Genomic DNA, 124,393 nt, shown 5'->3' with positions numbered 1-124,393 from the left:
TGTGTCTTTATAATCTCTGAACCAGCAGCTGTTTTAATGGTTTTATATATCTATTTTATTTTTAGTTTACTTTGTTTTTGCACCATGAGCTGTATGATATCTGCGTAGCTGGACAGTGTGTTTGTAATTTATACAAAACGTTCACCATAGATTGGCCAGTTATTTTTCTTGGCCCTGCCTCCTTGAATATATGTTTACTAGCGATTCAAGGACCTCTGCCACTTAATTTAGACATTGGTCTGCAGGTGTTAAGATCACCTCCTGTCAACACCTGTCTTGAGTAGAGGAAGAATGTCCTCTGGTAAAAAATGAGCCCATAGGTCCTCTGTGCAGCAGGTTATTATGACCCATAGTTAGGTTTTGTTGCTAGGTGACATCTAGTGGCCGTAGTAATTATGACAGGAGCGTAGGGAAAAGTGCAGTGACGTAGTATTTAGAGTGACAAAGTCCACATCAGCAGGAGGTTGAGGTGGATGGATAGGTTGACAAAACACAGGAATATGACACAAGAGAGTGGTGTTCGATTCTCATGTGAAAGTAGCAGTTTATGTTGTTTCTATTATCCATGACCGTTTGGTGTTACTATTGTAGCCATGACAACATACGACATGTATACAACTATAACCGAGGAAATAGAAAGGGTTGAAAATATGGGTTATTTGTTCTGAGATCATTTAGAAAGAAGATCCCAATTTGATGGGTGATGGTAAGGAGAGATGACAAAGTGCTGTAAAATGTTGATTAAAAACTAAACTGATCTCTTTTTTGGCCAGACAATAAACAGTCATCAACCTTAACCTGAGGAAAAGTCACTGTTTTTATTGGCTTTAAAAACCTTCCAAATATTTTCCAGCGTTGACTGAAAGCTAGAGATTAAATGTAGAGAATGCTTCCCTCACCGTGAATGTGAATCTGTTTGAGTTGTTTGAAAGCAGTCCAATGGGAAATTCTCCCAGAGTTTCTCACAAGGGACCAAGCTTTGTTTCTTTCCATTAACAGGTCGGAGAGATTAGATCAAACCCCGGGTTTTCTGGCTTGTTTTTTGTTTTTTTTTACTTTGTGCTTTCTAAAGGGTGCTCACTTGTCTATGATTGAGAGGAAGGTCATGATGAAATAGTGCAAAGCCGGTTAGAGTTTGGTAATGTATTGAGTTTTTATCACAGCAGGGCGGTGCATGTTGCATTGACTCTAAATAAAATACAGAGCTGGTGTTCACCATGGTGAAGGATTTGTTGACAATAAGACAAATGTAGGACAGGACACAGGTCAAAGTGCTGTTACTTTATATTTCTGACTGTAACACAGGATAGATGGATAGATAGATGAGTGGTAATGAACGATTGAGCTAATCAAAGCATTGCGCACATCAGTAGAGTAGGCGGTCCTTGGATGTGGCCAGGACGCATTTGCGTTCACACTACGAAAAGAATGCGGTCACATATGGCCTTGACCACCTCCGAATGTGGTCTGAGTGATCGGATCTCAAATGCATCCTGAACGCACCTTGGGTTTGTTCACACTTGTACTTGGAGCTGTCCACTCAATACCAAGTCTGAACAGGGCCTGAGTGTCTCACTCTCCCTGGAGGCTGTCTGCCGCTTTAACACCTTTCGGGGGCCATTAGCATTGCCTAAGAGGTGCCCATCCCCCGTTGTTTGGTCTCATTGGAAACATATGATGTCTGTCACGGAGGGGTAACGAACATAACGCACCTCCTCTGACACAGCCCTGACGCAACAGGAAGGAGAGAGACAATGAGATGAGCCAGCAGTAAACAATTGCTTGGTAATCTGTTGTGGACTTCTCTGACGATATTCATAACTCAGAATACTTTTATGAAAAAACACTTTTATTTCGTGTTCTGTGGAGCCTTACGGACTGATGGATTATAAATAATGGAGGACTGGACAGAGAATACAGCTTCTGGACCGTCTAACAGGTACAGAGAATCACCCCCCTGGCTGTATTGTCTGGTACAATTCTGGTAGATATTTATAAATCATATCTATCATATTTATTTGCTTATGGTTAGCACAAAATGAACTGAATATTTGAATTTTAGAGACTCTAACCAATCTAACGAGATATAGCATGCCTTTAGTGACAAAAGTCACTATAACTTAAATGTAAACCAGAACCAAATAAACTATACAAACCCATTAATAACCTGTACAGAACCTTCATAATGGGCCCATCCACGGGCCAGCGAAGCTGAAGAGGTTTTAAACATGATCTATCAAATTGGTTATGCAGCCAACAATAGTTTACTAGAAAATTCCAAAATCATAGATATAAACAAACTTCCAATCCTGGGCTTCTTGAGGCTCCACAGCACAGTGGAGCCCTGGAATATTACTTCTACTATTCCCCCCGCAACACATGATTTTTATAGCTGTAACATATGAATGCAACCAAAATGGGACTCGAGACAGAACCTTGGGGTATACAAGGTGTTTGAGATATCTGTCCATGTTTCTTCACCTGGGCTTTAATTTTCTGACTCACAGACTCATTCTCCGCCAAGTTTGAAGTCCATCGGCTGAGGACAGAAAGACAGACAGAGATTTCTCAATTTATTAGTAGGATATCTGTTTCGAGGGAAACTTGATCCTTATTTCTGTTTATTTAAGGAAGAAATGCTAATTTACATTGCAAATATGTCGATTGTGAATGTATCAGTAAAATGTTTGCTGTTGATGTTGTTGCTGTTGATCTCGCAGCACAGTCTCCACCTGTAGTGACTCCAGCATTATTACACTGTTTTCTGGTTCTGTTCAGACTCTCGCAGGTTGCATTTCAGGTCAGGGAAAGATATCGGTCTGGTTTAACCCAGAAAAAGTTCAGACATTACCTGATTAATTACATTTAACCTAAACCACCATCTTTCACTGATCTTAACCGAAGAGCTGCTGTTGTCTGAACTACAGAGAGAGATGAGATGAGTTCTGAGCATTTCTGATTTGTGTGAAATGAAAATGAATCCAACAACCGACACATTTCTGAATTCTTGAAAATGTTGAGTTATCTAAACTGTGTTGTACATAGACTCCAGTTTACTGGAGGCGTGGCTCAGTTGCTTTTTTAAAAGTCTCTGATTTATGAGCAAAGATTTAAAGTTGACCCAGTTCATATGGCATCCTGCTGCTTCTGAATACACCCAGTAGTTGAAATCTTAAGCTCTTACACTAAAATTTGGATTTAAACCACTGATTTTCAGAGTCATAACTTATCACAGAAATTTGGAAATGATTTGATAGTTTCTTCTTTCTCTGTGCCTTTTTTTTTCTACAGCAGTAAAACAGCAAATCAAAACCAAATCTCCTCGCTCACATCTCTCCCTCTCTGTCTTTTTTATCACTTCACCTTTTTCGCATTCTCCCTCCGTCCTGGAGCCAATTATAACCTGCCGCAGCATTCCTGACTGCGAGCAGGAGGAGGAGGAAGAGGAGGAGGAGAGGAAGGGAGGTGTTTTTAGGGATTAACATACCAGAGCTGTCAGCTGGAAACCACGTCATCCTACTTTTTGCTGTTTTTCCTCTGCCTCAGTCGAATCTAAAGTTCCTTCTGCTCATTATGAAACGTAGGAAAAAAGCCCTTTAGAGTAAATTACAACGCACAAATATACACAGAAAAATACATGGTCATGCATGGAAACAGCAGGAAATACTGTCACTACACACAATATGATGCAGAGTTATGATTGTGTGAATATTTAGAAAATATGTGCTGCACATCTGTTGAAACATTTACTGTAACTATGCTCAGGCAGGGAAAAGTATTTTTACACATAAATCAGGAATAAACAAAAATAGTTTACTCAAAAAAACTGTAGAAATACTTTAACATAGTGCAGATGCAAATGCAGTGTTTGCCTTTTGCACATTTTGCAGCATTGCCCTACTCCCATAAAGTCCCAATCACACAACTATGCAGAAGGCTTTTAATTTGAAATAATGGATAAAGTGGGTACATGTGATGACACATGACCGAGGCGAGAGTGAGAGGTAGATGTAACTAGCTAACATTAAGTTAGTTAGATTTTTATTACCTACTGGTGTTCACTCAGACTGCCAGCGTACACACACACACACACCACAACAAAACCCTTCAGAGTTGGGCAGACCAGGACAAATCCCTGTGAGCTGCCACATCTGTGGACCAACTAAACATCCATGAAATTCTTACAGCCCCTGTTGTGGTTCTTTTCAACAAAGTGAGAAACTTTTTTTTTTTTTTTTTTTTTTTTTAAATCAGAGTGGAATTATCTTAAATTCACATCAGAACAGATCCTCTTTCTTATTTTCATGCTCTTTACTCTTGATGTGCTCAATGTAAAAGGGCCGTTACTCTAAAAAACCATGAAAAACTATTTTCACAGGGCTGTGTCCTCTCTAGAAACAGAATCCTGTGAAAACCATCCTCTGGGAGGTTTGTAGATCATCCAGAGTGATGGGAACACTGTTTTTAAAAAAGATGTTGCTGTTAAATTTCCAAAACTATGAGCCCTACAAACCAGTCATGATTTTATTAGAGTGGGAAGAAATCAGGTTTGGGATAAATCTAAATTGATCCACAGTCTCAGTTCTTACATGAATCAATTTTGTGTCGCTTTTCCAGCTGAATCTCTACTTTTTCTTGTGGTTTTTAATATAGTGACTGCTTCTTATTGATTCAGAGACGGTCCTCAGTGGGCGAACTACATCTTCATCCACTCAGACTCAGACCGTGAACATCCTCTGCGTCAGTAAACACAAAGAAAACACGTCTGCTTTGTTGCACAGTTGTGTAAGTGACAGTTCAAACGCATCAGCAAGTTAGAAATGCACAAACGTACAAAAAAATGCAGCAACCATGCACAACCATACACATGACATCCTTACACACACTGGGTGGGGGTGGGGAGTGGGGGGGGTGGGGTGGGGGGGGGGGGGGGTTGTTACTGTCCACCCATCACCCATCAGAGCTGTGTTCACGTTTGTCGGTGGGTTTGAGCACCGCGTGAGAGGGCAGCGAGGCAGCAAATTGAAAAATACAAGCAGAAGAAGATTTATTTAAGTTCATTTCTGTGATGTGTGTGTGTGTGTGTGTGTGTGTGTGTGTGTGTGTGTGTGTGTGTGTGTGTGTGTGTCGCCTCCGAGTTCATTGGATTGCTGCGTCAGTGTCTCTGTCATTGCCAGCTTTAAAGACAAAACACACACATATGCATCACACACAAACCACAGACCTGTCAGGGCTGACAGCTATGATGCGTGTGTGTGTGTGTGTCTGTCTGTCTGTGTGTGTGTGTGTGTGTATGTGTGTGCGTGTGGTTTTTTGTGGCTGCCTTTTTAACAATACTGTAGTTTACCTGAGGACATGGCTGGTGTGTTTTCAGTGTGTGTGTGTGAGATGCTGGAAGTGAGTGTGCTCCAGAGTTATAGCTCCATGTGCTCTGCCAGTATAACACAAGATTTACTGGCTCAGTGATAACACACACACACACACACACACACACAAATACATTTAAACACACACACTCACACACACATACTTAAACACACACACGCGCACCTACAGGGCAGAGGAATGCAGGCATACAACTAAACTCTGGGAACCAGATGAGAGACTCAGCTGACCTGTTTCATCTTTGTGTGTGTGTGTGTGTGTGTGTGTGTGTTGATATGAGGCTGAGTGATGCTGAGTGACAGAGGCAGTGATACAGCTTGTTTCTGTTGGACAAAGAAACAGAGGGAAGGCAGAGCGAGCATCAGCACATGAATGTAGTGGTTGTGCAGCCAGGATACACTGTGTGTTTTACAGCAGAGCCCAAATATGAATCATTATTGATTTACTGAATATTGAATTATTGGAAATGTTCCCGTAGCTCAGGGAACTGAAAAATGTGCTGAAACATCAAATGTCTGTTCAGAATCATGACCTCGTTGACTTATTTCAAGATCCCTATCACACAGACTTTTGTCTTGTTCAGTTGCTCGTGTTCAGACAACATGTGAAGGATGAGTCTGGAATCCTATTTATCTTATTGTGCACAAATCTTATTAAAAGATAAAAAACTTCCTGACTTCCCCATCTGGTCTGCAGCTCTCAGCTCCGAGACGTAAATCATTGAGAAGACTTCACATTTCATTTTTTGTTAAAGACCATTTTTATGCTTGTATTTGATGGGGAAAGAAAAGAGTGACAGGAAATACAGGAGAGACATGCTGTTAAGGGCCCAGCCGGCCAGGAGTCGAACCAGGCACCTACTGCTTGGGGCTCATTATGCCCATATGGTATGCACACTAACTACTAGGGACGTCTGTTTTATATTTGTTAGCAAAGAGACAGCAGGAAACAGTGCATTTGCTGGGCACTATTTTCAGCGGCGGATTAATCCTCAGCTAGTGCTGTAGTGAGCATTTGGAGCAGCAGGACATTGTATGTGACTGACTGGGTCAAAATAAACTACAGCACTGTGTGCGTTTGTGGTGATGCAGGAACATGTGTGTGTGTGTGTGTGTGTGTGTGTGTGTGTACGTGTGTGTGTGGCTCACTGATGTGTTTTTAATAGTTTCTGGAAACAGTGGAGCGCTGTGGCTCAGAGGAATAAGATGTATCAGGCTTTTATTAGGGGTTTGTAGCATGTAGAGTTCTGACACTGGTATTGAAGCTCTGGTGTTATATCAGCACTAGTATAAAAAAATAAAAAATATTATAAAAAGAATTCTCGAAAATGGAGACAGAAAATATTAAAGGCTGCTGTGGAAACTGGAAACACATATATCCCCTCTCTGTTTGCCTGTTTTACCTCTAAGGTTTATTTTTAGGTTCATCTCAATGCACACACACACACACACACAACACACATACACACACAACGTCATGAACATGCAAGTGTGTTTTGCATAGGCTCCGTCTGTCTGTGCCTGTGATGGAAACTCATTTCCCTGCTGCAGCGTCTTGGTTTGGATCCATGTGGAAACTTTGCATAAAGACACAGAGCTGCTGTTTGTGTGACGCGTCGCTGCCTCTGCTGCTCACCACCCATTATCAGTAAACAAGCTCTCTATCAGGCCGAGCTTTTAGCATTTTTATTAGTTTGATAACAGCACTGGAGGAACAAAAAACAGAAGAAAAAAAAAAACAGACCATGTGTTTTTAGAACAGACAAATTGTTGGAAGCACAGTGTAATTTAATCTTTCAGATAACAGCTGCAGCATTAAGATTTCACTTCACTGAAACTAAAGGTCCCAGACTGACAAAAAAAAAAACACCCAGTCAAACAACAGACAGAAGTATATGGACATAAAGTTTATTCTAACTTGTACTTAAATTCACTGAGCTCCAGTCCTGTGATTAAAAATCAATCTGATAATGAATCAATCACAGGTTAACGGAATCAGAAAGAGCAGATTTGATGGTTATGTTCAATTTCTGCCTTGCTCAACGGGTGCGTGGCTGTGATGAAAGCTGCAAGCAGCCGCAGGCAGATGTTATGTTGCTGATCTGTGTGTCACACACACACACACACACCTGCTCAGCTCAGTACAGCAGGCTGTTTCTTCCAGAGAGCCAATCACTGCCTGCAGCGTCGTACTTACAACCTTCACTGAGAGAGAGAGAGAGAGAGAGAGAGAGAGAGAGAGACATGTAGAGAGATGGAGAGCGAAAGTAAGGAGTTGTTTGGTAAAGAAAGGTAGAGAGAGAAAGGAGAGAGAGAGGGAGTGCTGTTTTGGCTGCAGGGCAGTGTTTTCTGTTTCACCACTGGATCTCACTCTCTCTCTCTCTCTCTCTCTCTGTACTCCCTCCATCTCGTACAGTCCTTTCCTCTCTCTCTCTCTCTCTGTCCTGATGCTCCGTGGCATCTTCCTCTCACTTCTGTCTCTCCTCCTCCTATCTCAACCTCTTTTATTCTCTCTATCTCTCTCCCTCAATATCCAGAGACAGAGAGTCTTTGTCTTTCTCTCACTCTTTAGTCCCACCATCTTCCTCTCTCTCTCTCTCTCTCCATCTATTTCTCCACAACTCATTCATTCTCCACTCGGATTCAACACAGTTGTGTCGAATTATCACTGGCAGCCGCTCTTCACGTGGGCCGAGTGTGTGTGAATGTGTGTGTGTGTGTGTGTGTTACTAAGTGTGTCTTATTTTGTGTGTGTGTGTGTGTGTGTGTGTGTGTGTGTGTGTGTGTCTGTGTGTGTTGGTTTGAGAGTGTGTCTGCATGCATACTTGATAAGGACAGACTTTTATAAGCATGCACAATGCAGCCTCACACACTCTTATCTCCCACAGAGGGAGGTAATGAGGATCTCTCGCTCACACACACACACACACACACACACACACACACACACCCACACACACACACACACTCTCTGAGTTATCTCCTTTTCCGTGTCTCAGCTGACAAACAGCCAGCGAGGCGTCGTGCGTTTTCTCCTCTCACTGGTTTTTAATCATCTCTGAACAATGTAGCCCAGTGAAGGCCTCCTCCTCCTCCTCCTCTTCATCCTCCTCCTCCTCTCTCACCTCCTTAAGGAGGATGAAGAGCAGCAGCAGCAGGAGGAGGCCTGTTCTTCTTATCTGCCTGAACCCACAGCTGCTTCCTCTTGCTCCCTCTCTGTCCTCCTGCTCCTCATCCTCCTCCTCCTCCCACTGTTTTTTCTACTGTTTTTTTTTTTTGCTCTACTTGCTCACCCTCTTCCTCCTCCTCTTCCTCCTCCCTCTGATTATCATTCTCTTCTCCTCCATCTCTTCCTCCATCTCTTGATCCTTTCACTGCTCCTTTGCGTTCCCCTTGTCCTACTTCCCACTTCCTCTTCCTGCTGCTCCTCTTTTCTCTTCCTGCTCTTCCTTCCTCCAGCTTTTCTTCTTTTCTTTCTCACTCCATTTTTCCTCCGACTCCTCCCTCTATCTGCATCTCACACCTCTTTACTCTTCTCCTCTTCTGCCTCTTTTTCCCTGTTACTCCTCTTGCTGCTCTCTTTCTCCATCTCCTTCATCTGTGCCTGTTCCTCCTTCCCTCTCCCCATACTACTCATTTCTCCTCCTCCTATCTTCATCACCCACCTACTCCCCCTTCTCTCTGTCTTCCTCTAACTCTGCCTCCTCTTCACCTTGCTCCTCTACTGTCATGTTTTCTCTTCCTCTTGCTTCTTTCCGTATTATGCTCCTATTTTTCCTCCTCCTGCTTTCTCCTCTGCTCCTCTTCCTCTTGCTCTTCTTTATCCCCATCTTCTTCTTTTTCTTCCTCCTTTCCTCCAATGTTTTCCTCCACCTCCTCCCTCTTCTCTTTCCTCTCCTGCTCATCCTTCTCTTTAATTCTTTGATGCTCTTTTTCTTCCACGTTTTCCTTTCCTCCCTCCACCTTCTCCTCCTTGTCTCCTCTACTTTCCCTCCCTTCGGCTCCTCATATACCTCCTCCTCTTCCTCCTCTTGCTGTTCCACTAACTTCAGCCCAAAAACACTGAATATTCACTGAATAATACTGAGAACTGAATATGTATGAAGTGAAGTTAATGCAGCCTCCTTCTTCTCCTTTATCTCCACGAATTCTTTGTATAGAAAAGGAAAAAGTATTCATCTCTGTGTTTCCGTTGGGTTGATTTCTGTCACTGACAGAATGACAGATCACACGCTGCTCCCTCTCTGCAGCCATCTTGTTTAGCCTCTGCATCGTGCTCCACTTAAAGCTTCTTTAGTTCTGCCTTTTCGCCGGATGACGGATTCAGCAGCATATTCATGTCCTCGGTGTTTCACTCAGCGATGGTAATGAAGGTCAGTTATTACAGATTCAAGGAAAAATGGTTCATCATGCCTCCTTGTTTTACATAAAAGTGCATATGTGCATTTTGCCTGCAGATGACTGACTGAAGTTCTTGATAATTTCTCCGCTGAAGAATATTCAAAGTGCAGCATGAACAGTTTGCCGTGGAGGGAGGAGGTCATGATGAGCCGTTTTTCCTTGAATTCTTAATGACTGACCTTCATCACCATTACATTGTATTCAATGAATGCACTCACCTCAGCCATTATACGTTATGCGGGGAGTCAAAACACAGAATATTAACATCTTGAAATGGAGGACAGAAATGCTGAAGCTGTTTTGTTTTTTGAGAAAATAACCACGGCGACTGAAAAGATGAGTCTGACACGCACACGTTAATGTTATTATACAAGCTGTCATATGGCGGTAGCCTCCTCTTGGTGGATCATAATTTGCATAATGCCACATACTACAAACATTATCTCAAGCACGACCAGGGTTAGGTCACAAGCTGAAGTTATTATAGCGAGAAACCCATCAGTTCCCACAAAGAGCAGCACTTAGTGACAGTGGGCCGGAAAAACCTCCCTGGTTGGGTTGAGAGCGAGAGCAGAGAGAGCAGGTGGGGCAGGGCTGAGACCAGCTTTTTTCTGAAGAGTAGCACTTGTGTGTTAGCATCAAAGAAGATATTAGCGTGCCTCATGCAACTGCCATTTGCAACATTAGCCTTTTACTTCTGGTGACTGTATTTAGGCTTCAAACATCATAATGCAGTGTTCATTAGTGAAGATTATCCCGCTGAACAGAGTTTATTTTCTGCAGTAATCCAAAAGCCTATAGAAAAATTCAATTTCCTCTTTGTTGAAGGAACCGGTGTCACACTAACATCCAGTTTAACCTACAGAAATAAGTCACCCCTGCGGCTCTCTATTTTAGAATCATTTCGAGTGTCTGACTTCAGATCAGGTCTCACTTTTTAGAAAGGTCATTTATATGCATCAGGTTCAGGTAGATTTTCTTTAAGGTCTTTTTCAGCCACTTTTGGACCCTTGAAGACCTTTTAATGAAGCCTGAATCCAACCCCTGAGCCCCACCCCCCAATCAAGTGTCACGATCACTCTCCTAAATCAATGATCCTCCATCCGTGACTGTCGACAGTCTGCTGGTTCAATCTTCAAAACATCACCTCCAGCTGCAGCGGAGGGGTTTATCCAGCTGTGGAGGCCTGCTACTTCTCTGAGGTTCAGAGTTGAGGTTTGACAGAAAATAGGGCAGCAAGGAACACCGGCGTGCCCGGTCAGGCACGCGGCAGCCATTTCGTTCTCTGAAACAAGAGGACGTCCTGCGCGGGCACAAGATGGCGGGCGGGCGGGTGGCTGGCTGGCTGGCTGGGCAGAGGCTGAGGTGGAGGTTGGTCTGGATGTTGGTTGGTCTTTATATTCCTCCCCTCTGATCTGCTCCAGTTTCATATGGTGCAACCTGCTGAGACGGCACTTCTATTTCCAGCAAACAAACACACATAAAGACACACACACATGCAGAAGTACAAAACAGGCAAAAAAAAAAAAAAAAAAAAAAAAAAGGATTTGCAGAGTCTATGTGTGAGCGTGAGTGTGTGCTGGAGGTGACAGACAGGCAGGAGAGGGATCTGGATGATTTGATCCGCTTCATTTCTCTCTTCATGTATATATAGATGTGATTTATTTCCTAATGCTCACACAGCAAACACAGCAGAAGAAGCTGGAAGCAGGAAGCAGTTATTAATAACAGCCGCACTTTGCTCTGCTTCTTCTCTTCTTTGTGAACGTGCTCTGTGTTATTTGTGTCGGGGAATCCTGAGAGGAACAAACTGGCTGCACAACACTGGAAACAAACTTCTGTCTTCTTTAAAATAAACAAACTGTTGTGTTTGCGTGTTTCTATCCGACAAATCACACACATTCTTTACATCACTGCCCAACATTCTCCGAAGCAACTTTCCCAACTTTTCCGGCAGCTAGTGCCAGGGAACACTGGTGAACAGGTGTTTCTACAGCAGAACTTTTACTGAACACAGAGAGACATCATGTAAAAGTGGGAACACAAAATAGACCAAACCAACCTTAACTATACAGAGAAATTATATATATATATATATATATATATATACATACAAATATACAACTAAATTGCAGAAGCAAATACATAGTGAAGGAAAACTTATTCCAACAGTTTTTTGTGATTATTGGCTTCTCAGAACCAGAAGAAACACAATAAGCAACAGTGAATGTGGTGAAAAGGAGAATGTTCATGTGACTATTTGTTGTGATAAAACCGACGACACTCCGTCCCTTTTTTTTCTTCAAGTGATGAAACGAAATATCAGCAGTTCACATAATCCAGCTGAAATTAATGTACATTTTCAAGCGCTTGAAGATCAAATTATCTCCCGGTAGTCTCTGAACTGCCCAGTGAATTAAATTAATAAAGAAGAAAAGGCAGAAAACATCCTTTCTCTCATCATTCACTCTTCTGACTTTTCTTTATTTGTGATGCATTTACACAGAAACATGACAAAGTCCTAAGAAAGTCTAAACGACTAGGACAGCCTGTGCTGCTTCACACTGCTGCTGGAAAACAATGTCAGTTTAGCTACGTTTTCATCGCCTAGCCTATCAGCTTAGCTACATTTTAAATGGCCCAGGCTATTAGCTTAGCTTGACCTCTGGCTGCACTGCAGCTTCTCCTCTGAATGGATGGTTTCCAATGTGGCTTCATTTGCTCAACGCATGTCAGTAAATGAAACCATTCAAAACACAAACTACTGGTGTTCATTCACCTGCTGCTTAAAGTTACGCTGATTACCACCTTCTACATTCATGGTATCGTCTGACACTACTGAGCTGGATGTTTGTCGGATGCTGCGTCAGGCTGTCAACATGATGAAACTGTTTATCATAGCTGACTGATCTACAGTATGTAAACCTGCCGCCGAACTGTGGCTACACGAACGAGCCGCAACTTAGGTGTGTTGCGGTACTTAAACAAATAGCGCGACACCCCTAGATAAAACAATTGCTTCCGTTACATAATAACTCTGGTTTTATGCAAATACATGTCAAATAGTGGCCTTTGAGCTCCTCTCGTTCCAGGGATTTCTACTGAGAGTTAAGACAGGAAGTGTCAGTTCTCAGATCTGCTGAGAGTTCAGTTGTTACTGAGGGTTTGAAAGTGTTTGCCTGGAGAGTAGCCTGCTGTCGCCTGCAGCATCGGGACTGGGCTTTTGATGCCTCGACAGCACATAGTGTCCACACAGTTTAAAGGACAGCTCCAGTGTGGTTTGAGTTTTGTACATTTTCCCATTTTCCATCGTTGCGACATTAATTCTGGCTGGACCATTAAAGAGTTTTTTTTTTGTTTTTTTTTTATGATTTAGCCAAATATTTCAGGCTCTTTTGAATGCAAACAGCAGAGAATGTGACTGAAGATGTACCATTTTGCAGATGCAATATAAAGTGAGATTTAATATATAATTGCCATCAGAGGTGAGCGAGCTTTCAGCTGCTGCTGCTGCAAAAAAAAGCTGCTTAAAAAAGTGGAGATAAAGGCATTAAGAAGAGCTCCCACCTGGTCTGTTTCTGTGTGATGGGTGCCCATCCTCTGGTTTTACTGGTTCAGGGTCCTGACAGCGCCCAGTTGCCATGGTGACAGAGCATCTGCTGAGCCAGGGACGTTGCTCTTTATCAGACCCGGCTGGTTGGTCAGGTGTGTGTGTATGATTGAAATGTTTGACCATGCACTGTGTGCCTTTGAATCAGGGCACCATTTGTATGTCAGCACTTAGTGTATTTGCACTGTTTGTGTGTGTGTGTGTATGTATGTGTGTGTGTGTGTGGCGTCTGGAGGATAATTGTATTTCAATTAGAAAACCATCAAACACACAAGTCAGACAGCAACCTTCCACCTCGAGACTCACACAGTAAATGGAGCAGTGAAGTGTGCGTTCAGCCTGCTGCTTTTATTTTTTTTTAATGCTTTTATTAAAACCAGTGTGCTTCAGGACGGAAACCAAACACATGCTGGAGAATTTCAGAGGAAACCCACAACAAATAGGAAGGCCTTGAATTCAGTTTCCAGTCAGCATCCATAGACCCATCCTTGCTACACCTAACCACAGTAGACAGGAAGCTGATGACTTATGATGGGTGAGCTTTAGTTTAGCAAAAATGTAAAGTAACTTGCAGAGTAGTAGCTTGTAGGCCTTATTGTCCCTCCTGGCTTTCCGTCATTCTTTGACCATGATGACAGTGAAAATGTATTGTACACTCCACAAACCCTGAATAAAGTCCAGTATAATCAAATCTAAATTTGGAACCTGACAAGATGAGTGAAGATGAGATATGAAATCAGATGCAGATCTTTTAAAGCTATACTAAAAGTAAACCAAGCAATACTATCTTATTTGAAATATGTTTTATGTATATTATTTTCAAGCATCATGTGTAGGAGTAGAGAGAGATGGGAACAGACATCTAAAGGTGAACCAGAGACATTGTACTTCTTGGCCCTAAACCTTAGGCCAACAGGGTGCCCCTTATTTAAAAAACTTAATATGAAGTATTGAATTTGATGCCTGTTTGTATGTATGGGTGTGTTTACAATATGTATCTTGTTTATCAGACTAAAATTTACAGGTGTTTTGTTCTAGGTTTTCATGCACCCACACACTTCAGATGTTTTATCTTCTGCCTCGGCGATTTTACGACTTTACGACTTTAATCTGATCCTGAAGAAACGATATTTCATTTTAACCCTTTTTATTCTTATCAAAATGGAAAACCTAAGTGCTTCCTTGTAAACAAACAAAAGTCATGTTATTCCTTAAGCATTTTTAGTCCTGTTAAATCCTGCATTGTTAACATCCACATTTACTAGCTAGCAGTTGTCCTCTTCTCTGCCTTTGTTAGCACATTGCTGCATGTTTTGTTTCATGTCTTACCGTCGACTGTTCTTCTGTGGAGCCATTTACACCATTGGCAGGACTGTCTACTGCATAACCCGTGTGTGCGTGCATGTGTGCCCTTGTGCATATGCGTGACATAAACAAAGCAGGGACCCACTTGTAGAAAAAACAGCTGAAATGTATTGGCTGTTGAGGAAACCTCCATTGGTTGGCTTGTCATTTTCAAGTGTAGCCACAGTAAGACAGCCTTGATCTACTGATACTGAAACAAGCAAAGGGGAATTTTGTTTAGTTGTCACTTTTTCTTTTAAGCTTGCCAATTCATTTTCCTGCTAAATTTAGTGGCTGTAAAGCCATTGGTCCGGGAGGTGGTCATCAATGTTTTCAGCTGATGAGTTCGTAAATGAAAACACTGAGAAGAAAAGAGGTAATCAGAAGACGCAAAATAAGAGATAAGATGAGTTGAAAGCAGTGATGAGATGAAATTAGATGAGAACCGATATGTTGATATGAACTGATTAAAGTTGAACAATCTTTGTGGTTCGAGCTGCCGAATCAAAGTGAAAACTCAAATCAGTCACTTTGAGAACAGAGAACACTACTGAAAGTCCTAAAGTGTCTCAATGACTTCTTTAAAGTTATTTTTACAGTCTGGCTTCTACTTTCAACATTCAAACTGATTCACCTGCATCAGATCAAACTAAAACTGACTCCTACTAAAACAATCTCACGTTAAATTTAAAGGCCCCATGTTATATTTGAAGTGTCGATATCCATAAGAAGATATATTTCTGGTTTAAAGAACCAAAAAACATCTCCGTGTAGTTTTACATCTCCTCTCTCAGGAACTGAGCCTCTCTTCTGATTATGACTGCTTTCTTGTGACATCACAAAATTACAGAAGTCATAATGGCTCATTTTAAGGCTCGGTTTCTGAATACAGGCTGTGTGCATTTCTCTGTGGACTGAGTGTGGACACTTTATAATCAAAAAGACATGGACATATACCTTTACACATATGGGACCTTTAACTTAAAGTGCCATAATGAACCATTTAAAACTCACCCTGCCACTTTCTCTCTGTCTGCCAACCACAGCTCCCCCACCGCCGAGTGACCTTCTCCACGGCCAACCAGGCCCAGGACCTGCAGGACGCATCCCAGCACAGCTACTATGACAGCGGCCTGGAGGAGTCAGAGACCCCCAGCTCCAAGTCATCGTCAGGGCCGCGGATTGGCCCGCTGGCACTACCGGAGGACCACTATGAGCGGACCACACCTGACGGCAGCATCGGCGAGATGGAGCACCCGGAGAACGGTAAGACCAGGTGGAGTTTCCCCTCCCTCTACTCCTCTTTTCACCTCCTCCATTCATCCATCAGCCTCGAGGGGAGCATACGCACACATACACACACACTCAAACAAATGCACACAATGAAATCCACATAAACACTGCAGGCTTTCACACACATTAACACTGTTTTCATTACACACACACACACCTTGCCCTGTGCGTCAAAATGTGGCATGTCAGCAGGAATGTTAACCTTGTATTTTTAATCAGATTCCCACAATTCCCTGCGCTCTGTATACCTTCGTTAAAGAGGTGTGTGACCTCACAGCAGCACAACACAATCAATATGCAACATAATCAACTCCCACGGCTTAACAAATTAACATCTCAATTATGTAAATCATACTAAGCCCACCCTTCCATCAACTCCACTTATAGATCCACAGAGGGAGACTAGCAGATGATACGCTAACATAATACATTTCCTCAGTCAGCAGTTAGCATTTTGTCAGCCTGTCATCATGTTAGCATGTTGATATATTATGTGTCCGTCCCTGTTAAGCATTTACAGCAAAGCACCTTGGAAATCATTTAAAATGCTAACAGGTTGTGGGCATGGTAGCACTCTTATCTGGTTAGCTGTAGTCTGTTAGCAGAAAGACTGAGAGATGCTAATGATGCTACATGACCACACAGACTCATCTGGCTGGCTAAACACACTCACACACACATACACAAACTTTGCTTTACTTTTGAATGTCTTAGCATATTGCTAACATTTTCTCTTACAGTTTTGCCTGTTTTGATGTAAATACACTAAAACGGAGTAGGTGGAAATTCCTTAATTTTCACGAAAACATGATTTGTTTTATTTTTGATGTGTCTGAAGTCATGCAGGAAGCATGTAGGAAATACAAACTATGTTTTGATAATCTCAGTATGCTGATTTTAACACAACTAGTTTGGGTTTAACTAATGACAGACTGGAAGTTGGGAAAATATTCTCAACATGACATTAACATTTTGACTTTTATTTTTGTTCCTATTTTGATGTAGAAACACTAAACTGAAAAGTAAAAATTACAGTAACAGGCATAAAAGCTGGGAGTGTTGTGCCTGCTTTAGCCTGACTACTGCAGATAGACTAATCATCATCAGTCCAACATACATACTGTATCTTGTTAGCATATTGTCATGACATTAGCACTTTTATTCATCTCTCTTTCCTGGAAATCCTTGCCACTTTGTTGTTTTCTTTGTTGTGTTTTTGGCTTGACCTTAGCTGTATCATAACACAGTTTGTCAGGGAACCAAGTCTACACATCTTGTTAGCATATTTTTATCTTGACATTAGCATGTTGACCTTTATATTGACCCTTTTTTGATGTAGAAACACTAAAACTGAGTCCTAAAAATTACTAACTTTATGTTATGTTGCCAGTGGATTGACCATTGATGTTAGTTGTAGTTGTTGCCAGCTGTTAGCTTTGTTAGCTGTAGCAGAAAATGTGTTGATTGAATCACCTCACCTCACCTCACTTCCTGCTTTACTTGAAGGATGTTGTCATCTATTACGGCATGATACATGGCAGCACAAAACACAGTCTCTTGGCATGTTGTTATCCCCTTGTGCAATTTGCACTTGGATACATCTTGGATTTAAAAAACTGTGCAAATTAATAGTAAAGAGAAGATAGCATCATGGTGGTTAGCTGTACTGCTGTGCACAGTTTCATGCTGAAGCCTCATTTTATTGATCGGCAATATAAACCACATAAACCATTTTTTTTTAACTCATCATGAGTGATTGTCATGATTTGAAATAATCCTCTTCATTGCCTCTTTTATAATGCTACATGAATCCTACTGGAGTTTGTTTTTCAGCACAGTAACAGTAACACATCATATGAAAACAGTTTAACAGCTAAACGTTTATACAATAACTAACTAATGAACAAAAAGGCCAAAGATCCAAACACTTCTTTAGATAAGAAATAAATCCAGAAAAGATACTCAATTTGTTTTAAAATGTTTCAGTGATATTTCTTATTTCTTTCAAGGCACTGTGCTGGTGTTGAACAGTTGTTTAAATTGATTATAGGCCTATCCCCTGATTTTCAGGTATTTTTGCACACTGCTTTACACCTATAATATAGAGATGAGCTCATGATACAGTAGCTGTTGGCTTCTATTGTTCTACTTTAAAAGCTCATTTTCCCTTTGGTATAAATAAAGTACTTCATTTACCTACATTCTGCAGCCAAATGATTAATTAGACACATATCTGAACACTTCAGCGTCTTCTTTTACTTATGCCATTGCTCATTGTTCTGCTTTGGCTGTTAACGCCTCGTTACCACTTACGCCAATTAAGCCAACTGAAATGAAATAGCTGAAACTGGCAAAAATAGAAAGTGGAGAGAGAGAGAGAGGAGGAAGGGAGAGAGAGGTTCAGTTTAAATGTCATCCCTGTCTTCTTCTGTGAGGGTGAGAAGACCGACTCTCTCTTTCTCTCTCTCTCTCTCAACCCACAGGTCGTACGTATGCCATCTGTAAACACAATTATTCACAGCTGCTCGCACACCTACAGGCTACTGCCACCCAGTGTGTGTTTGTGTGTGTGTGTGTGTGAGAGAGAGAGAGAGAGAGAGAGAGAGAGAGAGAGAGAGATAGTGATAGAGAGCAGGAGAGTGTGTAAATGGCTGTATCTCCTTGTACACAGTGGAATGAGGTCAGGGTTGTGTGTGTGGCAGTGCGAGCGAATGGTAGTGTTGTACAATCTTCCACTTTGATGGTCAAACATGTTTTAGCTGCAGGTATTTTCCCAAGGATGTGTGTGTGCATTTGTGTGAGTGTGTGTGTGTGTGTGTGTGTGTGTGTGTGTGTGTGTGTGATGTAGAGGTCAACAGATAACAGCTGGTCTTCTGAGGATTAACACACCACTACAGATACACTGTACTGTACTCCCTCTGTCTGATTCAAAACTTAAACCTTTATTGCCACAATAAGACAAGCACTGTTTTCCACAATGGTGGAGGAAGTAAAGGAGTGAAGGAGTCATCCCCCTGTTCTGCCCTAACCAAACTCCATTCAAAATTCTACTGATTTTAGTCTGCATTTAAAAATTCTTTTATTTTGCCCTTTTTTCAGAGTGAACACACTCCAGACTCAAAAACACAAAGTTAGTGTATGCAGCTGGCCTTAATCTTAAATTCAACATTAAATGGTTAATCAAGCAGTAATTATAGTGATAATTAACCAGCACAGCAGCACTTGTTTCCCCTAATTTGGTTTTTGAAGTCGTGGTTGAGCTGGGTTCAGCTCGTGGGTATAGCTCTGTTTGCTCTGTCTCGTTGGCTGTTGTTGTTTCCTCATGTTTCCCTCTGCTGCAGACTGTATCGATCACTCAGCCGTGTGACTGATTGCTGATCAGTCAGATCTCAAGTGCTTCAGACACACTGGTGAAGAGCTGTCGGAACAAAGTGACTCGTCTCAAACACACTCTCTGTCTTTCGCATCGTTTTATCACAGTTTATTTACCCTTAGTGGTTTAGAGTTACTCAGACTAAAATTTGATTTCTGCTTTGTGCATGTGCCACCAACTTATGATCTTCTCCCACTGTTTTTCAAAAATGACCATAGCTGCTTCCATACCTACAATGTTTATCATGCATTCTGTTCTCTCAATATTAAGGGTAGCATCTCTATAGTGATTGTTGAACTGATTTAGCTTTAAGACGGAGCCTACGCATAGACACCATGTCATGCTAAGAGTTGGGAGGTGGTTGTTATATGTGCAGATGGATGCATATGCAATTAAATAACAACACATGGCCAGAATGCGCCTGCTTAAGTGCTTTAAGTGATTTTAGTCTGTTCTTAATGCATCTTGGTTACTTTCCCACCTGCTTTTTATAGGTGGATTATCCACATACAGTAATATAATCTGGGCATAATCCAGATCTAATATGGATGCTCATGACATGTGACATAGTGTTCACACAGACTTGTGGACCAGCTGTTGTTCCATTTACATCACTGCCACACCACTGTATTATATGAAACTGTACATGCAGGACAGGTTTGGTTTTCTGCAATGTTAGAGCCTCAGAATGCAATTGGATTTTTCAGCTTCTTTTAGGACGAGTAAGGAAAAGGAGGAGCAGAGATTGTGGCTGAGGTGCTACCACAGTAAACCAAGACTGATGACATTTTGCTGCGCTTCAGGATACTTATAGTTTCTAGTAAAGACGCCATGCCTTCTGGCTGATGAGGATGACATTTAGAGCTGAAGAAGCCATTAAAATATCCTCAGCTTCAAAATAAAAGCTCAGCAGTTTGTTTAAGTTTGATTTATACATAGTTTAAAGCCAGCAATGATTAATATATTCTACTAACAAGTATTGTGCGTGTATCAAAGCCTGATGTATCGTATTCCTCTGTGCCACTGAGCTCCATATTTGTCTAAAACTTTTATTATAACTTCATTTATTTTGACTCAGTCCCACACACACAGTCCTGCTGCCCCAAATACTCACTAGAGCATGAAATGTGTATTAATCCGCCGCTAAAAATAGTCACCGACAAATGCACTACTTCCTCCTGTTTGTTTGATTTAAAAACTACAGTGACCTTTGGTTGGCGTTGTCAGAGTTGTTCGTTGAACAAAACTTGTTGTCGATAAATAAATAAAATAGAGATATATCTTTTAAATATGATATGATACGGGATGTGGCAGGTATCTCATCCAGTCACACTCACCGCCCCCCCCTGCGCACCCAAACTGCCCACACAGACAACACAAACATGCTTTCATACAGACTGTGGTCTGTGCTCCGGAGTTGAGAGCAGAGACGAAGCTTGATGTGGTGAGATCTCTATCATTTCACTTCTCCCCCACCTCCCTCTTTTATCCTGCTCTCTGTCCTGTAAATGGTCAGATAATGGACGTTAATTCCATCAGCCTGTCTTCGCTCTGCTAATGCATCCCACTTCCTGTTCCACGATGGACGGATGGAAAGAGGAGAAAAACCCGAGAGTGAGGAATGGAGGGAGGGGATGTCGTTTGTGGGATTTGATTGTGTGTTTGTGTGTGTGTGCGTGTGTGTGTGTGTGTGTGTGTGTGTGTGTGTGCTTGTAGGGAGAGAGGAATAAGGGGAGAGGAGAGAAAGAGAAAGGTAGGAAATGGGAGAGAGACACAGAGATGATGGAGAGAGAGAGAGAGAGAGAGAGAGGGAGAGAGAGAGATCTTCTGCCTGACACTGATGGTTTCTGGATAACAAGCTGATTTATGAAGTGTGCGCGCTGGGAGGGAGGGTGCACTCATCTCCCCAGATGAAACCACATGCAAACATACTGTATTTGGCTACATACACACACACACACCCTCTCAGCCTCTTTATCTGCTGATTGCATCAGTCTAAGAGCTGAAGTAATCGCTGCACAACACACACACACACACACACACACACACACACACACACACAAACACACAAACACACACATACAAACACAAACACACACCATTGAGGCTTTCTGTCTTGGCTCTTAATCAGCCACCAATCTGACTTCCAGATAAAACTGTAAAAACAGAAAATGTTTAGTATGCACAATACACACATCAGCTGCTCCAATGCTGCACTTGCAAATCTATTAACACATTCATTATGTGGTAGACAAGTGCGATCTCATAAGGGAGCAATGCTTGGTTAAAATAAAATAAATGTCATGGCCTCATTATTGTTTGTTAAAGAAATATTTGGGCAATGTGGAACATGCCACAAGCTTGAAACTCTGTTTAGCTGTATACGTTCACAACTAAAACTCAGTGAATACACAAACAGAAATGCAGATATACACATTTAATGAGGTGTCCGTATCCATGCACATGCCTGGTTCTTTGTTTTTTAAAATAGTTTTCAGTAATTGTGGATTGAAAACTCTGGATAGCCAGAAACTTAAACTCATGTTGAAACACATACATATACATACATATTTGTATGGGACATGTATGTCATTATATGAAATTGTAATGAATGAATGAGTTATGAATTTGTAATAGCTAAGATTTTTAAATATATGTTCTTATTTTACATGTACACATATTTCATACATGGAAAGTCAGTGTATGTACATATATTGCATTTGCATATGGGGAGTCATGATTTTAGAGGGAAAGGTTATTTTTGCACTTCATTTTCAATTTTATCTAAATAATTGCCGCTCCAACTACTTGGATATCTTGAAATTTTGATAACATTTAAATTAACATTAAATTGCTTGTGTCTTGTTTTGTATTCATTTTAATGTTGAGTTTTGTGTGTTTTAAAGAGCCATCTATGTCCGGGACAGGCATTGCAAATTAGCTTAGGCTGCTGTGTTTAGAACTGGTTCTACTGTATAAACTTGTTGCTGTACAAATGAATGTTAAATAAATAAATACTTGTGTAGAGCCGCTGTTGCTCATATTACCCTTACTGTTCAGTTCAGTTATTCAGTAATTCACATACAGTGATACAGTGTTTCACAGAGAAAACTGAAATTAAAACTAATAAAACCTGGAACATTATGAAACGCTGAATAAACTTAAAGAGTAAAACGTAGCGCACAGCAGCCATTAAAATAAAGTTTAGACTGGGGCATTTTAATTGGCATAATGTAACATTGGTAGGTATGAATTTGACTCACTGACAGAATAATATTGTGTATTAGGAGTTTTTAACTTATTTTTCCTCTGTCCACATCATTATCTCATGTTCAGGTAGAAAAGCACGTGTGTACACCTCTGAAGGATGAGTGACTTTACTTACTCCTGTAGTAAAAACTTTTTTTGTGAGAAATTGTTTTTGTATGCATAGTTTATACCTACCTTTCTAAGAAAAAAAGAAGAGGAGGAGAGTAGAGGAGGTCATGTGTTCTCCTCAGTGAAGCGCATCGCCTCCATCTGTCTCCTCCTTCCCCCTCCTGTTCTCTTACAAGAGGCCTCTGCTCTCTGACTCCTCTTGCTCCTCCTCAGGGATCCTCGCTCCCGTCTTTTCTTACCCACCCTCCTCCCTCTTTCCTCCTCCTTCCTCGTCTTCTACTCTTCTTCCTCTCTCCAGTGGGTGATGATGAGGGCCAGCGGTTCTCCCCCAGCCTGTCAGAAACTCCCAGGACAGAACTGTATTCTCTGGAAACTCTCACACACATTATTTTTAGTTTTTCTCAAACTTGTAAAGCCTTTATGACCAGAGATTAAGTTTCTTCCAGCAGCACTCAGTGTTCAGCAGCAAAAATAAACTCTCCAGGCTCCATGTTAATGAAGCACTGAGCCCACTGAAATTACACAGATACTTGAGGAACTATATGTACAGTAACAGACAAATAGCCTATATGATCAAAACTACTCAATAAAAATGACACTAAAAATATCCAAGTGTGAATTAAATAACATTGGGAAAATGTCAAAGGCCACTGAGTAAGTTCTTTAAGGGGGTTCCAGATGTTTCTTGAGGAGGCAGGATGTTTTGAAGAGGTCTCACAGCTTGAGGGAGTCTGTAGGAGTTTAAGGAGTGAAGTTCAAGTTTTAGCAGTCACTGAGTAGAGCTTAGGGCTCCTAGCGTTGTCACCAGGGGAGTTCAAGAGTCAGTAAGGAAGTCCAAGGGTCTTGTAGGAGGTGTCAGGGTTCACTGAGTGGGTTTCGTGGCTCATTGAGGACTTCTTAGGGTTCACTGAGATGTCGTTGTGCTAAGGGGTTATTCAGGTTTCCTTAGGAGGTTTCAGAGTCCTTCAGGTATCAGGGTTCATTGAGCAGGATCTAGGGGTTACTAAGAATGTTACAAAAATTACTCAGAAGGTTTCATAGCGCTATGTTTTTTTTTTTTTTGAGGAGGTCCACAGAGTATGTCAACATCTCTGCGTTTATGGCAGTCATTCAGACACTCGAGGGATCACTGAGGAGGTTCTTGTACTCATTTAGAAAGTTCCACTTGCTCTTGGGGAGGTATCACTGTTTAATATTGATCGAGTATTTATTTGGCTGTCTTTCACCTTTCTGCTGCCCAGGCCTACAAGACACTTAACCATAACCTTGATGGCAACATGATGAATCATCATTGACACTTCCACAAAGTACAAATCAAATCATTCAATTATATGGGATACAGTGTCCTCTGTCTCAGCTGCCAAGCATCATCTATAAATCTTGCCAAAACGAAGGTCTCCACATTAAAAAGCTAACTCAACATATCAGCATAACACCACCAAAACAGATCAGGACTGGATCTGGTCAAACAAACATTTCCTTAAATCAACACACAGGCAATGGAATACAAAATGAAATTCATCCTCAGCAACCCTGAGATCACATAAAACACACACATAAGCAGGGTCAAAAAATCAAAGAGGATGTTTTAGATGTCGCTGAGGTTTCAGGGGGTCTCGACAAGGTCGTAGGATCCCTTCAGTCACTGAGAGGGTCCTTAAGTGTCAAGAAGCTTCCAGAGATCACTGAAGATGTTCTATGAGGATACTCCAAGGTTACAAGTAACCAATGAGGTTTGATGGTGTCACACGATGTTCTTAAAGAGGTTACAGGTTCACGGGTTCTATGACTGACCTATGTGTGTTTGAAGCATCAACACAGGGCAGTCCATTTCCTGTTTTGGCAACTGCTTACTTCGCAAAAACCCCATTAACTGGCTAATCACAGAGATGCATGATGCATGTGTTGGACACACACACACACACACACACACACACACACACACACATACTCTCTCTCTCTCTCAACATGCACACACTCATTAGAGCCTGTAGTGCTACACGACTTCATGCTGAGGAAAGAGGCCTAGTGTTCAAAGCCTTTCTGGGCTGAACAACACACACACACACTCATGGCGTTACATAATGATGTAAGCAGCGGTCCATAGTTGTGGAAGTGGGACACTCACTGAGAGACAGTCTGATGAAACCAGTCCTTAGGACGTGTGTGTATGTATGTAGCTTCTTGAGTGTGTGTGTGTGTGTGTGTGTTTGTGCTTTCTTAAGTTTATGTGTGTGTGTGTGTGTGTATCTGCTCCTCATTAACCAGTAGATAAAAGGAGTGTGCAGAGCAATAGAAGAGGTGATTCCTCCCTCTGGAACCATACCTCCCTCTCTGTTTCTTATTTGTATCGCTGTGTGTGTGTGTTTGTGTGTGTGTGTGTGTTTGTGTGTGTGAGAGAGTCTGTGATGCCAAGAAGCTTTATAGTAAGAGGCAACGTTCTTTGGATGTCCTCTCTCGTCCCCTGTGAGGGAGAGAGAGAGAGAGAGAGAGAGAGAGAGAGGGAGGTGAATTTATTTTTCCAGGTCTGTTGTTTATTTGAGCTTATCTGTGGTGTCCGCTGTACACTATAGAAGAAGGCGTGTGTGTGTGTGTGTGTGTGTGTGTTTGTGTGTGTGTGTTTTTGTATTTGGCAGTAGCTGTAAATCGGAGCTCAGCCAGCATTCGACTGATGTACAACAGCTAGGATGTTGAGAGCTGCAAGCTGCAGCACACACACACTGTGGTGTGTCCATGATTGGATTATTTTGCCGGTGTTGTAGTGAGATATAGATAGTGTGTGTGTGTATGTGTGTGTGTATATGTACTCTCTACGTGTTTTTTCTGTCAAACTTAGACCTGCTAGACTTCTTTGTGGAGGTTCCAGGGGTCATAGAGTTCGAGGGATGTTTAAGAAGGTTCCAGGTATAGTTTTCAATGTTCCGGTTTGTCTGGGTTCTAGGAGTCAATTAGAGGCCTCCAGGAGGTTCTAATGGACCTTGAAATACTTCTGGTAGTCACTGTAAGGTTTTAGGGGTCATTTAGAGTGAGACAGTGGGGCAGATTGGGGCTGGGCGCTTTATAGGGTTCAGGGTGTGGCTCAGAGGTTCCACTTGTCAAGTGAAGTGGGGGGTAATTAAGAACATTTTACAGGTTACACGACTCACACTCACAGTTCTAGGGAATGTTTTCAAAGGTCCATAGTAAGGATTGAAGTGCTTAAGAGCTTCTAGGAGTGACTTCAAAACTTCTGTGTCCTTAACTTCTGTCACTAAAATCTTTTTGGAGTTTGAAAATCAGGTTTCTAAACATTTGCAATCATTCCATTGGTGTTTTAGGAAGTCCACAAGTTCTTGAAAGATGTTCTAGATGTACTGTTGCCATGATGCAACAATAGGTTCAAGGGGACATTGAGAGTGTTTCTTAAAGGGTTTCTTAGAAGGTGGGGATATTCCAGTCATCACAGGGGTCTTTCAGGAAGTACTAGAGGTCCTTGGAATGCTACAGGGGTCATTTAAAGTGGTCACTGGATATGTTTCGAGGGTGAATAAGAAGATTTAATTTCCAAAAAAAAAATCATGGATAGAGGAAGCACTACAGGTCCTCAAGAATGTTCCAAGCTCCTGGGGTGAATCCTGGGTCCCTTAGAGAAGTTTGAAGGAGCCAACTGTCATTGATAAAACCCCAGGGACCATTGTGAACCTTTTAGGCTGCAGCAAATAGGTTCTTGTAAAGGTTCAGTGGGTCATTTTCAAGGCTGAAAAGGTCATTGAGGAGGGTAAACCACTTGATGTTAATACCTGTTACAATTTTAGAGGCAGCAGAGTTGTATTGCTGTCACTGTTGTTTGAATGGGCATTTTGATAGTGTTAATTGCTGTTATTTTCTTTAAAGCACCATACAATAGAGAAAAAATCCATCATTTTACATCTCACATGATATCTAAGTAAACAGTGTGGCTATGAGGGCAAAAAGGAAAAATATTTTCTCTTTAGCTATTTTCATCAGTTGTAGACATTCTTGTTTATGAGCAACATAATAACTCTGTCCTTATCTCTCAGATAACACTGAATGCTCAGCCTTGAATGAATAATATACTTCTGTCATCTGAAGGTGAACTGTTCACATTTTCTTCAAATGTCTATACCACAGGTATTGGTTTATTTGCAGACATATAACCTTTAACAAATAGTAGCTTTAAAAGACATATATAGCTATAATCATGAATATTTAGCACTGTGAACTGCTCTGTATTCATCTCAGAGTTCGAGCTTCTTGGCTCTTAAAATGCAGCTTGAATAAACTGTCAAACTGTCCTTTCTGTCAGGCAGAGTTTTCTTTATTGGCATGAAATATAAAAGCTCTTGAAATATAAAAGCCCTTCCTGCAGAGACAAAAAAACAAAAAAAACGAAAACAAAATAAAACACTGAGGCATGTACTCAGTTTTCAGCCATGAGAAGACGATAACTGATCTATTATCAGTCCTTTGAATGTCACCAATTCCACTAATTGGTGATGTTCATTACAATCTTCATTAAGTAATTCCAAGACGTCTTGCCCAATTGTTTACAGGATATATAGTTGAAGTTAAAAGGAGAACGTATAACCATGGTTACAATAGGATAGGACATACTTTATTATGCCTTAAGGGAATTTTCTCTTGTGCTGGTGTCATAGTACATGGACATCTGATGAGTCAGCCATATACTAGTTAAAACTAATATTAGTAAAAGCTTTAAAGCTTTAAACTCATCCATCCTAACAAAGTCCATGGCCTCTATGGATCTTACTATGTCCCTACTGTTTAAGATGTTAACAGGAAAAGGCACAAATGAGTTATTAAAACAACTGCATCGTCTGCCAGAGGGGAAAAGCTTGAACTCATAGTGGAGGACATACGGTGGATCAGCCAGTATTCTCTGCTCATATACTGTATGGATTAAAGGGACTGGCGTTCTTTCCTCACCATGACCTTCATGGCAGTCTGAACAATAGATTTTAACGGGACTGAGAGGTTACCATACTATGCCTGCATCCTGTACCTGATTATGATCTCCAAGACTGCCTGGTAGAACAGATACATAGGTTTCTGGTCAACCCCACACACAGAGGTTGTCAACATGGGCTTTCCAGGTAAATATGTTATCAATATGGACACCGAGATACTTATAGGAGCATACCTGATTAATGGGAGTGTTGTGGACAATCACTGGGCTATAGTCACCTACTGTTCCACGGTCAAACACCATCTTTTCAGTTTTCCCCAACTTCAAAAGGAGGTGGTTTACATCACAGTAATGTACAAAATTCTCTGTCTCAGAGTAGATTAGTAGGACGATGTATCATTGTCTCTGTGCAACAAACTAAGGATAGCAGTGTCATCAGAAAATTTTAATATGTAGTTATCTGGAGTGGAGAGAGGGTGCTGTTGACCTTTACATGCTGGATACGGGTTGACACTCATCTGTTTCAACTTCTGAATCAGTAAGTTAAAAGCTGAACTTCAACAAGAAAAAGGTGTTCACAGGCTTTTTTGCAAATGCTTAGGAATCAGCATCACCAGTGCCCTTCCTCTGTCTATAAGAATGTTGTAAAAGGAAATGGTCTATAATCAGCCAGAGTTTCTAAGGAACTGATGTGATGTATTTTTTTTTTCTAGAGGGCAGAGACAGTAAACGCGTCCACTGACTGTTGGAAAATAGGGCACTATGCTGGAGTCAACTCCTCCGCAAAAGTCCTCAGCAGACAAGCAGAGATGACATCTGGGCCTGTAAACTTTGTGGTGCATGCCTGATGGAAGACTGACAGGACTGTGTCTAGCCAACCAGTCCTCCAGCTTGAACAACCATAGGGGTTGTTTTTTTCAACCCTCTGATACGACCCATAGGAGTGTCTCCTGAATTAGTGTCCCTATGGCGGCAAGAGTACCGGACCTTGATTGTTATTGTTACTTGGTTAGGTTTAGGCACTAAAACTACTTGGTTAGGTTTAGGAAAAGATGGCGATTTGGGTTAAAGTAAGTACTTTCTAAACATAAGAAGATGTATGTTGTCGTGGTTACAATAATAACAATGTGGTTAACTTTGTGGAAAACAACATAAACTGCTACTTTCACATGGGAATCGAACACCGCTCTCCTGTATCATATTCCCGTGCTTTGTTGACCCATCCATCCATCCATCCATCCATCCCAACCTCCTCCTGACATGGACTTTGTAGCTGTATATACTGCATCACCACACTTCCCCCTTTGTTTCTGTCATAATTACTATGACCACAAGATATCGCCTAGCAACAAAACACAACTATGGGTCATAATAACCTACTGCACAAACGACCTGTGGACTTGTTTGTTTCAGTAGGACAGCCTGTCTATCGCAGTTTTACAATCCTGTGTGAAATTCCAAGTCTCAAATCTGAGGTAAAATTCATTCAGTTCATTAGCTTTCCAAACATCATCCGTGGTGATGACATTAGTTCCGGCTTTCGAGTTTGTTGTGGCGAAGTTTTGCTCTGTCATGTCCGTTTGCCGCCTCCTGGCCTCTCTTCACAACTGATTGACTTCCTTTTGTTCTTGTTTTCAGCTCCATGATTTTTGAAGGCTTCTTTATTCCAGTTGATTCAGTCCTTCGCCCTTTTTGTTGTGTGGTCAGTTGTTAGGATACACAAGAATGTCCCGACCACATTATCTACACAAAAGCTTATATAACCGATCACTGACTCGGCAGTAACATCATCAACTTTTATGTCGTGAAAAATAATCCAGTCAGTGCACATGAAGCATCCTTTCAGTGTCTCTATGTGACACATTCACTGCTTAACCTGCGTTCAGGCACAGTCATGTGTGTTGGTATTATATGTGCCGTGTAGTGGTCAGAGTTTGCCAGAGGTGGTTTGGGTTTAGCTGTGTAAGTGTTTTTAACATTACTGTGACATTTGTATTAAACCAGGAAGGGAGGGCTCATGTCCACAGTGGTGAATGTCACTTAGAATAAATATAGTAGATTCAGAAAGGAGCATCCTCCTATGAAAATATAGAAAAAGGCTTCAGTATAATAGTGATAATTTAAGATATCATATTGTGGGGAGGAGAGCGCTGCCTTTTCAAATTATAAAAAAAAACAAAAAAAAAAAACAATGTTATGTATCAATCGATAATCAATGTTGATACAGTTCTTTCCAGCAAACCTCTCTAGGAAACAATAGTGATGTATAATTTTGTTTCTTTTCATGTTTACTTCTAGGAGAAGTGCTGAGAATAGAAAACAAGGAGTTTGTTACTACATGTGTCACTCATCTAATTTATACATGGTAAACGTTGTAGTTTTGGTGTTTATTAAAATGAAATACATCTTTCAACAATAACAGACAGGGCCAAAAGCATGTGGACACCTCTGTGTACAGACTAATCTAGCCTACATTTGGTTGGTTTTGGTTTTCCTGGTTTGGTGATTTATATAATAGTGCTCTTCCAAACTTTGGGCAACAGTTTTAGGAAGGCCCTCTCTTGTTTTTGTTTTTAGTGTGCATGAACATCCCTGACTTCAACCCCATCCAACACCTGAGCTGGAGTAAATCCCTGCAGCAGGTTCAATGTCTAGCAGAAAGACTGAAACGAGAAACAGTGGAGTCTGTTACAGCAGTACATGAACACCAGTGGTTTCAGAGCCACATATTACACTGTCGCATACAGGAGCCATGTTCAGGTGACCACATAATTTTGGACATTCCCCATCAATTGTAAATATATTTTTCAACATCAGTCAGTGCCTTTGACTTCTTTGGAGCTCAGTGGTTGACTTCTTCTGCTTCATTTTTTTTTTAAAAGCCTTAATTGTTTTTACACATTCACATTTGAATGTTAAATACATAGTTTCTTTTTTTTTTTTTTAAAAAACATATGATCTCACACCATAAAGTAGTTTTTGTTTCTTTTCTTCAGATCATATTTCATCATATAACTTTATGTGTATATGATAAAAACATCAACTGTGACATCGCTGTCATCAGAGGTCGACACTTGGTGAGATTATCTCAGAGATCAAAGTCACCGCCCGACCGTCCGCTCTGAACAGGATGCGGCTGCCTGCTTCATCACCGAGTGAGGTAAAAGCGGCTTGGCCAAAGCCGCCTCCCGCCGGGTCCTGGCTCCGGTTAACCGCCTCCGTTAGTGCCGGCAGCTGTTCCCGGTGGGCTCTGCCTGCGTCGTGGCGGCGTCTCCAGGACAGATGGCCGGTCGGCGGGGGGGGGGCGGCACGGGGCCGTGACCCTCGGGAATCGGTCCAATGAGAGCGTGGAAGCAGCGGGGGAGTTAGCCACAGGTCCGGTTGCTAGGTTGGTGTTGCATCATGAGAGCTAATGAACGGAGGCTGAAGTTGCATGTGTTAGTGGTGAGGTGATGTCAGAGTGTTAATGGGGGAGAGCATCAGGTAAACAGGTCGGCACACACACACACACACACACACACACACACACACACACTGCAGGCTCCCCTGGTGTGTCTAACTTTGTTTTTCTGATGTCCTGCTGCGACCCTCATTGGGGATGGATTGCCATGGAAACAGGGAGACAGTTAAGGGTGTAGGGGGTTAGTTAGCAGGGCCAAGTTACCTGAGACACACACACACACACACACACACACACACACAGATATCTATGCATAGATACAATCATAATAAAGTTTCTACACTTTTAAAAATAAAGTCACAAAGTGCTTCACAAAGCCAAATAAATGTACCACTGGTTCTAAAAGAAAGAAGCATCACATAAAGTGTTCAGTAAAACATACCGAAGGTAAACCACAGAGAAATATAAAGAGAAGTAAATATGAAAACGGTACATGACATACATAAATGTCAGTTTGAAGACGCAATCTAAAATATTTATCTTCTGCAGTGGCTGTAAACAACTTGCATCCTTTACTTAAACCTTGATATAACTCAGAGTAAAACTGCTCCTCCTGCTTTCAGAGTTTAGTGTCAGTAAAAGTGTTGATGTATTGTCACCAAAATGTAGTTGTGTCCAAAAATGACACATCCAAAATAGTAATTTGTCATAATTCTTGTGAAAGATAATTTACAATATAAGAGTCAGAATTAGTTTAAGTGATACAAAACCTGTTTCACAAAGACACAAACACGGTAAAAACCTGTTGTTATTTAGTAACTGTTCTGCTTTGTATAAAGACAAAATAAGCGCCTCTCGTCTCAGTGATATTAAATGGTCCACCAGGAAGAATTGTGCTTCCCAATAATAGTTTGATGATAGTTTGAGGGGAGGGATTTCATGCTGACTACTTAACTGGGCTTTTTAATTTTAAAAGTGTCGGCAGGATAAAATGGAAATATTAACACATTTTTAAAACACTTTCAAAACTAAAAGTAAGAAAAATAATCCCTGTCTTATATTGTCATATATGATTGGATTATTATTAGTGATGCATTAACAGGTAAGCATCTGAAGCTAGAGCTAATTTAACTACTCTATTAACTGTTTGCTTGTTTAATTAACAATATACCATATTTTTTCGTCTCAATCTTAATTAACAAGTTTGTAATCAGTGCTTTGCAAAATGGAGTCCAGGGAGCCCCTGGGGTCCTTGAGGGGGTTCAAAAAGGGGAAGAATATATTTTCGGTATAATTCCATCTACAGGCAACACAATGACAGAAGTATTTTGGTCATGGGTTTGAAACACTCTCTTAAGAAAAGCAAAAACCTTATCAGATGGGCAACCCTGGGTCAAAATCTTATTAAATGGGGGTCTGTGGTCTAATCTGTGTCAGTTTAGGGGCCCTTGATGTGAAGAAGTTTGAAACCACTGCTGTAAATCAACCTATTGCACTAAAAAGTACAACATTTCCCTCCAAAACACCGGCACTCAGCCTAAAGCTCCGAGCTCGTGCCGTCATTCAGTCGATTAATCTTTTAACTGAAAACTTCTCTGTCAGAAATAAACGGGGCGAAGGCCCCAGGCTCCGGGCTCTTAGATTAACAGAGGCTTAAGGTGTGTGCCGGTCACATGCTGCTGCTCCACGTTACAGCCTTGATCGCCTATTAAGCCCTGCAGATTAATGCTCTCAGTAATTAATGAGCAGCTTAGCGGCAAATCAGAGCGTGGACCCCGCTCTCCTAAACCGATATTGTTTCTCATTAACGATGAAACCAGGAATGTAGCCGAGCATTTCCTGACCTGTCACTCAACATGCTGCTGATTGATGAGTGCTACCAGTTGCGCCGAATTAGCGGAATTAGCACTAACTGCTGCTGGTTGCTGCACACGGGGTCAATGGCAGGAATTAACAGCTTGCAGAGAGTAAAACAGAACGTGAGGAAGTTTCTGCTGCAAAGGACAATAAAAAACAAAGTAGTAGCAATTTTCAGTTTTCCCTGAATCACACGCTTTCTGCTTCCAAAGCAGCGAGCTACTAGATTTGTCTTCTTAAATTAGTACATTGTTTTCAGCGCTATAAACATATATAATATCCGAATAAGTGTGCATATTTACACCTATTGAACACCTTCTGCCTTAAGAGATACAACATCAGTTTTCTGAAGCTTACAAAAAATCTTCAAACCCACATTTGCAACACAGATGCACATATTTTATAACATTCCCACATTGTTGCATATCCCATTGCCAGATATCAACCATTATCAGTTAAGCTATTCCACAGCCTGGACAGAGGCTTCAACTTTCTCTCAAACATCACAAGTGTCCCAATCCCATACCTCCTGTGATTTCTAGAATTATAGCAAATCTATGAACACCCAGGAAATGGTGCACTTATGGTCAGCTTTGCTCCCTGCATACCTCCCATGGCCTTAAATGCTGAATATAAATGCAATTCTGCCAAAAGCTTTCTCTTTTAAGTTGCTCAACTACTGGGAGGAAACTTGGGAATATTTTCTGAAGTGATTGGTAGGTACAGTGCAACCAGCCGTCAGCCTGGACATTTGAGCTACATGTCACAGTCCCGGAGAGCTATCAGCCGAGACCTGGACATTTCAGTCCCTCAGCAGCTCGTACAATTTGTTTCAGAAAGAAAATACTAACTACTGGTAGGCAATCGACTTGGCAAATTCTAAGGGAGGTGGAAAGGGATGAGAAACTGGATGGGAGTAGTTGAAATCCTTTGGTGTTTAGCACTGCTGCCTCACAGAAGGAAGGTCCTGAATCTAAGTTCTTGTGTTGGTGTTGGTGTGGGTTTACAGCTGCCGCCAGAAGCCGTGCACTGAACTGTTACTTTGTCCTGAACCACTTGCTAATGACTGATGTATCGGCCCCACAAGAAATACATCGATGTAAGAGCTGTTACCTACAATTGCTTCGATTTCAGCATTACTAGGGCTCCAGTTTTCAGATTCTGGCACAGGAAGACGAACAGAACATCAGGCCTTTATTTGAACCACTGAAAAAATAATCTTTGGCAGTGATTCACAGGTCTGAAACCTAGGTAGATGTAGATCATGTCCCTAAACTAAAACTGAGACAGATAACGTCATGCCTAAAGCTCAAGCCACATGGTGGAGGGAGATGTATGTCTGCAACAATCAGAACTGAAAGAGGGAACAGCCGCATTCAAGTTGAATCCAGGCTTTTAATGCAGTTTTCAGACTTTTTTTATTTACTCGTTAATTTGAATATTTCATCCATTTCTCCTGGTTTCTGTCTCCCACCGTCCCAGAGATTCCTGAAGCTAAAATATAAGCCTGCATATTTCTTCCTCTCCCCAGTCGGCAGGCGGACAGCAGGAGAGGAATCTTCCCTTTTGGCAGATTTACATGAGTTATTTTCTTCCAGATAAACACCAACTTCACTTACTCTCACCGCTGTGAAACTGCCACCGCCGTACAGCCGTAATTGTGCGGCCCTACTGTAAATTATAGTCATATGCTGCTTTTCCTCACAGGAGCTCTTCAAAACAATAACTACAGCAGCAGCAGATGTCTCAGAATCACCAAACCACACTTTAAAATCTGTCATTTTATCAAGTCTCGCAGTCTCGACCTTATTAGACCTATGTGATATTTGCACGAAATCAAATATTCACACCAAAGTCATTTTATTTTTGAAAACATTGGGATCTCCACCTGAACTTTGGTCCCATGATGTGAGTTTGTATTGGGGGATACTTTGACTAAAAGGGTAAAAGGACGTACTGAAACTGTACTTTTATGACATTTTTCAGTTCTGATTGGCTGAATTTATTAATTTCTGTAAACCTGATACCTGATAATCAGACATCTGTTTGTTTGCTGCTCTGAATTAATTACCATTGAATCAATGTCAGTAAAGACAGCAACAGTTTAGCTCAGCTTCAGCAGTTTTGGTTTAACACCTTTGAGTTTCTTGTGCGACCAGTACAAAACCAGCTAGGTGACCCAATGAGAACCAAATTTAATGTCAAACCTGTCTGCGAGAATCTGGACATCCAGTTCATCTGTGCAACTCATAAGGCATCCTCTCTTACTTAACCATTTGACAGCTCAATTGCCCTTCAAGGCAATTAACTACCCATAATGCACCTGGAACCTGGCTCACAGTAGCACTTGTTGCTCACAGATGATTGCCCACTTTCACTGTCCTATTTCATAACATTATACAACACATGTCTGCTCTGCACATCCTGCACATGATTCAAACCAACACTTTTTTTTCTGTTCTGGTTGTTTCTGTGATATGGCCTTCATCTGTCTGAGGTTGCATTTGACCGCTCGTGGTCTGCACCTCCTCTGCCCACCTCTCCCCGGGGATCGCCATCAATTTCCTGTGCTTGGTATGAAGCAGTGCCACATCCTTCCACCCCAAGCCTGTCAATTATCCCTCCTCACATCTTCCTTGCTCGACCTCTGAGCTGAAGCTGAGTGGTGATGAAAGAGGGGCAATGTGAGCACCTTATTCATATTCATCTGCCAGGTAACCTCACAGTGTGGCTGGCAAAAAGAAGGGGGGGGGGGGGCTCTTCATCAGCTTATCCAGCCAATTAGAGAAGCCAGTGTGAAGGAGGGGGGTGCGATGGGAAGGAGGTCTGGATTGGGTTCACTCAGGGCTGTTGTCACGGCAACACAAGCTTTGATGTTGCTGTTGTATTGTGAGGTGAGCCAGGGAGATGAGAGCAGACAAAGAGCAGACGGACGGCGGCGGAGGAGGAGGGAGGTCACGGTGAAGTGGAGCGACGGAGGCGAACGCACGAGAATAAAGATCTGTGACAGATGCAGGAGACGGCTTTTCCTTCTAGGCCGGCCCCCTTCACCTTCCAGGAAGTCGACAGTGGGACAACGTCTGGGCCCCATTTGGCCCCGAGCCTTTGCTTTACAGGATTTAGACGAGATTAGGCGGTTTTGGGGCGGGGAGACGTCAGGATTGAACCAAAACCAATGGCTAATCCACAGTGACCCCCCTGCTAATCCACTTATTTGCCAGGTATTAACGTAACAATCCTTCCTAAATTAATAAGGTTTTCCCCCACATCCTGCCTCCAACACAGCAGGAGGAGGAGGAGCAGGAGGAAGAGGAGGAAGAGGAGGAGGAGTTGGATCCTCCCCTCCATGTCAACATCGACACAGCAAATGTTTTATCTTTCTTTGGGGTGTTTTAAAGCCTTGTCTACACCACTCCAGTCTTTTTACAAAACAAGCTATTTGTGCACACTTTGTTTGAACTTTATTTCAAATTCTACTGGAATTTTTCCTAAGAAGCCAAATATTTCATGGCTGAATTTTGAGGAAATGTATCTCAAAAGTTGCACAAGACATCTAAAGGAATAATGCAGCCATTAAAAAAAATGGATTCATATATTTCACTCTGACTGTAAACATCATATGGCTTGAAGTGTCTAAAAGTAACTCACACTTTCACCTTATATCAAGATATTGCAGGAGAGTAGCCGTGGTCTGACATTTCATGTTATGAAAGCAAAGTTCTCCAAAGGTTAGAGGGTCCTCCCAACATCCTAAGAAGTCTCTGCAAAGATATACATGTCATATATATAAAGCAGGTCACAAAAAATATTTCACCCCTTTCGAAGTTTTATTCATCAAGAGCAGAAACGCAGATGGTTTATTAGTGGTGTAATACATTTATATGCTTTCATTCTTTAAAAACATAGAATGGTTGATGGTTCATACTCATTTTTTCATTGTATTGACAATGTTAGTCCCACAGTGTAAGAATCGATATGTCCATGTCTTTTGATTATAAAGCAGGTCTAGGTCCTATATTAATACTGTGAAAGTATCAAAGTGCTCAGTCCACAGAGAAATGCCCACAGCCTGTATTCAGAGACTGAGCCTTTAAACGAGCCATCAGGACTTCTATAACTTTGTGATCTGAACTTTGTGACAAAAAAGCAGTCATCGCCCTCAGTCATGCCCCAAACCCCGCCCACTTGGACCAACCATCCAACTTTGCAGGACTTTGTGTCTCTGAGTGTTTACATGAAATTTGATATATTTTTATTCTATTACTCAGAACAGTACAACAGTCAGCTCAGATTGGCTCACTGACCTGTTGTTACTAGAGCTCCAGAGAGGAGCCTGAGGGAGGAGATGTAAAACTATACTGAGATGGTTTTGGGTTCTTAAAACCATAAATATATTTTCTTCTGGCTGTCAACACTTCAAATGAAACATTGGAAAATTGTAAACTGTGGGACCTTTAACTCATTAACTGTCTCTGATGCCGTACTTGATGTGAACGACAACAGACGCCAACTCCAGCTTGATACATGATGCGAAAATACAGTATATGGATGAAAAACAGAAAAAACTTAAATAAAAAAAAAAATACACAGCGGCTTTATGAGAATGTGACCAAAAAAAAAAAAAAAAACAGCAGCTGAGCAAATGGAAGGAAAACTGCACACGATATGAAAACACGCAGAAAGATATAAAATATGTGGAGTGTGAAAAATGTCTGGATGTATGCTGAATGTAAAACATCACAGCAGCACAGGCGAAGATGGAAAAAAAAAAAAAAGTGAATTTCAAGATGATGAGAAAAACCTGCATTTGACAGAGAGAGAGAGAGAGAAAGATGAAGAATGAAAGTGAGAAGGGAAGAGGAGGAGGGGGGCTGTCGTCAGTTTTATTTATATAGCAGCAAATCATTACAGACATTATCTCAGGGCACCTTTCATATAGAGCAATATTTACAATATTATTTACAAAGACCCAGCTTTCTCCCAGGAGCAGACACTTAGGGGGTCAGAGATGAGGAGGAGGAGGAGATTTATGGGAAGACTGAGGACGGAGGGATTAGACGGACACTGGCAGGTAATCCTGGAGGAGGAGGTCGTTAGCCGGGATCGAGCTAATTAAAATGTGATTTGTGCAACAAGCAGCTTAGCGACCGCTGCACGAGAAGAAGAAACAGAAAGGAAAAAAAAAACAAAAAAGGAAAGAGTAGCTTAACGTCTAATGTCATTTCTTTAGACAATATTGTGCTTTAATTTATCTCTGTCGATCCACCAAATACCCCAACGACTTCAAGATGAAATGTGTTTCCCAGAGGATACATCCTACCAGCTGTGGTTCTCTGCTCCTCTGATTCTCCATTAGCACCACCAGCAGGTTTACGTCAGCCTCACGCAGCCGCCGGTGTGGCCGCGGACTCGAAGGCCTCCGGATGTGCGGTAAAGCTGTCTGGGCAAACTGAGCTGTGCTGGGCACAGAGATAAAATCAATGAATCAATAGACGCAGAATATTTTTCATCACACGTTGGAGCCTCCTGCAAACAACCTTTGTTCAGTAAATATGTGAAGTTTCTGAGCCTGGAGGAGACAGTTTGACCTGAGCAGGGATAAAACACAGTGGACAGAATCCACAGGTAACTTGTTAATAATAAGTCAATAAATGTATGAATTTCTGAGACTTACGTATGGAATAGACCTGTTACCTCTCCAGGTGTACCCCACATCTCGTCCAGTGTGACCTGGGATCGCTCAGTCTCTCTACATCCCCGTCAAGCAGTGAGCATGCACAGACAGGGAGCCTTTTCATGCCTGTTTATTCATTTTTATCAGTTGTTCCTGCTGTTTGATAGAATCATCCATAACCTCCTTTTTCCGCCCAGTCCTCTCCCCACTCTTCCTCTTCCTCCTCCTCCTCCTCCCCCTTGAAGAAGTTGGATATTGGATTCTGAAATGTTTCTGTGTTGTATTGATTTTTGCTTTCACTTCAGAGCAGCTCAGACGGCCTCGTCTCCTGCCTGCGTCTGTGCGTGTGTTAGTGTGTGTGTATGTATTTTTACATTCATCTTATTCTGTCTCTTCTGCTGATTTACCAGCCTTGTTCATTCACACTGTGTGGTCCGCTGTTAATCTAACGGCAGCAAAAGATTATGAGCCGGTAAATGTTACACACTTGAATATGAAGCCACGTGGACATATAGCTGGTGTCAGCAGGTTGGCCTCTGATAACAAAGATGACGTGTAGTCTGGTTTATCACCTTTAATCCTGGAGAAATGGACATTTTAGAGTCAGTCTTGTCCTGCTCCCCAAAATTTCTACCATAGCACCAAATGTGGATTCATCCGCCGTTAATTAGTCCCGACCAATCGCACATTTCCTCATGCTTTTATATTGTTTATATCAAATTTATAAACTGAGGTGTTTTTAAAGTTTTACATCAATGGTAGGGAATCCATGAGAGTGTTGGGAGATGGGCTCACACATTATTAGTCTGGGATTTGTTGACAATATATACATATATACAGTATATATTTATATATATATATATAATCACACCAGACTTTTTCAGGTACAATGCCAGATAATAAAACTTGACATGAGATTCCCAGTGCATGTGTGACAAGCATGGTGTTCGTTTTGATTATTGAGACATTTTAAAACATTAAAAAAACATTTAGAATGATCTTGTGTTGCAAACTTTGGTGAAATGAGTCCCTGTATCTCAGAAGTCGTATAAAGTGGAGCCTGTTTGTAGTTAACAGGCTGAAACACTGATGTGTTTAAGATATTATCTGTGAAATGAAACCGAAAAAAAAAAATCCCCTCTTCTTCCTTTTTCCTGCACTTCAGTGATTTATTCTAGATTTTATCACATTATCAGAAGTTTGATGTTTTGGCAAAAAGTAAAAAAAAATAAAAGCATTCAGCTCTGCTCGGCTTCACAGCCTGATGTCTTCTCCTGCACCCTGATGGATTTTCTTTACTGACTCAATTAGAAGCATCCAGCTCCTTTCTCTGCTGTTTTCAGCTGAATTGAGAGGTTTGTTTAAACTGATTTAAAAATATCTTTAATCATACTGTAAGTGTGTGGGCACTGTCACAAATAACATTAAAGCGAGGGGGAAATGTACTCAGTGGGAGGTGGAATGCTGTGATTGTCCTTTAATAGACGTTTGGTAAAGTGTGAAATGCTTTTTAGTCGGTCCGTCTTGATCATAGCTGTCCATAAATAGGCACGATGAGCCGCGCTGATGAGGTGTCCTGCATCAGGGACAGGAAACACAGACAGCTCCAGGTTCGCTCCACGAGACTGACTGTCCGGCCGGCAGCTATACGGTGAATCGGCTTCCTGTGATCCGCTCGCTGTGATTGGATTAAGCCGTCATCCGCAGCAGATGATCTGCTTGTCCACCCACACAACAACAGCCAGATCCCTGCCACTCCCCCCTCCCTGATCCCTAAGCAGATTTGACAGACAATAGCATTATGCCTCCACCACATGTCTTTCATTAACGTGGGTTGGAGGGAGGATGATGGTGATTGGGTGAGGGGGTGGTGGTATACAGGAATCAGGACAGACTGGAGCACTGCTGTAATCTGCACCAAGGTACAGATCAAAAACAGTAGAGTTTCTTCTGTTGCGAGTGATTTCATCCTGAAGCACATGGAGTATGGTGCAGCATAAATATAGTGAACCAACTATTTACTAAGTCATTTAGTCCATCTACACAAATTCAAGTGACAACAGTGAGCCTGTGGTCATTTATGAGTCATTAAGAGTTCTTGCAATAAAACCCACGTATTCTCACTTACAGCAGGTTCATGTGAGAGAGTGTAACACATGTCGAGTATATGCAAAACACAAGAACCACCACAGAGATAACTAACTTCAGCTGTAACCCGTTCAAAGTGTGGATCTACACAACTGTCATCACAGCATCCAAAGTCTTCTGTCAAATTATTGTAATTTACCAAGATACTTTTTGACTGTGTAGGGGACATATTTGTTCAGTAACAAGAGCATGAGCTGCCTTTAGCTCATGTTACAGTCAGGGGGGGCTGCATCATTCAGAGGCTGTATTGTACTGTATGAAGACCAATTGTGTCACAGCAGCACAACTAGGTTGTCTCATTTTAAAGGCTCCTTTAAATGTGGCTGAGAAATGTGTCCTTCCTCTCCTGAACAATGACGGCTTCAACCGGTTTATCCTTTGTGGCCCAACCTATCACAAGATTCATTGTGCACCAGTAATTAAAAGCGAACAGCAACTACGAAGAGCCCAAGAATTAAACTTTTAAATGTAAGTATTGGGTTTCAGCTCAGTTCAACTGCTAATTGTACAACTGTTCAAACCAACAGCCTCAAAACGTGTTGTCAAAGGTTGCTAGGTGTCAGGAGCTGCACTTTGCGACACAACAGTAAGGGTGAGCGCAGCTGGTGACGCAAAGTGAAAATTCTCTGTAGCTGTAATTTCGGTTCGGTCTTCATGGTCTACGATGGCTACAAAGAGCCACACCCTCTGAAGCCAGACATAGCTTGTGTCATTCTGTGACATCAACAGTGGTTACTGCCCCACTTAAAAGACCACTCTACTCAGCCTGTGACAACAGTTGTGTAATGTCTTTTGTGGCTCCAGAGAGAAAATAACCCTGATGATGTCAGCAGAGAGTTTAGAGACAGATTCTGAACAAACTGTGGGCGTTTGACAGAGACTAGATTCTCTGCAGAAATGTAGAACCCAGTAGTTTTGGAGATTGTTCTACCCTACAGACTAAAGGTCAGAATACCCAGACCTCTGCTACTAAAATTCTTTACCAATTCTTTTTTTAATAATCTTTCATGACTTTTCCAACTTTACGGAAGTCTGAGACCACTTTCCCAGTCACATGAATTGAGACAGTGGTGGAGAAGACACAGCTTGTTTGAAACTCACATTCCTCCACAAACTAAAAGTTTGGGGCCACTGAGGTTTTTCAGATTTCAGCTTTTCAGGTATAAAATGAAAGAAATCGATGGGAGCAGAAGCTGCAGTGCTGAGGCCATTTTACAGCAGAGCCTAGACTCAGCTACACCGATGGCCAGACCTGACCAACATCAGGGCTGGAGCAGTGAGACTGCAGATGCTGCATGTTAACACCTCAGCGCCGCGACAGCAGAGCAGTGTTTGGTGATTCTGAACGTGCTCAGTGAGCTTCCAGTCGAAGGCCACCGCTTTCATGGCCTTAGCTCCAGAAAATCCTCCCGAGCCAGCACAGAACTTCATGTAGTAGGACAGGATGTCCCTGAGGAGGAGGAGGAGGAGGAGGAAAAGGGGACGATAAAGAGTCACATAGAGAGGGAATCAAAAGCAGAGGAGGGGCACGGTAGGAAGGAGTTGGATAGTGATGATGATGATGATGATGAAGATGAGAAGTAGGGGAATGATGAAAAGAGGGAGGTGGATAATGAAGACAAGGTGTGCAGGAGAAGGAAAACAAAGAAAAAAAAACAAGGAGATGAGCAGAGGATAAGGAGATGAACAAGAAAGAGAAGCAGGAGGAGAGGGAGGGAAGAGGAGGAAGGAGGAGGAGTGTTTTGAGTCCAGAGTGTGTGATTTGTGTTTTCCCTGTCGCAGCTCGTCTGCCAGCAGGAGGCGCTGGACTCATCCTGGATCAGACCATCTGTTAGAGATTTGGCTGCTGACCCTGAAAATGAAACCCAACCAACACACACACACACACACACTTGCGCTCTTGGAGTCTGCTGTGGTTCATTTGTGGTGAGAACCAGCTCAGATCAGCTGCAGCGTTGCGTGACCTGCCGAACATATGACACCTGTCTGTCCGTCCATCCATCCTTATTCTAAACCACTTATCCTCCTGTTCAGGGTCGCGGGGAGCTGGATTCTCTCCCAGCATGCTCTGGGTGAATCAGATGAGTCCATCACGGGCCTTCAAACTGAACAATCTGACCTGATTCATCAACTGATCATTTCCTTCATCGTGCTACAGGACAGGAAAGTGTTTTTGCTGCCTGTTTTTATTTATAGCAGACGATGCAGTTTCAGTCTCAATAAGAGCTCACAGCCACGACTGTCCCTTCTTAAGCTGAAACAAACTTGACTTTTTTTCTGTTTATAATCCTTTTCCTCGTCTCTATATGTCACACAACTCTTCTCGCCTCTTCCCCTTGTGTTCAGTCTGAACACAGCTTTAGATTAGATTCTTAGAGTCTTAAAGGAAGACTGTAGTTGTGTCCCAATTCAAAGGCTTCTTCAAATGCATCCTTCTTTTACTGGGCAACAAAGGCTCCACCGTGTGGATCCTTGTGGCCCAACCTATCCCGAGATTCACTGTGGCCCCGAGATTCACTGTGGTAGCAAACAACAGGACAGAGAGTCCAAGGATCGCACTTGAAATGTAAGTATTGGATTCCAGCTCACTTCAACAGCTAACTGTTAAAATCAAAAAATCATTTAAAAACCTCAAGCTTCTGTGAAGAAGAGTTGCGTGTTTTTGCTTTATGACACAACAGTAAGGGAGGACACAGCTGGTGACGCAAAGTGACAATTCTCCGCAGGCCAGACCGCCTCATTTTGGTTTGTGAGCCTCCGAAGGATGCGGCCCCTGAATTGGGACACAGCTTGTGTAACATGAAAAAAATACTCATACCTTTTCCTCTGTGAAATGTTTTCTTCACCCTGGCTCAGTTCAACACACTCAGAGGTTTTGCAGCTACGGTCTTACTTGGTCATGCATGACGAGATTATGATGACTAATGTTGGCTCGGATAGATAATGTTGTGTAATTGTCATCACTGGGTCAGTGTGCTGGCTCTGTGACTCCTCTCCGCTTGTGCTTCAGTTAGACTAAACCTAGGTATTGCAGTCAGTGTTTTTTCTGCTTGTGGTTCTCTTGTGATTTTTTTAATTGAAAAGGCACTTAAACAGTTAGCCCCATTAGGTCTGATAAAAATGAATTGAAAAAAATTATTTTGGGTGGATTCATATATGGAGGCCAGCAAAGGACACGCTTTGGAAACCTCACCTCCATATCGCTCCAGAATCGGATAAACGGCTCTGTGTCCGAACATTTCTGTAAGTTTGTTGATGTGCGAGGTGAGAGAGGATCCAGGGTTTAAACTCCTCTCTCTAGCTCTTTTTTCATTTAGCTAGAAAACCATTTGTGGCACTTTTAGTGTGGACAATAAAGGCCAACACTATGAATGTCTTTCAGGAGAGACCGCCTAAGACTTTGCAGCATTTTTAAACAATATCGTGTCTCCCCTGTTTCTCGCTGCTTTTCACTCTGCCTTCCAACTATTCAGAAAAATGATAAACACATTTGAATTCTGATGTAGATGGACTTAAGAACCAGTTCTGACCAATCATAAACCGGCCCTTATCCACATTGGAAAGATGTCAGGGAAGGACCAAAGGCCCATAGTGAAGACGGCCTGATGAAGTCTGAAATACTTTCTCTGGCTTTCAGGAAGGTCACTTAATGCTGATGATGGTGTTTAAGCAACTGACTCAAAGTCTCACAAAGCAAAGGGAAGTTATTCTGGAATGGGCTTCAGAGACGTGAGCACATGTAACACATGTAAAAATATTTCAAAAATTAGGGAGTGTGTATAAATGACTGCACTGTTTATTCTGTTTATTTATGATGCAATTGTACCTACTGTACATTTATATTATACAATATACAGTAACACACACGCACACACACACATAGTCTCTGCAGTGTCAATGTTGGTTAGCAGCAGGGACATCTGTCATGCTGCTGGCAGGCTGCAGCATCACTGAGGTCTGAGGTCAAAGTTCACTTTGGGAGACAAGGACAGAGCCTGGGGCACACATTCACACAATGACACACACACACAGTGACATACACAAATGAACGTATAGTGACACACACATACAGTCTGTCCCTGATGCCATGGTCACCTCCCCTGCAGCAGAACGTTTCCTCACCCAAAGGACGACAAAGTCAGAACTCAACAACCTTCTCTCTTTTCCTTTCCTTTCGTCCTCCTCTCACCTTTCCTTCCTTTTCTCCCATTTCCTTTCCTTCTCCTGCTCCCCTCTCGATTCTCTCCTTTACAATCCTTCTCTGCCCTCCTCTGTTGTCTCCTTTCCTTCCTCCCTCCTTCTTCGCGTCTCCGTCCATGTCATTCGTAGATGAAGCTCATTTAGCGCAATGGCTGCACAGTGCGTGGTCAAGCCTCAGTGATATTAGCCTCTCTCACACCACCAGTGCCTCTTGAGAGAGAGAGAGAGAGGACAGTGGAGTTTGTACGGACCACAGCTGTCCTGCCAGATGTGGTTCACTCTCTCTCTCATCAGCTGGACTTGTGTTATGCAAACACTGGTGTAGATGTACATCTGCCAGACACAGTTCAGTCTCAGACCTGGGTTTACTGTGGCAGGTTCATCTCTCACATGGAGGGAGTTTTTAGATTTTCCCTTCACTTATTCACGCAAATCCAGTGACATCACTACATTTACAGTGAGATGATGCATTTATTGATAAATATAATTGCCATAGATTTAGAATTTTTCTGTTGTTTCTACTGAGGTAACCTTCTCTGTTGTATCTCTTGGTGTGAGGCTATAATGCTGCAGCTCTATGAATTTTCTATGAATCAAGAACCATGAATTGTAAGGTATTTATTTTGACAGTTTTGTTGTGTTCCAGTTCATCCCAAAGGTGTTGGATGTGCTGAGTCACGCAGGCGAGTCAGGTTCTTCAACACCACACTTTATAGATCTGGCTTTGTGCACAAGGACATCATCACATTGAAGAGTCTTTCTACTGTCTAAAACATTATTATGTGCTGCAGCATTAATAACAGCAACCAAAACATTCAGACCAAAAGCACATCAAAGTATGTGGATGGGGATGCCACCTCCAAGAGCACAAACCATTCATTATAAGATATAATTTCCTTTCCATAGCTGTCTGTGAGTGAAATAATATCCAAAGTGGGAAACTATAAAACTACACTGTGGACTGAGAGCCAATGGTCTAGATGCTAACCTGGCGACAGACGTCACAGCTCTAAAAATTTGACTTATTTTAGCTTTTTTTATTTTTTTATTTCTTTTAATCCCAACATGAAAATAAAGGAAATGTAGGAGGTGCGGCTGTGTGTTCAGGAACAACAGCTCCAAGTCAAAGCTGACACCCTCACGTGTGTTTTTTATTTGTGTCTTCGGTGTGTGTGTATGCAGTGACATTCCTCAAGGAAAGGAAGTCATGAGTCACCTGAGAACATCACAAGGAAATACCGCAGTGTGTGTTGTTTGTATTTTTTGTGTGTGTGTACAGATATATATCTAAGAGTGTGCGCTGGCACGAACATGTTCAGATTCATGTCCATGTTTGCTGTCGTGTACCTCTGCTTTTGTGTGTGTGTGTGTGTGTGTGTGTGTGTGTGTGTGGAGTTGCCTCCTCAGATATTTCACTGTTCTGACAGGAAGTCAATTTCCTATTTGCAGTTTGTTCTGGCAGCGATTGGCTCAGTCTGAGTTGATTTGTCTTCATCGGAACCAATCAGATCCCTCTGTTGGGCAAACACATGGAGATCACACGTTGTCATAACAACCGATTGATTAGTCATCTGACATCTCGTTAGTGCTCTATCATTGATTGGTAGCGTGTTTTTTCTTTTGCACATTTGAATCTACATTTTTGTCGTCTTTGTTAAACATTTGTTTCTGTGTGTGTGTGTGTGTGTGTGTGTGTTAGACATTACGAGTGCCCTCTCACAGTGAAAATCTATCCAGAGAAGAAAGAAAGAAAAGAGCTTTTTCCTGTGGCGGCGGCTGCAACCTTCACTATTCATCCCTGTCATTAGAGCGTCTGATGCTGTTGTATTATTCTGTTATGCAGCAGCTTCTATCTTTGTGTGTCTGTGTGTGTGTGTGTGAAATGGCTCAACTCTATCTGAAGCTGAGATGAATACAGCAGCTATTTTCTCCTCTGTGGCCGACTCAGTTGTGACCTACCTTGACCGACCACCACATTTATTTGGACCGATGTTCTGCTCTCTCATGTTGATGTCTGTACAAAACATCTTCACCATCCAAACATGCACAAACAAACATGCTCGGAGAGATCGGTCACTGTCCTGGTCTCTGTGGTGAGAACTATGACTAATTTTAAGGTCAAACCTATACTTCATGTCTTTCCCCGACTCTTTCTCCCTTACTTCCTGTTTATTTCCACTTTCCCTGTTAAATAAAGGCATAAAAATATCCAAAAATAACTTAAAAAAAAAAATCTAAGTACACTTTAGGTACATTAAGTAACAGTTTGACAGGTATTGTTATTCTAGTTTTGTACTTAAAACTAGAATTGCAATACCTATCAAACTGTTTACGTCCCAACCCATGAGCACTCAGGAATCACTCATCTTCAAACTCGGCTCTTATTTTCATTATTTTCATTACATCCCTGTAACGTTTCATGACTGTCACATTCTCATGAACGCAATATGTCAGTAACACCGTGAGGGAACTTCCTCAGATTTAGCACAAACGTTCAGTTGGAGTTAGGGATTAACTGATTACATTTTGGTGGTCAAAGGTCTGCATAAACAGGGATGTAACCTGAAACTAGTCTGATTGGCAGAGGCATGCAATCGCAAGGCTGTAATTCTAGCTCAGTGACAACACTCAAACACACACTCTCACAAGGTGACGACGGTATTCCCCACCCTTTAGCCCTTGACCCGAATTGGGGATGTTGCTGTTATAGGACACACCTCTCACACACTGAAGGAGTGAGTACATCTGAATATGAAGCCACTGCAGGTATAAGCTCAACATTATATTAAACAGGATGTTAATGCCTCTAAGGTCAGTGAGGGAAAGATGGTGGGTGGAATAAAATCAGGAAAACATCATCATTGACCTGCTGGTTTAAAATGTGACCGAACCTGAGGCAGTGACACATCCATCCACCACCCTGACCTCCACCTTGTATGATGTCCTGTACATGAACCTCACACTGATAAACTGCACTGAGCAAGTATCACTGCAGCAGAATCATCTTCATATTCACAGATCAGCGACAGCATTAAAACTGGTAACTGTTTTTTTTTTTTTTTTTTATAATGTTGTGGTTGATCAATATCTGTCTTTCCATAGGAGACTGTAATGACTGCATTTGTGTGTGTGACTGTGAATCCATAAACTCACCTTTCGTCTGACATTATAACCAAATATCTGTGATGCTATTTCACCTGCATGAACTCACCATTAATCGATAAGACTGGAGCCATTATGCTCTGAATCAATCATTGTTTCTTTGGGTTCTCAATTGTTCAATTTGAGGCATGAGTCATCGCACTAACCAATGAGTACACACACACACACAATGAGTACACACGCACAGCAGGATCACCTCTATTCTACACTCTTCAGATAACAGAGGAGCTGAAGAGGAGGCGTTATCGTTAAAAGGATTGGGCTGGCAGAGGTTGGCATAGCGACCTATGCCAAAGCAGCCCTCTAAAAGTTTTATCTTTCTTTTCTTTTAAGTCATGAAAAGCCTTTTCTTATTTCCTCTTCCTTTTTCAAACTGGAGCGCAAGATGGCTGAACTCAAAAAGCTTGAGGAGATCAGACAGAGAGGGGCGATGGCATTCTATAAGGAAGTCAGAAAAGTTAAAAGGGGAAGACAAACAAAGCGAGGTACAAGCCGTACCGCCGCCGCTGCCGCCAGGCCATCGGCCTCAGCCCCGCCTCCAGGCTCTGTTCTCTGATGGTGAATGGTGTCGGTGAGGTCCCCGACGTGCCGTGTGGCTGGTCTTATTGTCTGACTTCACTTTGCTCTGCAGCTCGGCTTCAGTGGACATCAACAGGCAGAAAATGAGGAGCTGTATGATTCTGCGTGTGTGTGTGTGTGTGTTGTTGGGTGAGGATTGCGGTGGGGGGCAGGTGTATTGTAGTCATGGTCACAGATGAGAGGAAGCAGTTCAATTGGCTTCCTGTTTCCTGTTTCTTCTAATTTGACATGGAGACTGAAGATGAATGAGAAAAGGTAGTCAGAAGTAACACTGTTGATGACACTGAACACACATACAGATACTGATACTACTGCTGATCCCATGGCCCATCGGCCCGCGAGCTGTCCTTCATTTTCTGTGAGAAAAAAGAAGAAACACCCTGAATAGCTGGTTTGAGAAATAGACAGAAACTGGTAGAAGTAGAGGAAGATTATTTTTTTTTTTAGATATGGATGTACCAGTGTTAGCCAAAAGGCTAATTTTCAATTGTTGTCCTCAGGCCAGATGTTAAATTACCCATTAAAACAATGATAAAAGATTCAATGTTTGAAATTAGATCAAGAGGAGCAAAAACATAGAGCAGATAAACAGGATAAAAAGATTAGAGGACTAAGGCAAGCGTCATGCAAAGTAGGACATGTACAATACAGACAATTATAGATCACTTTGCATCTGAGATCAACTGCATGTTTCAGCTCTTAACCCTGCTAATGCTACTGCTACTTCAATCGCTGTTGCTGCAATTGCTAATTCCTGCTCCTGCTACCACTACTATTACAGCTACTGCTGTTACCAATACACAGACTTTTAGTACGGTTGCCACTGACACCACTTGTCCCACTAACAGTGCTGTTCCTAATACTATTCCAAATAACTCTGCTACTTCACATGCTACAACTGTGTAGTGCTACCGCTGATGATAACTGTTACTGCGACTGCAAGTTGCACTAGTACTACTGTTATCATCTATAACTGCTACTACCTTTTCTACTGTGACTACATACTCTAGTCAACTCTAACTGCCGTTCCTACTATATTGTTACTACTTAGCATTGCTAATACTGCTAGTGCTGCATCTGCTACTACTACACTAATACTACTTCTTCTAGTACTATTGTCATTATCGTTACTACTAGTACAATTACTTCTGTTTCTAGTAACTACTCCTAATACTATAATTACTACTACTATTGCTACTGTTACTGCTTTGTAGCAGTACCAATACTGCTAATGCTATTGCTTCTGTGACTTCTAGTATTATCCTACTGTTGGTGTTACCTTTGCTCTTATGACGCTATTAGTGTTACACTGCCAATAGTGTTACTACCGCTACCACTAATATTACTTCTAGTACTACTGTTGTTAATGAAACTGCAGTTTTTCCACTATAGAACTAATAATAATGTTACTACTATTTTTTCCAGTACTAATCTGTTTGTACTAATAATACTTCAACTGCTGCTTACTAGTATTACTACACCTACTATTGTTACTACTAATATTATCGACGCTACTATTAGTTGTCCTCTGTTAGAACTGCTGAAACTAAGCAATTAATTGTGCTGTCAGAACTGCTACTCCTGCCATTGCTACTTCCACATGTAGTACTGCTGGTACTACAGTAGCCTACGTCTACGTCTTTGATAAAAAAATCAAAAAAAAATCCTGGTACTCATCAGATCACATGGCGATGAAAGAATTTGCTCCTGATTGGTCAGTGAGATTTTTTTCTGGACCGGTATCCCAGGAGGAGCCCACCCTGCGGAGATCAGTAATAACTCTCACTGCCTGTTTGATCCAGGGTAACGAGAGTCAGATAAATGTGCCTTTATACGTTATGTTAAAACTCCTCTAATAGGCTCAAGTAATGACTACATCTCACTTGTCCCATTTTTGTTTCATCTCAGCGTGACTGTCTGTCCATCAGTCTGTCTGCAACTGAGTGATTGAGAAAAAGTAGATAAACATCAAAGTGGGAGCAGAGTAGCTGAAAGTGATTTGACCAAAATAACAAAAAAAAAGAAGTACAGAGACGAAAAATGAGAGAGAGCAGGACGCTTAAGGGAGAAAATTGACTTTGAAAAATGAGAAAGAGAGAGTGACGGGTCAGAGCTTTTACCAATAAAGCAAAAAAGAAAAAAAGAAAAAGAAAAAAGAAAGATTCAGCCTTGGCAGGAGAAACTGAGGTGTTTTCCTGAGAGCTCTTCAGCCGGCAGACACATCCAGCTTCCCTCTCTGCTCTCCCACAGCCATTTAACTGATTTAATTCTCCAAAATGGAGTCTCTGTCAGACTGAGCAGTTTTTTTTTTTTTCCTCAGCTGTCACATTTGAAACGCTCTCCTCAGCCTCTTCCACAGTAAATCCGTTTAACAGCTGCACATAAAAAAAAAAAAACACGACATAAATTCAAAGGATGAGATACGTAAAACAGCACAACAAGCACCGCTGGAACCTAATAAAGACAGCAATACAGCTGACTGCTGACAATGTTGTCAAATGCAGGGCAATAAGCTAATGCTAACTGATGGCGTAGTATAGCCAGACAGGCTGTACAGATGATACCAAGTCAGGCTTAAGGCTGACAGACAGCTGATATCTGATGAGTCAGTCAGCTCATCGGCACAGTTGAAATTATAGAAACTCTTACACGACTGGCTGTGAGTCTCAGAGCCAGGCCAGTTATCAAAGTAAAAATAAGGACAAAATGAAGGAATAATAGCAGGAACATGCACCCATGGGTATCAGAAGTAAAGGAAATCAATCTGAAAAAATAGTTCCTGTGAGAGTGTGGTGGAAAAGTGATGTTATTATAGCTCTGCAAAACCTTTACAGGAGGAAGGATGAGGTGGGTGGTTGGCTGTGGTTGGTCTCTTACCACCGGCCAGTATTGGTTTCATTCAACTGTGACCATATTCATTCTTTAACCTTTACCAAGTAATTGTAGTTGCTCAGACTTACTGCAGGCTTCAAATGTTGAGGTGGCAGGTCAGAAAATGCTCCTTTCATAAAGATTATCTCTGTTTCAATAGGCATGATGACATGAGACGGTAGTTGAGAAAGGCAATAAAAAAGGGGTTGGAACAGTGTTTTGTTTTGTTCATTCACCCTTTAAACTAGGCCAGAACGCTTTTGCACAGGTTGTATGTCTTTGGGTTGTGGCCATTTTAACCAAATTATCGTCATTTTCACAATAATTTACTGAGAAAGACTAAGCAAAGATGAGAGGACTGGAAATGCAGTCCTCTTCTCCTCTTGAAGGTATGCAACCTGCAAGAGGTCTGCAGCCTCTCAGGGTAAGTAAATGTATTACATCCTCTTTGTGAGGTTCATGTACCATTTATGAATGTGTTCTCCATATAATGTTCAGCAGTTTCAAGTCTTTGCAAGTTGATAATAATGATAATGTTTTGGCTGACTGTAAAAAAAAAAAAAAAAAAAATCATCAGTTCTTTCAAATTTAACCACTTACTAATCTATCTGACAGTGCTGGCAGTACAGCACATCCAGTGCAGGACAAAAAGACAATTTAAAGAGGTCAGTCCTCTTAAACAGTCAGCGGACCCCACGTGCAGCCCACCGTTTATTCTGTTGTGGACAATGTGAAAATGAAAGCCTGGAGCTGTGAATAGAGCACACTGCTGGATAGTGACCATTACATTATCACACACAGAGAGGGTTTGTTGAGCTACACTGCCACTTTACTTGGCCCTGAAATTTCTCTTTCATGCAGCCAGACAACACCTTCACACAGGTAAAAATGCCACAGAGGCCTCTCCAGCTTTTTATATCCTCTATTATGTGCAGCTGCTGGGGACTCACTGACTGGGGAATCTCTTGGCTGATGCAGATCTCTGCGGTCTGTGCTGAGGTTCTGTTAAAAGGGGTCTTTATGTCAGTTCCCTCTCCGTCTGAAGACCTGAGAAAGTCTCAGGCACACTGGAAGACCAACTGTGAAAATAGTGGCAATGTCATTATGAATCACTCGCTTTTACAGATATGGTTGTTTCCACTGTAAATTTTGTTATTAACCACTCAAAATAATAGGATCACATCAGAATTTGTTCAGGTTAAGATGTTAATGACAACAAACACTAATGTATTAAGAATTTGAAATACACGACACCTCACTCCCTTAGCCACGTGAAGGTTCAGCTTGACCAATTTCGTAGATTAAAAAGAACAAAAAACAATATATGACTGTGAAGATATGGCGCAAAACCCAGTGACACCCCAGAGAACAGTCACCGGTTCACCTGCTTATCATTCATCACAATCATAGTAAAACGACTATTCTGTCCCTGCCTTAAGAACAAAATACAGACTTTGAAGTTTCACTTTGTATGCCAGCGATACCAGTTATACCTCTAATTTATTGCAAGGCAACCTGGGTATTTCACATGCTTGTTTGAATTACGTCAACAATCGGTTGGCAGTTTGCAGGTAAATCTGACCAGATAGTCTACTTCCTAATCTGGAGATGTGTCGTGTCCCTCATTCTGTCAGGTTAGGAATAGTCTGTATATCGAACTCAGAACTGCAAGACATTATTTGTGTCTTTCACATCAGTGTTAATTAAGCACCCTGTTTCCATCTCCAGACTCGTGGTGCAGTGTGCGATCGAGGACTGAATTGGATGATCAAATCTAATGGTGGCCGGTGGGATGGCAGGTGACGAGGTTTATCCACTTTACACTTTGCCTCAGGGTTGTTTTTTTTTTTTTTCTCTTCAGCAGGGCTCCATCAAAGCCCATTTCTTCCCCACATCAGTCCCTGAACTCAGAGGAGCTGGATTTTCTGAGTCTGTATTTCTTCTCTCAGAAGATTGTTTATGACAGGAGATTTTGACATGCGTCCCGTCGTCCTGGAAGGTTACAAGTTTAACTTCTGCCTCAGTCGATGTCCCTGTTGAAATGTCTTTGAGTTCGGTACCTTGCAGTTTCTTTGCATGTGAATTCTGCTCCTCTGTAATATTTCAATTACTCCATGTAGTCTGTGATTGGAAGGCGACTCCAAACCAAAGCAGCTCCAGACTGAAAAACGTTTTACGGGGGCAGACTGGGATAAAGCCTAAAGGTGGCTCTTCCCTGTTAGTTCCACTACAACAGAGGCTTTATAGCTACATTGGCACTGAAGTGCAAACACTTTCCTGTGAAGAGTTAGATGAGAAGATACCATCCTTGTAGCTGTATCCTACATTTGAAACTAAAGTTTAGCGTAGCACAAAGAAAGGAAACAGGTAGCCTGGCTGTGTCGAAAGTGCCACTAAAGAGTTTGTTCGGAAACCATGCAGAAAACAAAGCAGTCTACAAAACTATTTCTTCGCTCTGTTTCCAGCAGAGACTCTGGAAGTTACTTCTCTTTTGATTATTTTATGAATCCATTAAACAAGACATAACATGCTAATTGTTGCTTTAGAGGTGGTGGGCAGATTTTGTAACATCTTGAGATAGCCCAGATAGCTGTTTCCCCCTGTGTTTAGTTTTTGTGCTATGCTAAGTGGACACTTGCTGTAGCCTTATATTTAATGGATAGTTAAAAGGGATGGGTAGGGGCTGGTATCAATCTTTTCATCTCACCATCAGCAAGAAAGCGAATGATTTCCCAAAATGTCAAACTAGGCCTCCTTCCTAAAACCATGGATGGTGCAATCAGATTCCTAAATGTCATCTTGTTCAGCTTGGGACCAGAGAGTCAGGGGTTTGTTTCTGGACCTGTAGACCACATCTGGGGGGGTTAACTTTCCTCAGTTTTCATTTGAAACAATGGCACACAAGGGGAAAACCTCAAAAGAGAAGTATAAATTCTATTTTTGTCCCCATCTGGAGCAAATGTCTGCCTCAGCCACTAGCAGACTTTGTCTTTGTGCCGTTGTTTGTAGAGCCAAACTGCTGCCTCCCCTGGCTCCATGCTGACCTCCGACCTCTTCTGCTGAGAGCTGGAAACTTTGTCTTAATGTGCAAAAGAAAGAGCAGAGTAAACACCAATGAGCACTGACTGCATACAAAGCAGCTCAGGGTACAAAATATAATTGTAAGGTGTCCTTGAAGGTGAAACACATATTTATCATTTTCACAGCTTTTATTAGGGCAGTGTAGGATAGTATTTAGATATTGTTCAATATCTTTCGCAGAGTAAAGAGAAAAAGAGAAATGTACTGGTGTTTCTGTGCATGTCTGTGATAAGAAATTCATTTCTCATCAGTTTTGGGAAGGCCAAGCTACTGGCATATATACAATATTTACAACTAAAACATTTAAGCTTCTACTCCACACTCTGTTGCAATATTTCTTTAAATCATCTGAGGAATCTTTCTAATTTTCTTTAAATCCTTCCAATGAATGGCCTTGTGTCCTTTGGGTTAACATCCTTAAGTTAAAGAACTCAAACAAAATCCAAGGCACTCTTCTTAATGAATGGTGAACAACCTTTTGTCGAGGTTTGAATGTGGGGCTGATTGATGATTTGTACTCAGAGGAAGACTGATGTTTAATTGTTTAGGAGTGTTTGCCCTTTGAGGCTTTATAATGGTACATATTGGACAATTCTGCAGACTCATGTCAAATGCAGATGTTCAGTAGTGTCTTTCCTGTAGCAACATGTTAGTTTTCCTTGAATTCTGTATCTTCCATCTGTACATGTGAGTTCTGCTACTCTATCACCTTTTGCTGAAATTTAATGGTCAATACTGACATCTTAGGCCCCATTATTACTTGTCATTTCATGTGTCTTTTAACCGGGTAAACTTCAGGGAAAATTTTAAGACCAGCTCTGGAGTTGGTTTCATTCTATCTTGGATGCATTAACATTTAAGGTAGCTCCAGTATCTATTACCCAGGAAGCAGTGTAAATGGAGGCTTCTTCCATAGTGTAGTTATTTTCCATGACCCCTCGTAGTTCCCTGATTGGAGAGTCATGTAAAATGGACAACTCGAAACCAGAGGAAGTGTTACGGGGACATACTGGGACAGCGTGCTGTCTTGTTTATGTGGCAAGGAGTATGTGGAATATAACGTATGTGGAGGCATGGGTGGTGGGTGTGTGTGGTGCATCCATTTTTCCCAGTACACCCACAGTGTGATCTAAGAGCTACTGAGCAGCTCCACTGGTGTAGAGTGGGTGTTTAGGTCTTTGCTGGAGGGCACTCTTTTTGTGGTAATGAAGGACACCAAGTGCTGTTCTTTCATTTTCCCCACTGCGACTCATCCCGCTGGTCCAGGGTTTCCACCAGTCAGACTCTAGTTACAAGCCTGCTTCTCTAGCCTTGATCCATAACCATAACCACAATCTTTACCATGACCTGACCTGAAATCGTCAGCACTGAGCAAAATCTGGAGTTCGGAAGAATCATCTAATCTAATTCCACAAATGATTTCAGACTTCAGATAATGTCTTATGAGTTTGAATAAAATTAAAATTAAAACAAGTATTATGGGGAAGAAGCTGGATTTGCAGGGATTAGCAGATTTATAGAGAAGCATATGATGGTCTCTTTCAATATGTTTTAGGTCAGTCTTACGTTTTATGACCAAATGCATTAGTTCCATTAAAATCACATATCAACAGTTACATATTTCAATGAAAAAAATCGGTAAACAAAAATACATTCTCTGATAAAATGAATTTCTGGTGTGCACTGTGCAAACAAAAAAATCAAATCAAATCAAATCAAATATGCTAAATGTATTTCTGCCTCTTCAAAATTAGCAGCCTTATTTACAGATCCATGAGGTGTTGGGGCCGAGATCTTCACACTCTGCGTTTTCTGCATCTGTCAGGTCTGCGGGTTGTAGACTCTGTGATCAGCCGTCAGATGTTTTTTTTTTTTTTTATTCCTCCCCTAAATATTAACCTATGCTATAATTACATACAGTATCTGCCTCGGAGCCTCATGTAACCTGGCTTTGATTCAGCGCTGTTGTGACCCATTTCTCAGATCAATGACATCTGGAGGAGGAGGAGGTGGCAGAGAGGAGGAGAAGGAGGAGGAGGAGGGAGGGAGGAGGGAGAGAGGAGGAGGGAGGTGCTCATGATGTCTAACAAACGTGCCTGGCGGGAGGTAACCTCTGGAGCAGGTAGCGTGGAGGAGGCTCTAAACGAGGACGACGTCCAACTGTGTGTTTCATTATGAACAGATGCTGCCGCGATGGGGGGAGGAGGGGGATGTAGAATTGAAGAGGAGTACAAGGGAAAGAAAAAGAGAGGAAGGAGAGAAAGGAGGAGAATAACAGAGGAGTGAAAGAAGAAGAGTATGAAGTGAAAACGACATGAGGTAGGAGGAAGAGAAAAAGAATGAAGGAAAGGAGACGAGAGGAGGAGAAAGGAGCGTGTTTTAAAGTAATCAAAAGGAGGTAAAGAGGAGAGATGGAGGAGGAAAGGAAGGGAGTAGAGGAAAGTGAGGAAGGGATTAGATGAGGAGTGTAATCCCTGAAAACTGCAATAGCACCTCTGACTGTGTGTGTGTGTGTGTGTGTGTGTCTTTGTCTGTGTGTGTGTTTCCACATTAAATGTCCCACTTTGCCAGAGTTAAAATGCGACCTCACACACACATGAACTAATGCAAGGTCACAACACGCTGCAGCCAACCAGTTTACAGCTACAAAGAAAGAGCTACCACTGTTGTGTGTGTGTGTGTTTGTGGTCATGCTGGTGTGGTCATTCTGACAGAGTATTAGAGTATTCGTAGTACTGGTACAGTACCAATAGAGTACTACCACACAGTAAGGGTGCGTCTAGATAGAATGAGAAGCTTTTGTTTTTTCCTACATTAAATATGTATGAAATATAAATATGACATATCTGACATTCACCTTAAGACAAAGGTGAGCACCCGTAGACGTACAACATTAGTTCCAATACAATCCCCTGGTGATTACAAAACTTTTAGTTAATTAGTTTGGATTAGAAAAATGTATTGTAAAATTAAAATTAGTAAAACAACAACAAAGGTCAAAGTAAAGAAATCCACTGCCTTTTATTTTAAATTCTAAATAAAAATGAAAATCATTTGGTTTTTCCATTGTGGAAATCAATTATTTTGCTCTAATGTGATATCTCTGTGTCAGGAGCAGTGGCTGAGTTTTAGGGAACTGGTGGTTTACTGGCAGCATATGAGGAGTATTATCAGCTTACTGGTGTTAAATAATGCTGGTTTTCTCTGGGTAAACTGGGACTGATTGCTGATTTTTGCTCATACTGGGCAAATAGCTCCAGAGTTACACCAGTCCAGTCACAATTGCAGGTAGCCCAGGTAGCTGGTGAGGCAAGCTTCCAGCAGCTGTGTGAGTCAACTGGTTGACTGCTAGCAAGTGTCAAATCATCCATGAAGTTTGGGAAACAAACATGAACATGTAAACCAGATATACAAATACTTTTTGAATGCAAATAACAAGTTGTGTGTATGTAAAGACACAGAATACAAGTTTAACAACAGATTTCTTAATGGGAGGAAAGTTTAAGTTGAGCCAGAATACCTGAAGCTAATCTGTGCAGCTGCTGAAGGGAGCCATTAGCTGTGTCAGCTGCACATTTGAACTGTTAGCTAACGTGAACCAAAGATGTTCAAATGCCTCACTGAACTGTCAGCTAACCATTAGCCAAACCATTAGCTAACTGCTAAATGGGAGCAACAGGTGAAAGTGAACTACACTTCATACATGTTGTACAAAACCCAAATGGGCTGCTTACATTATTTGAGTATTTGAGTCAACTGGTTAGAAAAACGAGTTTAGGTTAAAGTTTTTATCCAACTGTTTGGATAAATAGATGAAATTAAAAGATTGCATTCATTATAAAAGTAGCCTTTGCATTTCCCATATGCGCAGTTTTTTTTTTAAACTTTTTTTTCAAACAATCTGTATTTCAGAGTTTGTGCCCATTTCATAAATTTTTCTGAGTGTTGCATCCAGTTTGGCCATTTCATGTTTTTCTTGAGTAAAGAAAAAAAAAAAATCTTACAAAAGATGTGTTTCAACTGGTCTTTTTTTTATGACAAATACAAAAAATAAGCACTGCATTTAACTGTTTATGCACAGTTCAATTGTTTTTATATTTTTTAGTAAATAATTCATTTTGCGTTATTGTGGCTCTGCAAACCCCTCCTACATTTTTTTAGTTAGCTTATTTTTCAAATATTATTTTTTTCTTCAGCCAGCTTTCCTACTTTTTTTGACATTTTTTTCTCATTGATGAGACATTTTGCATGGAATGTGTTTTCTGCGCTGCGTTACCTGAGGTGTAAGACGTTCGTATCTATCCTCTTGTAGGTGGAGCGTCGTCGAGCACCGAGCTGGAGAGGGGGGCCGGACAAAAAAGACTGCCTTAAGACAAAACTAAAGAGACAAAGAGCATCTCAAGCTTTTTTTTTTTTCTTCTCCTTCTCCAATTGAAAAAAAACAAAAAAACAGATTAAGTCCTCAAGCTTTTTTTTTTTCCTCTCTGCTGCAGTTCTGAGGATTTTTTTCTCTCCCCTGCCCTCCTTGTCTGTGGTCGTGAACTGCTTTTTTTTTTGCTTCATGTTTGACATTCTTGGTACAAGTTAAAGTGAAAGAGAATCAAAATACAAAAAAAAAAAAAAAAAAGACAAAAGAAAAACATTTTTGTTGGAGAAAATGTCCTAATAACAAGGAATGAAAGGCGTTTGGTTCTTCTGAGGTCTTTTTTTCCCTGTACCTCCTTGATAGGTCATTTTTCGGGCGGTGGATTTATACTTTTTCTGTCAACGCTGCTCTCTCTGTGGATGTAACTGAAGCCTAAGTGGACTCATCACAATCGCAGTGGATTATCAGATCTCCACCTTTCATGGGTTTTTGCTCTTGTTGCTCTTTTTGCAGCTGTTTTTTTCTGTGTGAGAACTGTATCTCCACTTTGTTTCCCCCAGGATCACATTTTATAGGCAAATCAATCCCTTTTCAATCATGTAACTTTTTTTTTTTTTTTTTGGTTTTGGTGTTTTTTTTTTGGTAGCCCTGGTGCCTGTAGTTGACGATTGACAGTCAGGGTTCGGAGGACGGGGGGAATGGCAGATAATCAGCCCACCCTCCTCCTCTCAACAGCCAATAGAAACTGTGGTAGGAACTGACAGGAGCTGTTGTTGAAACCTTTTTTGGACGCTGTTGTTGCTACTCAATCATTCCTCTCTACTCGATTGGGACGTTTGGCCACAAATAAAGGAGCAATCATTTTAGGAAATCGTCATGTTTGCCATGTACACCAGAGACAGATGAGAAGATGAGAATCTTGTTGTGTCCCGTATAGAAACTGATGCTGTTTAGCCTAGCTTAGCACAAAGACTGGAAGCAGGGGGAAACTGCTAGCCTAGCTCCCTGAAAAGACTAGAGCAACACAAACTTATCAATATTGGTGTATATGTAGGCCGACAACTAACAAGAAACTGCAGTGTAGAAATGATAAAGATATGTTTGCAGCAGTTTACTTGTCCACTCATTCACTCTTGATTGTACTCACTTTATTTATGATTTTTCAGACCTCAGACCAATAGCACAGATTCCCTGTACATTTAAACATAAGCCAGGGTAAAACCACCAGAGGGACCCAGCAGCCTACAGCACCTCCCTGCTATTCATACAGATTAAGCTAAATCAGTTCTTAATAATTATAAATAAACCCCTGTAAAGAGTTTTTCGAATTGTAACATTACAAATTAATATTTCAGATTCCGATTTTTAAAATATCAAGATTTTATTATTGGTCATGCTGTAAGAATACCCCTTTTCAACAAGATTCCTATGCAGGCTAAAGAGTTTTCTGAGACCGTCCTCCTATTATAAATGAGCCCATAGGTCATCTGTGCAGCAGGTTATTATGACCCATAGTTACATTTTGTTGCCAGGTGACATCTAGTGGCCATAGTTATTATAACAGGGCCAAAGGAAACAGTGTGGTGACATAGTATATAGAGTGACAAAGTCTACATCAGGAGGAGGTTGGGGTGCATTTTCTTGTAACTGCTTGGCAAATTCTTGCAATTGCAGTATTTTAGATCAATTTGTGAGTGCATTTCATGCAACAAAATGTACACTTATCACATATATTAAGTCGAGCCAAAAATATTGATGGAGAAGTAACGCACACCAAGGGCCGAAGTGGGGCGCTAAGAGCAGGGAAAAAGTCGGTCCCCACCTCATACTGCTGCTGGCTTAGCCTGCTAACGTAGCTACATAAATAAGAAAAAATAAAAAGGTTTTGATGGAGTTAAGTTAGCATTTTCCCCCTGATTCCAGTCTTTCCCCTGAACAAAACCCATCCTGATCTTGTTCAGACATCTAACAGCATTAATACAACAATAACTACTGGAAACAGCTATATGATTATTAGAGTAAATATAATACATGATATAATACATATGAATTACAACAGAGTATTCAGATTGATTAAGGAGGAATGATGTGAAGTACACTCATCTATCTGTCTATCTATCTATCTATCTATCTATCTATCTATCTATCTATCTATCTATCTATCTATCTATCTATCTATCTATCTATCAAAATTCTGCTGCTACTCCATATTTGAACCAAATCAGCTCTCCATCATTATCATCCCTCTTCTCCTTCTTCCTCCTCTTCCTCGTCTCCTCAGCAAACGTTTTGACTTTAAAAGATAAAATAGTTTTTGTTTTTTTTTTATGTAGTTTAACTGCCAGTGAATCCACTATCTCTATCAACCTGTCAATCAGCTCTCTAAAGACTGCAACTCTCACTGACCTGTCAGTCAGATTTCCACTTCCTTGTATCCTCCAGTAAATAAACCCCTGTAGGCCTCAGCTGGTTGATTAGTGCGATATCTTAGTAAGCAGATAAGTAACCGCTGATCAAAGCCTGGACTTTTTGTATGTAAGTACAACAGTACAGTGTGTTTATTCTGAATTATAACAGTATGTTTATGGGCTATAAAGTTGTAAAATGGTGTACGAGTTTGAATATTTGTAGTCATCAATGGTTTGCTGTAGGAATCAAACAGAGCAGCTCAGTGACCTGCTGCCGTACCTGTGAATGTACTTTGTATTCAGAGGTTTTTATTACAATAAACAAGTGCTGAAATCAGACACAACACTGCTGCTTAAGTTTCTGTGTTTTAGATTTATTATTTTTTCTTTTGGTTTTTGGTCTGTTTCTTGCAAATATGAGGAGTTGGAAAAGAAATCTGCAGTGTGTGCAAGTTCAGGGAGAGTTTCTACCATCAGGCCATCCGTCTACCGAAGTCTCAGAACTAACGGTCTCTTATGTCATATCTGTTGTCTTGTCATTGTGTCTGCTCTGAATGCACTGCTACAATACTAAATTTCATGTTGTTTATATTTTTATTTCTTATTTCTTTATTATAAGTGTTATTTTTATTAAACTTAACTTGAACATGAAGTTTATTTTGATAGGGACATACAGAACATAGCATGGACCAGTGTCGTATCCGAAAGCATTTATAGTCAAAGCTAGTTTTTAATCCACATTCCTACATGGGCCTTAATATAAACACATATAATTTAACATGATTGTTAATGTAATAGGACAATAAGAAACACAATGTCGCAAGAAAATTACCATCAACACTTGCATCCTGAGGGTTCTACCAAACATCCTAACACATTTACTTTTCTAAGAATATGGCAGTGAAATCTTACCAGCTTCCCGTCCAAAATATATTGGCTATTGGTCAAGCTGCTTACTGTTTACAGCACTGACGAATAAACAGCCTATGATGAGTCAACATTTACTTATTTACTTAATTCATTTTACTGAGCGTTTATTTATTTAGTTTGTCACGTTTCTCACATTTTATAATGTGGTAGATATGTAAATCTAACACAGGTATTTACCTCTGAAACCTGCTCAAAACATTGTCCTTGAATTTTTTATCTTTGATGAACATTCACTGGAGCCAGATTACAGTCATTTACGATTTTCATCGTCTATATGATTACATATCATCCAGTGACAGCGGGAGAAAGTAGCTGTAGGTGTGTGTTTGTGTGTGGGTGTGGGTGTGAAATTTCTCTGAAGTTTGTGGGTCATGGCAAACTTTCTGAAACTTGTGTCGGCTCGCTCAGGTACGCTACTGTCATTTTCTGACTAATTTTCTCCTTCAGTGACAACTCTACACCTGGTTACACACACACACACACATACACACACACACACACACACATACGCGCCTCTGAACCTATATATGTGAAGCTGCTGTCATTTGGTTTACGTGACTAAATTTCTATCAACTGTTAAACCAGAAATTGTGTGTGTGTACGTGTGGACTTAACCTTCTTGGATCCATCTCAGTCCTTTGTGGCTTGGCGCTAAAGATCCTCTTGTTTTCTGGCCTGTGCTGTAGTTTGACTGGATCCAGAACAAACAAACACACATCCTCACTCTGCCGCTGCAAATGCAACAAATGACTGATTTTAGTGAGTCTTCATCAAGTCAAGTCAAATTTATTTACATGAGCCTGAAATGACAACACATTTAACACTGATCTGTCCTCAGCTCATCAAGTCAGATGAGGAAAAACTAACCAGACAATCAGCAGAGAAGCTGACAACACAACTTAGTGGAGAGAAAACATAAGTCAACCTGTCACATTCCTGCTCTTTTATCTTTGTTATACTTCTATGACTGCAGTGATTCAGAAGGAACCAATCCAGGGCTGAATGAAGACAAGTAGCTGCCACCACTTATGAATATTCATACAAACTTATTCACATTTTGAATGGACTGAGTTTAACACATCTATATTCTGCCCTCACTGCATGTTCTCCTGCTGCCTCACTGGAGTCTGTATCTGATAGGGGAGAGGCACAGACCAGACACAACAAACTACGGCATGTTTTCAGTAATTTCATGCTGCAAATATCTTATCAATTTCCATAAAGACTCAGCTCTGAATGGAACCCACTGCCACTGGTGAATATAAGATAACGCCATAATAACAACTCGTGCAGCACAATGTGTTGACCACATGCCTGCAGTATATCGAGGCTATGTCTCAGTCCGTACACTCACATGTAGTACACTGTGGATACAGTATACTCACTTGCTCACTTCACTTCAAAATGAATGTTTTACTTTTTCCGTGTCATGCAACATGGAAATTAGGCCATTCAGGTACTTATAGTCTACTGCATGTTGCCGTACTTATCAATGTGAATAGACTTAGGCTCTGAAAATAGCAGCTGTGAGTATGGAAGTACACAGTAATAGTCTATGTCGATCACAGTGTGTGTTATTCCCAGTGTAGGGGAAACCTGAGCATAGCATAAAAAGTGACTTCCCCCTTTTCCCCACTCCCAAGGATGTCCAGTGCCACAACAATTTGCAATCCACCAGAATTATTTTATTCACAAGTAGTAGAAAGAACCGAAACAACAAACAAAACCCTCTGTAGTTACACTCTGACTTACCTAAAGGAAAAACAAAATTAACATACAGGATTCAAACATGCCTCCCTAACAAGACAAAAAAGATAGGAAAAGAAAAAAAAAAAACAAAAAACAAACAAGAGAAAGGGATTCACCAAAGGAAAAGGCCTCTCATCCCTACAGCTACCAGGACTGCATAAAGAGTATTACATAAAGTTACATAATGGATCACTCAGATCCTCTAAACAAGGTCACTCTATAAGACAACATCAGGTTCAGATCACGGCACGGTGCTTGCTGTCTGGTTGGGAGCCAGAGAAGAGGTGAAGTAAAGCCAGCATCTGCAGATGCCTTTTTAAAGTGGGCACCATCAGTCTCTGGTTCAATCAGCAACTGTCACCTAACAAACACAAGGCAGACAAAAAAAAATAAAAAAAGGCAGGGAGGGAGAACAACAAAAACATTTCAATACAAATTGAAACACTAATTAAGACTCTGAGTTATAACAATGGCCTACCTCAGTAGCGCTAGTGCACACATGACCCCCCTTCCTCTGCACAGAGCAGTCCTCCCACTTGCAACATACAGACAACAGCTGCAAAAAAAAACAGCTATATTAGGCCTGAAACAAGGAACTGATCAGTTGATCGGCAGAGGATGGATCATCAAAGTCGTAAATGTTTGTCTGGTTCCATCTTCTGAATCCTGATGATTTGCTGCTTTTCTCTGTTATAAATAGACAAAACAAGACATTTGCAGACGTTGCCTTGGAAGCACAGAAATTTCCTGACATTTTAGAGATTGAATTTTGCATTAGCTGCAACCCTGGCTGTCATTAATTACAGTACACAACCCTGAACTTTAGGCATAAGCAAAACCTAACATGAATACTTCATGGTTTTGCTGCGTTAGGTGCTGCAGGAGGCAGCTCTCTGTTTTATTACAGGTCTCTTTCTACAGATCACTGAGCTCTGTGTTTGCAGGCTGCCACAGACAAACATTAATCATGTCCACTGATCACACACAGGATGAGGAACACTACACTGCTGTGGTGATGCACTGGGATTAGGCTGGGAATAGACCAGTACTGGGCCAGTACACAGAAACAAGCAATCCAATTCTGGGGGTGTTCAGGATCAGGTCTGTGTTGGGGATTTTTTTTTTTTTTAATAGGCAGACCAGTGAGACAGTCACAGGTCTTTTTTGGACAGAGTTCAGATGATTTTTTTTGCTGTTAATGGCCTCTACTATGTGTGTGTGTGTGTGTGTGTGTGTGTGTGTGTGTGTGTGCGTGTGCATGTGTGTCGGCAGCTCCACTCTCTGGTCGTCCTGGAGGAGTTTCAAATTTTGGTCTTTTTTTTTTTTACCTTATCTTTTGTGGTAAATAGAGAGCTAAAGATGTCTTGTGTGTTTTCCAGTGCTTGTGTGTGTGTGTGTGTGTGTGAGAGAGAGAGAGAGAACCAGTCCATACTTAGTGCTGCTGTTATATTTTAATTAAAGCCAAACGGCGGGCTTAATTACTGCCATGATAAACAACACCTCTCTCTATCTCTCTCTCTCTCTCCCTCTTTCTCTCTGACTCTTGTCATCAAAGCACCGACAAAGCTCGCCCAGATGTACACACACACACACACACACAGACACACACACACACACACACTGAGCCTGCGGTCGGTCTCTGTGGTGCAGCAGAACTGTGTTTATGGCTGTTAATGAAAACTGAGGCCAGAGTCCCAGAATCCCAACGCTAATCACCATCCAAATCTCTGGACAGGAGAGAGAGAGGGAGAGAGAGGGCGAGAGAGAGAGAGAGAGACCACAACATCTGAGCACAGTCATGGGTGTACATGCAGAAAAAGATTTTTAAAAAATGAATATGTGGAGAAGCAGTAATCCATCTTTTCATGTCTATGTGTTCATGATTCTTGTGTGTGTGTGTGTGTGTGTGTGTGTGTGTGTGTGTGTGTGTGTGTGTGTGTGTGTGTGTGTGTGTGTGTCCCAGTGTGACCAGCAGCAGGTCATTAGTGTGGAAACATAAACACAAAAAGTTTCAGAAATGAACCGTGAGGCACCGACTCTGGCTGCTGCATGAAGTGTGTGTGTTTCCACATTTAGACTTTTATTATGTTAAACTATTCAATCCACATCATGACTGTTGCACAGTGTAGTTACAGTACTGCACAGTGTTTCCACTTTATTGTTAGAACTTCAGGTTTTATTCTAAGTTCATATCTGAGATCTGGGTCGTCATGAAAAACAAGAAACATGAGGATTCAGATGATCAGACAGTCGACAGGAAAATCATCACCCAAACTGTCTGACGTTAAATATATGTCTACAAGAACAAGACGGAACAAATTAGATTTCAGTTCATTTGTCTCAACTTTTGTCACTTGTACTGGATCTTTTTACCTCCTAAGGCTTCCAAAAATGAGCCTGCAGGGCCTCACTCTTCTTCCATGATCCAGGCTGTCGTTCTCAAATACTGAATGTTTTTACCTCTGAAGGCTTCAAAAGATTCTTCAAATGAAATAATCTCCAAAAAGCAAAGTGTAGTTGAACACACTTATCCTGAGCTGAGGGATTGCAAGTAGACACAGAGGAATTTAACCGAATTGAAGACTAACTAACTAAGACCAAGGTTGTAATAAACTGGATTATACTTTAATCAAAGAAAACATCTACACAGGCTACACATCCTGAGCAGGTTTATATGTACATTCTGCATTTATACACAGGTCTGCAGAGTCCACTAGAGGCTGTGGTGTTCATTACAGCCACAACATTTAAATGCAACACATATAATATCACACTGATGAAAGGAGGGAAAGGAGGAGGAAAGGTCATGGTGTCATTAAAATCAGAGAGGGTCATCCCCTGGGGAGCACGATTATGATGAGTCGATCTCATTGAGATCTTTCCTACATAGTTTGATATTTGTGTACAATTCAAAATTTGGGGTCTAGATTGTTTAGATAAAGTTATTGTATTTCCCTTAAGATTTACCGGTAATACATGAAGCTATCTTCTGAAAAAAACAAAACAAAACAAAACAAAAAAAAAGTTAAAATGTTGTTTTGCTGGTGAAAGCTGTTGTGCATCTGAAAAGAGCAGTTGTGCAGGATCGAACACTGACTGTGCTGTCAGAACGTGAAGCTCCGCTCTGCTGTTTTCACACTGTGAGTCTGAAAATAACCCAGAACAGAGAGTTTATTAACCACACGCAGGCTCACTGAGCTCAAACCGGCTGTAGAAAATGGACCATATAAAGAGACATGGCCGCCCAGAGAGCACTGTGCGTTTGAGAAGAGAGGGCGCCCACGAAACACAGGAATGTACTTCCTCCTCCGCTGAGACAAATATTCCTCCTGGCAGGATGTAGTTTTTCCTGATATTTTCACATTTCAGTGATGAAGGAGTTTATCACCCACAACTAAAGTGCAAATTTGATTTCCATTCAGCTCAATATCCGACACTCTGTATTGGCCATATGCTCCATTATGCAGTATAAACCACCATATTCTGCACATGCTGCTAACTTCTATGGCAATTGGCTCATGATCCATAATAACAATAACAGAGTGATTGTCTCACCTCACATTGTTTCATTTGAGTCATTTTAGTGTGCAGAAAAGGTAAAACATACAATTTTTGACAGGACAAAAAAAAATCCACATTTCTTTATTTTAGAAAGTCCAGATGACGTGACTGACTGAAAGCCTCAGAACAAGTACTCAATGTTTTTGTGTAGCAGATTTTAGTTTTAATATTTTCTACCATTGTAATCACCTTGCAGGATCCCAACCCACTGGTACACAGTCAGGTGAGGCAAACCAGGCAAATGCTTGGTGGGGCCCAAGGGGAAAAGGAGCCCCCAGCAGCCCCCTTATTTTGGCACAAAATGAACCACCGTAAACATCCCATAAAGACACTACACAGTGCACTGCTGGGGCCCCTGATGATGTGTGATGTAGGTAGCGTCGACTCATTGCCTTCATGTGAGGCATTCAGGGGACATCTGTAAAATGTACCGTCTGTTGAGAGTCTGCATGTGGGGAGGGGCGATGGTTCTTGGACAGGCTTCAGTGGGCTTCGTTCCAGGGGATCGCCACTGAAGCTGGGGACCACTGTCCTCTAAACTCCATATACCTTATGTTACCCACAATGGTAACACTTTACTTTCTGTCCCCTGCTCAGCATTTAAAAGCAGTTTATAAATGATTTAATAAACGGTCTGAACACAAGATGTAATGTAGCTGTAAGGAGGTTGAAGGATATTTTAAAGGTTTATTAAAACATGTTTTATAGGACAGTTTCTATAGGAGGAGTTAGAGTTGCTAACAAATAGCTTTATCAACACATCAACAGGTCAAATAATGGGTTCTCTGAGAACGTTTTATTGTAATACTAATGGGCTAACAGGCTGGGGAATGCAGGGGAAACATGTTGGAAGCTCCACAGTCAATAACACAGCATCTTAAACATGTTGTCACACTTTCAGTTTTACAGAGTTTTCAAGGAGCTGTCAATCAGCACCATATACAAACCAGAAAAATTAACAGCCACGGGCTGTCTGCTAATTAATGAAAAATTCACTTTGAATTATATAACAGTATCATTCAACAAGTGAGCAATAAACTTAAATACAAGCAGCAGCCATTATTGCAGAGAAACAAAATTAAAACAGTGCATTCTTACTTATGGCTTTTTATGAACCTGCCAACAATATGAAGACGGCATGGTTTTCAAAACAACAGTCCATTTCCGGTGGGTTTCCCTCCCACCCCCGTCACTTCTGCGATACATGTGAACATTCGCTGCTGGCTCACACATGGGCTTTCGACCCCGACACATATCCACAGCTGATTCACGAAAAATTACGTGTTTTATATAAAATCCGTAAGCCCACAAACAAACACAAAATCAGTGTACAGATTACACCTTAAATTCAGGGTGTTGGCATAATATACTTAAAAAAATCCTAGTCGTAAGTATTCACACAGGTCATGTGTGTGATGTTGGCTGCCTTCACAGTGGTCCTTTCATGGCCCAAAATTGTTTGTAGCCTCATTAGTTACCTACAAAAACAATAATAATAATAAAAAAAGTCATTTAACTACTTGAATCACAATGCACATATGAATGTAGTCTAACTACCAGCAAGCTACTGCAAAACATAGTTGAATTGCTTGTTAAATTACATGAAGTTCACTACTGCTGCGCTTTTGGTATCAAACCTGTGAGATTGTAAAATGTAACATTGAAGTGTCTCAACTTGAGCAGCTGCTGACTCAGCCATCAAACTGATGCAGGTGTCGCAGGCTGGACTGCAGAATCATCAGTGACCCTGTGTGTCCTGCTTAATTGTGTTACTATAATAAATCATGTCACCTCACCTCAAACACTTTAATGCCAACACAGACTCACACACACACACACACACACACACACACAAACACACACACAAACAGACACAGAATCAAGTGATTTGACCTGAACTAACGAGGTGAGATCAGACCATGTTTCTGACACTAAGAGAAAAATCCCACATGATATTTTTGGATGGGCAGCCATTTGGGCTGTAAAGTGTCTTCTGCTGCCCTCATCCAAAACTCAACCAGACTGTTACTGTTAGTAGCATTGAGCCAGCCCACACACACACACACACACAAAAAGACAAAGATGCAGAGCTTCCAAATAATTAGTGAGCCCAGAAGTCTGCAGCAGCATAGAGCCAGCAGCAGTGTGTTAGTGTGTGTGTGTGTGTGTGTGTTGTGTGTTCAGGTCTGGACAGTCCCCCTTAATGAGGAGACAGAGGACAGACTGGTTTATAGAGAAAACCTTCCAAATCCCATTACTACACTGGTTAGTGTGTGTGTGTGGGTTTACGAGTAGGAGTGTGTATCATCGCGTGTGTATTTTAGTGTGTTTTCTTTGTGTCTGTGAGTCCATATAAGTCTCTACACTGTGTGTGCATGTGTGCGTGCATGTGTGTGTGTGTGTGTGTGTGTGTATGTGTCCCACTCTGTCCTCAGTAAACAGCGACTTCTCATTAAAGCTTTCCGCTTGGCTGCCAGCAAGCACAGAGTCCTGGAACCTGGATAATCCACTCCCCAACACACACACACACACACACACACGCACACTGAAACACAAATAATACACACATGAACACACACACTAAAGCTCTTTCCAGCCTGCTGACTTACAGCCCTTGTATCAACTCAACAGTCACCTGAAGAGAAAAAAAATAATAATACAAGATTGAAGAAGAGGAAGGTGGGCCAGAGATAAGAAAAGACAGAACGGATGAAGAAGAGGAGGAAGAGGAGAAAGAGGGGAAGAAATGGGGGAGGTCAGGAGAAGCATGGAGGAAGGTGGTGTAAACAGAAGATTTGAAGTGTTTGAGCAATAAAAGGAAGAGGAGATGGAGGAGGAGCAAAGGAGGAAGTCAGATGAGGAGCGAAGGAGGAGAAGGAAGTGATGGGAAAACAAAACGGAGGCGGTGATGTGAAGGAGGATGAGAAAAAGAGAAGAGAAGAAAAAGGATAAAAAATTAGAAAGGATCGGATATAAACACGGAGGATTAGGATGAGCAGTCTCCTGCTCTTCATAAACAGGAGGAGGACAACATGAGAGGAGGGGTAAGATGAGGAGTAGATAGTGGAGAAGAGGAGAGGAGGATGGAGCAATTGAAAGAGAGAGAGAGAGGAGGAGGGAGGCCAGATGAAACAGGGATGTGGTGTAAATAGGAGGTCTGCAGTGTTTCTGGGAGAGAAGGAGGTGGTGTACAGAAGGAGCTGGTGTAAACAGAAATACGTCTATCCGGGTGAGGAGGAGAGAGGGAGGATGACAGATGAAGAAGTAAAGTAGAGAGGGAAGGAAGGAACAGGGAGGAGAAGGAGCAGTGGAACAGACTGCAGGGAGGAAGAAGGAGGAGGAGGAAGAGTTGAGAGGAGCTGAGGTAACAAATCAAGGCAACAGAGGACTGAAAGAGAAGAAGGAGAGAAGGAGAGGGAGTAGAGGGGGAAGAGGAGCAGAAGGAGATGAAGGATGATGAAAAAGAGGAGGCTAAAAACAGTGGAGTAGCAAAGGAGGAGTGGTGGAGTGGAAAAAGGGATGAAAGAACAGAGAAAAGAAGAAACAGCACTCAAGATATGAAGTGAAGGAGGCCAAGGAGGAGCAGAAGGAGTTTGGAGACCAAGGAGGAGGAGCAGGTGGTGAAGATGACGAGGGGGAACTAAGAGGTAGAAGGAGAGGAGCAGGAAACAGTGGAGAAGCAAAGGAGTGAGAGCAGAGAAGCGGTAGAGTAGGAGTAGAGGGCCAGAGGAGGTGAAAGAGGAGGAGGAGGAGGAGCAACTCTACAGAAGAGGAGCAGTAAAGGAATAGGAGCAGTGTCAAGGATAAAGAGAAGCAGAGAGGTAGATAATGAAGAAATGGAGAAGGAGGAGCACATCAGTGGCAGCAGAGAGGGAGTTGAGGAAATGGAGCGGGACAAAAGGAGGGATGAAAGTGAGGGAGATAAAGAGGACCAGAGGAGGAGAAGTATAGAGAAGGGAGAGGAGGAGCAGTCGAGGGAGTGGGTGTATTTGTCGGGTTAATCCTCTCCCATTAGCAGCTCCTCTGTGTGCTGTAAGGATTAGCCTGTTGTCTGAGCTCCAGCAGGTCAGGGAGCAGGGGGCTGTGCCCACCCCAGCGGTCCAGCCAGGAACCTCCGACGGTGGGCACAACGGCCCACTGTGGGCCCCCTTCCTGCCTTACCTCCGTCCTGGAGCTCAGCGAGGATTCGGCGTTAGTTTGTTTGTTCAGCGCGTGGTGCTGAATAGCCAATGAGGTGATGGATGGGAGAACGTTTCCCTGGGCAACGGTTTAGAGGCCCTCCCCTCAATTAACCTCTTGGCATGTCTCTCTCTCTCTCTCTCTCTCTCTCTCTATCTCTCTCTCTCAGTCACACACGCACACACACACACACACAAACATTCACAGATACACACATATTCTAGAGATAACTCGCCCATTGATATGCAAGATACAAAGTCATACAGCCCATACACAGATCAGGTAAGGTTGAGGCTGCTGCTCATAATTCATAGCACACACACACACACACACACACACACTCACACACACCCACACCCACACACACACACACACACACAGAGTAAAACACACAGCTTAGCAGAGGATGCTGTATTTACAATTCGGGTCACACAGGCAGAGATAAAAACACACTGAGGCGAACACGGGTCAGTGGTGCTGCTGGTGCTTCTAATGCAGAGCACACACACGTACACTCACACACTCTCATATCCACACTCACACACACACTTATGTGCACACTTACGCACACATAGTTTGAGGGCAAAGCATCACTTATGATGTTTGTAATGCCAAACACAGGCTTGGTTTAACTCTGAGCACATACACAATTGTGTCCACAATACAAAACACACACATGCACATTTTACGCAGTTGCACACACGCTTCCTCACACACACACACTGGACTTTCAGCTGACTGGAGATAAGGCATAAATAAGGGCAGCAGCAAACAAAAAGTCTGACTGAACTTTTTTGTTTTTTTTGCTTTTTTACACTTTATCATTTGTTGTTTCCATGTGTCATACAGTAAAGGACATCCAGGCTTGTGTGTTGCTTCTGGTGCGAATCTGGACCAATGTTAACTTCCCATAACCTCAAGCGTCTCATTGGTGGAGTTGTTGGGGGGTGTGGCTGAGCCTGGGAGGCAAAACCGAGGGAGAGAAAGTCTGACAGACTGCAAACGGCACGCAGACAGGCCAGCCTTCACATCACATCACATCACATCACTCTCAGTGTGTGTGTGTGTATTTGGGATGGTTTCGGGATATGTTCATGAGTGTGTGTGTGTGTGTGTGTGTGTGTGTGTGTGTGTGTGTGTGTGTGTGTGTACATGTAGCAAAAGTTGCATGTGCATTCCAATGTATGTTTGTGTGTGTTTTTGTGTTGGGAAACTAAGAGAGTGGATGGGGTTTGGGGACGTGACTGTGTGGCTGCTCTGACTGTTTTTGTATATACACGCACGCGCGTGTGTGTGTGTGTGCGTGTGTGTGTGTTACATGGCGGGAAGTGCTGTCCAGAGGGGAGATCTTCTTCTGCTCCAGTTGTAGCGGTCAGACACCAGCGCAGTCCTCCACGGTCCACTTCCTGTCCATTTCCTGTTGAACTCTGACCCTGCTGACTAACTTGAAGTCCTGAGGGTTTGGATGGTGTCTCTGTGTGTGTGTGTGTGTGTGTGTGTGTGTGAGTGTGTGAGTGTGTGTGTGTGTGTGTGTGTGTGTGTGTGTGTGTGTGTGTGTTAGGGGGTGTTCCCCCTGTAAACCTCGGAGGCAAAAACCAGAAATAAATGAAGCGAAAATTGAGGACAACTGAATTAATTTCTTTCTCTATTCACAGAAAATCAGAAATAATGTTATAAAATCATATAAAATAATTATATAACCTACATATTATAATTTATGCAATATTATTTATTTATCTGACTGAATATTGTGTGTGATGTTTCCTTTTTCACCCCAAAATACTCAGAGCACCAAATGTGGATTAATCCACCTCTGAAAATAGTCCCTAACAAAACAAAAACTTCAGTGTCTTTTATAAAGGAAAGCAAATATGTATTGGGTGTTTACAAAGACACCTGAACCACCAGGCTCCTGCTGAGCTACAGAGGAAGTCAGACTATGAAGTCTAGACAGACGAACGTGTCAGGAAAGTGGGAAGAATGTGTTCTTCTAAGCGGCTGCAGCGAACCCTCTGTGCAGAGTCACGCGTCCACTGTCGGAGCTTCACCGTCAGAGCTTTAGAAGTTCCTACTTGAAGGTCACCGGGTCAAAAACATCTGAATTGAGGGCAGATATTCCTGTGTTCACACCATGGACTGTATATAAAAATGGACGTAGACTGTGGGTCTGAAAAGTGAAGCAAATGGGGAAGTGCCCTAAACCTGCATTCTATCTAATCACCATCAGGGGCCGACTCCACTTGATTTATTACCTCAGTAACCGTTTTCCTCATGAGTTTATGGTCTCAGTCGCTAGTTTCAAATCTTCTTCAAAACAAATTATGGTTTCATTTAGAGAAAAATAGACCATAAAGCAGGGTATGAATTAGGGTATGGTTTTCGTGTGATTGACAGACTGTATCATACACAGCAACCTGCCTGAGAATTAGTATAGAGAGCAGGTCAGATCCACACCTCACTCCTCCACCTCTCCATCCAAATATGGTTTCTTCTTGTTTTTAAAAAAAACCAAGATGGCTACGGCCAGATTACAAATTCGAGGCTTCAAAATGGCAGTTCACAAACCAATGGGTGACATGACAGTTTGTTGCCACGTGGTTCAGACCGGGTTGGAGTTGTCATCGTCTCTGGTCTGTTTCAGGTCAGAGCTGCAGCTCAGCTGAAGTTCACCTCACTGTGATGAAGCCGACTCATTTCCAGCTCTTTGCACAGTTGCACGTTGCATGTTTCTGTTTTGATTTAGCAACATGTGCTTGTGTGTTCTTCGGATTTCAGGGGTTGCCTAGTGTCGAGAGTAATCACAGTCTGTCATCCAGTTGTTGTATTTACTCAGTTGTTCATTTCATGCTCCTTTCTGGTTGTAGAGGCAGATTTTTTTGGATCCTGGTTTTGGATCATTAGTCGCACAAAACAAGCAATTTGGATATGATACCTTGAACTTAGAAATAATATTTTAAAAAATGGTGTGTATGATGTTCACAAAACAAACAGTAGAGGTGACACACTTGAATGCGTTCCTGAAAGGGGAGGAGCTTGTCATTGTGCATGAGTTCCAGTATCTGTCGGGGGGGGTGGTCACACTCGACTCTATATTATCCTTTAAAAATGACACTTTAAATTTAAAGCAAATCAGGCAAGTCATTTCTCACAGTTAATGCTGTCACAATGTCTTTACACTTAATGAATACTGTTCTACCAGCTTGTCATTTACAGGAGGAACAACACTTCAATCAACAGAATCGCTTTGAAACCGGAAAAGTTTTAGATCACAAAAAATATACCAGTTTATTTCATCATTGCAATATACTCAAAAAATATAATTTATTAAGTTGTGAGAATTCTAAAAAAATGTAAATATGCTTATTTTATTTATAAGGGTTTGCATGGACTTCCTCTCCACATTTAAATGGATTCTTTGCACAGAAGGCTGACATTGGCACTAGGGCGACCACTAGAGGGGACTGTGAGGAGCACCACATCTGGACCAAGTGCTCTCAGTAAAGGGAAGTAAATATGTGACTGCCTTATAAGGGAGCGTCATACAAATCCCATCTTAAAGACACATCTCAAACACAGGCTTAAGTCAAACCAGATCACATTTAATTCAGTGCGGAGCAAAATATATTTTTCTTTTTATTTGTGTATTTTATATTTGTATTTGTGTAGTGTTACTTAGTTTTATGTTACCTGCCTGGGGACCACGTATGAAAATTAGCATTTGTGCTACAATCTGGCACGTTTACATCATGTGTCTTAATACTGATGTTCACTAACATGCATTGTCCCTTCAAATATACCAAAAAAAAAAAAGAATCAATAATGAATGTTTCAGATCCTGCAAGTACAGAAACTTAAGTTTGACCAAAAAAATGTTTTAACTCATTTGACATATTTGTGAAATTTCAATAAAAGGACCGGGAAGTGCTTTAGATTTTTTTATGAATTTATACATATTTATACACATATTAAACATATGCTTCTTCTTCCCTGTTAGGGTATGTGCAGTATGAGTATATAGAGTATAGTATCCCAGCAGGCTGGTAATGTTCAATGTTGCTCTGTTCTTAATTTCCATCCTCTTTTGTGTATCCTCTTCCATTCTGCTGCTGCGACCTCCTAATTTCCCCGCAGGGATCACAAAGTTTCATCTTCTCTTATTAAACTTAATTTGCAAAGTGTGTGTGTGTGCGTGCGTGTGTGTGTGTGCATTTTCAGTCTGCTAAAAGACAAGGAGATGCAGCCATGCGGTAAATTGTCCTTGTCATCAGTGTGTCACCAGCAGAGTCGGTAACCTTAACGAGGACTGCGTGTCCGCTCGTTCTGGTGCTCGGTGGTGGTGTTGGTGGGGGGGTGGGGGGATTCTCCTAGGGCCGCCACTGCATGGTGTCCTCATCTTGTAGTTGGGAGGCCGCCGACCCCACTGGGACCCTTCCCGCAGCACGGTGGGGGGAGAGGAACACAGCTGACGCCACAGCTCGTGTCACTGCTAATTAGGGAAGCAGCGTCGACCTGTTTGCTACACCTATGAGGGCGGTGCATCTGCGGCGCCGCTCCTCTCCCGCGCTCTTGTGTCCGTGCTGGACTTCAGCTGCTGAGCATCCCCGTGGAGACAAAGATAAGCCGCTCAGCTGGTTTCTGAGCTTCACTGGGACGACTCAGTTTCTAGTGAAAGCTAACAACAGAGAAGGACTGCAATGCTCATTTATTAACCTGGATTTATCGTGCTGGTCTGAGGTCAGATCTCAACAGGCGATTTAGCAACAAACATGGCATGTCTCAGGTCAGCGGAAGCCATGCTGCTGTATGGGTTGTTAGAGCTGTATAATATCGTATGATATCTGCACCTTGTTGACAGGCAGCTTGAGATGGCAGGAAGGGGCGGGGCTTTCAGATGATGCAGCTACCTTCCTTGTTTTTATAGTCAAACACACTAAACCTCAAACAGAAAACAACTCACCTGGTCTCCATGACTCAGAAAATACCCTGAGGTCCAGTACTGAAGTAAGCGTGCTCCGTTACTGTCCTCCCCTGGCAGTGAGAATACATCATGTTAGGTGGGCAGCAGTGGCCTGCAGCTAATGGGACATGTTGTCAGTACCTGCTGACCAAACATAAAGTGGGTGATCTCCGTGGTTCTGCTGCGACGTGCAAATCAGTTGCATGGTCCTGATGTTGTGATCCTCCAGATGTTGTCTGGTCGATAACGACTGCAGTGTGTTGTTCTGCGTGCATCCACGGCCGTGTTACTGTGAGCTTCTGGTTCTCCAGATACAGATCGCATGTTAATACCAGGATGAAATGGGGTCAGTGTGTGTGTGTGTGTGTGTGTGTGTGTGTGTGTGTGTGTGTGCTCACACATATGTGTGTCCAAATACATTTCGACTGTGTGTTTGCTGACACACACTCCACCACTCCCACTGCTGCTGCTGCTGTGCCTCACTCGCTGTGTTCTGTCACTCAAAAGATCCTCCTCTAGTCCCTTTCACAGAGCTTCCTCCGCACACACACACACACACACACAAACACACACACATATCGCTTTTCACAGTGATTTGATTCTGATTTCTTTCCTTCAGTCACTTTCTTGGACGCTTTCTCTCTCTCTCTCTGGCCTCTATCCCAGCCTTATCTCTCTCTCTCTCTCTCTCTCTCTCTCTCCCCCATAGTATCTCCTTTGTAAATGGATGCTCGGCCCTGGCCTGCATTTGCATGGGCGGGAGCCAATAAGGCGTTTGACTGCGTGGGGAGGAGGGGAAGAGGGGGGGGCTGAGAGAGAGGAGGAGAATCTCATTTCCATATATAACGAGGCCTTTTTCTGCAGGCAGCCAGGGAAACAGAAAACACAGGGAAATGGATTTATTTATGTATGGTTTTGTCAAAGATTTCCTCCAGTGGTTGAAGTCAATCCAGGAAGCCAATTATGCGTTGGATTGCGAGCGAGAGAGATTTCTTTTAATTTTATTTTGTCTTTTCAGCTCCCTGCGCCTCTGTACATCCCCAGAAAAGAGAACAAAAAAGAGCAGCTTCGTCGAACCAAACTGATGATGATGATGATGATGATGATGATAGGGAGGTTAGGGCAACCCCTTCTTCTTCATGTTTTATTTTTGTTGCTATCAAAGCGGCAGACTCTCTGCTTCCTCCTTCTATCGCGCATGGCGCAGCTCAAGGCCTGGTTCTCTCTGAGAGGGGCTTTGGGGTGAAAACTAACAATCTTCCTCGCTTTCTTGCTTTCACTGTAAATGTCAAGAAAATAGACTCAAAAAAAAAAAACAAAACAAAACTTGCAGAGATCCAGAGAGAGAACAGAATTACTTCACATCGGGACAACAGTGTGCAAGATGAGCAAGACACTGGCTCTATTTTGGCGATGCCAAGAGCCAAGAGTCGTCTTTTTTTTTTTTTTTTTATCAAACAGGACTAAGAAGGAAAAGAGGAGAGCGAGAGAATAAGAAAATTAAGGCATCTTATATTCTCCAGGATTGTTTTTTTTTTTTTTTTGCTTTTTCTAATCTGCGATGCAAAAGAATTAAAGCGTGGAGCCGAGCTGTTATCTCTTGCACGCAGCATGAGAAAGAGAGAGGGAGAGAGAGAGAGAGAATAGGCGAGAGCTGAATAATGAATCAAACACACTCCAAAGCCTTTTACATTTCCTATACTTCACCTTAAATATTGAGAGGCCTACTTCTCAGCCCACTGCTCCTTTCAGGCAAACAGAGAAAGTGGAAACTTTCAAGAATCGGGGGGGCATGAAGGACGCAGCATTTTTTGTTTCTCTTTTCCCGGGGACTCTTGACTGATGCTGTTTTGTAGTTTTTACACCCCTGCCCTTGCCTGCTGACATTTTACAAAATGTGGACCGGACAACTGATCTAAGCAGCTGGACGGCCGGTGATGAATGCTGGGAAGTCGTGGTGGGAAGAGGGGGTGGGTGGGATGGCTGAAGGATCTGTGGCAAGGAGAGCTGCTGCAGCCCAGGGTGTGAAATTAATCAAGCTTCCTGTGTTTAGATCAATGGTTCCCAACAGGGTCCGAGCCAGACTGTTACCCCCCCACCACCGCCGTTTAGATCATTTTGACCATGAAATTTTAAAAGTTTTTAGTTTGTCTCAAAATGCAGTCATTGCAATGATAAAGATCCTGATGCTGGGAACTGCAGAGCGTGTTTTGTTGAGTATTTTAAGTTTAATTACATTTAAACTAAGAATGTTAAGGGTTATAGGAGAAAATTGAACAAACAAACAAAAAAAAATCATGAAATCTGAAATTGTGACTCATAGCAAAATAATCACAAATTCTTTTTTTTTTTTTTTTTTTTGCATGTTGTTCAGCTCTAGTTACATTCAGTCCTTTGTGCTTCACACGTTTGCAACTCTGGAGCGGAGAGAGCATGAAGATGTGATGCAGTCGATTTGAAAGCAGTGAGAGGAATGAAACAGATGTTTGCAGTCACTGATTAAGTTTATGCGTGAGACTGGATGTTTTAGGAGGGAATGAGGGGACCACTGAACTCCAGTGCACAGGGTAACAGATTTTCATGCCACACTGCTCGAGGAACACTATGGAGGAAAATAAACCGAAGGGGCAACAGACAGAACCAGGCCGGCTATACACATTTCTGAAGCTGCATGACGCTCACATTGATTGAAATATTCAAACCCAAGACTCCATGGTTTTTACGGCCGTGCCTTTCCATCAAATGGAAACATTCTTCATGACTTAAGCATCGTTTTAGAAGTCTGAAGATTTGAAGAGTCACTATCTTGAAGTGCTTTTGTCACAGGCAAATGGATTTGTAAAGTGTAGCGCTGCAGTTTGGCACACTGAAATGTATTTAGATTTGTTTACTCAAAATTCAGCCCAGCATATTTAGAAACTTTGTGCTCTCCACTCAGTCCTGCTGCTCACCAGGAAAGTGTATTTGCATTTCTGTTTTTTTTTTGCCCACATGAGTTTGTTTTCTGGGAATACTGTGAACTCAATTTCCAGTGTTTTATATCAGTGGTTTTTAAGAGGGAGGAGGCTAACTTCTGAGATACTGAGGTCATGAGAGTCCCCTCGCAACCTACAGTAACATAAACCCTCTGCTTTAACTGGTAAACATCTGATTGTACCACTGCTAGTTACTGAAGACCGGCCTCTGGTTAAAAACAAGCCCATGGGTCGTCTGTGCAGCAGGTTATCATGACTATAGTTAGGTTTTGTTGCTAGGCGACATCTAGTGGTTGTAGTAATTATGACAGGAGCAAAGGTAAAAGTGCGGTGATGTAGTATATAGAGCGAGTCAGGAGGAGGTCGCAGTGGATGGATGGGTCAACAAAACACAGGAATATGACACAGGTGAGCGGTGATAAAAATTCCCATGTGAAAGTAGCAGTTTATGTTGTTGTAACCATGACAACAAAGATCGTCTAATGATGAGGAAGTACCTATTTTAACCCAAATCACCATCTTTTCTTCGTAACCAAGTAGTTTCAGTGCCTAAACCTTAAAATATAAATATGCTGCTCATTGTACAGTCTGTGTGTTTATTATTGTAATCATGATACTGAGGTCATGAGACCTGGTATGCCTGGTATGCCTGCGAGTGTAGGGTCGCTATTTCAGGAGACACTCTAACAGAAGAAACTCTTTTTAGACAGAACAGCGCCAGCGATGTAGCAGACACGCGTCTGGTGTGTTCATGGCCTAAGAGTAAAAAAATCAACGAGCTAAAACATAAACAGAATTAATAGTGTCCGTGTTAAAATGGATTCAGGAAGCTCACTGTCTCAGTAATCTCTGGCATTATAATTACTCATGAGGGCCATTTACTGACACTAAATACATTAACTACATTAGTGTATTTTCATGCAGAAATGGATTTCACATGGGATGGACAGTAGTCACATGTTAAGTACAAGCACTGGCACTGTTTTATTTTTGGTTTTTCTTTAATTCACATTCAGGCCCTGAAAAGAAAAATAACACAAACTTCTACAAGTCTGAACAATGCTCTGCTGCGGAACCTGACTTTAAGCCGGCGATGAGAGTTTAAGGTTAATAAAAATAAATCTTGCAAGTTGAGTATAAGGCTAAATGCCGAGTTGAGACAGATGTGTCTTTGCAGCGCACTCGACGGCTCCGCGGGCGATTTTCAGTGAAAAACTGTGAACTTAATGGCTCTGCCTGGTTGAATAATGGTTGATGACGGTTTCGAGGAGGTAGGAGCTGATGCAGTGGGACCTAAAGCTGCTGCTGTTTAACATATGGCTAGGTGCTAATGGAGCCCTCCAGTCACTTCTGTCTGTATTGTTAACTACCAGGAGTGAACTTCCAGCCACGGCAGCAGCAGCGACGTGAGACTTCACAGCTTCCCGGAGAAGATAATCTGATGTTAATTACCATGGGGTGCCAATAAATCACTCACAATCATGTCATAAACATGAAGGGGCCCTTCATGCATCATTATGGCTTCACGGAGATGAGCCAGTGCGAGCCTTTCGCCATGACACCCGCCGCTTTGCATAAAAGTCCCTTCATTATCCCGCCCCCATCATTTCACTCACATGACAGCGAGGGCTCCTCTTTAAAAGCCTCCATCATGTCTTATTTCACATTTACTCACGTCACCGATATGAAATTACGACGTGCCTCCTGAATGAGCCAGAGCTCCACACAAAGCTCCATAAAGCAGCGTTAATGTGGGCAGGAGGACAGAGGCTGAAGGTAATTGTAGACTTTTCAGCTCTTCATTATAATCGATTGCTTAATCGATGCATTTAGAAACATTTTATAAAGTGATTAATTCAATTTGCATTTAAATGATCCATCCACCTCTTTTCTATGTCCTCTTTATGCTGTTCGCGGTCCCAAGATGGGCCCATCCCAGCATGCACTGGGTGAGAGGCTGTCAGTCATACAGCTCGGAAAAAGTCGATAATGACAGATATTAGTTCAAAAGATGTAAAAGTGGAATTATCAGGGCTTCCTTCTGAAAGTCAAGGACTCAGTGGAGCAGCTCCCAATTTAGTCGAAGCATCTGACTGAACACAGAACAACACAGGCTGCAATGTTTTACACTCCTGCAAAGCAACTGTAGAGGAGGGTGATAGACAAGGAAGACGGAGCAGAGAGATGTTTCCTCACCCTCCCCTTCAGCTGCTGAATGTTACAGAAGTCGACAAAATGACTCCAGAACTTTGTACCGCTTGTCGACTGCCATCAGTTGTAATCACCACTCTGGATGACAGTGATAGGATTTTTTTTAACAACACAGATCATGTTATAGTGAAACTAAAATGTGGGAGTTGATGGGTTCTTAAAGGTTAAATCTAGTGTGGAGCAGCTGCTCCGCAGATGCACTGTACTGTGGTTGAAATCATAGAGTGTAAATAAAGGTGGACGCAGCCTCCGCAATGTCACTCATAGGTTTTTCGAAGAGCGGTTTTGAAGGTCACAGTGAGCTGCTTTACCATCGCCATTTTGGCAGTGCCTAAATCCGCCCCTAACTCCCAGCTAATCCAAATTTGGGGTGTGTGTGGGGCCGAGTCTTTGGTGCATGTCGGTTTGTGGCAAGCATACACTCACTCACCTGTCAGTCAATGTGCCAATGCCCTCTATTGTGCATAACTTTAAGCCTTAATAAAAAAACTGGTGAGTTATATATAAATTCCCCCCTGTACAGTTGTCATGTAGGAGGAAATTAGCTATAGAGACCAAAACTGTTTTTTGTACCAGGCTGTAAACATGTTTATTTCTGCTAAGTTGGGGATTTTAACATGGGAGTCTATGAGGACTGACTCACATTTGGAGCCAGACTCTAGTGGTCATTAGAGCAACTGCAATTTTTGGCTCTTTAGTGTTGGCTTCATTCAGGTTGAAGCTTGGTTTAAATGTGTAAATATGAACATTATATTATTTACGTAATTCGATGTGATGGACCATTTTGTGCTCAGAAGCACTCAGATTTGAGCATCAACTCTATCTGCTGATGAAGATCATGTGACATGGCTAACAGTTCATATAGAAGCTAATAAACTGATCTTGAGTTGGGTTTGTTTTCAAGGTTGATAATGGACTTAGTAGCCTTTTCCAGAGCTTTCAGCCACATCACAGCCAGAACGCATGGTTTTCATCTTCACTAGTCAAAAACCCACTGGTCAAAAAACACGCAAAGACCCGCTAACATCGGGCTTTTGTCCGCAGTAGAAAAGGATTCAACTGGCATTCACACCTGGGTCAAATGACTCTGCAGTAGACGCTGGTATTTATCTGTTCCACTTACTAGCTTTTCCCAGAGCTTGCCATATGACATAGTTGAAGCCCCAGAAACGTTTAAAAAAAACAAAAAACAAAAACACTTTTGGCAAATCAGATTCAGCTTGGAAACTTAACATTTAGTTACAGCCACACGAAGTGCAGCTCAGAAATTCAGAGCTAAATTATGCAACAAAAATAGTTTTTTAATGACAGGCTTTTCAGCTTCTTCCTCTTTTTATTTCTTCTTCTCTTTCTGTTTTATATTGGTTCACTTCCTCTTTAATTGCGCTTGTGGTCAGGACTCTTGAGACAATCCTGGTAACATAAAGGTCAAATAAAAAAATGCAAAATAATATAAAATAGTTTCCCTGCCTTCTTCCATCCTGTAATTCTCCATATCTAACGAGCGTGGAGGTGACTCTAACAACCTGGCTCCGGTCAGCGCCAGCCAATTAGAGTGGCCGAGGAAGACAAGCGCGCTCTGTGTCCTCACAGCAGCATCTGAAGCTCACACTGTTCTCTCCGTCTGAACATCTGGTTTGAATCTGTGTCCGCCTGTTGTAATGTTGACCGTGCTGATGGGTCTATTAGAGGCAGCGCATGTGTGTGTGTGTGTGTGTGTGTGTGTTTAAGCTGATGCAGGAAATGACACGGCAGCAGCAGGTACAAGGCGTTCCCGGAGCACCCGTCCAAACCGATCAAACGGTACCTGAACTAACCGTGAACGCCGGCAGATTCGTGTTCAGGGACTCGATCAGCTGCTGCTGCTGCTGCTGCTGCTACTGCTGATGATGATGGTGATGAGAGCCACTGACTTCCAGCATGGCTGCCAGAGGGCAAGCTGTTAAACACGCCTGAGTGGAAGCAGTGCAGAGTGTGTCTACAATGCAAGTAGTTTATTTTCTACTTAAACTGACAGTTTTTTGTACTGAGTTTCATCCTTCTAGCAGTTTAAACTCTCTTTTACAGCTGTTAAAGTCAATTTGGTGGAACCTTATCAAACATCAGTAAGTTTATCAAATGATCAGGATGTGGATTCTGGTTTAGGCTTTACTGAACTGTGGGTCCCTGTTCCCATGTGCGATTGCCAGCTTAAGGACTTTAGAAAACCCTTTTGGCTTGTGACCCCTTAAAATGAAGCAGTATCACAGTGACATTTCATTACTGTTATGGTCAGTCCATGAGCAACCAAAGAGCTATTTTTTCATCCCAAATGAAAGTAAAAATATCAAATTTTTCACAAGAAAAAAAGCAAAAACTATAAAATGGTATGAATAAAGTTGCTGTGACCCTTTAGATTTTTCGATTTCGATTAGATTTAGATTATCCTGAGTCTTGAGAAACATGATTTCTCTGGCTTTTAAGGTGCTATTTGTAGGTTTTGTTGTTGTTACATAGCCAACATTAGCACTAACAGCTACCATACTTTCTGAGAGCTTCACCTATCATTGAGTTTACAAAATAAGAGGTTATAATACATCCTCTAAGCAGCTAGCTCTTAAGGGCCAGGCCAGGGCTAGCTGGTTAGCATGCTAACTTCAGAAGAAGAAAAGACGTGATAGAAATAGAAGCAAAACAAGAGGGATACATTTCACTTCTGGAGAGTGATATTGGTGAGTAATGGAATTAAGTTTGATGCTGAACTTACACTTCTTCCAGACTGGTAAGTAAACAGCTGCTAATGCTTGTGTTGGCTATGTAATAATAGCAAAACTTACAAATAGCTCCTTTAAGTTTGAAAAATAATAAATTAAAAAGTTCAAATTGACACTTATTATTAATTGTAAAAAACTTGGTTGGTGAGCTTTAAGTGTCCCCTCAGCTGTTATTTTACACAAAATCCTGATACAGATCTAAAAGGAAACTTTCTTTTTTGTTTTGTAAGGATCTAACACAGCCAGGAGTGTAACCACATTAGACGTCTTAGTTTATCATGTTGGCATGCTGAACTTAGCGAATTAGTTAGTGCTAAATAAAAATTGAAACTTCAAACTACCCTCAGCAGTGTTGTTTTTTGGTGTGTAATTGCTGTTACTGCCTAACGCATGTGGTAGCAAAGCTGAGACGTTTAGTTGCCACGTGTCAGTGGCAAGTATCAGGAAGATCAGGTGTAGTGAGCTGCTGTGATGGATTGAAAGTGGCTGGACTTAGGACTTTCTACAACAATGTGAGATTGTGAGGTTTTTTTTCTAATGCTGATATTTCTTGTATTTGTAGCTTTTATTCATTGACAAGGAGAATAAGCTCTGTGAGTGACAGTGAGCTTGTGGTTTTGGGTGAAGCCTTTGCTCTCATTTTTGCATATTCAAGTTGCTTTGTTGATTATTTGTATGAAATTTGGACCTGATCCTCTGTAAATGGATAAGATAAATAGGATTAAGGAAAACTAAACCTTCAGACTTTGGTTATGTAAATGTGTGAATCTCTCTTTTGGCCCTCTAAACAGAGCTGTAATGAGGCCACTGCTGCAGGGACAGGGCATCAGTGTGATTTACGGTTCAGGCTTTCAGCAGGCACACACACACACACGCACACACACACGCACAGACAATAGAAAACAAAATGTTAAAATGAATCCGCACCATACCTCACCCTCTCCTCTGTTGGTCCAAACTTTCTGCTTCATTTGAGCCCAGAGTGCGTCGTATCTCCTCTTCCACCAAAAGGAATCATCTGCCACATTGCATTCTGGGTGTAATGTGCCCCGGGGCAGTATTAGATTTAGCCGGTATCAGCCTTATTTGTTCACTTTACCCAGTCGAGTACACAGCGCACACATGGCGTACAGTGCGGCTCCTCATCTATTTAGCACTCGGCAGATAAGAGCTTTCTTTATCCTGCTTATCTTGCAGAAGATAAAACACACTCAGAGGACGAGTGGAAATGAGATGTGGCGACAAAGCACATCTTTAAAAGGGGAGGTGTTTCTTCATTTCCAATAATGATGGCCTATATAAAGCGTGAAATGCTTCCAACTCAGTGTGAGACGAAACGGCGCATTTATATGTGTATGTGTGTGATGGAGATACAACAGCATCATTTGAGTGTAAAAAGTGTTTGGTCCGAATAAGTTAACGCATCTAAATGAGCGAAGGGAAGGTTATTGAGGGACAAATCTGAATCCCATTTTCTGCATCACTTCACCTGTTCAGAGAGGTGTGTATATGAGTGTGTTGGTGGCAGGGGGAGGAAGGGTTGGGTCATGTGCACTGACGTTCACCGGGCCAAATGTTTGAACAGGAGAGCATGGATTGATGGCTGTGCTGCATCATCATCAGTTGCTCAAACTGCCATCCGACCTCTGTGAGTCACATTTTAGCGGAGGATTTTTTTTGTGTGTGTGTGTGTGTGTGTGTGTGTTCTCTGTCCTCCCCCCGCTGCTGCTGCTGATGCAGCTTCGGATCTGGTTGCAGATGATGATTCAGGACGGTAGAGTCACCGTCTGGCTGCTGCTGAAAACTTTCACACCTGAAGATGAGTTTGGAATCTAAAATGAGTCCTGACAGAAAAGTGAAATTTGAATATGACAGCAACAAACACAGGGTCCAAAGGGTATCAGGGTCCAAAATCTCAAGTCAAACCTTTGTCAAGATATTCCACAGAAGGGAAGGCAGGTAGTAGGAAAGTGGGCAAAGGACACATGTTTGATCAAGATCGTGTGTGCAGTAACACATAAATTTGATCTTGCATATGCAACTGTGCATGCATACACTTACAGTGCAATGACGTGAAGCTGAATGATTTAATAAACTTAATTAATTATACTAAGTGTGATGTCTATGTGTCATGCGTTTATATATATATATATATATATATATATATATATATATATATATATATATATATATATATATATATATATATATATAAACACATATCAACTTCGTAAGTGACCTCTCACTTAGTACTTTAGTGCAGCTGATCACAACTGCAACTGTAGAAGTTATAGCATGTATGACCCTTGACCCTTGACCTTTGCTGCAGTGGCTCATTGTGTGCTAGTCATCTTTGAAGAGTTTTCAACTACATCTCATGGTCATCATTCAGCAAATGGAGCAGGCACAGGTTTTAATAGGTGACTGAACTTCACCTGTCAGGTCACGTGACAAGGTGACAAGGTGACAAGGTTGAAACCTCCAGACAAGGATGATGATGATGATAAAGACCTTAAGATGCTGCTTAAGGTTCTAAAATCTAGTGAGGGAACTATATGCAAATAATATACAGATGTAGAAAAGTGAACAAGATTAGCACACGGGATTAAAAATAAGCAAGAATTAAACTATTTTCACCCTCCAGGAGCTGCATTTTGATTGGCTGTCACTCCTCATGTCTCTGTCAGGACGCTGCGAGGGGACGAGGACAGTCAGTCAGCATTTGGCTTCTTGTTTTGTGTCTCTGTCTGGGTTGTAATGTTTCACGTCCTCCCTGCTGGTACCCGAACGCCTCGCGTTCCTCATGCCTCCTGTCAGTTTTGTTTTTCCAGCGTCTCTGTGACGGAGCGACTGGCAAGTCTGTTGTTATTGACGGTCAGTGAAGATTCCAGCAGCATCCTCCTTTTATTTTGTCTTTTCTTTCTTCTTCCTCCCCTCCTCGCTGTTGTAGACATGACAGATCGCTGTGAAGCTCCATGACAGCATTTTATTTATTTAATTATTTTCTTGTCTTGTTTCTGTCTGCTGGTAAATATGATGCGTCGCACAAAACATTCCTGAACAGAGTGATTAAAGGACCATACCACTTTTTTTTTTCTTACAAATCACACTTACTTTACATCGTCGCCGTCCAAAGCACTTTCAGCTGCAGAGTGTATGTTTACTTGGATCAGAGTCTTTCAGTTGAATCCACACTGATGAAGATCTTCAAACACTTCACAGTCCATTTATTAAAACGTTAAATCATTAAATACATTAATACATGTAAATTGCATGAACCGAAGTGTGAAGAGGATAATTTCCTCTGCAGCAGCTCAAACACGCGGACCCGCCTCGGAAAGTGACGCTAAAGTCAGGAATTAAGTTCAAATTCATCAAGCAGGGAGAAAAAGTGTTGATAAACACCACGGCAGTTTCAGTGTGGTGGTTTTAATCTGCCAACCAGGGCTTTCAGAGATTAGACACATCCCACTGGGAAGTTAATTTAAACGTTGTATATTTTTATGAACATATTTATTCACAGATACATCTTTGTTCGGCTACGTGGAGCAACTCATTTTACATTAGTCCTGCAAGGTGTCCTCAGACATGATGAAGATAAACATGTGGTACAGGATGACTGTCAATCATTTCAGATCTGTGAGTGACATTTGACTTGGTCTGTTTTATTACAGCACTCTGCCTGTCAGGCTGCACACAGGCTGCCCCTACTGTATTACTGGAGGTTGTATGCAGCTGAAAGTACCTGCAGACACAACCCAGGGCTGAAGAAACTACCATGTTAATGATAGTTTTAGGGTTGAAAATAAAATCATGTAATCTTTGTTTTAATTTACTGTGTCCAAAAACAAACAAACAAACAAAAAAAAAAAAAGATACTAGAGGTGAAGATCAGTCACAGATAAAATGTTAAACCACAGTTTACAATTATAGGAATGAGCTATAAGAATTTCTAGTTCTTATTATACTGCCATTATTACGGAAAACACAAGAACCAACTTTAGCATTAACATTGTGTTTAACATTGTGTTTTGTTCTTTTACTTCAAAAATTTCCCAGCAGCACAAGCAGCTGCAATCATATCCTGCCACTCACCGCCGGTCATGTCAGTAAACAGAGTACGGAAGCCTAGTTGCGCCAATCCCAGAGGCAGATGTGATGATAGAACTTCTGGAGCACTGAGGGATGTTGATTCTGTGAAACGGGATGCTTGTGTGTGCCAGCGTGTTGACGTGCATCGCCCCGCAGCAAAATGAGTCATAAACTGCTGGTGTGTGTTTTTCTGAAGGTTCCGAGCCTGTGTTTTTGTGTTGAGTGTGAAAGTTCAGCCTTGACCTTATAAACAGCAGTTATCAGTTAAAATCCAAACACTAACAACCTCTCACAGTGTGAAGAGTCTTACTCAGAGAGGTTCTCTGTGGTCAGTCTTGTAGAAATTATGTTCTTATACAACTCAACTGCAACAGCAAAGACACTCTGTTAGAAACATTATTGTGTCTTTATTGTGTTTTCTTTTAATATAATGAGGAAATATTGTTAAATAACATATTTGACAAGTTGCAACATTGATACTAAACATATCAGTAAAATGTTTGTTTTCCACCAAAATATGTGTACGTGCGTACAGAGACTGAGAAGTTTGATAAGATCAGAAACTTCCTGAGGCGTGTGTGTGTTTTAATGATGTATGTGTGTATATGTGAGTAAGTGTGTGTGTGTGTGTGTGTGTATGGCAGACATATGGTCTCTCTCTAAACAAGATGCTGACCGGTTCTGCACTCTGCATCCAAATGAGCTACCAGACATACACACACACGCACACACATGCACACACACACGCGCGCACACACAGGTAATATACGGCTTCATGTGTGCCCCCTGACCCCTCTGCAGTAGTTTAAATGTATACAGACTATAAATAGAATAGTGTGTGTGTGTGTGTGTGTGTGTGTGTGTGTGTGTTATCAGTGTGAGCAGCAGCTCTGTAGCACTGATCTATCACATAAGTCACTGGGGCCCCTGCTGCCTATTGATCTGGCAACCCTCCCTGTCTCACACACACACACACACACACACTCTGATCGCCTGCCAACTCGTTCACAGAACACCATGCAGATGGTCTGGACTGATGAAGAGAGAGAGAAAGGGATAGAAATAAAGTAGAATCATCAGCACCAACAATATACCATCCACACCCCCACCCCTTTCCCTTCACCCTTCCCACCCCCCGTCTCCTCCTCCTCCTCTCCTTCTCTACCTTCTTACTTTCCTCCTCTCCCTTCAGTAACTGACTGAAACGATCACAATATCAGTTCATGTATTGATTATCAGTGTCTGCGTTGATCAATTAAGGACAATTAACTAATGTTAAAGTATAAAATGTAATATTTGAATTCGCTATGATGACATTTATCGTGCAAGCCATGTTTTTGGACACATTCGTGAAAACGCCGTGTAAGCCACAACTCTCTGAGTGGACATTTCCCCTGGCAATGGTTAGCCGACTACTGGGAGACACTGTTGCTAGGATACTACTGACCGAGGAACATCACAGTGTATCGGCTATGAACATTGATATGATATGTTTTTTTTCTCTTCCAACGAGAGTCAGTTATCGGTTGTTAACGTTTTAGGCATCTCTGGACATGGTTCAGCATCAGGGCGTGTCCATCCAGCTGCTCCGACTGAAGACTTGTAATGTTATTTCAACACTTGCTGAGTAATCGGCAGCTCCTGCACACACAATGTCAATAAGTACCAATGTTACAACAGTCTCAAAGCAGATAAATACTGATTTTCTAAACCGGTCAGATACACTGTCCCTCTGGTATGTGCAGTGTGTAGATGATAGTTTAATACAATAGACAACTGACGTATATTGTACATGAGATTCAATAGATTTTTTAAATGATAACTGATCTGATCCTGTAAGGGGAAGTAAACACACACATACTGTACACACACATCAGTACATGTATAGTATGAGTCATTGCTCCTCTGTGAGGTTCACCTATTGATTTTACAGATTTATACACACACTCACACACACACGAGGCTGTAAGTTCAGGTTCAGCTTTGGTTGCCGGCTTTCTGCTGACCTTTGAACCCAGGGTAGTAGCTCAGAGATATATGCAGTGGGTCAGTGAGAAAGGTGTGTGTGTGTGTGTGTGTGTGTGTGTGTGTGAGCTGTCAGCTGTGGCCTGAAGCAGAGAAACACAGTCACCTCTCAGGTCTCTGTCCCTGTGTTCGTCACAAACTCTCTCTCTCATTGATTTTTTCTGTTTCCTCTCATTGCCATGTGTGTACAATTCCTTCCATCCTCCCGTCCTTCCTTATCTCCTTTCTTGCTTTATTCATCTTTATTCTGTCCATGTCTTCTTTGTGTCTGTTCCTCCAGGTCTCTCTCTGTTTGTCTCATCCTCTCTCTTTTTTAACTCAATAATACCCAGAAACATAAAGTTTGTACCTGTGTAAGACAAAGCTTGTATAATATTTACAGTATTCACTGCAGCTTCCTTTTTTTTTTTTTTTTTTTTTTAACACTGAACATCAAATATCTTGTTCCTCTGGAACAGATCAATGGAGGAAAGACTTGATGACTGATTAGTCACTCGTCTTTTCCAGTGAAGGTGCCAAACATTTTCTGGATCTTTGTGTGTTTGCTAATTTGTCAGTCTCTTTGGGTTGCTCAGCAGCTCGGGGGCATCTCTTTAGATTTTGGAAGCTCGATAGGGGCATGATTTTTCCAACAGCACATACATTCCTCATTCTGTTTAAACTTTAATTTCAAAAAGCCATAAATTTTTCACTTTTTTTAATCATGACATGATTATTTGAGCTCTTCGTCACTATATTTTGGAGCAAAGTAACAGCCCGACTTCAATTTTCAGCCTGTTTGCAGTTTTTACGCTGCAACAAAGGACTGAAGGTGGACAAACTGTACCTGCATATCTGCCTTCCTCTCGTGTTTTTTTAAACACACACTCACATGCAGAAAAGAGTCAACTTTGACCCCAGCAGGTCTGGTCCCTCTTCTTCCCCGCTGGCTGTAGATGCTGCAGAGAGGGAGAACAAAGACTGATGGGACATCGGGGCTGACAGAGCGAGAGAAACAGAGGGGGAGAGAGATGCAGCTAGAAAAAAAAGCTGAGAAAGATGGAGAGAAGAAGTGAGCAAGCAACAAATGAAAGAGGGATGAAGGGTAAAGGACAGATGGGTAAGAGAAGAAAGGAATGTGGAAACAAAGGAAAGTAAAAAAAAAAAGAAACAACCAGATAAAAGAAGGATAGAAAACATGGAGAAAGGATGGAAGGATAAGGAGAAGGTTTCACCACATGTTCAGTTCTGCAGTCACCTGGAGAGGAAATTAAAAAAGTCATTTTTCTATGGTTCTGTATTATTTTCTTGGATTTAATGAATTACTGCATGAATGAGAAAAGGCAGAGTGGAGCCAAGTGTCAGGTTGTTGTTTTCAATTCAGGAGAAAAACATTGTGGGTTTTTTTATTATTCACTTCTTCAGGTGTCAAGGTTGCACCAGTCAGACCCTTAACACTGAGGGGAAAAAAGAAAGTGTGCCTTTGGCTTTCTATCCATGTTTTCTTTCACTTTCACTTTGAGGACTTTAATTTTGTTAAATACTTTGAATTCTTGTGGTTTTGATGCAGAAGAGTGCTCTGTTTTTAAGCAGCTCGGTCTCAGTGCAGTCGTTTTCAACACTTGTGATGTATTCTGATTGAGAGATGCAGACAGCGAGTGGTTATCTGGTCGCTATCCATCCTCACCTGCTATTCTATTTCACGGTGTGCTGCAGAGTTCTGTCTGAGGTCCTGTTTTGTTTGCCTTCTGTGCATCACACAGTCTCTCTCATATGTCTCTCCTTTAATCCTTTAATGCCTAAGTTTATTTTTGACCTTGGAAACAATAGCGTCTGCCACAAGGTCCATTAAGTAGCTGTTGAGGAGATTTTGATCACAGCACATGATCCTCAGCAGATGGAGTTTGCCCAGTTGTCATGGAATTGCAGATACTGACATTTTCATCCTTTTGAGAACTCTAAAGATTTTTTGTCAGTCTTGGTTCTAAAGAAAACTTCAGATGAATATGATATGGTGTAATCAAAACTCCAGAACAGCAATTAAATAGACCTTATGGTTTTCTCAAGGTCCCACCTATGCTGCTGAACTGCTGGAGTGTGATCAGGACTGTTTGATAGTTTCCTATAGTTAAATGCAGCTAAACAGAAGTTCTTACAAAACATTAACATTGACATTTTATAAATATTTTTTTTTTTACAATATCTTTACATGACAAACACAGTTTGGTTGAGGTTAAGTTAATGAGACATATGGTTGAGGCTGGACTGTTGGTTTATGACAGGAGTTGAATTCAAATGCACAATGATTGGATGTTTTACCACCAGCCCACCAATGTCTGCTTCACCAAGACTGTCCTATAACAAACGAGCCCATAGGTTATCTTCGCAGCAGGTTATTATGACCCCATAGTTACGTTTCATTGCTAGGCAACATCTAGTGGCCGTTTTAATTATGACAGGAGCAAAGGGAAAAGTGCGGTGACGTAATATATAGAGCGGCAAAGTCCACGTCGGAAGGAGGTTGGGGTGTATGGATGGGTCAACAAAAGACAGGAGAGCTGTAACTCTCTTTTCACCTGTCTGACAAAGTCACCCCTGAATCTCCCTCTTTTTAACCAAGACCTGGTCTAAAAACAGGTCTGAAGACACTGAGGTTTGCTACAGGTTTATTATAAAAAGTATATTTGAAAAAGTATTTGAAGACCTATGTTAGCGTTTAAGTCTATATTATTTTTTTCTTTATCTGCTCTGGAAAGATGGTATATACAGTAGATAAACTTTACTTCCCTTCTTTCTTCTGCATTATGCAACAGTGTAGATCCTTTCCCCAACCAGCCGTAGTTGCACTGAACCAGTTTTTCCGCATGAAGCTTAGTTGGTGGAGCAGTTTTCCTCCAGAGAGCAGCATCGCTGAGCTCCATCTTCAATGCGCAGTGACGGAATCCACTTCTGTTAATTTTAGATTTCCAGGAAGGGAGAGGTGGGGAAAAAATGTCTATCACACTATATTCCCTTCATTAAAAAAAAAATAAAAATTCTGCAAATTTCATCTCACTGAAAAGAATGACACAAAGTCTGACGGGGAAGTTTATCTGCAGCCTTCCTCGTGTTTTTATATATTTAATTTTTTTTCCCTCAGTGAAATTATCTCTCCGCACGCTTTCAGTCCCTTTTCAAGACAATTTAAGAGTCAATAGAGCTGGTTTCTCTCCGTATGAGGAATAGGGAACAAAAATCACTGTTGAAATAAGGACGTATTCTGATGTAAATCTCTGGTGTCATCTGAATTTATGAGTAAACATAAAAAAAGGAGGGTAGTTATAATTTATGATGTTCCTCATTTTGCTCAAGTGTTTCCATCAGGAAAAGGAGAGTGAGTCTTCTCTGCCTGTGCTCCAGTTTCTGTCATTTCTCATTTCTGTTTTACGCGTTGACTAATATTTGTCAAAAGGTAAAATGAGGACACTAATAAAATGAATTACTTTAATTTTAGGATGCTTGAAGGCCTGAAGAGAACTTAAGTAATATGTCATTAAATTCAACAAGAGAGTCCATTTACTCCTCAACTTCTTGCACATGACGGCAAAACAATGCTGGCATTTTCTTGTAGCATAAGTAAGAACAAATTTCCCATGAGATCAGGCTAAGTTGATCCACCTGAACAAATCTAAACGCCACCCGTGCGCCTTGTCATTGTGCTGCTGCCGCTGCTCCTCAACATGCCTGTCACATGCTGTTTTCTCCGACTGGTCATACGTGTCAGCATCAATCTGTCTGCGGCGTCGCTCAGCCGAGTGAGGAGGAATATGAGAAGGCGTCAGTCAGCCGCAGGTAAGACCGTTACTGTCAGATCAAAACAGGAAGTGGCTCGGAGCGGAGCCGCTGACAGTTGTCACGCCGAGCCCACAGTCAAGTCTGGAGTCATGAGAAGACAGAAATGATCAGTGAGGAAACATGAAAACCCGCAGCTGACAAACAGAAAAAACAAAAAACAAAAAAAAACACTCCGATAACTGATGGATGTACTGATGGAGAGAGTGTTAACTCGAACCAGCGTCAAACACGTGAGAGAAAAAAAAAACTTTTCTCTCTCCGCTAGTGAAGCTCAAATGTAATGTTTGTCCTTGTAAATCAGAGGGTTGGATCTAAGTACGGTGGCCAAAAGAGGACATCTAAGGCTCAGCTGAGCATCACTCCCAGTCAGACTGAATTGCCATTTGGTGTTCCTTTCATCCTGCAGTCATGTTAGCATCGTCCTGTACATTCTCTCATGTTGCTCAAATATGTTGATTGAAGAGTTTTTTTTGTTTTTTTTTTTGTTTAGTTTTTTTCTTTAAGTAGACCTACAACAATCTGTACTTTTATATTTATGTTTACTACAAGTACATCAAATCAGTTACTGCTTTAATATGTCCAGTACATTTAAAACATAACATACACACACACACACACACACATATATATATATATATATAGCACCCAAGTTCCATGTAAAAATACCTATACTACTAATAATACTAACAATAAATACTAATAATACTAGTGTAGTAATGTAGTATTCAAACCCTTCTATATGTAGTGCAATGTAGCACATCATATGAAACATTCACTTTATCTCCCATCTCTTACATATACATGCATCTTCTGAATCATGTACTACATGAATGACATCCTCTAATACCTGCAGTACAGACACTATAGTAGATCGACTGCAGGAATCAATTTAGATTTTGCTGATTGTAAAACTGCTCATTCTGATTCTGTGACATTTTATCAATTTGTTGCATTTTTGGTTTGTTTTACTGTGGTTAATTGGGCTTTATCAAGATCAATTAACTTTAATTCAGTTTGATTTTGTGTGTTTCTGCTGTTATATGTCCTATTTTTCTTTATAATTAAACAGCAGCTGAAACACTTGGATGCTTTAACTGGAACATCAGCAACTCATAATGCCAAAGTACTCGTTTCCCTTTTTTTCCACCAAGGGTTATACATAAACTCACACACAGACACAGACACAGACACATAGACACAAACACGTGCGCACACACACACACGCACGCACACTGCTAAATGTAAAGGCTCTCAGTATGTTCTTGTGCAGTGACAGAGTAAAAAAGATTGTGAGGTCCCATTAATAAGCCTCGGCACTCTCCTCACCCCCCCCATATGTGCCCCCCTTCACATGATCCCCAAATGCAGCTTGGGAAATGGCAGCAGGAGCTACAGCCGCAGGCTGCGATGCTGCAAATTTATTCACTTTTGTAGGATAATTGAATTTTTCCTTCATAGTAGGCCGATTCCACAGGGGTGTAAGTATGAGTGTGAGTGTGTGTGAATGTGTGAATGTGTGTGTGTCTGTGTGCTCTTTTTTTTCCTCCGGACTATTAATAATTGACTGGTTGGCATTTCTTTCACTGCACAGATTCATTTCACCTCGCCGCTAATTCGGTCCTTTCTCAGATCTGATCTCAGATATTTTATTTTTTTATTTTCCGGTCGGTTGATGTTATTTACAGTCGGGACGAACATGGACGCCTCAGTTATGGGGAGGGTCACTGAGTTTGGTTCACTGTCTCAGCTTCCTGTTTGAAGTGTGAGTGTGTGAGTTAACTTCAATAGACGAGGCATAAACAGGAACACTTTAAACCTGCAACATTAGTGACTGTTTGATGCATGGAAAACAACATTGACAGGTCTGTAAGTCCGGTCTGACAGCGAATTCACACTAGAGTCACGTCTCTCCGTCTCAGCAGAGACATTAAAGGAAAAGAAAAATCACTTTTCTTTTCAACAGTCTGGTGCTTATTACAGTCTTTTTGTCGATCATTCCTATCAGAATTGATCACGTTTTACTGCCTCGCAACGGACCACCAATCACAAGTGCAACACCAGCCTTCAGCATGGTCGGCTGTTTGACGAACATCCCAGAAATAAGCCCTGGAAGACGCAGAATGTATTCTAGTTTTCCCACGGCTGATTTCCAGTGGAAGTTCTGAATTGGGTTTGTAATTTCAAAAAATTCTTAGGGTCATGGAACCAAAGACCACAGGTGATTATTTTGTTATAGCTACATAATATTATTACACCACTACCTTTGGAGAAGTATAGATCCATGTTCTTCCAGAGAAAAACACAGGAGTCTCCTGGATAAATTATGACGTCGTGACCAGCTGTTTGAATTTTTTAAAAACTGTAACTGAGAAATCAGGTCAGTTACCCACGATCCTCAGCTCTTGTTGCTATGGAGAAGAAGCCAGTAAGAGGTGTGAATCACAGCAGTTGAGATTAAGACACAAGAGCAGTGGTTACTGAATATACAGTCTGCAAAACTGATCCAGAATCAGATGGTGGCGTTAGCCTGAAACAACTGTTGCCAAGATGGTTGCAGAGTGGTGAGACTTGACAATAAGGACGTTGATTGAGTGACTTTTGAACATAGCTTTTGGAAAGTCAAAGAGACAGAATAGTCTCCTGGGTATCCAGATAGAGACAGAACTGGACTCAGGTTCCAAGAAGAGATGATAATGGACTCACAGGTGTCCACAGAGAAACAAAAATCGACAAAAGTGGATTTGAGTGTCCACATATAGACAATATATAACTCCAGTGTCCATGTCCACAATTGACTCAAGTGTGGACATGGACACCGGGGAGTCACCTGTGTCCTTTAAAGACAAAAATAGACTCAGGTGAACACATAAATAGGTTTATGGGGTCAGGTGACTATGTAGAGATGGTAATGGATTCCGATATCCTCATATGTAAGATAGCAGACTTCCATTTATCAACGTAGAAACAATAACCACCTCATTTGTCCACATAGAGACGATAATGGACTCTAAGGTATCCACTTAGAGACAATACAGCACACAGACGTCCATGGGGAAATGGTAATGAACTCCCAGGTGTCCACACAAAGACATTCACGGACTCAGGTGTTCACGTGTAAGAGAATATTGAACTCATTATTTCCTTCATTATTTTCTTCTGTCCAGACACCTTTTCCTCACAAAGGAAACTTTCACTAAAAGCTGATTTATGAAACTTTGCTCCTGAACATCATATCGGTGCGACAGTGGGTTGAGCCTCGCCGAAGAAAGTCTAACAACCGCAGACTGCCGGGTCTTTCTGCTGAGCTGGAGCAGAGTAAATGTAGTGTGCAGTAAAATCTGGCAACACGAGCTTGTATACATAAACAGTAACGGGACTGGAAATGAGAATCTAGTTTAATCGTTGGTCGACTGGTTGGTAATTTATCTCAGTAAACGAGACAAAGGAAACGAGAAACACAAGCGATCAGAGATGAATTGAGAAGCATTCATTTAGTTGTCGGTTTACAATAGAAGCGGCTCCTGCATAAAATTACCGAAGTGAGACCTAGTTTTTTTTTTTTTTTTTTTTTGTTCTTTTTTTTAAATGAAAGTAAAAATGAGAGAGTGAGTTTCCCTTTAAGCAGATGCAGATGTGCTGCGGCTGCCAGCTCTGATCCCGGCCAGAGTTTGTGTATTCAGGTCAGTTTGTGCATTCAAAGCAAACACAAACCATGTTCCTCTGCATCTTTAATGACCTCTCCCTCTCTCTTTCACACACAAACACACACACCCACTCACTCATTCTCTCTCTCTCACACACACACACACACTCACACCGGGGTGCAGTGGTCAAATATTTATGGTCAGGAGAAGCTGCTGTGTAACTGTACTTGATATAGCTTCAGGCGCTTTCTATTGCAATTGCTTTGGTTCATTCTCGGCCGCTGAACTCAAATACAAAACGCTACAAATAAAAACTTTGGTTTTGTGTTTCTGCTCTCGGGCCGTGGCTCCAGTCCGATCTCCGGGAGGTTCAACCAAAATGTTTTCATAAATCCATGCACCTGATGCTAAAGAGCCAGTTTAGCTGTTTACTGTTAATTAATCAGAGTCAGGAACAGTTTCCCTCCTGAGTTGTGACCTGGCAGATGGCAGCAGCCCAGGAAACACAGATACTGGTTGGATGTGGTGCAGGAAGTCTTTGTAAACATACAGGTGAGGTTGCGTTGCATCATGCTGGGCTTTTGGACAGAACAACACCAGCAGCAGTTACAGCAACAATGACGCACACTAGTCTTTGTGATTTCACCTCAGTTCAAACTTTAAGCCTCGGTTTTAAATTCTAGTGCAGAGCCCAAACTTTCCAAAGATATGAAATATGTAAGGTTGACTTTGGGGAAATGTGTATAAAATCATGCCCAACATATCTAGAATATTTCCATGTGATGGAAAGCTGCAGCCATAAAAACATGGAGGCTTGGGTTTGGATATTTCACTCAGTGGAAACATTACACAGCTTCTGTGAAGAGCAGAAACCAGCTGGTGAACAATACATGATGTTATCAACCTCTTACTGAGGTGGAATTTAAGTAGAGTACGAATGTTTTACATACTAAGACTACTTTTATGTACAGTACCTGAGTCTGGGGGGGGGTCAACGGGGGGTCAACAGGGGGTCAAACATGGACTTGTGATAAAGCTGTGGTGCCTCTGGTGGAGAATCTGCTGCCTCATCTTTATCCGAAGTAGCATCATTAGGACAAAGACAGGTTCAAGCTGAGCTATTCAAAAGTGCAGCAGAGCAGCATGAGTCGTAGGAGTTGGCTGTGATTGTTTTTTTTATGCCTCTAAGCCGGTGACAGTCAAGGCTAGAGGCACTGTCTTTTCAGGTTGTCCATCCGTCCATCTGTTCTCCTGAACGCAATGTCTCAGTAACACCTTGAGGGAACTTATTCAAATTTTGCACAAATGTCCACTTGGACTCAAAGATGAACTGATTAGATTTTTGTGGACAAAGGTCAAAAGTCAACGTCACTGTGGCCTCACAAACACATATTTAGCCATAACTCATGAGTACCCTAATTATGACACAATTTAACTCACATGTCTGTATTGGTAAAATGAAGTGATGACATTTTATATCCAAAAGGTCAAAGGTCAGTTTGAGTGTGACATCATAATTTTCTGCAAAAACACCTCTGGCATATTATTCAACACTGTAACTCAGGAAGAGGAGATGGTGGTTACATTTGCTGTAACCGGCTGGTGGGTGGAGGCAAACAACCACGAGGAGGTGATTCAGCTCTCCTGTGATGAACACAACATATGGTCTATCACATTTTTCAAAATAAAAGGAAAGTCATTACTTTGACTTAACACCTCTGCTTCAGAATAACGAGTAATTCATAGAAATGTAGTGGAGTTTTTTAAGTGTAGTGGAGTAAAGTACAGTAATCAAGTAAATGTACTTTGTAAAATAAAATATAGTTAAAGTTGTCAAATTATGATTTAAAGCAGTTTATTTGATCAGAGGAGTAAACACGCAAGACTTTCACTGCTAACTTTAACTGATCTGATATCAAAAGCCCTAAATTATGGGGAAGAGATCGTGATCACAGGTTTTGTGATTGGCCAACACACAAATGTCTAAAACTTGTGCATGTCACCTGGCAGAGTAGATAAAAAAAAACAAAAAACTGCGGCATCCTCATTGAGGCCTCTGCTCGCGTCCCACGGCGGGTGAAATGATCCTAGCGTCACATGGTTATCTGAGCTGCTGCTGTGGCTGCAGCCATATAGATGAGCTGAGAGCTGTGCAGATGCTGCAGCTGCTCATTGATCAGCCGGTAGGAGATGTTATGAGAGATGAGCATAAATTAGTCCTGAACTGACCAAAAGCGATTGAACAGCAGGAAGGGTGTGAGTTCAGATTAGGTGAGGGTGTTAGCAGCAGGCCAAAGGAGGAAGGAGAAGAAGAAGAAGAGCAGAGGACAGGGAGCCGTAAGGAAAGGAAGGATGTGCATAGAGATTCTGGATGAGGATAAAGAAGGAAGTAGGAATGATGAACACAGACTGAGTGAGACCATAGGGAGGAAGGAAAGAAGACAGGGATTGGTAAACTGGATGAGAGGGAAGGAAGAAAGGAAAGGGCGAACTGGATGGAAAAGGAGTGAGAAGACAAGGGAAAGGACAGTGGGACAGTGGGGACTGTGAACACAAATCAGTGTCCTCTATATAAAATATATTGTTTCATGATTGTATATCAGAGTTTGAGATTGAGTTTGTATCCCCCTAACAAGACAGAGGGGTGTGTCGGAAGATAGGAAGCAGGAAACAGGAGCGAAGAAGGAAGTAGAAGCCAGACGTAGTGAATGAAGGATTAAGATTTCAGCACTGAAATAAAATGAAATATATGATTGGATGGTGAAATATAAGAGTTTGAAATTGCAGTCTGAGTGTGCATACCAAAGAAAATGAAAGAGGGAAGGTGGGTATGAAGAAATGAGGGAAGGACAAAAGATGAAATATCAATTCAAAAGAATTTCAGAGCTGAATGAAGGAAGGAAGGAAAGTATTTTGTACATGTTTGTAGCTGTGTGAAAGATTCGTGCACAGTAGCAGCTGATACACACACACACACACACACCTGACAGCAGTACAACCATGCAGAGATCACATAAAGTGCCACGGTTGGCAGGGGACGGCAGTCATGTCATTGATTGTCACCTCGGTCACTCGGTCGGTCGGTTCAACAATCGGGGCTCAAAACAGGAAACGGGTTCACACCTAGCAGGAAGCAGAGGGGTGGTGAGGGTGGTGGAGGGGTGGGTGTTTGATTTCAAGCGTGTCAGTCAATACGTCGATGTCACCGGCAGGAGCCAAAACCACCATGGAGGAGAATGGCTGCGGCAACCGCTGCTAAATAAACGTGAGGAAAAAAGAAAAAGAGAAAACGCATCAGACCAGAAAGAGACAAAGTGGAGGCTCTTTTATTTATTTATTTGTTTTTTGTTTTTTTTCCGTCTTCAGAAGGAGTCAGAGGGTGAATTAATTTTGGATTTGAAAAAAAATGGGTGGGTGGGGGGGGGGGGGGGGGGGGGGGGGGGGGTGTCTGTCTAATAACTTCTCTGCATGAGCCGGGCGGGGGGGTGTTTGGCATCTGAGTAGTTGATGTTTGAAAGAAAGAAGAAAAAAAAAAACAGCAAATGATTTTCATCTTCATTGCTCTCTCCTGCTAATTAGTGAAAGAATGGATGACATTTAAATATCTAATATCCTCTTTTTTCTTTGAGATGAATCCCTCTCCTTTTCCTTCATTTTCTGCCAAACCCGACTTCACTTCTTTTAGCCCCCCTCCTTTTTTTTCCTGTCTTCTTTTCCCCCACTTTCATCCCCCCATGCCCCTCACATCCCTCCCTTCTTTCCTTTCGTCCCTCCTCCCCTTCGTCCTCTTTCCCGAGCTCTGCGTCGATTAATTAATTGCCGGCTAATTTAATTTCTCAAAAAGTAATAACTTGTTTAAGCATGAATAAAGACTGACAAGGCAAAGTTCTAATCTGCCCAAAGTTTAATTAGAGGCAGCAAGGTTTCCACACAGAGCCCGACTTGGGGGTCAGAGAGAGAGAGAGATACAAAACCACACAGAGAGAGAGAGGGAGGGAGGGTGGACTGATGGAGAAGGAGGAAGGAAGGAAGGAGAGAAGTAAACATGCGAAGGAGAGAAAAAAGGAAATGAAATAAAATAAAAACCTGGATTTTTAGCTGATACTCGCGATTTTATGTCTCCAGCTTTATTTATCAAATTTGTATTTATTTGTTTAACAGGGACCATACACTTTGTTACATACACAGTGCAACAGAGTGAATATATATGTAGAGTGATGAGCGGAAGCGAATCTGCTGCCTCTGTCCCTGGGTAAGGCTTTAAAACTAGGTGAGGAAATAAGTGGATGAAAAAGAATCAACCGCGCGTGTGTGTGTGCGTGTGTGTGTGTGTGTGCGTCCATGTGTATTGTACATGACTGTGTAAACATTCATCTCGGGATGACAGTGTGCATCTGTTAACAGTCAACGTGGTCATCTTGTACATAAATTGCTTCTGATAGAGGAGGGCTAATGTTAGCCTAGCTTAGCATAAAGACTGGAGGCAGGGGGAAACAACAAGTCTGGAGTTTCTGTTGAAAGTTCAGAAATACACAGACCAACACCTCTAATGCTAATTAATCTTTAATCTCTACATGCTGAAGTGTAACAATGATTGTCTATAGGCTTTAGGGGACATTATGTGCTGAAACTATGATTGTGCCACAGTGTCACAGTAAGATTATGTTGTGAAAGACACATAGAAAAACTTTGCTGGCAACCTTCACTGAAGTGCTGGAGAATGTTGAACATAAAGAAATAAATCCAACAAAGCAACGATACAAGTCTAGAAGGTTTATGTTCGGCCTCTTGGGAAGGGAGCGATATATACCATAGAGACTTATTTACTCATGGTTTCAAATAGATATAAAAAGTACAGCTCAACATGACCCTGAAGAATTTGCTTCCAAAGCTGCGTGGACACTTTACTGTTTGTATTTCACCTTTTTACGACTAGTGTAGACTTGAACTTAAGCTGTCATCCATTTAACAAACACAAAATCAGAGCCCTTAGATTTCTTATCTCTGGGACCATGAATGTCTTTGCTGGATTTCATGGTGATCTATCTAATAACTCGAGATATTTCACTTCATATGAAAGTGGTGGACAGAGCGAGCCGCAGGATGAGCCCAGCAGCCAGTGTCCTGACAGAGAACATAAAACCAACCCATTACCACACACTGAACAGCAAAATATATGCGCACTGTTGTTCTATTGTCAGTGTCTGTTTCCTCCTGTATTATAATGTGGGATGTTATTGTTACAATATCATTTCAAAGTGAGGTTAGTTAATAAGGATCTTTAAACTAGCGACTGTAAAACCTTTATAGGAACAGGGAGTGCAGCACACACTGACACGCCAGGATCACACTGAACTGCTGATGGAAAGTACACAGAAGACAGGAGTGTGTGAAAGTGTGTGTGTGTGTGTGTGTGTGGGGCGGTACAAGCATTACTGAACTGAGAACTGTTCTTAGGTGATGTGTGACCATGAATACAGATGGAGATTTACGTCGGTGTATGTTTCCATCACTGCTTGGCTTTGTGTCTTTACCATCAAAGCACATACACACACACACACACAAACAAACATGTACATGTGAATGTAGGGATATTGTCTGTCGGACATCATGATACTCTCCAGGTTAAAGGTAGATCATCTCCTCCAAGACACAGTTCAGGTTTTTAGGATCTTCACCAGAACAGTCAGACGGAGCCTGAAATGTCCATTTGATGGCCATGGTGCAAACTGTTCAGAGAGCAGAAACACATTATATGCTGTATGTAATCATGGTGTGGTAGCATTTTTGGAGTGAATTCAATAAAATCATCGTTAACTAATATCAGTGCAGCCATTTGCTGACTAGAGGACTTTGGATACTAGCAACCACAACCCAACTCATGGATCCAATTTTCCAGTCTGTCCTTTTTTCAGCTCTGATCCCTTCTCAACTAGTTGATTGCATAAATATTAAACAAGTATATTCAAGTATATTCTTTTGTAAATGTATGTCTACAGCATGTCAATTACATCAGTGGTTCCCAACCTGTGGGCAAACACCCACTTTTGGGCTGGGAGGTATTGCAAGTGGCTGAGAAATCATTTGCAAAACAATAAAATTTTGGTGAAAAAGATGTAACTGATGTAAAGTCGTAAAAGAAAAGAAAATATGAATCATATTTGTGAATAATAAGCAAATGATAGGAACTTTTATGTTGCTGCCAGCCAGACCACATTACTAACCCTTGTTTGCTGTCTCAGTGATTGCGCACTAAAAGATTACATCCAAGGCAAAAACTGGAGTATTAAAATGGATAGACGGTTAGCAACAGGAAGGCTTAAAAGGAAAGAGAGTCAACAGACAGATGGTGAATCGGCAAGTGATCAACAAAAGGCAAAAACTGAGCTTCCCCTGCTTTCAGTTCAGCCTTGAATGTTCACTTGTCATCTTAAAATAAAAAGTGCTCTGAGAAGGCATTATTTGGCCTCCCTATTGTTATGGGGGTGCCAACATTTTTGAGCTTTTCAAGGGGGCTATGAGGTGGGAAATGTTGGGAACCACTGAGTTAGATGATTATCTTTATTCTGGAAAAGGCAGTGAGGAGGTGCAGGCTACCGAAATGTTGATGTCTGAATATTAAAATAAAGTTAGAAATAATTCGTGTCCACGGCTTTTGCTACATTCTCCTTTGTGATCTGTGAGCGCCATCAGAAACTTGGTTGTTGTAAATTAAAAAAGATGCAGAGTTAGTGATGTGAAGAACATGAAAATGTGAAAAACGAGAATTGGGGAAAGACATCGATACGAGGCAACTGGGACGTTTCTTAAAGTAAGGTATCCATGTGTGTGCGTGTATATGTGTGTGTGTGTGTGTGTGTGTGTGGGCCGCGGGCGTCACCGCTGATTGCAGCGGGGGAAGCAGCAGCACGTCGTCGGCTTTCTCCTGGACGTCTTTGAGCGTTTCCAGCAGATGAACCTCCTCTCACTCCTCTATTGTTCCCATAAGATAAATTGGAGCCATTGTCATCGACAGAGAAAAGGCATTAATTTAAGGTTTTCCTGCTGCAGCTTTAACTGCAACACGAAGACACACACACACTCACACACACACAGACACACACACACGCACAAGCTTCAAAGTAATTAAACACATTAACACTTCAAGCAGAAGCAGAAAAAAGAGAAGCTCTCTTTTGTGTACATTTGCTTCCATTTATCACCCAGGACTGAACAGAGAGTAGGGGAAGCACGAGGATTTAGCATATCTCTGCGACTAAAGTGATGGAGCGGAAAAGAAGAAGAAGTGGAGGAGGAGGGAAAGAAAGGAGGAAAGCGAGAGCCAATCCACCTGGGCTCTTTACTCTAGTCAACAGCGTAAAATGTCAGATAGTCACCTGGAAATTATTTCCATTTCATACCACTGACATCTTCCCAAGTGGGGACTCTGAAATCTAATTAGTTTGACCGGAAAATGGTGACCAAGGTAGCGGAGTGTATTATGCAAAGAGAGAGGCCATCAGGGCGTGCGATGGTCCCCAGGGTTAACTGGAACTCAGGAGTGCAGATAAGGGCTACAGGGGAAAAAAAAAAAAAAAAACTCAGGAGGGCTACTCCATTTTAAATAGCCTTGGCTAATAGAGGCAACCTTGAATTCGGCGTTACGGCCCTCTGACAGCGCCACTGTCAAGCCTCGTCGAGGGGACAGGGGAGAGAGGGGGACAGATAGCATTTCCTCCTCCAGGGGTTAGCCCAGAACTTTTCAAACTTCCCTTAAATACTGATGAGAAATCTGAAGTCACAATGCTGCGCCGCTTCTGCCATGTGTAGCTCTTTGTGCTTTATGGAACAACAACAGTTTAGAGCCCAGCATTCCTGTGAGGCAGCAAGGGTTCATTACACCACCCAATATGGTGTGAGAATTCTCGACTAAAGAGAGGTGTTCAGGGAATAGTGGGAAATGCATGGGCTTCTTCATCTGGGGACCCCCAGAGTCTATGATCGCCTCTGACTAAATTGTGATGGAATTTCCAGATTTAGATGTAGTTCCAGTGGATACTGGGCTACACTCATCTTGCTTTTGTTTCTGCTGCGCTCGATCTGATTTGGAGACGATTTGTTGGAACTAAATTTTGACAGTGCTCAGGAGGCGATACTAAAATCAACAATTCCAGATACTTTCAGCGGTTGGCGGCAGTGCTGTCGATCGTGATAAGTGAAGTGGAAATGGAGATATAACCTACAGCCAAACAGAGCAAAGAAAACATTTTGTGATGAAAGATTTTGGGCCATCAGCCATCAGTAATACCAGAGTTACTTCTTCCCCTGAAGACGTACCAAACAGTCTGTCACGGTCACCAGCTTGAGGTCACCAAAAATCATTAGCATCATCCTCATTGTCTGACAAACATGAATATTTGCAACAGATTCCTCGGCCACCTGGTCAGACGTTGTTGAGGATCTCCCTCTGGAACAAACTGTTGATGTGCAGACAAACATTGTCATCTCAGGGCTTTAAAAACTACACAATTGATTCCAAAAAGAGATCACTGTCTGATGGCAAATGTGGTTTTTGTGCTTTGGTCACTAATGATAATCAGGGGCAGGGAGAACAGCTGAGTCAGCAGAATTCACCAGCATCTGATCAGCCTTCATAACAGCTTTGATGATGATGATCTGGGCTGGAGGTGAGTAGCAGCAGTGGCATTAGCATCAATCCTCTCATGTTCAACACAAGAGTGAGGCCTTATTAGCAGAAACTGTTACTGATCTCACATCTTGGCCCCCCTAAAACTCATCCTCCCATCGCGCTCACCAATTAGTTCCATCTTGAATCAGAGCCAATTAGTTATTGTGTTTAATAAGGACGGACATGACCCCCATCACCCCGCCGGTAAATTCTGTGATTAGAGCTACAGATCGTTGTGCCAAAGGCCTGAACACGGGGTCTCGCTCCAACTGCCCCCCCCCCCGCCCGCTGTTTTTTTAATTTTTTTTTATCAGTTATTGTTATATATTGACTCATCGTGTCAAGTGCATATGGAGGAGTTTTTACAGTGGTAGGAGTTCAGTAGTACAGACAGTTTGTGCTCATACAGGTACGCAAATACAAAAAAAAACACAACAGCTTTGTTTATCAAGCCTTAACCAGATACTGGAAACATGTTCCTGATTTTCTAACTTCCTCTGATTTTTCCTCCGACAAACTCAACACTTCCTCCATGTTCATCTGTTTTCTCAATGAATTCAGCATCATGTAGAGCTACACAGCAGTAATTCACTACTACAAAGGGATGATGCTTTTCCTGCTGTGGTGCAGACACACTGTCACCAGTCTCAGATTTTATGCCTGTCACTTCTAGTTTGCAATGTTTTAAAGTGCTGTGAAGTTAATGTCAGTGAGACCACACTTCCTGCTGTAGTAGTGTGCACGGATGTTTCACAGTAAAACCCCTGTGATGGGTTCAATTTTTTATTAACACAAATACTGTTTTCATTTACTAATAAATCCCAATTGCTTCTGTTTTCCCATTTTGAAATCAGTGTTATGTTGCTGTTGAGGAAGCTTTCCATGACCTGCAGATGTTCCAAAATAAAAACATGCCAGGAAAGGGAGGGATCGAAGGCTTTAAATGTGAAACATCTGCAGTAAAGTGGAAAGTGTGTTGGCAGAGACTTTGCACCAATTGAAAAATAAAAAAAATCCCTCACAATAGAAACAATAAACAATAGAGAAAACACTAGACAAGACATACATTAATCTTATTATATTATCTCTTTGTTTATTTCCTATTTTTTGTGTATGACTGGTACAGTCTTAGAATGAGTATGTGACATATGTATGACATGACTTGCAGGCTTTGGTTTGAGATGAGACATGAATCAGACAGGTTGTGCAGAAGCAACAATTACACTACAACTGGTGTGATTGAACAGACGGTGCAGCTTCCTGTTTATCTCCTCTTATACTCATAAACATCACCTGTTCAAAGATGGCCCCCTTGAGAAAGCTGCGCCACTCTGACAAGCGTCAGAGAGCTCGTAAGTGACAAACAGTTACAGGCAAAGTGGTAAATCTTCCACGAGGAACATCTGTAGTTGAGCTTAGGAAAAAAAGAACAGTGTTGACATGACACTGTTTTAATGCATGCTCTGGATGAATTTTTAAATTCCCTTCAGAATAAATGTCTTTCAGTCTGTTCTGATTGTTATGCCTACTCAATTTTACAAAAACCCGATAGTGGCACACGAGGAAAAGGACCTGTTCAGTGGTCATTTTATGCAACACAAATGAACTTATGAATTTGTGAGATATATAAGCATGCACGTCAAGGCGTCAAGATCAGCATGCAAAGCAGGTCTTCACTGTCCGTGTTATGCTTTAATGCTCCATATGTTTTGATTGGGCCCCAGGAGTTCCAGGGCTTTGGGGTAGTGTGGGGCCCACTGCGTCAGCTGCTTTATCTTTTATAAATATCAACTGCGGATTTCATGGAAATCCAACTAGTGCTAATCAAGATTCCTTACTCTGGACAGACAGACATAAAGAGAATTTGTATATATTCAGGCAGTTAGTTTTTTCATCTGAAACCAAAAAATGGAAAAATGGACTAGTTTATGTTTTTTGTCAGAACTAAAAATGAAAAATGAGAACATCACATTAGAAAAAATGGTCCAATTGTGGTGTTTGCAAATTCTTTTTTCATTTTTCCTTGTTGAATCGATAAATGAAGAAAGGATGACAGGTGACATGGAAGTTTAGGTAAATATTTCAAAATAAAAGTCAAAAGTGCAAAATTATGCAAGCACAGATAAATATGTCAGACAAGATCTCTTTCAAAATGGAAAAACAAAGAATTTTTTTGGTTTTTGCTTTCAAAAGAGCAAACTGCCTCAAAACACATGGGCCACAGGCAGACAGACAGCTGAAACAAAAGACTTTCAGAAAGGAAAGATGCATCTTGTAGAAATGTAGATACTCTGTCCTGACCATTGTACATGTTGGTGCACAGCTGTGCAGCTGGTTCAACATACCTCCATTCAGGAGGAGGAGCCTGGTAGGTGAATGGTTAAGGTGTGGCATGTCATACTCCTCTCTCTCCCCTTGTACCCTGTTTGCCTCTATACTGCTATAATAATGACAATAATGTTAATGAGAGTCTTTAAAATTAAAAAGTTCTTGGCCTTTCACACTTTTATTGGAAGCAAATGGGAAACAGCGCTGCAACACCGCAACACTGTGAATTCAATTATAGGGATTATAAATCAGTAAACAATTAGATACCATAAACAAGAATGAAAACCAAATATGACAGGATTGTGAAAACAATAAGAAAATTGGATAAACAAAAATAAAGACTTGCTATCTCATTAAAAGGTCAACATTAAATCCCCATGGGAGGTACAACACAGTAATTAATCCTGTAAACATCCACAAGAGTAAAAGTAGATAGAGTAAAATACACAACAGTTAGCCCGACAGTAAATTAACAACTACACAGAATAATGTATTAGCAGCCAGAAGTGGTTTCCATAGTAACAGAGGGTTCAACTGAAACCAACTGCTGGTGGCCAGTTTGTAGAAATCAGATGAAGAAATGGTCCAGCAGTATTTATAGACACAAAGTCAGGGGTCAAAGGTGTTGGTTGTCATCCAACAAAGTTCCCCCACAGGCTGCGGTCCAGCTAAACTGCGCTGCTGAGTCCCTTTTTCTCTTGTTGTTGTTGAAGAGAGTCAAGTTCAGAGTCTGTTCAGCCATGCAGCTCTGGGGCGTCCGTGCTCTGTAAGCCTCCTGCTGACACAACGTTCAGAGGCAAAGCGCTTATTAAACAGTCGCTCTGAACTCAGCAGCCACTCTCACATGACTTAACATTTTTGCAAGCACCTTGCTTTTGCATGGGAAGCATTTACAAACTAAAATCCATGGCAAAGGCAGTTGTGAGAATGTGTGGAGAAAAAAAAAAAAAAAGACGGAGCACGGTCGCTACTCAGCACTCCCCGGGATTATAACGTACACATCAACCCACAAACAGACAGAAAAGCCGACCGTAGCTCCTTCTGCAAAAAAGGAGCCAATGAATTTAAATTATGCATGAAGCAGAGGGCATTTTGGGAAATAAGCGCCATTTCCCGTGAGGACCGGGACCCCCTCCGCCCCCTCCCTCCAGTATCAAAGAATGATCTAATGTCACGCACAGAAGAAAGGTTACTTTCTGCATACGCATTGATATTTCAGCTTCCATCTCTGACCTTTTTCCATTCAAAGCTGTGATTTTTTTTTTTTTTTTAATGCAAACTCAGCCCTGTGTCCGTCTGTCTGTCAGTTTCTGTCTGTCCGCCCACCCGCCTGTCTCAGAGGCTCAGGATTAAACTTCCAATCACACAAAGCCAACATGAGAAAAGGAAAAAGGCAATATCGAGGAAGGAACATATTCCGTATCTGTAATCTTTCATTAAGTCATGTTAAAGGTAAAGAAAAAAGCAGTTGCTGTGTTGTTGTGTTTGCCTTAATTGGCTGATTGTGCAACATAATTAAGGTTTTAACGAACCTGAACGTTTTTCTTTCCTCCTTTAAATCAGCTGATCCTGTTTCATGCTCAGCACCCAACATTTCATACATGGTCTTGCTCTTTCAGCGACAAATTAAGCAACGTTCCTGGCAGTTTGTGAACTATTAGTGACTTTAAAAATACACAGAGCTTAAATTAATTTCCTTCAAATGGAGCGGGCCTTGTGTGTGGATAAATGGATAATAACAGTTTTAATCAGCATCTCCCGCAATTGCCAGCCTGCGCGTAGCTGAACTGTGACATGGAACTCGCAGGTTTTTTTGATTTTAAGGGAAGATTTACACAGAGATCTTTACATACAGAAACACCAATGTTTGGGACCGAAAAACCTTTATCTGTCTTCTGTCAAATACAGTTATATATACAGACAAGTTTAACTCTTAACTTGAGCATCTCAAAGGAAACTGTTCTGCAGATCACAAAGCAAAAATATCCATATGTAAGGAAGCACATAATGATGAACATGATATATACCAATAAAATAGAGACCCTTGGGGCAAAAAGTAGATCAAATTAAAGACAGGAACACTTAGACTAGAAAAAAATACAAACTAACAAGCAACTAAGATTCATCATAATAAAGTAAAATGAAGAAAAAAAGCAATGCAAAGCAACCTTTCCCGTATAACAGATGTGGTTTTCTATCAAGGCAACTCGTGCTTTCTCTGCTCATGTGATGCAACAAATTGCCTCTAGATCACCAAATTATCCTAAAACATTGGGCAGCACTAGTTCCTCCTATAAAAAGTCCAGTCTTGTCCGACTTCAGTATTAGAGCCATATTTCTTCTCCTTCCAAATACCAGCGTAATGAGGATGACAGGTTTTTTAAACCTCTTTTATCCTCTTGTTTTGGTTTTGTTGCTCATTTAGACCAAAAGCAGAGCTAAAAGACAGGGAATAGTGGACTTAGATAGTTGCTGCTGATGTGTCCAATGGATGTGGCGTTAGGCAGCCAAAACCATTTACCAGTACAACCGTAGAGGGTGACAGAATACCAGGGAGAGCTCTGTAGTCGGGCTTCATCACCATTTCAACCCTTACCTTCCTTACCATCCTCTGCTGCTGTTTCCAGGTTATTTATCCTTTCTCTCTCTGTTTCTGTCTCTCTCTATGCAGACCTCAGGCCCCTTCCCGACGTGGCGATGACCGGTAACTGCACCCGTGAGTGCACTGAATTTGGCCACTCTGACTCCTGCTGGATGCCTGGCCAGCCTTCCCCAAACCGCAAGGTGTCCAAGAATGCTCCGAAGCTCTCCACCTTTGTGCCTTACCAGGAGATGGACGGGCAGGAGCAGCTGATGGCCAATGGCAGCCCCAAGCCCATGATGATGGAGGAGCGTGGGATGGGTGGTGGTGGCAGTGGTGGAAGCGGCTCCAAAGTGTCCAACATGCGATTCATGACACCCTACAGCAGTGCCTACCCTGGAGGCGGAGACTCGTCTGGGAAAGACTGTGGGCTGGAGGAGATCCCGCTGAGCCAGGCGGTGGAGTACCACTCGGCCACCACCCCAACCGGCCAGACCTCCAAGAGGGAGATCTACCTGTGAGAGCATGGCTCTCCACCTTAAATCCCCCCCGCCCCCAACAACTTCCCTACACTCCCATTCATTTCCCGTTGCTGCTCACCACCACCTGTCCCACCTCCTCACTACCGCCCCCTGTGCCTATTACTCGCTGTGCCGCAGCACCAACTCCCCTTCTTCCTTTTTATAACTGCATCCACTGTACAAGGCTTTAGACCCCCTGCCCACCTTGCCCACTGCCACCACCGCCACCCACCTCTAGAAACCAATCAAATGTAAAATAGAATTAATTAAAATCGTTTGAAGAAAACATGCGGCTCCTGCAGCTGCGGAAGGAATGTAAACTACACCACATTGTTGTGATAATTTAATGGAAAACTATTTAGCTACTCACGTATTTGAGTTGGATTTTTGTGTGTTGCTTTAGGCTATGTTGCTGTGTTGGACCAGAAAAAGAAAAAACACCTTTGGGGGGAGGAGGGAAGAACTACTTGTAAATCCTACTTAAGTATACTGTGTTATGCTATCTATCCTGAGGTTTGTTTTTGGATTTGGATTTATTTGATTTTCTTTTTCATTTAAATTTTTCCCTGTCGACTCCACAGCCTCCGGGAAATACATTTTTGGGCCAAGTTGCATCAAATCAGCTGGGCTCATTTTTATCAGGAACAGTTCATCGTCAACGTTAAGACGTTTGCAGAAACACAGCAGTTTTCCAGTCATCGGATTCGCTGTTGAGAACTTCTTAAGTCCTGTTCTTTATTTAATTTAATTAAAATTTTTTTTTTTTTTTTGCTGTGAAGTCTTTCAGTGTACAGAGCTGTAAATACTACAAACAGTGACAGAGGAAGCTGCTGTGGCTGTAAGGTGTAGATCCGTGGCTGTCGTGCTGTCTGCAGAGCTTCACGTAACGTCGGGTCAATGGACTGAAAATCTTCGCTTGTATAGAGAAACGACGCCACGGCATTTGCCGTCACACTGCAGGAACCTGGACTCTTGAGCATCACCGACGGTGCCGAGTTATAAACACAAGACTTTTTTTTTTTTCTCTCCTCTACAACTTTACAACACGGTTGAATTTCGGTTCATGAGGGGGGCAAACTCGTCAGCGGGACACCAACACCAATTTATTCAGAAGCAGACAGAAATCTGAGCTCTAGGTGTTTCAGTAAGTTTTGGTAAGTTGGCCAAAGCTGAGTCACCAACAACCGATTGTATTATTCATGCTGTTGTCAGTAGTATACCATAAAATGAAAACTCAACATGCATTTATTCTCACAGAAGTCTATCTGAAAAAAGTCACATCAAAACAAGCATTATAATCTTCAAAATGAAAATTCATTCCCCTTTCCCATTTTAAAATAACTTTTCCACATGTGAATTACCTTGTTACATGTGATGTATTTACATTTCAAGCAAATGTTCACATTTAAAGTCCTGCTATTGACCCTCTAGTGCCGTATTGTTCATTATAGAACTAAAACTACTAGTCTATCAACAAAGAAATACATAAGCAATGGGCAGTTCTGAGTTACTAAATCAAGTTACATCTTTTCCAATCCTAGGATTAACTGCTTTCCTCTGTTTTTTTAACATTCAAAACTGAAAATCTGTGAGTTTGGTACTTATGGTCTAAAAATAGGACATCTTAAGGTGTGAGCTTGGGCGGGAAATCATGCTTCACTTGTAGCTCATTACATCCCGCCAAAGTTTTCTTTGAGCCTTACAGGTTGTTCAAGATAAAAATCGTTGTCCTTAATATGCCATTATGAGACAGATTTAGGGTTCATCCTCTGGGGAGCAGAAGTCTAATGAGTAAATGTCATGGCAGTCCTGTGCTTGGATGTTGATATTTAAAAAAAAACTAAATTAATTAAAGTAGAAGGAATATCATTCATGTGGTGTTGGAACGAGAGGAAACATCAGGGATTTTTGTTTTTTTCTTCATCCTTTGGGGGACATGGATATTCATGGTTAACTAAATTAAAATCCACCCATTAGTTTTGGAGATGCTATACCTTGTTGAGGATCAAATCAGAAGCTAGGTTTGGAAGATTTGTCCTCATGGTGGCACTAGAAGAAAGTTAAGGGAGGTAATCACAGTTCATCCTCTGAAACTGTCCACAGCCAGTTTGATGTCAATCTGGCTGGTAGTTGTTAAAATATCTTGTTAAAGAGTCCGACAGATGGGCCAACATCACAGTTCTCATTGGTGCTACAGCATGTAAGGGTTATAGAGCAGCTAGTATATTACACCAATTGACACAATAGCCGTTGGGATAAATGATCACCAATGTCTGTACACAACAAAAAGATTTAAACACAAAAGAAAAGTTGTTTTAAATGTTTCTGAAACAATCCCATGTACCCAGAGGAGCTGTATCCCTGCCAGTACTGACAGCTCAGTGAGTGTCAGAGCAGCTCTGCACGATGGTTTGAGTGTGTTGTTTGTGATAACTGACGAATGTTTCCCTGCTGTGTTCTTGAGCTTGAAGGAAGAGGTCTCTCGTCAGTGTTGCCTCTTGTTAGTTCCCACCTCTTTACCTCCACAGTGTGAGGCCGAGCCGTTTGGCGTTAAAAAGGAGTATTTATTAAACCCGTTAGCTGTGTTCAGCAGGGGAGGTGGGCACCGCTTCCTATGGCGGTGCAGTCACACAGGAATGCAGGATTAATGACACCTGTGCAGGCTTTCAGTCCACTAACACCTCCTCCGCTCGGTGCAGCGGAGAAACTCTAATTACAACCCGAGGCTCTGCACATTATTGGCGATAATTTGCACCAGTTAAAGCGAGCTGGTTTGTAGGTTCATTCATTCTGAGCCTCACATAAATGGCTGCTGAGGGTAATGTGAGATTTCACCTGTAGTGATGCACACCAGCTGAGACTGGATGGATAAAAGGAAAAGACAGCGTGAGAGAGTGCACTGCAAAAAAATCTAAATCTCCCTAACAAGTCATTTAGTCTCTCACTGAGCCCCAAAGTCTCAAAACAAAGCAAGAAACCAGCCAGAGTGGTGAGAGAGTTCCACCAGCTCCTACTGCAGCCCAAGGTTTTTCATTCCTGAGAGTCTGCAGCCCATTTTGAAACAAACCTTAGTAGAGAGCCTATCCTGAAGTTGACTCACATCCACCTGCAAAATGGGGATTACTAAACCATTGCACAGCTGGCAGGCAGTGCAACATCTTAACAACATCACAGCACTACTTCATGTTGTAACTCTCTGGTTTTAAAAGGTGCCATATTTTTACACTTTTCCTGTATTTTTATGTGTTGATATCCATTAGAAGATAGATTTGTGGTTTTAAGGACCAAAAACCGTTTCAATGTAGTTTTACATCTCCTCTCTCTGGCGCTCTAATAACCAATCAGAAGAGAGGTTCTCTTCGAATTGACTGACCGTTTTCTGAGTGATTGAAGACAAATATAGTAGATTTCAGGTAAACACTCAGAGAAATCAAATCCTGCAAGATTGGATATTAAGTCCTGGTGGGCTAGGCTGAGGGAAGTGACTGCTTAGTTATGACATCACAAAGTTACAGAAGTCCCAATGGCTAATTTTAAGGCTCAGTTTCTGAATTCAGGCGGTGTGCATTTCTCTGTGGACTGAGCGCTTTGACACTTTCACTTTTATACAGAACCTAGACCTGCTTTATAATAATAAAAAATAAAAATAAAAAAAAACACACAATATGGGACCTTTAAGGAGATACAAAATACTTACAAAATACTAGTGTATTACTAGTGGCAAATAGCCAAAAATTAGAATATAATCACTCAGCAGATATATGAATTCAGTGGTTTTGCTCCTGTAAATAGGAACAGTGATACATTAAAATTAATTTCATGAATTTTTAATAAATGAATGTACACATTTTTGATCGATCTGTATTATATTGGAGTCTGTGGCTGTGGCCAAATGAGCATTTTCCTCATAGACTGCCCTTATATAAGAGATGTGTCTAACACTTTTGACAAACTGCAGACAAGGTAAATTATGACTCTTTGGAGAATTCATTTTTAATCCATTAATATGTAATCTTTTGGCACAAGGGAGAGTTAAACATCATGTCCTGTAAGTCAAACCCTGGGAATAGAGATCCTGTGATTTCTCAGGAATTCTCAACAAAATCTTCTCCTACATCCCAAGAAAAACACAATCATGTCAGTCAGTGCTTGTAAATAAAAGTCAGAAAACTTAAAGACATGTAATTACTTCTTTTGCTATATATATATTCTTCTAAATGAGTTTGCAGGAAAACAAACATCCCTGTGAAAGATCATTGTGTGCTCTCTCTCTCTCTCTCTCTCCATCGTGTGCCTGTCTCCCATGGTAAAGGCGGGAACAAGTGGGATTATCTCACCAATGTTGGCAGAAAAGTCTTGATGCCTGAATGTGAGACTAAATGACTTGTCATTTGTTCAGTTGCAGTGTGTGTGTTTGATGTGAACATCCACCCTCCAGAATCGTAGCGGGAACATCAAAGTCCTGCTGCTGGGCTGCGGCGCCTTCGAAGTCTAAATAGGCAGCAAAACAGGGCCATCCACAGGTCAGGGAGGGGTCGCACTATCTGGTTTTATTAGGCAAACAATGGAGTGCATCAGAACGCTTCACTCCCCTGCTTTGTGTTGCTTTTTTTTTTTAAATTGTTTTTTGATGTCTTGCTCACCTGTCCACCTCCGACTCTTTACTGGTTCTTATTGTGCATACATTTACATTACATTTTTGATGTGTGGAATCTCGATGTGTGCAGCTGTTAATATGATTCAAAACACAATGTCTCTGCTCTCTTAATGTGAGCCGATTTATCTCGGGCATATCTGCCTGTTTAAAAACCAAACACACACACACACACACACATACACAGCGTCACAGTATTCCCCTGCATGTAAATCAATCATCATTCAACCAACGTTCAACCCTCCCAGTGACAAAGATTTAGAGTTCATGGGTGCCGCCGCAGTCTCTCATGCTCCCCGTCTTCCTCTGGTGATTTAATGCCAGCGCTCAGAGCTCTGATTGATTATTTACAGGCCCAACATGGACGTCCACATCGACTCTCCTCCTTCCTTTTCCCTTAGCCACGCTTCACTGTTTCACAGTAAACAAGTCTTTTTTTTTTCTACTCTATGATACCTGCCCACCGCCAGGCCAGCCGGTGGACTCCCAGGTGACCGGCATGTTTTGCTGTGTAAGGTAAAGATGGAGGAGAGAGGCAAGAGCTAATGTAGCGTCAGTTTAACCTCAACTCTTTGACACCAATTAACCCCAGAAGAAGAGAGGCAACCTCCAGTGACCCCTAGTGACCTTTCGTGATCTCTGGCGTTGCTGCTGGCTTTACCTTGCAATAAAACCTGAGACCAGGAGAGCAAACACAGTTGTTTGGCTCATTAGGTTTTAGTGTCTCTCATTTTAAGATTTATGAGCAGTCAATAATAAACAAAATAGTATCAATGAACTGCACTAAATGTCCAAAAGTATTTGGACAAATGAACATTCCCACCATATGTTACCCCTCTGGTAAATCCAGAGAAAAGACCTCCCAACCAAAAGTACATTAAGGTATGTGGCGAGGGCATCCACATATGTTTTGGAATTTACTGGCCTCTACATTTGTTTTTTTTTTTTTTTAAAGGTGTAATTAAGAATACAACTGATAACATCTGACAGCCTCACAGCAGCATTTGAATGTGTTTCAAGAGGAATTTACTTCCTCCAAGTAATCAGATCTTTTTTTTTTCAAACAAACAGGGTTCTTTTGTGACTTAGATTAAAAATGTTAAGTTACATTTGCTGATCTTTTGAAATAATTTGTGTATTTTATTTTGAAAATTGTTTAAAAAAGATTTTGTTTTGTTTTTTTTACAGATACAACAGAGCATTTCCAACTGAGTCTGTGCATGAGTTTGAGTCTATAAAGTATATTGGCTACATAATATATACACTACACCTTATATATGAGTCTGTACACATAGGGATGGGCCTGAATTTTCAGTCTCCTGTCAGACTCCCAACACTTCTGCTCCCTGGAGGAACACCTGAACCCCCAATATACCCCTCACCACCACCTACCAATCAACCCCCAGGAGAGCTGCTGTCATACACACTGACAGCCTGTGTGTGTGTCTGTGTGTGATCAGCAGGTGTCTTTGCATGCAGAGTGTCCACCTCCGATCCTGCTGCCTTTTCATTACCTTTCAAAAACACTATAGTGACAGAGAAAAAAAACAAAAAAAAAAAAACAAAACATAAATAAACATAAATTGGTTGAAATATTCAGCTGAACCTGAAGGATACACGAAATATAATGACTCCTCTTTTTTTATGGAGCTTCAGTCAGCTGCTGTGCTTCCTCTCAAGTAGTCATCTTTTGCCAAATAGATTTCTAAAGTTGCATAAAATGCGTCTTGTTTCTGGTTTATTATCAAATATTTAAATATCTGAAGGGAAAAGACGTTGACCATAAATAACAGTATTTTTCAGGATTCGGGTGAGAGTGTAGCACACAAGTCCACAGTCTTTGCTAAAACCGCAGTGCTGACGTGCATCGCTCACTAATAAAATGCAGTTAGTTTACCTCAAAACAAATCATTTTGTATTTCTCAAAAAGTGTACAATTAAAATGCAGTCCTTCATTTAAAATGCTTTTTTCCAGTTGAAATTTTAGTGTTTTGGCACTAAAACACAAGACTTCTGAATAACATAAAGTGCACTTGTCTGCTTTAAAACAACTTTATGCACCTGATCAAATGCTTTGTTTAGTTTTTTAATTATATTTTCTGAAATCCACTGCTGTATCTACAGAAAACACACAGACTGCGTCTTAAATTGTTCCTTTTTTGCGCTCATGGATCATGTGGCATGGTTTGAAAAGGTGTCTCTCGTCCTGAACCCACTGAGATCTGTCACTAACAACAGTAGCAACATTATAAAGCGATCATAAGTCAGAAGTTGTGTTTACTGTTTGTTACGCTGCCCTCTAATGGCCAAAAATAAATTAATGCAGCTTTAATTGAGAATTATACAAACCCTTTTCATTTGTTCCCATTTTCCTGTGGAAACCAAAAGTTTCCATGTGGTACGCAAAACCTGGATCATAGTTTGGTCTGAGTTTTTTATTTTATTTTATCTTATTGTTTTGTAGTTCACTGACCTCAGTGGAAGTAAAAAAAAAAAAAAAAAAAAACAAAGTCCTGGTGGAGTCCACATGTTCCACAGTCTTTTGTACAGTGACATAAAATGGTATCTTTTTTTTTTTTATTGAGAATCCAGCTTTTAGTTGAGAAGTGGACTCATTTCATCAATTCACTGTAAAAAGGACTAAACAAGTAAAGGTCAATAACTGAAAAAGCACAATTTGAGATGCAGCCTGTATTTCCTACTTCCCACCTATGATTTGTTTTATATAATTAACCCTGCTGTAGTTGTGAAACTCCTTTGGTCTCTTTATGAGTCATGCAGTCGTAGCCATACGGTAGAATCTGCTCCTAAATGACAGTAAAACATGAATGTTTTATTCTTTCTTTTTTGTTTTTCTCAGTCTGTGCAGTTTTACAAAAGCTTCACTTTGTTCAGACACAACAGGATTTATTTTATTCAACGTTTTTTACCCTTGACTCCTCTCCTCAGTTGGACTTTTGTCAGTGATGTTATGAATCTGTCAGTAACATTATGACTCAGTGAATTCATCTCCTCTCTCTTCCCTCTGTCCACTGATATTTAGTCTGGAACAACTTTGTGCCTCTCATGTGATCCTTGTTTTTATGTTTGGGACATTTGCATTGATGATATTTAAGTCACAAAAATGTGATGCTCCTACATTTCCCATAATGCAACTCAATAGCATCTTTTGCAACAATGACATCAGTTCATTTCAGAGCCACATAAGACATTATGGTTACACAATGATTTGCACAGGCTGAGGAGTATTCCCTGTGACTACATAATTGACTTTGACGGGTAAAATCAGTGGAATGCACCTTTATTAAAACATTAGGCTGCACCAGCCATGACTGCTTTGATGGTGTGTCACCATCTTCTGACTGATTCATATTTCTGAGGTTGAGTGCCAAGCTTGTCTCTCTCTGAAATGCACAATTTGTGTCAGACTGGGGCTAAAAATTCTACTTTGCCATCATGTTTGAAAATAGCTCAGCAACTCACTAATGTGCAGGTCAAATGTGGAAACTCCTGCAGCGTCTTTTTGTCGACTTTGATTGGATTCAGTCGTGACTTAAATTTGACCAGGGCAAAGTCTGAAAAGTATAAAACCAACTGACATGAGAGCAGCAGATTTGTTCCTACATGAAATCACATGATAAAGTTCAGAGTGGTTTGCTGTTTCTTTGGTTGTGTATTATACTGAGGCCGGAGTCTCTGGAAACGAGGCCTCAGCTGAGCATGAAACAAGCCAACTTTATAAATATTATACATTTCTGTTGTTGTCGCAGTTGTTTTTATCAATGTTATGGAATCAACACTGCTATAGACATGCTGTATGAATATAAATGGTTGTTGCTGTTTTTTACCAGACGCGGTGGTGTAAATGATGTTTTCAGAGTGGGGCACACTGGACTCTGTGTTTTCTATTTCTTTACTCCATCATAACTGAAAAATTACAGTGATTCCAGGCAGAATTGGATTCAAATCCAACAGTCAAACAGTGATGAAATCTTTTTTTTTTTATCAAGCTGAACCCTGAAACAGGTAGTCAGACCTGGGTTTCAAAACTATGGGAGCTGAGAGTAGTAACAGTTATTTTACGGTACCTAGCTCACAATTTATCTCAATCACAAGACTGTGCTTAGATTTCCCAGAGACAGTCTCAGCACCACAGATCATTTGTCAGCCTGAAAAAGTAAAGTATAACAAAGTCACCCTCATAAAAAAAATGTGTTATTGTTAGCTGGGATGATGACTAATTAAATAATTATCTTGGGATATGGAACACAAGGATAGGTATGGGGACGTGCTTCTTTCTTTCCTTAGAAAATTAGATAATTGATTTTCTGGTTGTGTTAAAAAAAATGTTTATCATCTGGAGATAACAGACCTACAAGAGGGAATTCAAAAGCTTCAAGCTACCGTACATCATTGGATGGAGTGGAGAATTTTTATTTTATCTTATTTGAATTACAAGAAGAAAACAGCAGGACAGAGCTGCCAAATCACTTTTGTCATTACAGGAAGTCCATGTTTGTAGCCTAATTGTTGGTTGGTTATATTTATATAGGAACAATGCTAGTGATGCCTTGTTTTTTGTACAGTTTTATGTACATGGAAGTGTAGGTTTTTAAAAAATGAAGATGAAAAAAATATATATATTCAAACAATGTGAAGGAAATCTGACCCTGAACCTGTAGGATTATATTGTCTAAAGTACTGTAGGCTCTATTAAATGTAGGAGTGATGAGTCAGACTCAGAGTGGAGGACGGCAGCGTCTCTCCTCTAATCATCCACCGGCTTTACTGCCAGCTTTCCTTTCTGTTCTCTCATGTCTGTCCAGGCTGAGTCCGAAGACAAACTGTACATTTATTTTGTTGATTTTTTTCATTGTTTTTGGTCTGTTGATTTTCTTGGAGGAAGTTGTGTGATGTGTTTGTTTGAGCCTCATCTGTTCTCTTTTGATCGGCATCCGCATGTTTGAATTTTAAAAAAATTGTGGTCTTTTATTTTTGCTGAGCAAATCAAAGAAATGATATCTTGTAATTACTCCTTCCTTATAGCTTTACAATAAAATACATTCAGTCAAAGGTAGATGATGGCTGTCACTCTGTCTTCGTTCGTCTTGCAGGTGTGATTCTGGAATGCTGTGGGGCAATTTTCATGTTACCATCCATTTACCGCTTACTTGTTGGTCAACTAACATCACCTTTTCCCCAAGATTTCACTAGTTTGGCCCAAATGTTGAGTAAATAGAGACTGTCCTCCTAACAAAAAAGCCCATGGGTCGTCTGTGCAGCAGGTTACTGTGACCCATAGTTATGTTTTGTTTTAGGCAACATCTAGTGGCCATAGTGTGGTGATGTAGTATATAAAGGGACAAAGTCCATGTCAGGAGGAGGCTGGCGTGGATGGATGGGTCAACAAAACACAGGAATATGATACAGGAGAGCGGTGTTCGATTCCCATGGGAATGTAGCAATTTATGTCATTTCTATTATCCATGACCGTTCGTTGTTATTAGATTGTTGTAAGATCGTCTGATGTTGAGAGAGTACTTATTTTCACACAAATCAACATCTTTTCCTAAACCTAACCAAGTCATGACTGTTTACTATAGTAACCATGGCAACAAAGGTAGGTACAGTGCTTTCGTTGCAGTCCACATGTTTAATGTTGTAACCACAACAACCAAGGTCCAATGCACCTGCCACTGTAGTGGTATTATTTCAGGAGACACTCCTATTGGTTGTATAAGAGGAAAAAAAATAACCAAAAAAAAAAAAAAAAAAATGCCTGTATTGTTGTTATTGTTTTTTTTTTATAAACAATGATGGTCCTAGATGAAAAGAGTCATCAGGACTAATCCTCTGGGTAACTTGAATGCATTAGGCAGCAGATGACAAAAACAATCTCACCTCAAAGTCCATTCACAAGCTATTCTGGAGCTTTTGATCATATCACATGATCTTCATTTGCAAATGTCCAAGGTCAAGAATGAACTTTGGGGCTCAGAGTTTGAGCCGACATGGTCAAGAGGTCCTTAAAGAGCTCAGCATGGGCAAACGCCATCTGCTGAATATATAACTGAAAGCTCCGCAATATGATCTGGAGGTGAGTAATTTCCATCTGGATCTCCCTGCCTTACCCCATCACCTAGCAATTCATAAATCAAAACTTGACATTGATTGGTTTATTAGAGTCTACTTACTGGCTAGGCAAATCTTCAATGAAAAAACAAAGCATTTTCAGTAACCTGACGTCTACTGCTTTGATGGACAAATTCATAGCTACTGAGCCAAACATGTTTGGCTCAACCCACAAAAAGTTTGACGTGAGAAACGTTCAACTATAAGGCACCTCAGGTCACTGAAACCTCCAGAAAATCCCTCCAGAAAACACAGTTGACCCGAGACGACCTTTGTGTTCTTACTGGAGAAATAAAAAGTAATTTTTGGATTCAGACTGAACAGTTTTAATCGAGGAAACCCCCCCCCCCACCCCCCACCCCCACCCTCCCAAACTGTTTCCAGCTGCAGGCTCGCAGTGACTTACGGTCTTTTCAGCACTACTCTCCTGATGTTCCTAAGGAGCCGTAAAACGCCTCGCCTCGACTTCTTCGCTGTTATTGGATTCCACTTCAGGAAATTGACTCGTGAATCCTCTGGTTGCAGCGTGTCGTGCCCTAAAGCGAGACACCACCCAATCACATTTCAATAAAAACAGACCCTGTATGCGGCAGCTGTGTATGAGGAATATCAAACGCACTCAGAGGAAGGCGCTTATGACACTGTGCTTATAGCGCTGTTGCATCGCATTACAGCAGTAAATTGAAATTCAGGGCAAAATGATTAAATTCATTGCCACACAATATTTTCTTGGAACAACAAAAAGAAAATATTATCAGAGCTTGTTTTGAAGAGGATGACACAGTTGCAGCAGGTTGCTTGCTCTTCTCTGCCGTCTTTTCCCCAAAGGTTTCATCACTTTACCCCATTTCTCGTCTTCTGGATTTTTATTTAGGCTGTTTGTCTCCCTCTTCCTCCTAGCCTCTTCCCCTTTTCCACACTCTTCCTCACCTCAGTCTCCAGTGATTTCTTCTTTCCTTTCTTCTTCTTTCCTACACTCATTGCCTTCTTTACTTCTTCCCTCCCTTCATTTTTCCTTTCATGCTGTCTCCTCTCGATGTCTTCCTCTCTCTCATCTCTGTTTTTATTTTATTTTATCCTAATCCATCCTGCCTTCAGTGTCCTTTTATTTCTCCATCCCTTCTTTGTCCTACCTTTCTTTCTGCACATTATCTCTTCCTCACT

At 41.5% G+C, this 124,393-nt stretch overlaps 1 protein-coding gene and 2 long non-coding RNA genes across 3 annotated transcripts; 2 read left to right on the top strand and 1 right to left on the bottom strand.

Moving 5' to 3' along the window:
- Window positions 1-6,161: 6,161 nt before the first annotated feature.
- LOC139606133 (protocadherin-9-like) lies at window positions 6,162-118,789 on the top strand. The gene is made up of 3 exons (XM_071458155.1): window positions 6,162-6,272; window positions 15,786-16,005; window positions 112,013-118,789. The coding sequence occupies exons 1-3, from the start codon at window positions 6,162-6,164 to the stop codon at window positions 112,441-112,443; spliced, it is 762 nt and encodes a 253-aa protein (XP_071314256.1). The 3' UTR covers window positions 112,444-118,789.
- LOC139606034 (uncharacterized) lies at window positions 26,072-51,137 on the top strand. Its single transcript, XR_011684531.1, has 2 exons — window positions 26,072-29,908; window positions 29,971-51,137. It is a non-coding gene; the product is annotated as an uncharacterized lncRNA (long non-coding RNA).
- Window positions 37,900-38,776, bottom strand: LOC139606033 (uncharacterized). Its single transcript, XR_011684530.1, has 3 exons — window positions 38,642-38,776; window positions 38,288-38,426; window positions 37,900-38,117 (listed from the first exon to the last, which is right to left on the bottom strand). It is a non-coding gene; the product is annotated as an uncharacterized lncRNA (long non-coding RNA).
- Window positions 118,790-124,393: the final 5,604 nt, after the last annotated feature.

The sequence above is a fragment of the Trachinotus anak genome, unplaced genomic scaffold (genome assembly GCF_046630095.1).
Source record: "Trachinotus anak isolate AG129_WGS33_773 ecotype Australia unplaced genomic scaffold, CSIRO_AGI_Tana_v1 ptg000021l, whole genome shotgun sequence".
Classification (NCBI taxonomy): domain Eukaryota; kingdom Metazoa; phylum Chordata; class Actinopteri; order Carangiformes; family Carangidae; genus Trachinotus; species Trachinotus anak.
Note: the sequence above shows the minus strand (reverse complement) of the source record. Positions and strands in the feature narration are given on the sequence as shown.

Excerpts from the sequence above, each read along its gene's own strand:
- LOC139606133 (XM_071458155.1), top strand. The coding sequence starts at position 6,162 with ATGGGGAAAGAAAAGAGTGACAGGAAATACAGGAGAGACATGCTGTTA. Across the intron at positions 6,273-15,785 it reads GGGCTCATTATGCCCATATG|CTCCCCCACCGCCGAGTGAC; the intron begins GTATGCACACTA and ends TGCCAACCACAG. Across the intron at positions 16,006-112,012 it reads GATGGAGCACCCGGAGAACG|ACCTCAGGCCCCTTCCCGAC; the intron begins GTAAGACCAGGT and ends CTCTCTATGCAG.